This window comes from Mytilus californianus, unplaced genomic scaffold (genome assembly GCF_021869535.1).
Source record: "Mytilus californianus isolate M0D057914Y unplaced genomic scaffold, xbMytCali1.0.p SCAF_5, whole genome shotgun sequence".
Taxonomy (NCBI): Eukaryota; Metazoa; Mollusca; class Bivalvia; order Mytilida; family Mytilidae; genus Mytilus; species Mytilus californianus.
In genome coordinates this window covers 96,694,304-96,838,482 of record NW_026262701.1, presented here as the reverse complement: position 1 = coordinate 96,838,482, position 144,179 = coordinate 96,694,304, and the positions used below count along the sequence as shown (strand labels likewise).

The 144,179-nt window shown below is 32.5% G+C and overlaps 4 protein-coding genes and 1 long non-coding RNA gene across 8 annotated transcripts; 2 read left to right on the top strand and 3 right to left on the bottom strand.

The window, feature by feature from the left end:
* Positions 1 to 3,267: 3,267 nt before the first annotated feature.
* On the bottom strand, positions 3,268 to 8,889 carry LOC127702481 (cell adhesion molecule 2-like). The gene is made up of 4 exons (XM_052206693.1): positions 8,512 to 8,889; positions 7,222 to 7,554; positions 6,269 to 6,541; positions 3,268 to 4,321 (listed from the first exon to the last, which is right to left on the bottom strand). The coding sequence occupies exons 1-4, from the start codon at positions 8,882 to 8,884 to the stop codon at positions 3,996 to 3,998; spliced, it is 1,305 nt and encodes a 434-aa protein (XP_052062653.1). The 5' UTR covers positions 8,885 to 8,889; the 3' UTR covers positions 3,268 to 3,995.
* Positions 8,890 to 17,092: 8,203 nt separating this feature from the next.
* LOC127700326 (protein amalgam-like) lies at positions 17,093 to 30,645 on the bottom strand. Its single transcript, XM_052203736.1, has 8 exons — positions 30,514 to 30,645; positions 29,196 to 29,341; positions 28,163 to 28,382; positions 23,546 to 23,706; positions 22,118 to 22,229; positions 21,460 to 21,604; positions 20,969 to 21,114; positions 17,093 to 17,194 (listed from the first exon to the last, which is right to left on the bottom strand). The coding sequence occupies exons 1-8, from the start codon at positions 30,551 to 30,553 to the stop codon at positions 17,112 to 17,114; spliced, it is 1,053 nt and encodes a 350-aa protein (XP_052059696.1). The 5' UTR covers positions 30,554 to 30,645; the 3' UTR covers positions 17,093 to 17,111.
* Positions 30,646 to 61,285: 30,640 nt separating this feature from the next.
* Positions 61,286 to 83,395, top strand: LOC127700308 (protein amalgam-like). Its single transcript, XM_052203722.1, has 8 exons — positions 61,286 to 61,437; positions 64,918 to 65,063; positions 65,879 to 66,098; positions 71,571 to 71,731; positions 73,057 to 73,168; positions 76,508 to 76,652; positions 77,046 to 77,191; positions 80,405 to 83,395. The coding sequence occupies exons 1-8, from the start codon at positions 61,398 to 61,400 to the stop codon at positions 80,530 to 80,532; spliced, it is 1,098 nt and encodes a 365-aa protein (XP_052059682.1). The 5' UTR covers positions 61,286 to 61,397; the 3' UTR covers positions 80,533 to 83,395.
* Positions 83,396 to 91,484: 8,089 nt separating this feature from the next.
* On the top strand, positions 91,485 to 92,558 carry LOC127700310 (uncharacterized). Of its 4 annotated transcripts, none has more exons than XR_007981540.1 (3): positions 91,488 to 91,824; positions 91,940 to 91,997; positions 92,083 to 92,558. It is a non-coding gene; the product is annotated as an uncharacterized LOC127700310 (long non-coding RNA). The 4 variants fall into 4 exon arrangements; XR_007981538.1 differs by lacking the exon at positions 92,083 to 92,558 and adding an exon at positions 92,054 to 92,081; XR_007981539.1 differs by having other exon boundaries at positions 91,489 to 91,824; positions 92,112 to 92,558.
* A 706-nt stretch (positions 92,559 to 93,264) lies between these two features.
* LOC127700306 (transmembrane protein 145-like) lies at positions 93,265 to 133,760 on the bottom strand. The gene is made up of 13 exons (XM_052203718.1): positions 133,620 to 133,760; positions 123,198 to 123,272; positions 118,644 to 118,712; positions 117,303 to 117,494; positions 112,960 to 113,047; positions 112,450 to 112,521; positions 105,407 to 105,556; positions 103,130 to 103,302; positions 101,764 to 101,936; positions 99,682 to 99,802; positions 98,158 to 98,217; positions 97,221 to 97,358; positions 93,265 to 94,390 (listed from the first exon to the last, which is right to left on the bottom strand). Exons 1-13 carry the CDS (start codon positions 133,716 to 133,718, stop codon positions 94,163 to 94,165), a joined length of 1,638 nt encoding a protein of 545 aa, XP_052059678.1. The 5' UTR covers positions 133,719 to 133,760; the 3' UTR covers positions 93,265 to 94,162.
* Positions 133,761 to 144,179: the final 10,419 nt, after the last annotated feature.

The following is a 144,179-nucleotide window of genomic DNA, read 5'->3' as shown; positions in this document are numbered from 1 at the left end:
AATTCAAATCCCGGCATGCAATACCAGGAGTTAACGTCACGTACTACAGGAAGTAGTCAATAAAAAAATTAATAATTATTGATTTTCTTCTTTATTACTTCACATATAGCAATAAAACTTTGTGAATATGTATTTTATGTTATAATGAACATATTTAAACTGTAAGTAAAAAATCGCAAATTTTCCCTTTAAGCTTAAGGTAAAATATTTAGAAAGCTGTGAAATTTGCAAAATAGATAGGGATTTTGAATTGGTGGTCTGACACCAAAAACAAAAGGAAAACGAACGGATCCGTGAACTATGAGTTGCAGCACTTAAAGGATTTAATGACAAAAATGATAGTATAGTTATTCTATCAAGCCCCTTTGTGAATAGGATATTTTGCTTCTAGGTATATTCTTAGCAATAGTCATCGTCACTTATCACCACCTTCACTTCTTCTGCCCTTAATAACTTCTTCTCCTTTTTCATAATTTTTCAATAAATTGCATTCTACCGTCTATACAGTGGCCATTTAGTTTACATCTTCCCACCCAAACAAAACTTCACTTACTACCACTAATAATTTTGTTTGGTCTGTATTCTGTCTTTCATCATAGTTTTACTTAGACTTATTGTTTTTCATTGCCCCTTTGGTATCTTCTGTCCCAGTTTTTGTCAAAGGTCTTGATGCCATTAATTTGACAATATACTTCGTCATACATCAATCAACTCTAAGATACATCTCTTCACATATTAGTATGCTCATATCGTCTCTTATACCTATACCTATACCATGCCTATAGCAAATGCGATTTGTAACTACAAGAACGCAGGATCTTTACAATGATTTTTTTTTTATCTTTAGGATCTTTACATTGATGACTTCAAGTTTGAACCTCCTAATTGCACTTGTGCCAGTTCGCATACTTATATAACGTTATAACCGGTGACCTTAACCTTACCAACAACACTCTTCTATAAAATGAATAAGCCAACGTGACAAAATACCATGAGCCTAAATCATCACACTCGAAATTCTAATGAACTGTGTCGATGATTATAGTAGACAATTTGTAAAACGTTAAAAGGAAGATGTAAATGCTCTTCCCGAATGCGTTGGAGTTGTGAGAACGGCGAAACATATTGGAATAACTATAGTTAAGAAGTTAAAGTTGACTATTACTACCATCTATCTTTAAAGACCAAACTTAGCTGGACATCTGTCTTCCCTCCATTTCATATACTTGTAAGATGCAGGTCTCTTAGACAGACATGTTTTATGCTTCTTTGGAGTTTTAAGGATAACGATCTGGATCTTCCTTCACTGTACTAGATACCCACATTACATAAGTGTCCTTACACACACCGTTATATTGCTGGTCTGGTACCTTCTCAATAAAACTTCTTATTAAATGCCTAACATCGTTTTTATCAGATAGCAATCCAGGCTATGCATTTATTGTGAACCTACTTTCTCAAGTAGCGGTATATTTAAATGTAGGTACGACAAAATTAAACTTTTCTTTTACAGAATATATATTCTATGTCCCTCTCCAGGAGCTTTAATACAAAAACATTTCCCTTTTTAACCCTGTACACGAGTATTTCTCATTCCAAATTGAAGAGAGATTAAAGAATTATTCCAACTTGGTTTCGTGTCAGAAAAAGGAATGGCAGATGTAGATACAAATAACTTATTGAAGAACGAAGCAAATCGTATTTTTTATAAACGCACTATGATTATAACTAAAACTTCTCGGGATCTAAAATCTTCAAGATGGTTAATATCTTATTGAAACATATATGTTATGTTTGGTAGGCGTGGTTTTTTTGTTTTTGATTTTTAAAAACAATCGTTTTCAATATGAGAACCAACTTCCCTACTCTTCGCATATACTTGGTCATTTATTTGTTTGAAGAATGCTTTATTCACAGGCTTCTAAACAAGGAGAATAAGAAGTCATTACTATCCCGTTAATTCACGTTCCGCTACATAGATAGCGTCCTCTCATAAATAGGAATTTCAGTTCCCTTTGTCGTAGCCACAATCCCGTTCTCATTTCCTTGTTTAGGACATCGATCTACGAATGTGACTAATTACATGACTTTTTACTTGTAGAGAGCAAAACTACGGATGTCACTAGTGGAGTATAGTAGGAACTGCTTATCTTTTCACAGCATTCGCGTTTACCCCCGATTTTCGACGGGGTTTATGATCCACAATCTTTAGGTTTCTGTGTTGTTTTTGGACTGTTGTTTGTCTTATAATTTGGATTTTTTCTCTTTGACCGTGATGTTGAATATCTTTCTTCGATTATTGATTGTGTCTTTGCTACCTTCATACTAATGTTTTAAGTTTTTTTCAGGGGGGGGGGGGGGGGGGGGGGTGGGAAGGGGTCGATTATTAGCTTTTGATCATAGTTTTTTATTTAAGATTCATATACATGTATGTATCAGTTTAACGTGTTCTATAAGTATGATTGAACGCTTAATTTCTAGTTTTTAAAATTTAATCCATATTTGCAAAAAAAAGCTTACCATTTCTGTAAGATATCATTTTTCTATTTATGATAGACAAGAATAAATAATCAAAGTACTGAAGTACTGAACATCGGATGACTGCAAGTTCTTGTGGATAGTCAAAAGCACTTGTCACAGAAAGAAATCACATCTCTATACCTGAAACTGAGGTTAATGTACAGAGATATATTTTTTTTTCTATGACAATTTCGTGCGTGGATGATGAATAAATGACAGGAAATTCAACCTCACCGTAATAACTATTATATTGTAGTGATACAAATCAGTATACACTGGTTTGTTGTTATATATTATATTAATATTACAGTTACATGTATATAAAATTTTCATCCATTTCTATATCATTCTATTCTACTATTCTAATAATAGTGCAGTGCAAGTGCATGGTGGACACTCTTCTGTAAAAATTCGATTTTTCTAAAAGATTGGATATGAGTAGGCATTCATATTTTCCAGCAAAAAAACAATCTTCCATGCAGAGTTACCGGTCCTTGCCGGGATTGTCGCAAAACGTTCTTGAGATATTCTTCCGCATGCTTCAACACAATTTTTCGGTACGTGTGCATAGATATTGTCAATGATTTTGTACTTATATATATACATATATATATATATATATATATACATATATATATATATATATATATATATATATCTAACGACAAAACATTTTCATATTATTAATTTATGTTCTAAACAAAAATATTTTTATCAGTATTCATTGAAGAGATGTATTTATAACAATCGATAAGGAATGTTATTTTGCACTCGTTAATATCCGCGTATTTATCATGTTTATAGATCGGTTAAAAACCCAAAACGAATGTTACGCAATGGAAATCTAGGCGATAGCAATACATCGGAACGCCCTCACGGTCATCGCGATGTAAAAATGACGTGTAATAACTCTCTCCCTCGTTGCAATTTTTTTGCGTAGTGATTTCAGCTAATGGTACAAAATTAAAAGGAGGTTTGCCTCTTTTTGGTGTTTTATCTATTTATTGTATATTTAATAACGTTTGTTTATTATTGTTACTATATGTCTGATCTATAGTTCTAATTTAAAAAATGCTAACATAGTTATTTATATATATGATTACCCTTTACAAAATTACAAAATTACAATACTATATATCTATACAACAAATATAACCTATGAAAACACAAAAGAAAGCAACATTTGCTTTTATATTATTAGATTAAGACATTTACCAGGTAATAAATGCAATTTCCTTAAAACTTTTAAGTGTATTTCCGTCATTTGAGAAAAGCATAAATAAAACAAATCAAAATATTATCATAAAATTTATAAACGCATATTGCATAGGACATATCTTATGTTTTCCCTCACACATAATTCTTTTTCTATAAAATAAAACATCAGATTACTAGTATACTTAAAACTACACAATAATTCGAAAAATGTCCGTATTATAATTCTTTCCCAGGTGAGCTATCCAATTCAAAAGGGCTTACAATTTACTACTCTGTTTCATTTGAAGACTACTATACAAATCAATGTGATGTGTAGAAGCGGGAGGTGTGTTACCAGAGGAGAAATTTGTCTCATAATGATTTATCTGTCCTTGTGACTGTCCGTCATATTTTCCATTTTTCTTTAGTGTATATTTACATATGAAAATTGTTATGGTTACAGCTACTATTGCAGCCACAGAACCCCCAATAATAGCAGGAAGGTTATCTTGAACTGAATCCTGCCCACCCACAACAACGGTTGAGGATGGCTGTCCTGTTGGTGATGATGATGGAGCTGAACTTGATGAGGTGACATTAGGACCTGTCAAATAAGGAAACAATTTTTAGAACGTGAAATAATTTAGTAAACCGAGAGGGGTTGTGAATATATGGGAAAAGGGATCACAGGGTTGGATAAGGATTGGATTCCAGCTTGGATTAAGAAGGGATTTCGGCTTGGATTAAGAAGGGATTTCAGCTTGGATTTCAGCTTGGATTAAGAAGAGATATCAGCTTGGATACAGATTAGATATGGGTGGTTCATACAAATCTAGGAGGAAGGTATTACAGATGTTTCGAGTAAAATTGGGAAAGGTTGAGAAAATACATATGCATAGAAATAATGGTTAGGTTGAAATGTATAAGGTTAAATAAAATAAAATCCCTTCCAATCTTTGTTGTACTTTGGTTCCATAAGAGTAACATAATATTACATTCTTTGTTGTACTTTGGTTCCATAAGAGTGACATAATATTATTCTTTGTTGTACTTTGGTTTTATTTTAGTTATACAATGCATACTATCACAACTAACAAACTCTGAATGTTTCTTGGAATAGTACTTGATAAGGATATAATCAAGTTTGAAATTAATCGGTTAATCACATACTATCATCGATATATTGTAGATCGGGAAAATCCACATTATCTTTTATCTAACATATCTTTGATGTGTTTCAAATATTTGAAAGTCAAGCAAGTTTTTTATAGTATATCAGGTGTTATAACAGTATTAAGAAGTGAAGTTTGCCTTAAATACATTCAAAAACATCGTATGTTCATGATTTAAACTGAAACACAGGCTGTTTACTGAAAAAAAGGAAATACCATATCTCCTAGTATTTTAATAATGATTTCTTGGGATGAAGTAATGTAACTAAATAAAAATTTCCTATTGCTTCTTTATACTCAAATTGTTAAAATATATAATTATGATACTCAAAATTGCAATTATCAGGTCTGTGAAAAATAAATACTGATGAATTTAAAGTAATTCAGTTTTAATTTCCTTATCGCGATTTGACGAAAAGACTAGATAGGCCTAATATTTGCTGTAGCTGCGGAATAAGTTTATGTTTTAGAAACGTTTTGCAAAGATCGGACCTGTCATTTATTCTAAAACAGTAAATCGAATCTGTCATGTGTTCTCAAACAAACTGTAACGTTCGTATCTTTCATTATATCTAGAATAGGTCCGTGATGGTCGTATCTAAGATATGGGCTTGAAAAAGGTCTGTAATGGTCGTATTTGACATTTGTTCGTAAACAGGTCTGTAAATGGTCATATTTGCCATTTATTAGATCTGCTATGGTCGTATCTGGCATGTGTTCAAGAATAGATCTTATATGGGTGTGTCGGTCAGTTGTTTTAGAATAGATAAGCAAGCTACGGTTCAATGTACATTTGACATTCAGAAAAACAAACAAAAACGTGTATACTTTCCTTTACAGAAATAATTACAAGTAAGAAGAGAAAACATAAATGGGTTAGGTAATAGATATATTCTGATGGTTGGATGAATATAAGGGAAAAGCATGATACAATACAGACTAGTACTATAGCAGTTAAAACAAGCAGTAACATATATGATAAAACATTGATCGATTCATAATGGAAGCCACAACGAAAACGCCCAAAATTCTACCGTTAGTAATGATAGAGATATAAAGAATGCTTTGAAGTCCAACGTGTATATTATATCCAATAAGATATAACGTAAGTTTTGTTTAATTATTGTTTAAAGTGTGTTATGCGTTCCACTTAACCCATTATGCTTATTTATCATATAATGATCGCTCTTTTCTGTAATTTCTCTATTTTAAAGCTATTCACATCTAATTTCCCTAACTTATACAAATCCATAACATAATAACAGCTTCTTTTGCTTTTAAAAATGAACAGTAGTCAAATAATTATAGAATCTTTTATCCATTTTTTTCTCACCATCATTATTTTACACATAATTTCCTGGATTTTACTGACAACTTACCTATTATTATATTGAAATCAGACGAATCGTTATACATTATACCGTCAACCATGTTTTCAATCACACAAATGTAGTTGCCGCTATTTTCTACAGTGACATCATTGATAACATATGCTGACGTATTTGACAGGATCGTATCGTTTGCTTCTTTGTACCAGGTATATGTAGGAATCGGATTCCCAGCACCCCAACATGTTAGCGTAATAGGATCTGATCCCTCAATGTATGATGGCTGATCTGGATTAGGCGTAACTACAGTTTCACGTACACTGTCTGTAAATATAGACGCTTACTTATCAACTAATAAAGTACAAAACTAACTATCTTAATTCAAAAAAGTCAGTGCTTAGTCTGGCCATTTGTCCTTTTAATATGAACGCTCTAAAGTAGGACATAGTAACTTACAACGTTATATCTTAATGATTCTTGTCATTAAGGATATTTGTCCGATTTTCTCTGATGTGAAGGCCTGTTTTGAGGTGGCTTGCTGGATCCTTTGTGATAAAGTCCAAACCAGTCCCCAAAACAGCCTGTAAAAAAGCCATAGCAATCTCGGACTATTAGGGATTTGGTATTGGTGACAGATCTTTAATAGTCTATATCAAAATTATCCCAGACAATTCTAGACTTCCAGGGTGAATATAGTAGACCATGTCTAATGTTGAAGACAATATGTTGACCCCTAGATATCTTTGTGATTTTTATGTTGTAGAAGTTTAACTTGCAATAAGAAAACATTGACCGTAATCTTGCCAGTAACAAATAATCTAAAATCATTTCTTCAAATTGATGTAATTATAGTAAGTGTTTTCTTGTTCAATCAAATTTGATATGCAAATATATGTCAAATAAAAAGATTAAAACAAGAACATACGCGTTGTTGTGTTAAGCATAACCCAACTCGTAATTCAAAGTAAAGTATAAACACACGTGGAGAATGAAGTATAACTTACAGAGAACACTGATGATAGGTGTCTGTTGAAAAACATCTCCAAATTCTTGTTTTATTACACAGCGAACTAAGGACCGATCATCCTCACTTTCCATGGCTATGGTAACGCTACTAGTGCCATTGTTTGTACAGTTTACCAGCCCAGGTGTGATTATGGTCGGTTCGTCCGGATATGTTGTTGGGAAGAAACCAATCATACGGAACTTCTCCCAAATAAATGTTCCTGGAGGATTTCCAACATTTCCTGAACATGTGAAGGTCACATTTTGACCCTCAATAATGCTACCATTGACTCCTGTAATCAAAGGGGCCTCTGCTGGTTTTTCTGCAGCAGCTGAAATATAACCAGTTTTACAAACATGATAAATACAATAATGAATATGATCATGTGCTCCTTTCCGAACTTGTATGATTTTAAACGACATTGTCAATATCATTATTTTGTCTTTTTTAAATATTCGTTGAGTTTATTCTATTTGTCCGTCTGTTTGATTAATTTTTTTTTCTCTTACAAAGTTACAACGGGAGCATGGTATTTACACAGTTATGTCTTAAAGTGCAAAAAAAAAAAATTCTCTCAACGTCTTTTATTGTTATACTTTTTTTAAGTCGAATTATGATGTGGTTTGTATTGTTCATTGCAAAGGTTTATCTTATATATTATCCCAATGCACTCGCATTTGCTCATTGTGCAAGACTATACCGGTGTATTCAAATTCGATATTACGACATTTTCGTCTTTGTTTGACAATGGTCTCAATGTCAATATACTATAGCTTGCGATTTTAAATTCAGCAAAAGTTCAACTTTGCCTGTGTTCAGCTCGGATTTATGATTTTGTGTTGATTTCAAGATGAAAATGCCCGGAAAGCCAAGATATAGACAAATTCAATGGTATGTTTTATTTTTAATAATTCGGACATCTTGATTTGTTTTTTCCTTAAGCTTTTTCTTTGTAAGACATGTTTCTTCTTTTTTTTTATTAATAGTCTACGCATAGATTCTTCTATCTGTTTAAACAGAACTTTTCCGTGCAGTTTTAAATGAGTGGATTTGGATTTTCAATTTAATTAATGATTTATTCAACATCTTAATGATGATACCCCATTGCTCTTAAGATTAATTTGAGACTGAGAGCGCAGTTTTCATCATATTTTGTTTCTAAAACAATTCAGTCTGATTAAAATACAGATTCTTTGTCCACACTTTCCTCTGTAAGGAAAGCATTGATATACAGGATCTGTATATTAAATCAGATTATAAACCACTACATATATATATATATACTAACCTCTTACAGTTAGGTTTGTGGAAGCAAGCGGTAAAGGTGACGGAGATTCTCCTGTGGTGCCATCTTGATAGTTAATTTCACATTGGTAATCATTTTCATCCTCACAATCAACTTCGTTAAAGGTCATTATTGCAGTGGTCGATGCAAATGTTGGATTTGTCAGGGTGACTCTACCTATCAAGTAAAACCCATCGGTTAAAATTAGTGCTGCTCCTCCAATGTTTGGTGGTGAAAAGGACACTATGTTTCTAAATGTTCCTCGAATGAACGCTTTAAAATTGATAAGGAACAATACATCATCAGTATCGATATCATACGAACAGTTCAACTGTACCGTGGACGGACCTAGAAGACCAAGCATATTCTGGTTCATAGTAATATTTAGTGCAGAGGAACCTGTGAATAGAAACAAAACAACAAATTAAACATGCATGTTTCGATGTTATCAATTATACGCTGAAAAATGCATAGCTGTATAGGGCATAAAAAAAGAAAGAAAAAGTTAAAAGTTTTTGAAAACTAAAAGCTTATTGATACCAAATGACTTCTTCAACGGGATTTGCTGTTTTGTCTGCATTGTTGTTGAGGTTTTTGTCTCGATTTCTAAGATATGATTATTGTTTTATCATTGACACGTCCGTCATATTTGTTAAACAGAAATTAATTCCACCTCGTTTACTCCGTTATTTAAAATGTTTTAAATCTACTATTTTGTTCATAACGCATATAACCTAGCTCATATGTATCACCATCTGAATCAAATGAAAAAATGACTGTGCGTCCCAGTGACAAATGACTGTGCGTCTCAGTGACAGTCATTTTCTGTCCGAAAATAAATCTTCACAATTGTAACATCGAAAGTTTTTTGCAATTTCTAATTATATAAGGATAAGGAGCCAATGAGACAACTATCCACTAGAGACAATTGACGTTGATGTAAGCAATTATAGGACTCAGAGGCGGATTTAGAGGGGCCCAGGGTGTCCGGGCCCCCCTTTTCTGGGAAAAAGTTGGTTGATTATATAGGGAATCACTGAAGCATGACCCGAGCGGGCCCCCACTTAGGCAGTCAGTGGGCCCCCACTTATGAAATTTTCTGGATCCGCCACTGTAGGTCACCGTATACGGCCTTCAAAAATGAGAAAAATCCATACCGTATAGTCATCTGTAAAAAGCTCCGACTTGAAAAATGTGAAACAATTCAAACGAGAAACTGACTAAATCTATATCAATACAATTTATAGAAAACAAAAATAATAGACATGAACCGACCGCAACCACTCCGGAATGATAAGCATACCCTGCAATTCATTTTGCAGAGTTATTCTTCATTATTCTTCATCAGCAAAGTTTTTCTTCAAAAACTATTACAAGACGGATAGAAACATCACAAATTCTCTGTTCGTTAATATTCGATTCCTCTATATAGGTCTAGGTCTGTATTTGCTGGTACTTTTTGATATATTTTGTTCGTGTCTTGTCCGTTTGGGTTTCGATATTTTATCATACGTTTTAAGCGTTCTTTCTTTTATGGTCTTCAGTCTTTTTATAATCAACAAATGCTTAACCTGAAGCTGTAACTGAACATCAAAATTTCCTATAATTTATTGGCTTCTAAATTTACAAAGGATTCACTAGCCTAGCAATATTGAGGGCTGTGAGATTGGATCTCGCTGTGTCAGGTGCGTTCGACAGATATTATTTGACTAGGATTGTCAGTTTTCCTACCAAAGGTCGATATTCTTTAAGGGTACTCTGGCTTCCTCTACCAACAAAAGACTGACCACCCTATATAATCCATTTTTGTTTCTAAATATAGCAATGCAGCGTATGTATATGAACATATGTTTTATGCGTCCAACATTAATGTTATTGTCAGTTCTTGGACGTTGATGTTTTTAAAAATCAAGCCAAATGTGTGAACACGGTATTGTTACTTCCCTTCCTGTTTAGGGGATGATCCTCTTGATACTCTTTAAGGAATACACTACGAGTTGCATTGACGGACTATATTTCAATGAACGAAATATTTTCAATATTTTTTGTAATAAGGGTACAAATATCATTCGTAAAATTGGTCAAGACTTTGATCTAAATGTTATTCATGACAAAGCTAGGGATTAAGTGTGGAATAACAGTTCTCCTTTGAAAAATTTAAAAGCAATGGCATTTTGCACACAACTTTTATGACAATTATTTATAATAGTATAGAGAATAGAAATTTTCAATGTTATAGTTATACCGTTAGTGGTAAAAAAATTATTGCGTCATCATCCTTTTTTAATGATTCAATTTTATTTTATTTATCATCAATATCGATTCATTTATTTACAGTTTGAAAATATTACCAAAAAAGTTTTTTTTGTTTTTCTCTTATCACTTAATCAATCATAAAACAATTTTTTCTCGCCGAGAAACATGAGAAAACTTGGCGGATCTCGTTTTCTTTATACTTTACATTTATTATTTCTGTGTATGAAATGTCACTTTGAAATTTCAAAAGTTCATTTTTTTCTTTATTGTCTATGGCATTGCTCTTTATTAAAATCTACTTCGAAGTATAGTGACTAATACTTTTTTTAGATTGTAAGAATACATGATTTCAATTCTGGCTAATCTGTTTTTCTTTCAGTAGCTGCGAGTATTCCTAGATGTAGTCACAAATCGTATAAGTTGGTTAATATGGCAATAAAAGTTTGATTTGATTTGATTTGGTGATATTATCTACCGAGAATATCAGCTTTTTTAAATCTTTTTGTTTCTTTTTTCCGTTTCAAATTTTTATAAGAATAAGGAGATGTGCAGGTATGATTTCCAATCAGACAACTATCCAACAAAGGACGTGTATGTGTATACAAGTAACTACAGTTCACTGTACGGCTTCCACAATTAACAACGCCCATACCGTATAGTCGGCTGTAAAAGGCCACGACATGAAAAATGTGAAACATTTCAAACGAGAAAACCGGGATAATTTATAACAAAACAATTCATGAAAAACAAATATGGCAGACATGAACCAAAGAAATTTATTGAAACTACAGGCTCATAACTTGGGACATACACATAAAGAATGTGGTTTAAATATGTTTGTCTAAGATGGATCACTTAATATTCAATTATCGTTGCCGTATGAATTTTGATTTTATAGATTCAAACTTTATTGCTAGATAATGTTATCACTTTCAGCTTTGTTTATGTTCAGTTACTTAGTGATGATTTAATTATTATCTTCATATTGTTTATTGAATGCTTATATACCTATCAGAATATACGTTACAAGTTTACGGGGTGGGGAGTGACTTTTAAACGTTATCAACACTTTATTTTAGTCAAGGGCCCTTGTACCATTCACGAAAGCAGAAAATGGATATCTGAGATCAATGAAAGTTAATTGTACTGTACATACCACTAATCATAATGACCCTTATAGTCTTTGAGAGAGTTGTAAAAATGTTCAACCGTCTTAATTTGTCAACTAACAGAGTCGTTTAACACTCAAAATTTGACAAAAGTGATAAACAAACTTACGTTTTAGTATAATAATTAATTATTTATTACTTGTTCACAGTACGTTACTAAAACTTGTCAAATACATCAATATTTTATGATTTAGTTACGTATAGTGCAAATCTTGTAACTATGCAATTTTCCTGTAAATTTCTAAGTACGCAGTATATTGCATCCACTACACGGCTACTTCTGTATATGTACTTTTGTAATACTATGAATTTGAAGTACTGAAAATGTACTTAATATATAATATAGTACGTTTACAGTACTTAAAAATTATTGTACTTTTTCAGCACCATGACGTCACAGTATTGAATATGTGCATCAAGTTGAACATTTTTGTACCAGTCCAGTACTTTTAAATTATCACTCTTTCAGTAAAATTTCCTATGAAACTATTGTAAAGAAGAGGTACTATATATGTATTACATACAATCATAGTACTAAAATTTGGAGGTAAAAATTTGTTCTTTAAATTTTAGTACAAATCTAGTACTGTAAAATTATGATACTAAAACAATACAATAGTTACGAAGTACTGCATCAGTACATTATTCGGGTACAGTTTTGGTACTTTAAAGGTATAGCCCTTACAAAGTACACGTGCATAAGTAGCTGTGTATAAATAATAATATGGGGTTAACATAAGTTATATTCTAGTTGCTGTAACAGAATGTAATACTAAATATCGGTTAAAGGATCATATTATTTATTTTACTTTTCAGAAATCTGTCAGCCGTCAAAACAATACAAATTAAGGAGATGTACATGTAGTATGATTGCCAATGAGACATATATCCAACAGAGTTTAAATGAAGTGGATTTAAACAACTATATGTCACCTTACGGCCCTCAACAATGACAAAATACCAAGATTTCCAAAAATTGCCTTTTGTTAACGGCACTGGGATGAAAATGTACCACCAAATATAAAAACTGCGGACATTTTTAAAATTTGTGTATATGGAAAGATGGTAAAACACATTGTTATTAACAAATCAAAGAATACGATTAGCAATACATGTATATCACTGAGTCAGCAATTTAATAAGATAAATTGAATAAGATAATATAAATGTTTTTGAATATACTAGTCCCAGGTTAACTTATTTAACCCCGCCACATTCTGCATGTGCCTGTCCCAAGTCAGGAGCCTGTAATTCAATGCTTCTCGTTTGTTGCTGTATATTATATTTGTTTTTCGTTCATTATTTTGTACATAAATCAGGCCGTTGGTTTTCTCGTTTGAATTGTTTTACATTTGTCATTTCGGGCCTTTTATGCTGACTATGCGGTTTGGGTTTTACTCATTGTTGAAGGTCGTACGGTGACCTATAGTTGTTAATTTCTGTGTCATGTGGTCTCTTGTGAAGAGTTGTCTCATTGGCAATCATACCACATCTTCTTATTTTTATAGTTTCCTTCTTGAAAATTCAGAGGCATTTTATTCGTTGTTCTCTTACAGCATGTCAAATCATAGTTTAAACATGAAATCAAGCTATTTTTATTATGATCGTTTTTTTTTTATTTTGTTAATTGTAAAGACTCGCCATGATTGCGCTGAAATGTCTTCATTTGTATTATTCCACATTAAAATTCCTTACAACGATAAGAAGCGTTCTGTGGATAAAGGGCTACAAGGAATGATAAGCGTTCTTTGGATAAAGGGCTACAAGGAATGGTAAGCGCTCTGTGGTTAAAGGGCTACAAGTAGTGGTAAGCGTTCTGTGGATAAAGGGCTACAAGGAGTGGTAAGCGTTCTGTGGATAAAGGGCTACAAGGAATGGTAAAATGGTAAGCGTTCTGTGGATACAGGGCTACAAGGAATATTAAGCGTTCTGTTTGGAGTCAGGTTAGACCAGGCTTCTCAAAATCACCACAACTAAACTGTTGTGCTAGAGGTCACTGTGTTGAATTTTCAGAGCGATCGAGAGCGCATGGCATTTGCGTCAATTAAAAAAAAAATACAGTATCTCATTTGCACCACAAGGTTATATTTCAATCACGCCAAAACATGACTACTGCTTTTGCACTGCTGTACAAAAGAGAGGCGAAAGATACCAAAGGGACATTCAAACGCATAAGTCGAAAATAAACTGACAACATCATGGCTAAAAAAGAAAAGACAAACATACAAATAACAGTACACAAAATACAACATAGAAAACTAAAGACTGAGCAACACGAACCCCTTACAAAAACTGGGGTTGATTTCAGGTGTTCTGGAAGGGTAGGCAGATCCTGCGCCGCCTGTGGCACCCGTATTTACAAGTAGCATATGACGGAAAAGTTTAAAATATATACATTTTATCCTCAATACGATGCTCTAAAAAGAACCCCTTGGTTAATTAAGTGAGTCCATTTTTATGACCACACAGAATCCCAACCAATGTTGACAGCAAAACCATAATAAAGACACTGAATGAACACAACCACAAGACCATCAGACAGTCAAATCTCACCAATCACAGGAATTGAGAATCAGAGTTCGAAAAACATATGGTGACATTTCTGAAAGACCATCAAATATTATCCTGCTTACCGAAAAATAGACAAGTTCCCCATAATGCGGTGAATTATGAATAATAAACATCTATTACTAAAGTATATATACTATTTAACTGTATTATTCGCGTTAATGAAATGTTTTATTCTGGCGCAGATGAAATATGGTTTGTGGAGCAAAAGAAAGATTTTTTTTGGCGAAAATGAAATGCCATTGGCGCAAAAATAAATAAGACGCGATCGGGCGTGTATCATTATTATCATAAAAACATTATTCAGGAACAGACGTCGGTCTAAACAATTTTAAATTTAAAAAACAACGAGAAAAGACAATACCACACAGATACTGAAATATAACTAAAACATTAAAAACCGAAAATTTCCGATTCCGATTCAGCAACTCTTACCCCACTAGATAAAAAAGATATGAAAACTCGAAAGAGATACTGATAAATAAAAAGAATTAAATGTAGAATCATGAACTTACCTGCCATACAGACAAAAAGAAGCAGACCAGTGAAAACTACCCTCATCTTAGGTTGATCTGGACGGAATATACAATGCTGGTCCTAAGGATCAATCAGTCTGTTTGTATCTAAATTACGATCATAAATCTGAAGCAAATTACTTAATAGCTGGTACTTGTTATAATGGGACAAGTTATGTATTTCAAAGAGGAGAATTTTAAATTTTATTGTTTTAACCGTGCTACCTTCGGTAACGTTATTAGTCATCTCAGTATGAATGGGAAAGGGAGAAAGAACGAAATTTGATATAACAAAGAATTAATATTGTGTGAGTTTTATAAATTTATATGTGCTTAAATATTTGAAATGACAGCTATATCAAGACAGACATTGGTGAATCAGTCCTGAACAGTGTATACAAATGCGCAACTAATGTTTTACAGTGGCGTAACAAGCCCCAAAAGGAAGTGTATGCGCAATACTTAAAGTGATAGGCCGGAACTGGGTAAAAAACGACCGGCCCTGCCCAATTTGTAAAGGGAGTCTGAGATAAATGACGCAACATCCTTCGCTCGGTTCTTTTCCCGACACTTAGGATAACGCCAGATAAGTATATTTTCAAGAACAACATTTTTTTTCCGAACAAAGATTTCTGAAAAATTATTAGATATTAAGTCAAGCATAGCAAACATATAGATACATATACTTCACCACTAATCTTCACACTATAGAGTGTTTATTCGGTTAAAATGAAACCCTAGAGAAGAAACGTAAAGGAAGTTTTACATAGTTGTAAGAGTATATAACCGAAATAGATTCAATATCAAATGCACAATAAGAAGAAAAAAAACCTCTAAAACCATCAATGATACTAATGCTAGAATAGCCGAACGGAAAACTTATTTGCTTATCCTGTCTCAAGTCTCGTATAGGCAGCGACACCCGACATTCGATTTAATCGAAGTTTAATGAAGTCAAGTTCCTAATCGAATATCGTAAATCCTTTGCCTTTTATTTTCTTTATACTTAATTTTTGTCAATTTCTTTATACTTAATTTTTGTCAAATATAGCATAAAGCGATTGGTATGCTTGGTAAAAAGACAGCTACCTCCATATTATGATTAAGAACTTTGATGAAAACTGTTTTTTGCAGTGTGCCATTGGTAAATGACGAGCAACATCCATCCATATCGCACGCTAAGCAATAAAAATCCAATAAATACAAAAAAATTTAACAATTATGAAAAATTCAAAAATACAAGCTTATATTCTAGTTAGCCTGACGCACGATTCGTCTTCACATGCTCATCGGTGCATGGTCCTCGCGGAATCAAAGAGTTGACGGCCAAATCAATGTTACAAAGTTCAAGAGCGTTGAAAACGAAAATTTAAAAAAAAGGAACAACTAATAGACAGAGTTAGATAGTTATAAAAATTGAAATAAAAACATTTCTCTTTTTATTAAAGATTAATGTTTTTTTGTTGTTTTTTTTTTTGTTGGACGATGTGGCAACGTGCGTGAAGTAAATGTATAGCTTCGCCACTTTCTTTCGTTCATATCAAAGAGTACAGAGTAGTTCGTTCATTTTTTGTTTCTAGTCTTGGGAGCAAATTTAGCTTGGGAGATAGTAAAACGGTTCCGAACTCAATACTCTTCATTTGTTTCCTCTTGCGTGTATATTTATCAGTTCTTTCTTTGACGAATTTAATTCCTTTCCGTTGAAATTGCTTGAATTCTTCAGTCTGTATAATGCTAATTCTGCAGTCTTACCAAAAATAAGCTTATTTAATGTATATTGTTGATCAATATTATATATATTGCTGGTATATTACAGAAGCTAATCACAGCAATTATAAATCAATCAATTTTGACTGGCGTTGTACCAAATAGTATGAAATATGCAAGAGTAAAACCTTTATTTAAAAAGAATAGTGCTCTTGATGTTGGTAATTATAGACCTGTCAGTAGCTTTAGCATTGTATCGAAAGTTCTTGAAAGGAGTGTTTATAACCAATTATCAGGGTTTTTAAGAAAGAACAAATTGTTATTTGAATTCAGAGTCAATCAGGTTTGAAGAGGTAAATACTCTATTGATACATGTCTTATACATTTATTAGATTATAGTAATTATAGAAATGAGTGAGGCACCACTTCTTATTATTTCTCCAGTTATATCTGGTGTTGGCTGGCTAGAATCTGCAAATAATAAAATCATCATTATGTAAAAATTGTTATCAACATATATCATTTATTATGTAAAACACAACAAAACTATCCTTATAAAGTCAAGTCTGATATCAAATGAGTCAAAATGCTATTTTGTTTTTATGTTATAAGTTCTTAAAAAAATTTCAATGCACAAACAATGTAGTATGCTTTAAAAAAAATTGACTATAATACATTTTGATGAATCTTTAAGTCTGGCTAAATGTTTTTTTTAACTATCCGAAATTAATGGCAGTAATTTTGCCATCTTTATTCAGATTGGCAGTATCTTCTTGGCCACACTTGTACAGTCTAGTCAGACTGTCTTTGGCCACACTTGTACAGTCTAGTCAGACTGTCTTTGGCCACACTTGTAGTCTAGTAAGACTGTCTTTGGCCACACCTGTACAGTCTAGTCAGACTGTTTTTGACCACACTTGTACAGTCTAGTCAGACTGTCTTTGGCCACACTTGTAAAGTCTAGTCAGACTGTCTTTGGCCACCCTTGTACAGTCTAGCCAGTCTGTCATTAGCCACACTTGTACTGTCTAGTCAGACTGTCTTTGGCCACACTTGTACAGTCTAGGCAGACTGTCTTTGGCCACACTAACTTGGAGTCTAATCAGACTGTCTTTGGCCACACCTGTGCAGTCTAGTCAGACTGTTTTTGACCGCACTTGTACAGTCTAGTCAGACTGTCTTTGGCCACACTTGTAAAATCTAGTCAGACTGTCTTTGGCCACACTTGTACAGTCTAGTCAGACTGTCTTTGGCCACACTTGTACAGTCTAGGCAGACTGTCTTTGGCCACACTAACTTGGAGTCTAATCAGACTGTCTTTGGCCACACCTGTGCAGTCTAGTCAGACTGTTTTTGACCGCACTTGTACAGTATAGTCCGACTGTCTTTGGCCACACTTGTAAAATCTAGTCAGACTGTCTTTGGCCACACTTGTACAGTCTAGTCAGACTGTCTTAGGCCACACTTGTACAGTCTAGTCAGACTGTCTTTGGCCAAACCTGTACCATCTAGTCATACTGTCTATTATATGCAACACAAAATCATACCTGCTTGTTTTATAAATATTTTCATATGTATAAAGGTGAAAGCATTTTCATAATTATAATACTGTATAAGGATATACATAATGACCTTAGTATGTTGTTACTAGCAACTTCGAAAAGCATCAAATTCATTTAGAAGGACATCTATAAAATATATTTGAAGAGGCTGGCCTGGGCTGGAGTGTATTATATTATGCTGGCCTGGGGGAGATTATTTACCGTATAATATTGTTGAAAAAATTTAGGAACATAAAATTTACATTTCATTTGCTGTAGCATTAAACTTATTTTCATATCTTAATTGCAGTAAAATTGACTCTAAATCCTTATTCACAAAAAAGTAACACAGAAGTTTCCTATTCAAAGCTTAAACTAAAAGGTGTTAGGCGATTAACCAAATTATCCTACAAACAGAGCTTAAATAAACTGTTTTTTTTTGCAACCATGAGTCCCCAAAATAACAAGAAAAAAGACCTATAGTGACAAAATTCAGACACAAAAGGCTCCTAAGAGTTTGAAACTGTAACCTAGCTAAAATATGTCTGGTATTGATGATTATTTATGTTGCTACAAGATTCAACCTATCTATTATATTTTTACAGATAATTGGTAAAAACTTGAAAATTAGTCATAAACCATCATTACAGGACAATTAGTCATAAACCATCATCACAGGACAATTAGTCATAAACCATCATCACAGGACAATAAGTCATAAACCATCATCACAGGACAATTAGTCATAAACCATCATCACAGGACAATTAGTCATAAACCATCATTACAGGACAATTAGTCATAAACCATCATTACAGGACAACTAGTCATAAACCATCATCACAGGACAATTGGACATAAACTATTATCACTGAGATATGTCTCGCCTTTTTTGTAATTTTGATAATGCAAATGTTAAATATCATTGACTTAACATTAGCAGTTCATCTTAAACTGATCTAATCACAAACTAATACATGTAAACTATGCAAAAGTTTCAAAGTAAATAGACCATGACTGAGGGGGCGGGCCAAATATTCTCCATGGAAATGAGATGTGCCAATGCTTATACAACTGAACACCAATTAACATTGGCCTACCACTAATGGTTCCCCTTGAACTGACCTAATCACAAACTTATACATGTTAACTTAGCAAAATTTTCAAAGTCTATAGACCATGACTAAGGGGACGGAGACAAATAATCTCCATGGAAATAAGATATGCCAATGCTTATACAACTACATACCAAATATCATTGACCTACCACTAGTGGTTCCCCATAAAATGACCTAATCACAAACTAATACATGTAAACTATGAAAAGTTTCAAAGTCAATAGACCTTGACTGAGGGGGCGGGGCCAAATAATCTCCATGGTAATGAGATGTGCCAATGCTAATACAACTGCATACCAAATGTCATTGACCTACCACTAGTGGTTCACCATGAACTAGACCTAATCACAAACTAATACATTGTTGACGCCGCCGCCGCCGGAAACAGCATACCTATGTTTTGATTTTTGACTCCGTCAAGGCGAGACAAAAAAACCATCATCACAGGACAATTAGTCATAAACCATCATTACAGGACAATTAGTCATAAACCATAATTACAGGACAATTAGTCATAAACCACCATTACAGGACAATTAGTCATAAACCATCATTACAGGACAATTAGTCATAAACCATCATCACAGGACAATTAGTCATAAACCATCATTACAAGAATTAGTCCTTTAAGGTGCTTATTATCCAATCGCTTCATTCAATTTTTATTGTTGGAGGAAGCCAAAGAACCAGGACTTTCAGTTGGAAAACTGACAAACCTAGTCAATAAAGATTGGAGTCAAGCACACCATGCAGGATTGGAACTCACAACCTCAGTTTTGACAAGCTAGTGATACAGTACTTAGACCACTCGGCCACCTTATTGTTGTTTATAGTTTTATACCTATGTATTAAAGTTTTCAAGATAAATAAGCAAATACTCTAAATTAGTAAAAATAGTCATCATTTAAAGGCAATTAACTCCAATAAGTTGTCATCCAATGGTTTCCCTTGTATTGGAATTTTTGTAGATCAGGTATTGCTGAACGCTTTTGATGATTATAATTTTTACCTATCTATAATAGATTTCGAGATCATAGGCAACACAGGGATCCTCATTTGTAAGGACAACTACCATAAGAAGTAACCTGAATATTTTGTGCTGAAATGGGAAAAAGATTTATCTTCACTGAACTTTTTTGCCTTTATAGGATTTTTTCTACCTATATTGGATTCAAGATGATTAATAAATTCTACCCTTTTGTTCTATTTTATGCCATGGCAGCCATGTTGGTTGACTGGCAGGAAAAAAAACCACAAACGTTATACTACATTCCCCAAGGATCATTCAGTCCAAGTTAAGTTGAAATTGGTCAAGTAGTTTTAGTAGAGATTATAAAAAAAGTTCACACCCTAGTTTGACAGCAATGGATGCCAAGTGATGGCAAAGATTTACTCATTCTACTGAATAAAGTGGTGATCTATCTGAAAAATAAAACTTCTCCAATAAACAAGAAGCACATCATTTGCATGTTATTTCCAAACATTTGAAGCACCATGATGCAAAAAACTCTCTGCTCTTTGTTCTGAACTTTTTTAAAATTTGGCAAGATATATAAAATTGAAGGTCAGTTGCCATGGTTACTTACATTTCAAATTTATATTTGCCTGTGTTGATCCCTTATTGTTTCTGGCTTGACATGTGTAAAGACCAAGTGCATTTGGATCTACACCTTTTATTGTTAGTTTGGTGGTGACTCTATTCATGGCTCCTTCTATGTACTTTATTTTAGCACTGAAAAATATAACAAAATAACTTAAATATTAAGAACAGTGTAATTTGCCTTATAACTTTACATTAAAATTTACTTCTTACTTATATTATACTCGTTGTGCTCCTTAAAACTATGTATTTTTGATAATTCTAAATTTTTTGTATAATAATAAGTCAGGATAATTAAAAGCCATCTATGCGGTATGGGTATTGCTCATTGTTGAAGGCTTTACAGTGACCTATTGGCAATCATACCACATCTTCTTATATTTATATTTAGAGCAGTTTGGTTGTAAATTTAAACACTTAGGTGTAAAAGATGTCTGTTAACCACACCAACTGAGCAGAATATTGTTTCCCATTTACCTGGATGAAACCGGGATATTTTCATGAGTCCATGTGATCTGATCTTCTGATGGCACTGGATAAGCTTCTATAACACATTCCAATGTTTTCTGGTACCCATAGGCTTGAGCTGGTTCCATTTGTCCAACCTGAATTGTTGGTTTGACTATAAATATAAAGTAGTGTGTTGTCAATGGAAATTTTACATTACATGTTTCCTGTGATATGCCATCGTATTTATGTCCAATAAATTGGTTCTCTTTGACTTATAATCTATATTTAAATAATCTGTATTAAGTAAAGATAAAAATACTTAAGTTTTTCTCTTAATTCAAAATGTTTAATCTATTTGTAATTATGTCTACCTAGCTGAAAAGTTAACAATAAGTTGTCTAATGTATAACATTTTTCTACTATTTCAAGTCAACCATTTGACACAGAAAATTCTGTATTTTTTCCTAGACTAGATATTTTTGTTAGTATATTCCACTTTTTATAACTTCAGTTTTCCAAACACAGTGATGAAGTTTCCTAATATACTGGTAATGTATGGAATATCTATCATTTTCATGCCACAGAATTAATTCATGATACAACTACCATTCTGAAGCTAAATACATACAAGTGTATATTTACAATGAGGTTTCCACAGATTTTATTTAATTCATTGTTTACTTACATACAATCCCCAAGTATACAATCCTATTGTCTTTCCCAACCATGTTCTGACAGGTACATTTGTAGTAACCTCTGTGGTCTGGTCGAGAAGTACCAATATTTAATGTGTAGCCCTGCAAATAAATTCATTTCTTAAATGATGAAATACAAAATATAACTTCTTCAAGCTATCAGAGTAACAGTCCAATATACTCAATGCAGTACTAAAATTCAACATACAGAAATGGAAATTAATTCCTACAGCTTTGCTGACCATGTTGCAAGAAAAGTAGATTAAAATTTCTGACAAAGAGGAGGGTTTGTTAAACACCATTATCTAGGCCCTGAAATTGCAAAAATAGTAAAATTCTTCAATCCTTTCAACCATTTTCTATTAATAAATAAATAGGACGATATAATTTGGACACTTCAGTGCAGAAATGTTACGTCTTGATGTCATAAACATGTAGACATTGACATATTAGACCTATAATGGCAAATTTTCAGATAGTTTTTGGCAAAACAAAACATGATTCACAATCTTATAGAAAAAGATATTGTAGCCAGATTAACAGATTTATATGAGACACATTGTACCAAATTACCTTTCTACGTAAGTATTTGGCTCATAACTCAATATAAATGACAAGATTTCAAAATGCGGCCATTTTGACAGTTATAGCAAGACGGGTGCAACATGTATAGCAGGATCTGCTTACCCTTGGTACCTTACTCTTGGTTTTTGGTGGTGTGTGTGTTGCTCAGTCTTTAGATTTCTCTGTTGTGTTTTGTGTACTGTCATTTGTCTTTTCATCGGTTTTCGTTTTTTGCCATGGCATTGTCAGTTTGTTTTCAATTTATGAGTATAAATATCCCTTTGGTATCTTTTGCCTCTCTTTTATAGCAGTAATTCATCAAATACAAGTCCCAAACAGGGGTTCAAAATGGTTATATTGTGCAGGCAAATCCTTGTTTTTTAAATATTTCTTTTGATAGAACGAACTGAATATGCAGAATAATTCATATGATTAAGAAAAATAAAAGATAGCGATCTTTTTGCAGACTATTTTAACTACAACAATAAATAAAATACTAACATCTGACAGACGAATCATGATTATGTCTAGTGAGATTAGCTAATTAAAATTCAAGGGATGAAAAAAAGTGGCTTGATCCTATCTTCTTTGAGGTGGTAGCCATACAAAACTAGTAGTATATATATGTCTAAGCCTTGTATCCACTTTACACATACATGTAAGCACTTATGGAAATGCATGCCTTTATACAAAATGATCATCTGTAATTAGTTGACCTTTTAACTTTCTTCCTACAACAAGCTTTTGTGCTTAGAAAACCAACAAATGAGAACTTCCTTATTCTATTTATATATGCATTTAATTATGCAATCAAACTGCAAATATCAGAGCATGTTAACATGATAATGCCTTACAGCATACTCTTGTCCTCCACTTGGCAGCAACCCACCAGCAACTTTTGACCATTTAACATTTGGCCTTGGCCATCCTGTACAGTTACAGGTAAGCTGGACTCGATCTCCTTCTTCTACCAGCTGGTTACTGCTGGTCAGCAAGTCCATAATCTGAGGTTTTTCTGCAAGTAGAAAACAGAAAGATGAGGTTATATGATTTCTTATGATAATATAAAAGGCCAATGAATAACAGAAACAAAGAATTATATAACATATCTTATTTTTTGCATCATTAATCAAGAAAGTTAATTATGGATCTAAAGATATGTCTATCAGTGAAAGGTAAAACGGTGCAGTATGACTTCTCTAATAGATTTAAAATTAGGTTTCATCAGTATTTATAGTAAAAGATAATGATAATATCAACAGAAAAGTTTGTATTCCAGATGACAGCAAAAAGCTCTGTTTTGAATTGAAATTAAACCCGTTGTCAGTTTTGCTGTTTAAGTTTTGGGGATATAAGCCAAAAAATGAAATTTGCTAAAAATTGACTTTTCATGGGCAATAAATCCAAAATGGATTGTCTGATTTTTCTGAAAATTCCATGGGAGATGGACCCTGACCAGTGACCTGTTTATCCTTTTATCCAGTTAGTTTTGCTATAACTACTTTAGGTTAAAACATATAAGCCAAAACAGGCATTTTAACCCCTATGTTCTATTTTTCAGCAACAACAGCCATTTTTGATGATGCATCAAATCCCTGGATACAATTATTTAACTGGATAACCTTAGGAACATTCTGGTAAAGTTTGGTCCAGTAGTTTCAAAGGAGAAGATTTTAAAAAAGTTTACAATTAAGACAAGTGAGCTTAAAATAGTACATGTATAGACCAGGGTTGGCAAAGTATTACCTGGTCAGGAAAACCGGGTGGGAAAACCCCAAGCTTTCCCGTGCTAGGAAAAAACTTCCAGAAATGGGTAAAACTGGGCAATAAGATTTTTTTTAGCTTATTTTTACACAGAATGGTAAAGACTTGCTGTAGTTTCATAGTATTATAGCTAAATATATACATTTTATACAGATAACCATTGAGAGTCATTTCTAGAGGATTGAAAATTCAATTTCTTCCTTTTCTCCAATAATTCTATGTAGGCAGAATACAAGTTTTGCACATTTTAGGATACCTTGTTAATTTCAAAGCTTTGTTTCAATAATCCAAACTTTTCAAAACATACATTTCATTACAGTGTTTAAGTGAATTGTAAATTTTAATTGTTATACAATCATATTGCTAAATAATCACCCTATGGGACATGTTATGAACATTTATAGAAATGAAAAGGTTGATATTGTTATATGAACAAATCTGTTTTATAATCTGAATAATTACTTATTAATTAGTGATGTACATATTATATATATACTGCTTAGAAAGCGATTTTAGCAATGGACAAAAATTGTTTAAAAGTAATTTTCCTTACATATAATTGTTAATTCTTATATAATAGTTATAAATATCTAAATAAAAATTGCTTTGCTGGGACCAGCTTGATACGACCGCAGAGGTCAAACCCTGAACAATTGGGACAAGTATGGACACTACATTCGAGCTTGATACAGCTCTAAATTTGGATTGTGATTAAATATTTGACACAGCATAGGTTTCTGAAACACAGAATGAATGTGGCCAAAGAGCTGAAAAATTTGAAATTGGACTTTTGCCTATTATGGTCCAATATCTTAGTGTGATTCAAAGTTGACAAAATTATTCATTCTTGTAAACAAGAGATTTTAGTAAAATTTAGATTTCTTTTATTTCAATCTTTTTCTGCAAGATAAAGTACAAAAAGATTAAAGACTCGGATTGAGTAGTTTTGAGTTGATCAATAAATCTTAGTCTCCACTTTATGCCCAACCATGCTCATAAATGTATGATTACGGTCTGTTTTTCAAATATTTTAAATAATTTTCATAAACTATAACAATGCATCACTAATTATGTACAATGTTGATCAAAGAAAATCTTAGGTAAACACTTATGGAAAAAGAATGTTATAAATCAATACAGCGGTCAGTGACTGAAAATTTAATAACAGTGTATTGTCAGGTTAACTCTTCAATCCATTTTAATCCCTGAGGTCATATTTTGACATATATGTATTAGTTTGAGATAAAAAATGCAATTTGAATGCTTTTGTTAACCTTGGGATAGTAAATTTGGTTCAAGTCAATCAAAATTTCGACTCATCACAATTCAGGAGTTGAAATGCATATATTTATATAGAACAAAATTGGGACAATGGGAAGACTTCGACTCATCCACAATTTCGAGTCAACCGAGTCGGAGACAATGAGAGTTAACTGTATATAACATTCTGCAAATTAATTAATACAGAATAAAAAACAAACCTACCACGAAGTTCGTCAAAAAATTTACCAAAAAAATGAAAAATACAATTTCCAAAATATCATTCATCATTAATACAATGTCTTTAAAAATCTATAAAACTTAAATTACCTTTATTTTTAAAAAAATCTAATAATGAAAAGTTAATTTCAACCTATATACATACATAATTTCTAAAATTAGAATATGATGCTGAATATATTTTTAACTATGAATCTACTTTCAATTTCTATTAATTATGCAAAATAATTCTGAATTTGGATTGTGATAAAATATTTGACATATAAATGTATCATAGGTTTCTGACACAGAATGAATGTGGTCTAAGAACATGAAAATTTGAAATTGGACATATACCTTTTATGGTCCAATATTCAAAATCTAAATACATGGTGAGATTCAGCATATCAAAGAACCCCAAGAATTCAATTTTTTATGAAATCAAACAAAGTTTAATTTTGGACCCTTTGGACCTCAATGTGGACCAATTTGATAAAGGATCCCAAAATCCAAAATCTGAATACGTGGTTAGATTCAGCATATCACAGAAACCCAAGAATTCAATTTTTGTTAAAAAATCAAGACTAAGTTTAATTTTGGACACTTTGGACCTTAATGTGGACCAATTTGAAAACCGGACCCAAAATCAAAAATCTAAATACATGGTTAGATTCAGCATATCATAGAACCCCAAGAACTCATTTTTTGTTAAAATCAAACCAAGCTTAATTTTGGACACTTAGGACCTAAAATAATGTGAGACAATTTGAAAACCATACCCACAATCAAAAAGTTAAATATACAGATTCAGCATCTCAAAGAACCATGAGAATTTAATTTTGGTTGAAATCAAACAAATTTGGACCCTTTGGACCTCAATGTGGACCAATTTAAAAATGGGGCCCAAAATCCAAAATCTAAATACATGGTTCGATTCAGCATATTAAAGAACCCCATGAATTCCAGACTTTAACTTAAACCCCATTGAAATTGGTCAAGAAATAAGCAATTTATACTTTAGTATTAATAGAGATCCATAGACTTATAATAAGAAATAAGAAGATGTGGTATGAGTGCCAATGAGACAACTCTCAATCCAAGTCACAATGTGTAAAGTAAACAATTATAGGTCAAAGTAATAAGCCTGTAATTCAGTTGTTTTCATTTGTTGCTGTATATCATATTTGTTTTTCGTTCATTATTTTGTACATAAATCAGGCCGTTAGTTTTCTCATTTGAATTGTTTTTACATATGTCATTTTGGGGCCTTTTATAGCTGACTATACAGTATGGGTTTTACTCATTGTTAAAGGCTGTACGGTGACCTTCAGTTGTTAATGTCTGTGTCATTTGGTCTCTTGTGGATAGTTGTCTCATTGGCAATCATACCACAGCTTCTTATTTTTTTATTTATACTCAAGTTATTTTCCAGAAACCAGAAAATCCTATTATTTTTGCCCCTATTTCCTAATCGGTTTGGGCCATGACCCATAGAAGCAATCCTAACCTTCCTTTTGAGGTATGGAACCTTGTGATTAATTTTCATAGAGATCCATACACTTATACACAAGTTATTGTCTTAAAAAAGAAAAATGCTTGTTTTTGTACCCCAATAACCGCCAAAATCAATTTCAACCTTCCTTTTCTGGTATTGAACCTTGTCCTACAATTTCATAGAGATCCATACATTTATACTAAAGTTATTGTTTGGAAACCAAATGTCTTAGGACAACGACGACGCTGAAAATGTCATAACATTATACAACTGGTCGTATAAAAAAATCAAAATTGATTTTTTTGGCTTTATACAAACATTTTGACCAATCTAGACAGAATGTCGAATTTTAAGATTGTTATTGAGAAAAGCTTTTCACATTTGTCTAATGTGTCTTCATTTACACTTCTCTTAGAGTTGCTAGAACAATACATTCTCAGATTTATACACTCTATAATAAGAGTCTCAAACAAGTGAACCTATACATGCTATAAATTAAAATACTATGTTTTGTTTTTGTAAATATCTTTAATGTATTGCATTAATGATTAATTATTGAATCCTCTTTAAAGTTCAGGTCAGTATTTCATATTGCCCAGTATTACTCTGTAAAACCCAGTATTTTTAAGTATTTCCCACTGGGCTGGGCAATACTCATAAAACCTAGGTTTTTGCCAACCCTGGTATAGACAGACAGAATTATAGAAATATTGCATATTTCAGAACACTATACCTGTAACTCTAATATATCTTTCCTCCGTTGCATATTTTTGGTGACCAATTTCTACTTGGCATATATATCTCATTTCATCAGCAATCTGTATGTTCTGGATTTTGATCCTCCATGAAATAGCGGAAGGTTGATCAATCTGATATCTATATGCATCTTTTGAATCTTGATCTTCTGAGATTTCAATATTTGTATTGTCTGGAGCTATAGCTCTCCATTCAACCTACAAGGTAAATAATTACAAGAGAGTTATTACATTTGAATACATCAGTCTTTCTTGTGCCTGTAACACTTTGCCCAACTTTTCATATTTTTTTTTACCATGATTGCAGGGTATGATGTTGATTATCCTTTGTGAGAACCTTTTTTTTTTACTTTTTTGTTTATCTTTGTTTTTACATGGCATAGATATTTTATTTTAGACAGTAGAGAAATATACCTTTTTTGTTTGCTTTTAGATGGAAGAGATATGTACATTTTTTTTAACAGCAGTGTTTTTTTTTAAATTTTACAAATACATGTATACCCTTTTTTCGATGTCAGTCATATTCACATTTTGCTTTTGGACGGCAGAAGTAAATACTTTTTGGGTTGTATTAAAATGTCAATGATATTTACATTTGTCTTTAGATGGCATACATATTTCCCTTTTTTCATTTTTGCTTTTTAGATGGCAGAGATTAGTACATGTAGTATAGAATTACACATATGAGTTTAGCAGTTATTGATGTGTAAACTGGAGTTGTTAAACTCACAAACTAAATACATGTAAATGTCTGAAGGACTTTTAAGTAAAGTTTGTGAGTCATCAGTCCTGTTTTCACAACATATATGTGGTGTTTACATAGGCTTTCAAAAGCCATTCTGCAACATGGTCTATTATGTGAAAAAAATGACAAATCACATTCAATTATTTGTAGATATTAAAATCATACAAGAATTCTTACCTTTTGTTTCTAGATGACACAGAAATTTACTTTTTGTTTTCAGACATCAGAGATATTTCCCTTTAGTTTAAGGCAGCAGAGATATTTACCTTTTTATCAGCTGGTTTATTGTGTACTACACATGTCATGAAGATATCTTTGTCTTTTGTAGCTATCATTTCCTTCCTCCCACTTACACCAATCACCATTTTTGGTGCTTCATCAATAATCGTAACATTTGGGTCAATTGCAAATGCTGTAAAATATAATTCAATTTTGATCATCATAGTAAATGTACAGTTAATAGTACATGTATATGTTGTAGACATAGTAAATGTAGTTAATAGTACATGTATATGTTGTAGACATAGTAAATGTATAGTTAATAGTACATGTATATTTTGTAGACATAGTAAATATACAGTTAATAGTACATGTATATGTTGTAGACATAGTAAATGTACAGTTAATAGTACATGTATATGTTGTAGACATAGTAAATGTTACAGTTAATAGTACATGTATATGTTGTAGACATAGTAAATGTACAGTTAATAGTACATGTATATGTTGTAGACATAGTAAATGTACAGTTAATAGTACATGTATATGTTGTAGACATAGTAAATGTTACAGTTAATAGTTACATGTATATATTGTAGATCATAGCAAAATTTAGATCAATTCTATTAAAAATATGTTAGTTAGGAGAAATAGAATATGTAGTCAACTTAACTACACAACGAGCTATTTCTTTTACTGTTTTTTTTTGGAAAGGCAATTAACAATTATGTTTTATTACAGATTTCCCAATTAAATGCAACATCTACAAGTCCACAATTTGGATGAAGCCCATACAGACAATGTTGTGCAAGCGTTGATCATGTGCTATATGACAAAATGTGATTTCGTCAATAGTTTTGCACCCAAATTATATAATGCTTTTAGGATTCTGTGTCAGTAGTAATTTTCTGATTTGGCAGCCCTAAGAATCCATTTTCAAGCCTTATCAACTCTATTCAGGAATTTTTTAACAACTCCCTCCCCTTAAACCAGTGGCTTCTATGCTTATGTACAGTACCATAAAGTCCACTTAAAGCAGGTAAGAAATTGATTCTGTACACCTGAAGCAGGTAAAAATTGATTCTGTACACCTGAAGCAGGTAAAAATTGATAACACTTTGCTTTTCAAAATCCGTATAATATTTGGAAATATATCTTCAAGACACAGAATCCCAAAAGGGATTAAATAACACCCAGATAAAATTATCAATGAAGCATTCACAATCATTGACCATTTCAATATAATATTCTGATGTGTGTTTACAAACATGATTCATTTCATTTCCGCATTTCTCCAACACCATTTTAATCTGACAGTTGAACTGTAAAATGTTTTAAAATACTATATCTTAATTAATGCATTACCACATGTAACGAAACTGATGAAAAGTACTATAATCTCCATTTCTCTCCGTGAAATTCCTAAATTGTTCTGAAGTTTTACATTATTTTCATTCTTTGATTACAAATGTCTTGATTTCCGGTTTACCTATTCCGCGCATGTACCATTTATAGTATTTATCATAAATTTAATTTTTGACAATCTAGATGTGCCAGAGAAAATTAAATCTGGAACCGTTACTCCAGTATTAAAAACCGGCAAAGACAAGATGTACCCAGAAAATTACAGAGGTATAACAGTTACTAATACTTTTTCAACAGTACTAGAAAGCCTCTTGAAAGACAGAATTGAACCAGCTCTGCTACCAAAACAAAGTAAATTACAGCGTGGTTTCACGGAAAAGGCATCATTACTAAATACAGCGGTTATTGTTACACAAACAGCAGACTGTTATAAGGAACTTTTAAGAGAACTTTTTCTACTTACCCTTGATGCCCAAAAGGCCTTTGATAAACTCAATCATGAGATACTTTTTCACAACTTATATCATGACGGTATTTCTGGTGGAATTTGCATACTTCTACGTAATTTATATAGAAATATGTCTATACAAGTGAAATGGAATAACAATCTCTCAGGTGAAGTGAAAGTAACACAAGGTGTAAGACAAGGAGCTCAATTGTCAACAGTTCTATATAAGAGATATAATAACAATATACTGGAAGCACTAGAAAGATCTGACATTGGAGCTAAAATAGGAAACATAAAAGTAATGGCCCCAACATGTGCTGATGACATAGCTGTATTGGCAGAAAACCAACATGAAGTACAAGCATTATTGGACATTGTTGAAAACTGTACAAAACGAGATCGAGTAACTATAAACCCAAATAAGTCAGATTTGGTACCGATCACTAAGTGTCAAAGTAATTTCTAAGTATACCTTGGAAAAGATGAGATAACCCAAAAGAGTGCAACAAAACATCTAGGACTGATACGAAATAGCAAAAACAAACTAAACACTGAAGATCGACTAAAACTAGCAAGAAAAACTCTATATGCTTTACTTGGACCTGGACTGCATGCAAGGAAAGGAATGTCTCCAATAGTAGCCTATAAAATATGGAAAACGTAGGAGGTAGTTGTAGACCGATTAATATTAACATTCCTAGGAAATCTCCTCCACAACAAAGAAACTTTAGAATTCAAAATTTTAGAAAGACAACTAAGCATGGCAAACGCAATGGGCAAAGTTACATTATTAAAGTTATTCAGAGATTAGAGAAATATGGTTTACCAGAAATTAAAACATTATTAGAGAATGAATTAGATACCCTGATATGGAAAAAAAATAGTAAAGAAACATATAATACACTACTGGGATGATAAGTGGCAAGAAGAGAAACAACAGAAGTCAACCTTGAAACTACTGCATATTCAGTCACATGCTATTGGAAATGCTCATCAGATTTGGAAATCTGTACCAAACTGTCACATTGAGGTGAAAAAAGCTGAAATAAAAGCCAGACTGTTAACGGAAACTTATACTTTACAAGTTAATAAAGCCAAGTTCAGTAATAACAAAGAAACAGCAAAATGTAAAATGTGCTTTAATGATACAGAAGATATAGAACATTTTTTACTGATATGCGATAGATTAGAAGACGTAAGGAAAAAACACTTGACCACTCTAAAATGTTTTATAGAAAACATCAAAAAAGGAGCGTACGAAGATCTTGAAAAAGAAGGACTTCTAATGCGACTTATTCTTGACTCTAGTTGCGAAAGTGTGAGAACATCTATTCACTTAAAACAGGACAACTATACTGACATTGAGCAAATAACTAGAACATTTTGTTATGGACTACATGTGAGGAGAACCTATCTCCTAAAAGATGAAACATAATAAGTAATAGACAATGTGTAAATAAACTTAAAACATGCCAAATGAACAAAGCTTTTAGTATACGCAATAACCAAGGGTGGTGGGATAACTGTACAGTTTAACGTAAGTTGTAAATATCTTTTTTAGACTATATCTTAAAATTTATGTATCCCTTTGGGAGTGCTCCTGAGAGAGGAGGAAATTACCAGTAACAGTAACAGAAACAGTAACAGCATGCCCATTCGTGACCAGTCAGGTAAAAACGGGTATTACTAATAACCAAAACATATCAATTTTTGACAGAACACTTATTTAAATTCGGCATAGTAGTGAGCTTTTACAGAATATAAAAATTTATACAAAACAACGATGACAATATGCACAAGTTTCTAACAAAAATAAGATCAACGACGTACATAACTCAAGCTGACTTTCTAGAAAGTTTATCATTAAAATTTAGATATAATTGTCTGACAATCTCAAACATCAGACTTGATTCAAGCTAGCGAACAATTGTAGCGAACAATTAGCCAGCGAACAATTAGGATGTATAACTAAAAACCACAATTTCACATAAGACAATCGCGTTTTTTCGAGCTAGCGAACAATTACGGAGACCAAGCGGACAATTATGAGAATATTCAAAATATTAAACAAAAACGAATAAAAAAAATTAAAACAAAAAGGATACCATAAAGATTTTGACCAATTTTATAGAGGTTGTGACAGGCAACGACTGTAAAGGTAACATAGAGGAGACATTATCGTATCTACTAAGACAAACTCCAGAATGGTTTATGTTTAAAAATCTGAAGTTAAGTTTAAAAAACTGAAATTGTAAAAACGAAAAAGGAGGAGGGGGCATACATTAAGTTGATTTTTGACCCATTTATAGAGATTGTGACGGTACACGACTGCATAGGTGATGCAGCTGAGACATTAGCGTATCTATTAAGACAAACTCCAGGATGGTTTATGTTAAAAATCTGAAGTAAGGTTGAAAAAATTGTAATTAAAAACGAAAAGGGGGGATACCTTAAGTTGATTGTTGACCTATTTATAGAGATTGTGACGGGCAACGACTGCCTATATGTGATATAGAGGAGACATTGGCGCAACGTTTAGGAAAATCTCCAGAGTGGTTTATGTTCGAAAATCTTAATTTACGGTTAAAAAACTGAAATTGTGAAATTGACAAAATGAGATTAGGGGGGTAGGGCACTAAAATAAAATTTTGGACCAATTTGAAGAGATTGTAACGGGCAACGACTATATAGGTGTTGTAGAGGGGACATTGGCGCATCGTGTAAGAAAATCTCCAGAGTGGTTTATGTTCGAAAATCTGAAGTTACGGTTAAAAAACTGAAATTGTGAAATTGACAAAATGAGATTAAGGGGGTAGGCCAATTTCAGTTAATTTTGGACATACTTCAAGAGATTGTGACGGGCAACGACTATATAGGTGTTGTAGAGGAGACAATGGCGTATCGTTTAAGAAAATCTCCAGAGTAGTTTATGGTCGAAAATCTGAAGTTACGGTTAAAAAACTGAAAATTTTCTTGTGAAATTGACAAAATGAAATTAGGGGGGTAGGGCACTCAAAGAAAAATTTAGACCATTTTAAAGAGATTGTGACGGACAAGACTATATAGGTGTTGTAGAAGAGACATTGGCGCATCGTTTTAGAAAATCTCCAGAGTGGTTTATGTTCGAAAATCTGAAGTTACGGTTAAAAAACTGAAATTGTGAAATTGACAAAATGAATTTAGGGGGATAGGCCAATTTAAGTTAATTTTGGACCAATTTCAAGAGATTGTGACAGGCAATGACTATATAGGTGTTGTAGAGGAGACAATGGCGCATTGGTTAAGAAAATCTCCAGAGTGGTTTATGTTCGAAAATCTGAAGTTACGGTTAAAAAACTGAAAATTTTCTTGTGAAATTGACAAAATGAGATTAGGGGGTAGGGCACTAAAATAAAATTTTGGACCAATTTGAAGAGATTGTAACGGGCAACGACTATATAGGTGTTGTAGAGGGGACATTGGCGCATCGTGTAAGAAAATCTCCAGAGTGGTTTATGTTCGAAAATCTGAAGTTACGGTTAAAAAACTGAAATTGTGAAATTGACAAAATGAGATTAAGGGGGTAGGCCAATTTCAGTTAATTTTGGACATACTTCAAGAGATTGTGACGGGCAACGACTATATAGGTGTTGTAGAGGAGACAATGGCGTATCGTTTAAGAAAATCTCCAGAGTAGTTTATGGTCGAAAATCTGAAGTTACGGTTAAAAAACTGAAAATTTTCTTGTGAAATTGACAAAATGAAATTAGGGGGGTAGGGCACTCAAAGAAAAATTTAGACCATTTTAAAGAGATTGTGACGGACAAGACTATATAGGTGTTGTAGAAGAGACATTGGCGCATCGTTTTAGAAAATCTCCAGAGTGGTTTATGTTCGAAAATCTGAAGTTACGGTTAAAAAACTGAAATTGTGAAATTGACAAAATGAATTTAGGGGGATAGGCCAATTTAAGTTAATTTTGGACCAATTTCAAGAGATTGTGACAGGCAATGACTATATAGGTGTTGTAGAGGAGACAATGGCGCATTGGTTAAGAAAATCTCCAGAGTGGTTTATGTTCGAAAATCTGAAGTTACGATTAAAAAACTGAAAATTTTCTTGTGAAATTGACAAAATGAGATTAGGGGGTAGGGCACTAAAAGAAAAAATTGGACCATTTTTAAGAGATTGTGACGGGCAACGACTATATAGGTGTTGTAGAGGAGACAATGGCGCATCGGTTAAGAAAAACTCCAGAATGGTTTATGTTCGAAAATCTGAAGTTACGGTTAAAAAACTGAAAATTTTACTGTGAAACTGACAAAATGAGATTAGGGGGGTAGGGCACTAAAAGAAAACTTTGGACCATTTTTAAGAGATTGTGACGGGCAACGACTATATAGGTGTTGTAGAGGAGACAATGGCGCATCGTTTAAGAAAATCTCCAGAGTGGTTTATGTTCGAACATCTGAAGTTACTGTTAAAAATCTGAAATTGTGAAATTGACAAAATGAGATTAGGGGGATAGGCCAATTAAAGTTAATTTTGGACCAATTTCAAGAGATTGTGACGGGCAACGACTATAAAGGTTTTGTAGAGGAGACAATGGCGCATCCGTTAAGAAAATCTCCAGAGTGGTTTATGTTCGAAAATCTGAAGTTACGGTTAAAAAACTGAAAATTTTATTGTGAAATTGACAAAATGAGATTAGGGGGTAGGGCACTAAAAGAAAAACATGGACCATTTTAAAGAGATTGTGACGGGCAACGACTATATAGGTGTTGTAGAAGAGACATTGGCGCATCGGTTAAGAAAAACTCCAGAATGGTTTATGTTCGAAAATCTGAAGTTACGGTTAAAAAACTGAAAAGTTTACTGTGAAATTGACAAAATGAGATTAGGGGGGTAGGGCACTAAAAGAAAACTTTGGACCATTTTAAAGAGATTGTGACGGGCAACGACTATATAGGTGTTGTAGAGGAGACAATGGCGCATCGTTTAGGAAAATCTCCAGAGTGGTTTATGTTCGAAAATCTGAAGTTACTGTTAAAAAACCGAAATTGTGAAATTGACAAAATGAGATTAGGGGGATAGGCCAATTAAAGTTAATTTTGGACCAATTTCAAGAGATTGTGACGGGCAACGACTATAAAGGTGTTGTAGAGGAGACAATGGCGCATCGGTTAAGAAAATCTCCAGAGTGGTTTATGTTCGAAAATCTGATGTCACGGTTAAAAAACTGAAAATTTTACTGTGAAATTGACAAAATGAGATTAGGGGGGGGTAGGGCACTAAAAGAAAAATTTGAACCATTTCAAAGAGATTGTGACGGGCAACGACTATATAGGTGTTGAAGAGGAGATATTGGCGCATTTGTTTAAGAAAATCTTCAGAGTGGTTTATGTTCGAAAATCTGAAGTTACGGTTAAAAAACTGAAATTGTGAAATTGACAAAATGAGATTAAGGGGGTAGGCCAATTTCAGTTAATTTTGGACCAATTCAAGAGATTGTGACGGGCAACGACTATAAAGGTGTTGTAGAGGAGACAATGGCGCATCGTTTAAGAAAATCTCCAGAGTGGTTTATGTTCGAAAATCTGAAGTTACGGTTAAAAAACTGAAAATTTTATTGTGAAATTGACAAAATGAGATTAGGGTGGTAGGGCACTAAAAGTAAAGTTTGGACCATTTTCAAGAGATTGTGACGGACAACTACTATATAGCTGTTGTAGAAGAGACATTGGCGCATTGTTTAGGAAAATCTCCAGAGTGTTTTATATTCGAAAATCTGAAGTTACGGTTAAAAAACTGAAATTGTGAAATTGACAAAATGAGATTAAGGGGGTAGGCCAATTTCAGTTAATGTTGTACCAATTTCAAGAGATTGTGACGGGCAACGACTGCCTATATGTGATAAAGAGGAGACATTGGCGCATCGTTTAATAAAATCTCCAGAGTAGTTTATGTTCGAAAATCTGAAGTTACGGTTAAAAATCTGAAATTGTGAAATTGACAAAATGAGATTACGGGGTAGGCCAATTAAAGTTGATTTTGGACCAATTGCAAGAGATTATGACGGGCAACGACTATATAGGTGTTGTAGAGGAGACAATGGCGCATCGTTTAATAAAATCTCCAGAGTGGTTTATGTTCGAAAATCTGAAGTTACGGTTAAAAAGCTGAAATTGTGAAATTGACAAAATGAGATTAAGGGGGTTGACCAATTTCAGTTAATTTTGGACAAATTTCAAGAGATTGTGACGGGCAACGACTATATAGGTGTTGTAGAGGAGACAATGGCGCATCGTTTAGGAAAATCTCCAGAGTGGTTTATGTTCGAAAATCTGAAGTTACTGTTAAAAAACTGAAATTGTGAAATTGACAAAATGAGATTAGGGGGATAGGCCAATTAAAGTTAATTTTGGACCAATTTCAAGAGATTGTGACGGGCAACGACTATAAAGGTGTTGTAGAGGAGACAATGGCGCATCGGTTAAGAAAATCTCCAGAGTGGTTTATGTTCGAAAATCTGATGTCACGGTTAAAAAACTGAAAATTTTACTGTGAAATTGACAAAATGAGATTAGGGGGGGGGGGGGGGGGGGGGGGGGGGGGGGGGGGGTAGGGCACTAAAAGAAAAATTTGAACCATTTCAAAGAGATTGTGACGGGCAACGACTATATAGGTGTTGTAGAGGAGATATTGGCGCATTTGTTTAAGAAAATCTTCAGAGTGGTTTATGTTCGAAAATCTGAAGTTACGGTTAAAAAACTGAAATTGTGAAATTGACAAAATGAGATTAAGGGGGTAGGCCAATTTCAGTTAATTTTGGACCAATTCAAGAGATTGTGACGGGCAACGACTATAAAGGTGTTGTAGAGGAGACAATGGCGCATCGTTTAAGAAAATCTCCAGAGTGGTTTATGTTCGAAAATCTGAAGTTACGGTTAAAAAACTGAAAATTTTATTGTGAAATTGACAAAATGAGATTAGGGTGGTAGGGCACTAAAAGTAAAGTTTGGACCATTTTCAAGAGATTGTGACGGACAACTACTATATAGCTGTTGTAGAAGAGACATTGGCGCATTGTTTAGGAAAATCTCCAGAGTGTTTTATATTCGAAAATCTGAAGTTACGGTTAAAAAACTGAAATTGTGAAATTGACAAAATGAGATTAAGGGGGTAGGCCAATTTCAGTTAATGTTGTACCAATTTCAAGAGATTGTGACGGGCAACGACTGCCTATATGTGATAAAGAGGAGACATTGGCGCATCGTTTAATAAAATCTCCAGAGTAGTTTATGTTCGAAAATCTGAAGTTACGGTTAAAAAACTGAAATTGTGAAATTGACAAAATGAGATTACGGGGTAGGCCAATTAAAGTTAATTTTGGACCAATTGCAAGAGATTATGACGGGCAACGACTATATAGGTGTTGTAGAGAAGACAATGGCGCATCGTTTAATAAAATCTCCAGAGTGGTTTATGTTCGAAAATCTGAAGTTACGGTTAAAAAACTGAAATTGTGAAATTGACAAATAGGGATTAGAGGGTAGGCCAATTTAAGTTAATTTTAGACCAATTTCAAGAGATTGTGATGGGCAACGACTATATAGGTGTTGTAGAGGAGACAATGGCGCATCGTTTAAGAAAATCTCCAGAGTGGTTTATGTTCGAAAATCTCAAGTTAGGGTTAAAAAACTGAAATTGTGAAATTGACAAAATGAGATTGGGGGTAGGCCAATTTAAGTTAATTTTGGACCAATTTTAAGAGATTGTGACGGGCAACGACTATATAGGTGTTGTAGAGGAGACATTGGCGCATCGTTTAAGAAAATCTCTAGAGTGGTTTATGTTCGAAAATCTGAAGTTACGGTTAAAAAACTGAAAACTTTATTGTGAAATTGACAAAATGAGATTAGGGGGGTAGGGCACTAAAAGAAAAATTTTGGACCAATTTCAAGAGTTGTGACGGGTAACGACTATATAGGTGTTGTAGAGGAGACATTGGCACATCGTTTAAGAAAATCTCTAGATTGGTTTTTGTTCGAAAATCTGAAGTTACGGTTAAAAAACTGAAAATTTTATTGTGAAATTGACAAAATGAGATTAGGGGGGTAGGGCACTAAAAGAAAATGTTGGACCAATTTCAAGAGATTGTGACGGGCAACGAATATAAAGGTGTTGTAGAAGAGACATTGGCGCATCGTTTAAAAAAATCTCCAGAGTGGTTTATGTTCGAAAATTTTAAGTTACGGTTAAAAAACTGAAAATTTTATTGTGAAATTGACAAAATGAGATTAGGAGGGTAGGTCACTAAAAGAAAAATTTGGACCATTTTAAAGAGATTGTGACGGACAACGACTATATATGTGTTGTAGAGGAGACATTGGCGCATTGTTTAAGAAAATCTCCAGAGTGGTTTATGTTCGAAAATCTGAAGTTACGGTTAAAAAACTGAAAATTTTATTGTGAAATTGACAAAATGAGATTAGGAGGGTAGGTCACTAAAAGAAAAATTTGGACCATTTTAAAGAGATTGTGACGGACAACGACTATATATGTGTTGTAGAGGAGACATTGGCGCATTGTTTAAGAAAATCTCCAGAGTGGTTTATGTTCGAAAATCTGAAGTTACGGTTAAAAAACTGAAATTGTGAAATTGACAAAAACGGAAAAATTGATGAAATTTTCGTTTCCGTTCTCTACCTTCAGTTTGCCTCAACCAAATGTTATGAAACTTAGACACAATGGTTATTACCACAAAACGGTCTCAACTGTATGTGGAAGTTGACTCATGCATGTTTGAAATCTTGAAAAATAGACCAACACTCATCCTTTATGTTTAAAATTAATTATTTCCCAGTTAATCAAAATAACAATGTATATACCTTCAGACATTTATTGACATGTACAATATATTTCAGATCACTTGAAGTAGTATTGGCAGTAATTTTAAAGTGATCATTTGATTAAGTATTTGAATGGGCTTGATAGTGCTTTCTTTTTTCGATATCTCACTTTTTGTAGTAGTCATTCAAAATTCGTAATTTGTCTAAATAAACATATCTTTAATAAAAAAATATCACAAAATAATAAAGAAAAAACATACGGAAACAGGAGAGGGCAAGTGGCCGAAAATTGTTTATTTATTACAATAAAAAAAATAGACATAATTTGAAAGTCACAATTATGAAATGCTTACATTTTCCCTTTTCTTTAGATTACTACGTATTCGTGAACATATACATGCAAACAAATAAATATTTTCCTCTCATTCTACGTTTAGAATTAACAATGGGAATGGAATTAAATGAGGTTTTTCTAAACATTTAATTATGTATACTTCTGTTAATATTTGAAATGTATGTTCTTATTATTTAGTTACTTTTTGTTGGGTTGCTTTATGATTGACATTTGCACTTCATTTGGTTTTATTTACACCAAATGTATACTCATTCATTTTACAATAACAATAACAATAACAATAGGTCTTGACAAATACAAGTTCTTAATTAGTATTAGATACAATACAAAGGTAACAAAGAAACAGGCCGGTAACAACCGTTGTACGACTTTGCCCCCAGCAGAGCATATATATATAAAAACAGTACATTAACGGGTGTTACACGGACACTTTTTAGATGATACACGGACACTTTTTAGTTGTTACATGGACACTTTTTTATGAATAGAATCACTCGTGCATGATCAGTGAGTTCATGAGCACTTTAAATTTCAATTAGATTTGAACTTTTTGTTTCACCGACATATGTCCTGTCTTTTTTATTAAAATATTTACGTTGGCATCAATAACTATATTTTTTTTCTTCAAACAATTCCAGTATATTACTATTCATATCAGTACACTTAGGGATTGACCATTTACAAAATGTAACTTCAAAAGGGGGGTTATGGTTTTTTCCTAAAAAAATATTCTGATCCCCAATTTTATGAGAAAATATATATTGTGGTCGAGCAGATGACAAAATGATGTTCTGATTCCTGATTTTCCGAATACCGTATATAATAGTGCTAATTTCGAAAAAAAAAATATTTGGGTGATAGCGTTAAAAAACGAAATAATTTTCTTACTCAGAAAAAAACATACCCCCCTTTTGAAGCTAAATGGTCGGTCCATAAATGTATTTTTTTGTTCAATATGTGGACATGAATAGTATTCTGGACAATGCTGAAAGTAAAGAAATGCTGGTACCGACGTTTATATTTCAATAAAAAAGACAGGAAATATATATTAAAAAATCAAATCTAATCAAAAGATAAAATCCCTATCAACTCACCAATGCACGATTGATCCTATAAATAAAAAGTTTCCGTGTAATACATTTTCAAATAGGCAGCAAATCTTTTAAAAACTCATTCAACTTATGTAATCAATTTTGGACGGTAAGCTGCGATTGGATCATATTGTGACACGTGTTTAATCCTGATCAACACTTTCAGGGACATATAAAAACCTATAAGCATGAAATTTCATTTTTCTTAAATCCAAAATAAATGCTTATATATATATATATATATATCTGATTACAAGACAAAATCCATTTTTCATAATATTTCATTCACTAATGAAATAGGAAATTAATTTTTTTGATACATTTATACTGTTATTGTTATTCATATATATATTGAATTCATATTTTTGGGAGCAAACGTGCGATTTTTTTTTAGGGATAATGGTGGGATGGAATGGCACATCCTGCATTTTTTCAACAAAAAAAAAAAGGATCAAACCAGTTTATTTTTAGTTTATTTTACCCCCCCCCCCCTCCTTTTCCATTTTTCCCAAAATAAAAAATCAAATGTTAGCTTGCTTACCTCTGAAATCTTTCATACATTACTTACTTGCGAAGTTGCATTTTAAAAAGTCTCAAATGTGTACAACATTTAACTTTTACTTGAAATAGTCCTTTTTTATAAAATTATAAGATTCTTGAATTTCTTGAGAAAAAACTTTAGGCTGAAGGGAAGTGAAAAACAAAGTTTGTTTAAACTGTAACTTACATTAACTGGTATATGGTCATTTAAGTTTCTAATCTGTTTAGTTTTGCTACCTCTTCTAAATGCAAAATGTACTACTTCTTTCTTGAAACGTCGTTCAAGTCAGACACAAAACAAAGGTAACAAAAAACAGGCCGGAAACAAACTGCCGTATAGTTTTTCTGCACTTGTAGTCAGGACAACCTGACTACTCGTGCAGAAAAACTATCCGGCAACTTCATTTAATTTAAGGATGAAAATGCAAAGGGATACTGAATTGCACATAACTATTACATCTAATTTACTCTTGTTTTAATGAGTTTGGACAGATGGGCATAAATCCTTCATTTGAAACAATTAAACTTGTTATAAAATATTGTAAGAGGAAATCTGTCACTGAAACCAATTAATCCACCTTAAAATTTGATGGTTCACACAATAAAATTCTAACCTTAGAGATTTGGTAAATTGTTTTAAATGGCTTTTTATAATCATTATCATGATAATCTATCATGTGTCTCTAGATTTCAATCAAATTCATGTTTTATTAAAGAAACAGGGGTGGGGGGACACACACATTGAATGAAAAGTGATATTACATGTTTAATATAACATAACAAAATAACAAAACATCTAATATAGATAGTTTAAGAAAGGTCGTAATGGAATTGTAGCAAACTTTGCACACTTTTAAATGACTTTGTAAATCAACAAAAAATACTCCGGCGTTATGGTCATTATTTTTCATAACAATTTTTTCAGTGGAATTTTGATAAAGTCGTGTATTTCTTCCTGAAAAGGTTCTGTTTCGTACACATCGCTATGTGTGATTTCTCGAAATTTCTACATTTTCTGCTATTAATCCGTAGCAAGTTAACTTCTCCAGCTAAAATTTGACCGCTGGTAAATCATTTGTTATTTGTCTCATAATTGTTAAATTCATATAATGGCACTCATACATATAAGTTTTATAACATCAAGAATCAATTTCAAATAAATTTCAAACCTTCGTTCAGTTTAATAAAGGAAATAAAATACGAAACATTCTTACACATTTTTCAAATATTCACAAATTGAACCTTATATACCCGTATATATAATGTTTTGGTGAAACACTTATATTTTCTTTCCTCCTTCATATTCAACTGACTTGCCGATTGCAGCCTGCAACCAACAGTCCGCTCCGGTATCACTTGGTCCAACTCTTTATTGGAATGATTGAAATCTACATTGTAATCACAAGTCAATTTATCTACAAAACTACTTTTGAAATACCAAATGGTTTTTTTTCAATTCTTAATTTTCATCCTTATGATACTTTACTTCAGAACTTGTTCCTGTATTGTTATGAATTTCAGTTAATGGCCAATTTCTTAGTGAAGATTCGTCGAAATTCCATTTAATAGATACATTTAATAACGCTTACCGTTACCTTGATGGCATTTTAGCTTCAAATAATAAAGAATTCTCTAATCATACTGCTGAAATTTACCCCAGAGAACTAACTTTAAATAAAAGTAATATTTGTATAAACAGCAATACTTTTGCTTTTTGCAGACTTTGACATATGATTACATTTCAGTTTCATACGAAAAAATTCGTACGGGTTCCGTGGAACCCAGTGTCTCGTCTCCTTTTGCTGTTAGTCGCAGGCTCAACAAAAATGGGGAAATAATTATTACAAATTTTCCTCTAGATACTATCTTTGATTGTAAGAAGCTTCTGTTCAAGTTTGGAAGGAATCCAGGATGGTTTATGAATCTAATAAATATTTTAAAAACTTTAACTGCAGACTGTATGTAATGTTAACTGGAAGAAAAACTAAGTCCATTTATAAGTAATATACGGAAAAACAGGATTTTTTTTTTTACAAAATTTCCTTCTAGATACTAGCTTTTGATCATAAACAAGCTTCTGTCCAAGTTAGGTACAAATCCAGGATAGTTTAAGAAAGTTATTAAAATTTTGAAAACTTTAACCACAGAGTGAATGTAATGTTAATTGGCAGAAAAACTGAGTCCATTTATAAGTAAAATACGGATAAACAGGATTATTTTTTTAACAAAATTAACTTTTGAATACTATCTTATGATCATTAACAAGCTTCTGTCCAAGTATGGTACAAATCCAGGATAGTTTAAGAAAGTTATTCAAATTTGAAAAACTTTAACCACAGAGTGAATGTTATGTTAACTGGCAGAAAAACTAAGTCCAGTTATGAGTAAAATACGGATAAACAGGATTTTTTTTTACAAGATTTACTTCTGGATACTATCTTATGATCATAAATAGGCTTCTGTCCAAGTTCATTAGAAATCCAGGATAGTTTAAGAAAGTTATTAAAATTTCAAAAACTTTAACCACAGAGTGAATATTTGTGGACGCCGCCGACGACGCCGGACGACGACGACGACAACGCCGACGACGGAATGTAGGATCGCTATGTCTCGCTTTTGCGACAAATGTCGCAGGCTCGACAAAAATCAAAAGAAAAGTTCACGACGACAAAATAGACGATTTTGTGCCCTGGATCGTTTTAAAGCGTGAATTGATCGGTATTTTTCGAGTGTTATCATGTTTTTTTTCGTCTGAATATGGTGTAAAATGTTAACAAACAGACTTCTTCTCTGGTAAGACGGGAAATAAAAGTTTAAAAAAAGCGTCAAAGGTAAAAACATCAATTGAAGTTATACACGTTGAATATAAAATTATCCTTATAATGCTCTTTTTGAATATTCAAAAATGTGTAATAAAGCCATCTGTAGGGTGTAGGTAGATGAAATTCTAACATAAAAACCGATCTAACATTGATACTTTAAGTCAGAAGAGCATAAGTTATGGAACAAAATAACATTTGGTTGAGACAAATTGGAGTTAAAGAGAACTGAAATGAAAATTTCAGCATTTTTTCTATTTGTAAAGGAGTATAACTCTAGAACGGTAAAAGTGACGCCACCAAAATTAAAATTTGATCTGTGTTTTGTGGTAATAAGCATCGTTTGTTGATGTGGTTCACAAGTGTGTCTCGTTTCTCGCTTTTTATATAGATTAGACCGTTGGTTTTCACATTTGAATGGTTTTACACTAATAATTTTTGGAGCCCTTTATAGCTTGCTGTTTGGTGTGAGCTAAGGCTCCATGTTGAAGACCGTACTTTGACCTATAATTGTTTACTTTTATAAATTTTGACTTGGATGGAGAGTTGTCTCATTGGCACTCATACCACATCTTCTTATATCATAAGTTTTATGACAATTGGTTGAGGCTAACTAAAGTTAGAGAACGGAAACCAATTTTGGGACGTACGGACACGGGGACGTTCAGACGGACAAGGGTAACGTTTAATGCCCCTCCGCTACGGCGGGGGCATAATAAGCTAAAAAATATTGATAGGTTATCGAGTTCCTTTTTGTGATATATGATTTTTTTTTTAAATGGGACGAAAAGGATGACTCGGACTTTTACATTAAATTTAGCATTGGCATTATTTGGGACATACGGATGCACGGACGTACAGACGGACAAGGGTAAAGTTTTATGCCCCTCCGCTACGGCGGAGGCATAATAAGCTAAAAAATATTGATGGGTTATCGAGTTCCTTTTTGTGATATATGATATTTTTTTTAATGGGGCAAAAAGGATGACTCGGACTTTTACATTATATTTAGCATTGGCATTATTTGGGACATACGGATGCACGGACGTACAGACGGACAAGGGTAAAGCTTAATGCCCCTCCGCTACGGCGGGGCATAATAAGATAAAAAATATTGATAGGTTATAGAATTCCTTTTTTGTGATATATGTTTTTTTTAATGGGGGGAAAAGGATGACTTGGACTTTTACCTTATATTTAGCATTGGCATTATTTTGGACGGACAGACGCACGGACGTACAGACGGACAAGGGTAAATCTTAATGCCCCTCAGCTACGGCGGGGCCATAATAAGCTAAAAATATTGATAGGTTATAGAATTCCTTTTTGTGATATTTTTTTCACTAGAATTATTTCACACGCGAGTAAATGTAAATATATTTATTTTCTAAAAAAATATAAGTTCGATATCGCACAGCTAATTCTTCTAAAATCTAGAAACAACTGATTAACATAAAAGTTAACAAACACTAAAATTGGAACACGTGCAACCTAGTTCACGAGAAAGATAATAAACCGTTATTAGCTACCACAGACGAACGTCTATCAACTCTTGCCATAAACTTGCGTATCGTTCCCATAACATTTATGAATTTGACAGATGCTGAGTTCGGACAGAGAAAACAATAAACATTGATATAAACATCTATTAAAATTTTAAATTCAAATTAAAGTTGTGTTATAAATTTCGTTTTTGTATTACTGTTCTCTCATATTTTCCATTATTTTGTAAAAAAATTGAAATTGTCTCAGTCAAATAATTTGACAAAGTTTATCAGAAGTTTAGCTATTACCCTATTATACTCAACGAAGCTCGGAGATAAATATACGTTCACCCGTTAGAACGTTTAAACGACCGTTGACTCGTCGAAAAAAGGAAAATGTGGTTTGGTCATTCAACAAGATAATTCCAAAGCTTTCAGACAAATTACTTCTTTATTTCAGCAATCACTTCTTTTTTATTATTAAAATAAAATTAATAGGACTGTATTATATTTCTTTCCATTTTTGGGGACCATTATAATCAATTATGTTGTGTGCAGTATACAAATATGTAATAATGTGCACGTTTACAATCACCCATGTTTTATGTGGATGGCGAAGGAGTTGACAGAAAGAGATATGCAAAAAGAATATAAAATGACTTTGTCAAAGTTTTAGGACCCTGTTATTTCAATATAAAAAATTACTTACTTCATTGTCGTGTTTGTGGACTACCGACTCAAGAGAATGTTGATTTCAACAAAGTGTGTTGTAAACGGTGTATACATACTGTCGGATAAATTTCGCGGGAAAAATATTGATGTACTTTTTTATACAAGTATAAAAAGTAACATCATTCCATTATACAAGGTAACCCCCCTTCCTCCTATTTTTTTCAGCTAACTTCAGATTTCCAAACATAAACGATTCTGGAGTTCTTCTAAATAGATACGCCAATGTCTTCTCTAATGTCTCCTCTACGTTACATATACAGTCGTTGTCCGTCACAATCTCTATAAATTGGTCTTCAATCATCTTCAGGTACGCCATCCCTCGTTTTTACAATTTCAGTTTTTTAACCGTAACTTCAGATTTTGAACATAAATCACTCTGGAGATTTTCCTAAACGATGCGCCAATGTCTCCTCTACAACACCTATATAGTCGTCGTCCGTCACAATCTCTTTGAAATGGTCCAAAACTTCCTTTTAGTGCCCTACCCCCCTAATCTCATTTTGTAAATTTAACAATAAAATTTTCAGTTTTTTAACCGTGACATCAGATTTTCGAACATAAACCACTCTGGAGATTTTCTCAAACGATGCGCAAATGTCTCCTCTACAACACCTATATAGTCGTTGCCCGTCACAATCTCTTTAAAATGGTCCAATTTTTTTCTTTTAGTGCCCTACCCTCTAATCTCATTTTGTCAATTTCACAATAAAATTTTCAGTTTTTTAACCGTAACTTCAGATTTTCGAACATACACTACTCTGGAGATTTTGTTAAACGACGCGCTTTTGTCTCCTCTACAACACCTATATAGTCGTTGCCCGTCACAATCTCTTGAAATTGGTCCAAAATTAACTTAAATTGGCCTACCCCCCTAATTTCATTTTGTCAATATCACAATTTCAGTTTTTTAACCGTAGCTTCACATTTTCGAACATAAACCACTCTGGAGCTTTTCTTTAACGATGCGCCAATGTCTCCTCTACAACAGCTGTATAGTAGTTGTCCGTCACAATCTCTTTAAAATGGTCCAAACTTTACTTTTAGTGCCCTACCACCCTAATCTCATTTTCTCAATTTCACAATTTCAGTTTTTTAACCGTGACTTCAGATTTTCGAACATAAACCACTCTAGAGATTTTCTTACACGATGCGCCAATGTCTCCTCTACAACACCTATATAGTCGTTGCCCGTCACAATCTCTTGAAATTGGTCCAAAATTATCTTGAATTGGCCTACCCCCTAATCTCATTTTGTCAATTTCACAATTTCAGTTTTTTAACCGTAACTTCAGATTTTCGAACATAAACCACACTGGAGATTTTATTAAACGATGCTCAATTGTCTCCTCTACAACACCTATATAGTCGTTGCCCGTCACAATCTCTTGAAATTGGTTCAAAATTAACTTTAATTGGCCTACCCCCCTAATATCATTTTGTCAATTTCACAATTTCAGTTTTTTAACCGTAACTTTAGATTTTCGAACATAAACCACTCTGGAGATTTTCATAAACAATGCGCCAATGTCTCCTCTACAACACCTTTATAGTCGTTGCCCGTCACAATCTCTTGAAATTGGTCCAAAATTATCTTAAATTGGCCTACCCCCTAATCTCATTTTGTCAATTTCACAATTTCAGTTTTTTAACCGTAACTTCAGATTTTCGAACATAAACCACTCTGGAGATTTTATTAAACGATGCGCCAATGTCTCCTCTACAACACCTATATAGTTGTTGCCCGTCACAATCTCTTGAAATTGGTCGAAAATTAACGGAAATTGGTCAACCCAATTAATCTCATTTTGTCCATTTCATAATTTCAGCTTTTTAACCGTAACTTCAGATTTTCGAACATAAACCACTCTGGAGCATTTCTTTAACGATGCGCCACTGTCTCTTCTACAACACCTATATAGTCGTTGCTCGTCACAATCTCTTGAAATTTTAGTGCCCTACCCCCCCTAATCTCATTTTGTCAATTTCACAATTTCAGTTTTTTAACCGTAACTTTAGATTTTCGAACATAAACCGCTCTGGAGATTTTATTAAACGATGAGCCATTGTCTCCTCTACAACACCTATATAGTCGTTGCTCGTCACAATCTCTTGAAATTGGTCAAAAATTAACTGAAATTGGCCTACCCCCTTAATCTCATTTTGTCAATTTCACAATTCAGCTTTTTAACCGTAACTTCAGATTCACGAACATAAAACACTCTGGAGATTTTCCTTAACGATGCGCAAATGTCTCTTCTACAACAGCTATATAGTAGTTGTCCGTCACAATCTCTTTAAAATGGTCCAAACTTTACTTTTAGTGCCCTACCCCCCTAATCTCATTTTCTCAATTTCACAATTTCAGTTTTTTAACCGTAACTTCAGATTTTCGAACATAAACCACTCTGGAGATTTTATTAATCGATGCGCCTTTGTCTCCTCTACAACACCTATATAGTCGTTGCCCGTCACAATCTCTTCAAATTGGTCCAAAATTAACTTAAGTTGGCCTACCCCTAATCTCATTTTGTCAATTTCACAATTTCAGTTTTTTAACCGTAACTTCAGATTTCCGAACATAAACCACTCTGGAGATTTTCCTAAACGATGCGCAAATGTCTCCTCTACAACAGCTATATAGTAGTTGTCTGTCACAATCTCTTTAAAATGGTCCAAACTTTACTTTTAGTGCCCTACCCCCCTAATCTCATTTTCTCAATTTCACAATTTCTGTTTTTTTTTACCGTAACTTCAGATTTTCGAACATAAACCGCTCTGGAGATTTTATTAAACGATGAGCCATTGTCTCCTCTACAACAGCTATATAGTCGTTGCCCGTCAGAATCTCTTGAAATTGGTCCAAAATTAACTGAAATTGGCCTACCCCATTAATCTCATTTTGTCAATTTCACAATTTAAGCTTTTTAACCGTAACTTCAGATTTCGAACATATAACACTCTGGAGATTTTCCTTAACGATGCGCAAATGTCTCTTCTACAACAGCTTTATAGTAGTTGTCCGTCACAATCTCTTTAAAATGGTCCAAACTTTACTTTTAGTGCCCTACCCCCCTCATCTCATTTTCTCAATTTCACAATTTCAGTTTTTTAACCGTAACTTCAGATTTTCGAAAATAAACCACTCTGGAGATTTTATTAATCGATGCGCCATTGTCTCCTCTACAACACCTATATAGTCGTTGCCCGTCACAATCTCTTGAAATTTGTCCAAAATTAACTGAAATTGGTCAACCCCCTTAATCTCATTTTGTCAATTTCATAATTTCAGCTTTTTAACCGTAACTTCAGATTTTCGAACATAAAACACTCAGGAGATTTTCCTAAACGATGCGCCAATGTCTCCTCTACAACAGCTATATAGTAGTTGTCTGTCACAATCTCTTTAAAATGGTCCAAACTTTACTTTTAGTGCCCTACCCCCTCTAATCTCATTTTCTCAATTTCACAATTTCTGTTTTTTAACCGTAACTTCAGATTTTCGAACATAAACCGCTCTGGAGATTTTATTAAACGATGAGCCATTGTCTCCTCTACAACACCTATATAGTTGTTGCCTGTCACAATCTCTTGAAATTGGTCCAAAATTATCTTAAATTGGCCTACCCCCTTAATCTCATTTTGTCAATTTCACAATTTCAGTTTTTTAACCGTAACTTCAGAATTTCGAACATAAAACACTCTGGAGATTTTCCTAAACGATGCGCCAATGTCTCCTCTACAACAGCTATATAGTAGTTGTCCGTCACAATCTCTTTAAAATGGTCCAAACTTTACTTTTAGTGCCCTGCCTCCCTAATCTCATTTTGTCAATTTCACAATTTCAGTTTTTTAACCGTAACTTTAGATTTTCGACATAAACCACTCTGGAGATTTTCTTAAACGATGCGCAATTGTCTCCTCTACAACAGCTATATAGTCGTTGCCCGTCACAATCTCTTGAAATTGGTTCTAAAATTAACTTTTATTGGCCTATCCCCCTAATCTCATTTTGCCAATTTCACAACTTCAGTTTTTTAACCGTAACTTCAGATTTTCGAACATAAACCACTCTGGAGATTTTCCTAAACGATGCGCCAATGTCTCCTCTACAACACCTATATAGTCGTTGCCCGTCACAATCTCTTTAAAATGGTCCAAATTTTTCTTTTAGTGCCCTACCCCCCTAATCTCATTTTGTCAATTTCATAAAATTTTCAGTTTTTTAACCGTAGCTTCAGATTTTCGAACATAAACCACTCTGGAGATTTTCTTAAACAATGCGCCAATGTCTCCTCTACAACACCTATATAGTCGTTGCCCGTCACAATCTCTTGAAATTGGTTCAAAATTAACTTAAATTGGCCTACTCCCCTAATCTCATTTTGTCAATTTCACAATTTCAGTTTTTTAACCGTAACTTTAGATTTTCGAACATAAACCACTCTGGAGATTTTCTCAAACGATGCGCCAATGTCTCCTCTACAACACCTATATAGTTGTTGCCCGTCACAATCTCTTTAAAATGGTCCAATTTTTTCTTTTAGTGCCCTACCCCCCTAATCTCATTTTGTCAATTTCATAATATTTCCAGTTTTTTAACCGTAGCTTCAGATTTTCGAACATAAACCACTCTGGAGATTTTCTTAAACAATGCGCCAATGTCTCCTCTACAACACCTTTATAGTCGTTGCCCGTCACAATCTCTTGAAATTGGTACAAAATTAACTGAAATTGGCCTACCCCCTAATCTCATTTTGTCAATTTCACTATTTCAGTTTTTTAACCGTAACTTCAGATTTTCGAACATAAACCACTCTGGAGATTTTATCAAACGATGCGCCAATGTCTCCTCTACAACACCTATATAGTCGTTGCCCGTCACAATACTCTTGAAATTGGTCCAAAATTAACTGAAATTGGTCAACCCCCTTAATCTCATTTTGTCAATTTCACAATTTCAGTTTTTTAACCGTAACTTCAGATTTTCGAACATAAAACACTCTGGAGATTTTCCTAAACGATGTGCCATTGTCTCCTCTACACAAGCTATATAGTAGTTGTCCGTCACAATCTCTTTAAAATGGTCCAAACTTTACTTTTAGTGCCCTACCCCCCTAATCTCATTTTCTCAATTTCACAATAAAATTTTCAGTTTTTTAACCGTAACTTCAGATTTTCGAACATTAAACACTCTTGAGATTTTTCTAAACAATGTGCCAATGTCTCCTCTACAACAACTATATAGTAGTTGTCCGTCACAATCTTTTTAAAATGGTCCAAACTTTACTTTTAGTGCCCTACCCCCCTAATCTCATTTTGTCAATTTCACAATTTCAGTTTTTTAACCGTAACTTCAGACTTTTGAACATAAACCACTCTGGAGATTTTCTTACACAATGCGCCAATGTCCGCTCTACAACACCTATATAGTCGTTGCCCGTCACAATCTCTTGAAATTGGTCCAAAATTAACTTAAGTTGGCCTACCCCATAATCTCATTTTGTCAATTTTGCAATTTCAGTTTTTTAACCGTAACTTCAGATTTTCGAACATAAAACACTCTGGAGATTTTCCTAAACGATGTGCCATTGTCTCCTCTACACAAGCTATATAGTAGTTGTCCGTCACAATCTCTTTAAAATGGTCCAAACTTTACTTTTAGTGCCCTACCCCCCTAATCTCATTTTCTCAATTTCACAATAAAATTTTCAGTTTTTTAACCGTAACTTCAGATTTTCGAACATTAAACATTCTTGAGATTTTTCTAAACAATGTGCCAATGTCTCCTCTACAACAACTATATAGTAGTTGTCCGTCACAATCTCTTTAAAATGGTCTTAATTTTTCTTTTAGTGCCCTACCTCCCTAATCTCATTTTGTCAATTTCATAATATTTCCAGTTTTTTAACCGTAGCTTCAGATTTTCGAACATAAACCACTCTGGAGATTTTCTTAAACAATGCGCCAATGTCTCCTCTACAACACCTTTATAGTCGTTGCCCGTCACAATCTCTTGAAATTGGTACAAAATTAACTTAAATTGGCCTACACCCCTAATCTCATTTTGTCAATTTCACAATTTCAGTTTTTTAACCGTAACTTCAGATTTTCGAACATAAACCACTCTGGAGATTTTCTTAAACGATGCGCCATTGTCTCCTGTACAACACCTATATAGGCGTTGCCCGTCAAAATCTCTATAAAATGGTCTTAATTTTTCTTTTAGTGCCCTACCCCCCAAATCTCATTTTGTCAATTTCACAATAAAATTTTCAGTTTTTTAACCGTAACTTCAGATTTTCGAACATAAACCACTCTGGAGATTTTCTTAATCGATGCGCCAATGTCTCCTCTACAACACCTATATAGTCGTTGCCCGTCACAATTTCTTTAAAATGGTCCAACTTTTTCTTTTAGTTCCCTACCCCCCTAATCTCATTTTCTCAATTTCACAAGAAAATTTTCAGTTTTTCAACCGTAACTTCAGATTTTCGAACATAAAACACTCTTGAGATTTTTCTAAACAATGTGCTAATATCTCCTCTACAACAACTATATAGTAGTTGTCCGTCACAATCTCTTTAAAATGGTCCAAACTTTAATTTTAGTGCCCTACCCCCCTAATCTCATTTTGTCAATTTCACAATTTCAGTTTTTTAACCGAAACTTCAGATTTTCGAACATAAACCACTCTGGAGATTTTATTAAACGATGCGCCATTGTCTCCTCTACAACAGCTATATAGTCGTTGCCCGTCAAAATCTCTTGAAATTGGTCCAAAATTAACTCAAGTTGGCCTACCCCCTAATCTCATTTTGTCAATTTCAAAATTTCAGTTTTTTAACCGTAACTTCAGATTTTCGAACATAAACCACTCTGGAGATTTTATTAAACGATGCGCCATTGTCTCCTCTACAACAGCTATATAGTCGTTGCCCGTCACAATCTCTTGAAATTGGTCCAAAATTAACTCAAGTTGGCCTACCCCCTAATCTCATTTTGTCAATTTCAAAATTTCAGTTTTTTAACCGTAACTTCAGATTTTCGAACATAAACCACTCTGGAGATTTTATTAAACGATGCGCCATTGTCTCCTCTACAACTATATAGTTGTTGCCCGTCAGAATCTCTTGAAATAGGTCCAAAATTAACTGAAATTGGTCAACCCCCTTAATCTCATTTTGTCAATTTCACAATTTCAGCTTTTTAAGCGTAACTTCAGATTTTCGAACATAAAACACTCAAAAGATTTTCCTAAACGATGCGCCAATGTCTCCTCTACAACACCTATATAGAAGTTGTCCGTCACAATCTCTTTAAAATTGTCCAAACTTTACTTTTAGTGCCCTACCCCCCTAATCTCATTTTCTCAATTTCACAATTTCAGTTTTTTAACCGTAACTTCAGATTTTCGAACATAAACCACTCTGGATATTTCATTACACGAAGCGCCAATGTCTCTTCTACAACAACTATATAGTCGTTGCCCGTCACAATCTCTTGAAATTGGTCCAAAATTAACTTAAATTGGCCTACCCCCTAATCTCATTTTGTCAATTTCACTATTTCAGTTTTTTAACCGTAACTTCAGATTTTCGAACATTAAACACTCTTGAGATTTTTCTAAACAACGTGCCAATGTCTATTCTACAACAGCTATATAGTAGTTGTCCGTCACAATCTCTTTAAAATGGTCCAAACTTTACTTTTAGTGCCCTACCCCCCTAATCTCATTTTGTCAATTTCACAATTTCAGTTTTTTAACCGTAACTTCAGACTTTCGAACATAAACCACTCTGGAGATTTTCTTACACAATGCGCCAATGTCCCCTCTACAACACCTATATAGTCGTTGCCCGTCACAATCTCTTGAAATTGGTCCAAAATTAACTTAAGTTGGCCTACCCCATAATCTCATTTTGTCAATTTCACAATTTCAGTTTTTTAACCGTAACTTCAGATTTTCGAACATAAACCACTCTGGAGATTTTCCTAAACGATGCGCAAATGTCTATTCTACAACAGCTATATAGTAGTTGTCCGTCACAATCTCTTGCTAATGGTCCAAACTTTACTTTTAGTGCCCTACTCCCCTAATCTCATTTTCTCAATTTCACAATTTCAGTTTTTTAACCGTAACTTCAGATTTTCGAAAATAAACCACTCTGGAAATTTTATTAAACGATGCGCCATTGTCTCCTCTACAACACCTATATAGTCGTTGCCCGTCACAATCTCTTGAAATTGGTTTAAAATTAACTGAAATTGGTCAACCCCCTTAATCTCATTTTGTCAATTTCACAATTTCAGCTTTTTAAGCGAAACTTCAAATTTTCGAACATAAAACACTCAAAAGATTTTCCTAAACGATGCGCCAATGTCTCCTCTACAACAGCTATATAGACGTTGTCCGTCACAATCTCTTGAAAATGGTCCTAACTTTACTTTTAGTGCCCTACTCCCCTAATCTCATTTTCTCAATTTCACAATTTCAGTTTTTTAACCGTAACTTCAGATTTTCGAACATAAACCACTCTGGAGATTTTATCAAACGATGCGCCAATGTCTCCTCTACAACACCTATATAGTCGTTGCCCGTCACAATCTCTTGAAATTGGTCCAAAATTAACTGAAATTGGTCAACCCCCTTAATCTCATTTTGTCAATTTCACAATTTCAGTTTTTTAACCGTAACTTCAGATTTTCGAACATAAAACACTCTGGAGATTTTCCTAAACGATGTGCCATTGTCTCCTCTACACAAGCAATATAGTAGTTGTGTGTCACAATCTCTTTAAAATGGTCCAAACTTTACTTTTAGTGCCCTACCCCCCTGATCTCATTTTCTCAATTTCACAATAAAATTTTCAGTTTTTTAACCGTAACTTCAGATTTTCGAACATAAACCACTCTGGAGATTTTATCAAACGATGCGCCAATGTCTCTTCTACAACACCTATATAGTCGTTGCCCGTCACAATCTCTTAAAATTGGTCCAAAATTAACTTAAATTGGCCTACCCCCCTAATCTCATTTTGTCAATTTCACAATTTCAGTTTTTTAACTGTAACTTCAGATTCTCGAACATAAACGACTCTGGAGATTTTCTTAAACGATGCGCCAATGTCTCCTCTACAACACCTATATAGTCGTTGCCCGTCACAATCTCTTTGAAATGGTTCAAATTTTTCTGTTAGTGCCCTACCCCCCTAATCTCATTTTGTCAATTTCACAATAAAATTTTCAGTTTTTTAACCGTAACTTCAGATATTCAGTTTTTTAACTGTAACTTCAGATTCTCGAACATAAACGACTCTGGAGATTTTCTTAAACGATGCGCCAATGTCTCCTCTACAACACCTATATAGTAGTTGTCCGTGACAATCTCTTTAAAATGGTCAAAACTTTACTTTTAGTGCCCTACCCCCCTAATCTCATTTTTCTCAATTTCACAATTTCAGTTTTTTAACCGTAACTTCAGATTTTCGATCATAAACCACTCTGGAGATTTTCTTACGCGTTGCGCCAATGTCCCCTCTACAACACCTATATAGTCGTTGCCCGTCACAATCTCTTGAAATTGGTCAACCCAATTTATCTCATTTTGTCCATTTCATAATTTCAGCTTTTTAACCATAACTTCAGATTTTCGAACATAAACCACTCTGGAGCTTTTCTTTAACGATGTGCCAATGTCTCCTCTACAACAGATATATAGTAGTTGTCTGTCACAACCTCTTTAAAATGGTCCAAACTTTACTGTTAGTGCCCTACTCCCCTAATCTCATTTTCTCAATTTCACAATTTCAGTTTTTGAACCGTAACTACAGATTTTCGAACATAAACCGCTCTGGAGATTTTATTAAACGATGAGCCATTGTCTCCTCTACAACACCTTTATAGTCGTTGCCCGTCACAATCTCTTGAAATTGGTCCAAAATTAACTTAAATTGGCCTACCCCCTTTATCTCATTTTGTCAATTTCACAATTTCAGTTTTTTAAATGTAACTTCAGATTTTCGAACATAAAACACACTGGAGATTTTCTTAAACGATGCGCCAATGTCTCCTCTACAACAGCTATATAGTAGTTGTCCGTCACAATCTCTTTAAATTGGTACAAACTTTACTTTTAGTGCCCTACCCCCCTAATCTTATTTTGTCAATTTTACATTTTCAGTTTTTTAACCGTAACTTCAGATTTTCGAACATAAACCACTCTGGAGATTTTCTTAAACGATGTGCAATTGTCTTCTCTACAACACCTATATAGTGGTTGCCCGTCACAATCTCTTGAAATTGGTCCAAAATTAACTTTAATTGGCCTACCCCCCTAATCTCATTTTGTCAATTTCACAATTTCAGTTTTTTAACCGTAACTTCAGATTTTCGAACATAAACCACTCTGGAGATTTTCCTAAACGATGCGCCAATGTCTCCTCTACAACACCTATATAGTCGTTGCCCGTCACAATCTCTTTAAAATGGTCCAAATTTTTCTTTTAGTGCCCTACCTCCCTAATCTCATTTTGTCAATTTCATAAAATTTTCAGTTTTTTAACCGTAGCTTCAGATTTTCGAACATAAACCACTCTGGAGATTTTCTTAAACAATGCGCCAATGTCTCCTCTACAACACCTATATAGTCGTTGCCCGTCACAATCTCTTGAAATTGGTATAAAATTAACTTAAATTGGCCTACACCCCTAATCTCATTTTGTCAATTTCACAATTTCAGTTTTTTAACCGTAACTTCAGATTTTCGAACATAAACCACTCTGGAGATTTTCTTAAACGATGCGCCATTGTCTCCTCTACAACACCTATATAGTCGTTGCCCGTCACAATCTCTTTAAAATGGTCTTAATTTTTCTTTTAGTGCCCTACCCCCCTAATATAAATTTCACAATAAAATTTTCAGTTCTTGAACCGTAACTTCAGATTTTCGAACATAAACAACTCTGGAAATTTTCTTAATCGATGCGCCAATGTCTCCTCTACAACACCTATATAGTCGTTGCCCGTCACAATCTCTTTAAAATGGTCCAACTTTTTCTTTTAGTTCCCTACCCCCCTAATCTCATTTTCTCAATTTCACAATAAAATTTTCAGTTTTTTAACCGTAACTTCAGATTTTCGAACATAAAACACTCTTGAGATTTTTCTAAACAATGTGCCAATGTCTCCTCTACAACAGCTATATAGTAGTTGTCCGTCACAATCTCTTTAAAATGGTCCAAACTTTACTTTTAGTGCCCTACCCCCCTAATCTCATTTTTTTAATTTCACAATTTCAGTTTTTTAACCGTAACTTCAGATTTTCGAACATAAACCACTCTGGAGATTTTTTTACACAATGCTCCAATGTCCCCTCTACAACACCTATATAGTCGTTGCCCGTCACAATCTCTTAAAATTGGTCCAAAATTAACTTAAGTTGGCCTACTCCCTTATCTCATTTTGTCAATTTCACAATTCAGTTTTTTAACCGTAAATTCAGATTTTCGAACATAAACCACTCTGAAGATTTTCCTAAACGATGCGCAAATGTCTCCTCTACAACAGCTATATAGTAGTTTTCCGTCACAATCTCTTGAAAATGGTCAAAACTTTACTTTTAGTGCCCTACCCCCCTAATCTCATTTTCTCAATTTCAGTTTTTTAACCGTAACTTCAGATTTTCGAACATAAACCACTCTGGAGATTTTCTTACACGATGCGCCAATGTCCCCTCTACAACACCTATATAGTCGTTGCCCGTCACAATCTCTTGAAATTGGTCCAAAATTAACTTAAATTGGCCTACCCCCTAATCTCATTTTGTCAATTTCACAATTTCAGTTTTTTAACCGTAACTTCAGAATTTCGAAAATAAACCACTCTGGAAATTTTATTAAACGATGCGCCATTGTCTCCTCTACAACAGCTATATAGTAGTTGCCCGCCACAATCTCTTGAAATTGGTCCAAAATTAACTGAAATTGGTCAACCCCCTCAATCTCATTTTGTCAATTTCACAATTTCAGCTTTTTAACCGTAACTTCAGATTTTCGAACATAAACCACTCTGGAGATTTTCTTACACAATGCGCAATTGTCTCCTCTACAACACCTATATAGTCGTTCCCCGTCACAATCTCTTGAAATTGGTTCAAAATTAACTTAAATTGGCCTACCCCCCTAATCTCATTTTGTCAATTTCACAATTTCAGTTTTTTAACTGTAACTTCAGATTCTCGAACATAAACGACTCTGGAGATTTTCTTAAACGATGCGCCAATGTCTCCTCTACAACACCTTTATAGTCGTTGCCCGTCACAATCTCTTTGAAATGGTTCAAATTTTTCTGTTAGTGCCCTACCCCCCTAATCTCATTTTGTCAATTTCACAATAAAATTTTCAGTTTTTTAACCATAACTTCAGATTTTCGAACATAAACCACTCTGAAGATTTTCTTAACCGATGCGCCATTGTCTTCTCTACAACACCTTTATAGTCGTTGCCCGTAACAATCTCTTGAAATTGGTCCAAAATTAACTTTAATTGGCCTACCCCCCTAATATCATTTTGTCAGTTTCACAATTTCAGTTTTTTAACCGTAACTTCAGATTTTCGAACATAAACCACTCTGATGATTTTCTTAAACGATGTGCCAATGTCTCCTCTAAAACACCTATATAGTCGTTGCCCGTCACAATCTCTTTAAAATGGTCAAAATTTTTCTTTTAGTGCCCTACCCCCTAAACTCATTTTGTCAATTTCACAATAAAATTTTCAGTTTTTTAACAGTAACTTCAGATTTTCGATCATAAACCACTCTGGAGATTTTCTTAAACAATGCGCCAATGTCTCCTCTACAACACCTATATAGTCGTTGCCCGTCACAATCTCTTGAAATTGGTCCAAAATTAACTTAAATTGGCCTATCCCCCTAATCTCATTTTGTCAATTTCAGTTTTTTAACCGTAACTTCAGATTTTCGAACATAAACCACTCTGGAGATTTTCTTAAACGAGGCGCCAATGTCTCTTCTACAACACCTATATAGTTGTTGCCCGTCACAATCTCTTTAAAATGGTCCAAATTTTTCTTTTAGTGCCCTACCCCCCTAATCTCATTTTGTCAATTTCACAATAAAATTTTCAGTTTTTTAACCGTAACTTCAGATTTTCGAACATAAACCACTCTGGAGATTTTCTTTAACGATACGCCATTGTCTCCTCTACAACACCTATATAGTCGTTGCCCGTCACAATCTCTTGAAATTGGTCCAAAATTAACTGAAATTGGCCTACCCCCTTAATCTCATTTTGTCAATTTCACAATTTCAGTTTTTTAACCGTAACTTCAGATTTTCGAACATAAACCACTCTGGAGATTTTCTTACACGATGCGCCAATGTCCCCTCTACAACACCTATATAGTCTTTGCCCGTTACAATCTCTTCAAATTGGTCCAAAATTTTATTTTAGTGCCCTACCTAATCTCATTTTGTCAATTTCACAATTTCAGTTTTTTAACCGTAAATTCAGATTTTCGAACATAAACCACTCTGGAGATTTTCCTAAACGTTGCGCCAATGTCTCCTCTATATCACCTATAGGCAGTCGTTGCCCGTCACAATCTCTATAAATAGGTCAACAATCAACTTACGGTATCCCCCCTTTTCGTTTTTAATTACCATTTTTTCAACCATTCTTCAGATTTTTTAACATAAACCATCCTGGAGTTTGTCTTAATAGATACGCTTATGTCTCAGCTGCATCACCCATGCAGTCGTGTACCGTGACAATCTCTATAAATGGGTCAAAAATCAACTTAATGTATGCCCCCTCCTCCCTTTTCGTTTTTACAATTTCAGTTTTTTAAACTTAACTTCAGATTTTTAAACATAAACCATTCTGGAGTTTGTCTTAGTAGATACGATAATGTCTCCTCTATGTTACCTTTACAGTCGTTGCCTGTCACAATCTCTATAAATTGGTCAAAATCTTTATGGTATCCCTTTTGCCAAGTTTTAATTTTTTTTATTCGTTTTTGTTTAATATTTTGAATATTCTCATAATTGTCCGCTAGGTCTCCGTAATTGTTCGCTAGCTCGAAAAAAAACGCGATTGTCTTATGTGAAATTGTGGTTTTTAGTTATACATCCTAATTGTTCGCTGGCTAATTGTTCGCTACAATTGTTCGCTAGCTTGAGTCAAGTCTGATGGGCCGCTGTTTGAGATCGTCAGACAATTTTATCTAAATTTTAATGATAAACTTTCTAGAAAGTCAGCTTGAGTTATTTACGTCGTTGATCTTATTTTTGTTAGAAACTTGTGCATATTGTCATCGTTGTTTTGTATAAATTTTTATATTCTGTAAAAGCTCACTACTATGCCGAATTTTAATAAGTGTTCTGTCAAAAATTGATGACGTTTGATTTTATTTGATATGTTTTGGTTATTAGTAATACCCGTTTTTACCTGACTGGTCACGAATGGGCATGCGCGGAATAGGTAAACCGGAAATCAAGACATTTGTAATCAAAGAATGAAAATAATGTAAAACTTCAGAACTATTTAGGAATTTCACGGAGAGAAATGGAGATTATAGTACTTTTCATCAGTTTCGTTACATGTGGTAATGCATTAATTAAGATATAGTATTTTAAAACAATTTACAGTTCAACTGTCAGATTAAAATGGTGTTGGAGAAATGCGGAAATGAAATGAATCATGTTTGTAAACACACATCAGAATATTATATTGTAATGGTCAATGATTGTGAATGCTTCTTTGATAATTTTATTTGGGTGTTAATTAATCCCTTTTGGGATTCTGTGTCTTGAAGATATATTTTCAAATATTATACGGATTTTGAAAAGCAAAGTGTTATCAATTTTTACCGGTACCTCGAATCACCGAATAACACCGTTATTAGCCAAATAACACTTGTAAACACCGAATAACACTTGAAATTTTAATATTAGCACATATTGGTGACATTTAAACATTGATAATTAAATAATATTGTATTATAAGTGTATTTTTTAACTTAAAAATGATTTATAGAAAGCAGGTAAGTTCATAAAGATCGCATTAAATATTAGTGTGTACATCCAACATGGCGACCAAGGAAAACACAATGGGAAGAATAAAAGAATGATTGCATATGCATACAAAGGGAAAAGCTATAAAAATAAAATATTAAATAATGTACTGTATATACAGAGTATTGTCCAATAATTGTTTTTCAGTAAGGTTTCGAAAAGTTAACAAGTACATCAAAGCCATGCAATTACTCCAATCACCAATTAGTTTTCTTAACGATTTACTCAATATTGAATGAAACGTAATTAAGAATTTTCACCTATTTAATTTAAATTTAATCAAAAAATTAATTCTACTTGATTGTTTTATAATAAAAACAAAGCAGCTGAATGGATGATTCGTATGTGTGTATTTTCTCAAAAAGAAATTAAAGTTCCCAATTATCAAAATATTTATTACCTTACAATTCTATCATATCATGCATATTGTTAATTAGATTGTTTACTGACACGTGCCCATTACATAATTAATCATTAAATGATAATGAAATTATATTACGGTATGGATACTCTGCATTAAACAGGCTTGTGACTGTCTTGGTATACCAAGGCTGCATTACCAAAACCAATAATAATAATTAAGAAAAAAGAACACAAATAAATATTTACAACTATATACAATATATGTACTTCCTAACTATATCTTCTGTAAAAGTGTAATAAGCTTTATTGTTTCACAAAGAATTTTTGATTATTTAAAATAATAAAATTTTTCTGCAGAAAATAAAAATAAAAAAAAATTATTTAAACTTATTTGATATGAGTTTTTTTCTGTTTAATAAAATACTTTTTTTTTGCAAAATTCAAAAGACATTCGATGTTAAAAAATTGACCGACTTCCTCAAAGCTACTAAGAAGGCACGGTAGCCTTCTTCAGTGAAATGTATCCCGTCGCGAGCTTCGTATTCCGTCCGATAAACATTAGTTGGCTTGAAATAATGTACAAAATGATTTTCAAGAGCAATGCTTTTCATCATTTTGTTCACTATCTCTCGGCGAACTGTATGCTCATCGGGAGTGCAATACCAAGGCCCAGACCGCTTCATAACAGACATGAATACTACTGATACTCCTCTCGAAAGACAAGCATAAATGAAAGTATTCATGTTTGTTTTGAAGGCAGCCTTTTCAAAAGAATATCTGTCACAATCATTGCTACCTATTTGGCAAATAATACCCATTTCCTTATATTGCGTTACTTTCTATACATCAGAAATTTATATAGAAATATCTTACTAAAAAGCACTAATTATACCACACGTAGTAAGCCCAGAGAAGTGAAACCTATTACAAAATCAGAGAGCCGACTTCTACAAACATACGGTCAGGTCATGCCCGATCCCATTAATCCTGGCTCAGTCCCAAGCGTAAGAGATGAAGTAGCAACTGGCATTCTCCGTAGGTACCATCCAGTTGTTTTAGAAGAGTTGTATCCCGCCAAGCAAGTGGGCCGTTTATTCCGAACCATTTTGTGCCACTTTTAAATAAACAACCTGATGCGTTGTGCAGGATATCTTAGTAGTTTTAATTTTTCACAATAAAATTCTAAATAAATTGTTTTCGCGGACTATAACAGATAAGCCTGTGCCTTGTGCAGGATATCTTATTAGTTTTAAAAGGGCTTGGTTACTCTCCATTTTTAAATTAAAAAACATAATATTATTTTTTTAATAACTATAAAAACAAAAATTATTATTGTAAACAGTTAAATATTCCATATTTTTTTAAAAGGGGAGGCGCCCACCCTCACATTGTTCATTGCCTTGACGTGGCGTGAGGGCTCTACTTTGGTGGTCTAAAATGAACACGTTGAGGGATTGTATGCAATCATTCTTTTATTCTTCCCATTGTGTTTTCCTTGGTCGCCATGTTGGATGTACACACTAATATTTAATGCGATCTTTATGAACTTACCTGCTTTCTATAAATCATTTTTAAGTTATAAAATACACTTATAATACAATATTATTTAATTATCAATGTTTAAATGTCACCAATATGCGCTAATATTAAAATTTCAAGTGTTATTCGGTGATTACAAGTGTTATTTGGCTAATAACGGTGTTATTTGGTGATTCGTGTTACCCCAATTTTTACCTGCTTCAGGTGTACAGAATCAATTTTTACCTGCTTCAGGTGTACAGAATCAATTTCTTACCTGCTTTAGGTGAACTTTATGGTACAGTACATAAGCATAGAAGGCACTGGTTTAAGGGGAGGGAGTTGTTAAAAAATTCCTGAATAGAGTTGATAAGGCTTGGAAATGGATTCTTAGGGCTGCCAAATCAGAAAATTACTACTGACACAGAATCCTAAAAGCATTATATAATTTGGGTGCAAAACTATTGACGAATCACATTTTGTCATATAGCACATGATCAACGCTAATGCACAACATTGTCTGTATGGACTTCATCCAAATTGTGGACTTGTAGATGTTGCATTTAATTGGGAAATCTGTAATAAAACATAATTGTTAATTGCCTTTCCAAAAAAAAACAGTAAAAAAAATAGCTCGTTGTGTAGTTAAGTTGACTACATATTCTATTTCTCCTAACTAACATATTTTTAATACAATTGATCTAAATTTTGCTATGATCTACAATATATACATGTAACTATTAACTGTAACATTTACTATGTCTACAACATATACATGTACTATTAACTGTACATTTACTATGTCTACAACATATACATGTACTATTAACTGTACATTTACTATGTCTACAACATATACATGTACTATTAACTGTAACATTTACTATGTCTACAACATATACATGTACTAAGTCTATTAACTGTACATTTACTATGTCTACAACATATACATGTACTATTAACTGTATATTCACTATGTCTACAAAATATACATGTACTATTAACTATACATTTACTATGTCTACAACATATACATATACTATTAACTACATTTACTATGTCTACAACATATACATGTACTATTAACTGTACATTTACTATGATGATCAAAATTGAATTATATTTTACAGCATTTGCAATTGACCCAAATGTTACGATTATTGATGAAGCTCCAAAAATGGTGATTGGTGTAAGTGGGAGGAAGGAAATGATAGCTACAAAAGACAAAGATATCTTCATGACATGTGTAGTACACAATAAACCAGCTGATAAAAAGGTAAATATCTCTGCTGCCTTAAACTTAAGGGAAATATCTCTGATGTCTGAAAACAAAAAGTAAATTTCTGTGTCATCTAGAAACAAAAGGTAAGAATTCTTGTATGATTTTAATATCTACAAATAATTGAATGTGATTTGTCATTTTTTTCACATAATAGACCATGTTGCAGAATGGCTTTTGAAAGCCTATGTAAACACCACATATATGTTGTGAAAACAGGACTGATGACTCACAAACTTTACTTAAAAGTCCTTCAGACATTTACATGTATTTAGTTTGTGAGTTTAACAACTCCAGTTTACACATCAATAACTGCTAAACTCATATGTGTAATTCTATACTACATGTACTAATCTCTGCCTTCTAAAAAGCAAAAATGAAAAAAGGGAAATATGTATGCCATCTAAAGACAAATGTAAATATCATTGACATTTTAATACAACCCAAAAAGTATTTACTTCTGCCGTCCAAAAGCAAAATGTGAATATGACTGACATCGAAAAAAGGGTATACATGTATTTGTAAAATTTAAAAAAAAACACTGCTGTTAAAAAAAATGTACATATCTCTTCCATCTAAAAGCAAACAAAAAAGGTATATTTCTCTACTGTCTAAAATAAAATATCTATGCCATGTAAAAACAAAGATAAACAAAAAAGTAAAAAAAAAAAGGTTCTCACAAAGGATAATCAACATCATACCCTGCAATCATGGTAAAAAAAATTTATGAAAAGTTGGGCAAAGTGTTACAGACACAAGAAAGACTGATGTATTCAAATGTAATAACTCTCTTGTAATTATTTCACTTGTAGGTTGAATGGAGAGCTATAGCTCCAGACAATACAAATATTGAAATCTCAGAAGATCAAGATTCAAAAGATGCATATAGATATCAGATTGATCAACCTTCTGCTATTTCATGGAGGGTCAAAATCCAGAACATACAGATTGCTGATGAAATGAGATATATATGCCAAGTAGAAATTGGTCACCAAAAATATGCAACGGAGGAAAGATATATTAGAGTTACAGGTATAGTGTTCTGAAATATGCAATATTTCTATAATTCTGTCTGTCTATACCAGGGTTAGCAAAAACCTAGGTTTTATGAGTATTGCCCAGCATAGTGGGAAATACTTAAAAATACTGGGTTTTACAGAGTAATAATGGGTAATATGAAATACTGACCTGAATTTTATAGAGGATTCAATAATCAATCATTAATGCAATACATTAAAGATATTTACAGAAACAAAACATAGTATTTTAATTTATAGCATGTATAGGTTCACTTGTTTGAGACTCTTATTATAAAGTGTATAAATCTGAGAAAGTATTGTTCTAGCAACTCTTAGAGAAGTGTAAATGAAGACACATTAGACAAATGTGAAAAGCTTTTCTCAATAACAATCTTAAAAATCTATTTATTCGACATTCTGTCTAGATTGGTCAAAATGTTTGTATAAAGCCAAAGAATTCAATTTTGATTTTTTATACGACCAGTTGTATAATGTTATGACGTTGTCAGCATGGTTGTCCTAAGACATTTGGTTTTCAAGGTTCAATACCATAAAAGGAAGGTTGAAATTGATTTTGGGGGTTATTGTCCTACCTGTTAAGGAATTGGGGGCCAAAAACAAGCATTTTTCTTGTTTCAAGACAATAACTTGTGTATAAGTGTATGGATCTCTATGAAAATTAATCACAAGGTTCCATACCTCAAAAGGAAGGTTGGGATTGCTTTTGGGGGTCATGGCCCAAACCGATTAGGAATTAAGGACCAAATAGGGGCAAAAATAATAGGATTTTCTGGTTTCTGGACAATAACTTGAGTATAAATAAAAAAATAAGAAGCTGTGGTATGATTGCCAATGAGACAACTCTCCACAAGAGACAAAATGACACAGACATTAACAACTGGGCCTACTTCGATTCGTCCAACTTGGGTTACTCGAGTTAAATTTTTAGGTATGATTGCGCATGCGTCAAGAGCGTATCAATCGAATCAAAAACTCTGGTGGAGAGTTACTCGAGATCCATTGTTTACCTTAACAACATGGATGAATTTACGATACTAAACCATATTTTTAGTGATGATGAACAAATGATGGCAATTCAGTATATAATTGATTCTAACCAAATCTTAATACAATTATTGACAACTTTGTTGCCCAGGGACCATGTCCCACGTATACAAAAATGTGCCGAGGAGACTGTACCAAGATTTTCCATGAATTTTGGAAAGATTTCAGAAGCAGTTTCCGCATCGATCGAACTACTTTTGAAATTGTGCTTCAAATGGTCGCACCCCTCTTGCAATCTGACCAAGTTGGTGGCAAAGAATAGATCGCTGTGGACAAGCAGTTGATGGGGTTTATTTGGTATATGTCCAACCTTGGGCAAGAGAGCATGAGAGAGACGTCCAATTTATTTGGAATGTCGATTTCAACAATCCGCGCTACCATTTTGCTAGTGAGTTGCCACTCCAATAATGCATATCGAAATGTAAGGGACTTTTGATAGGGGGTCCCCATTTCTGAGCCGGGGGTTAATTTTTTCCAAGAAGGTTTAGAGGGAGGTCATTTTAAAGTAACTTTTTTACACAGAAATAATACAAATTGTCAGCGACTATCTGGGGCGGGATATGTGTTTTTATTTCTTTTCTTTTTCTTTTCTTTTTGTTTGGTTTTTTTTCGGAAAGGGGACAAAGGGGGTCCTAATAAGAGCAAAACATTGAACTGATTTTGACAATAACAGTTAACAGCTAAAAAAAATATTCACAATAGCCGATAACAATGAATATAAAACGCCCAGAACACAAGAACAGTAAACGTCACCTTGTCCCCCCTCTGAAAAGTATATCGGCGGTACACGTGTATATTTTAAGGAATATTTACAATTGATGGACATTGATGTAATACAATAGATATATATATTGTGGTGTTTTAATGTGACTATTGTAATTGAACACTTAAACTTCTATTTTGTAACCTAAAATGGCTAAAATCGGGCCGTTTAAATCGTAAAAAATATATTTTCGAAAAGCACTCACGTCTCTTCCGTCGCCATCTTGCCGTTTATCTCAACTTGCCGATTAAACCTGGTCAGGGGCAGGATTGATATCGAGTTAACTCGAGGGTTGTAAAATGATAAAACTCGGGTACTTCGATTGCAACTCTAGAAACTCGGGTTACCCGAGTTGGACGAATCGAAGTAGGCCCTGAAGGTAATCGTACAGCCTTCAACAATGAGTAAAACCCATACCGTATACATGTAGTCAGCTATAAAAGGCCCCAAAATGACAAATGTAAAAACAATTCAAATGAGAAAACTAACGGCCTGGTTTATGTACAAAATAATGAACGAAAAACAAATATGATATACAGCAACAAATGACAACCACTGAATTACAGGCTTATTACTTTGACCTATAATTGTTTACTTTTTACAAATTGTGACTTGGATGGAGAGTTGTCTCATTGGCACTCATACCACATCTTCTTATTTCTTATTATAAGTCTATGGATCTCTATTAATACTAAAGTATAAATTGCTTATTTCTTGACCAATTTCAATGGGGTTTAAGTTAAAGTCTGGAATTCTTGGGGTTCTTTAATATGCTGAATCTAACCATGTTTTTGGATTTTGGGCCCCATTTTTAAATTGGTCCACATTGAGGTCCAAAGGGTCCAAAATTTGTTAGATTTCAAACAAAATTAAATTCTCAGGGTTCTTTGAGATGCTGAATCTGTGTATTTAATTTTTTGATTGTGGGTCTGGTTTTCAAATTGTCTCACATTATTTTAGGTCCTAAGTGTCCAAAATTAAACTTGGTTTGATTTTAACAAAAAATGAATTCTTGGGGTTCTATGATATGCTGAATCTAACCATGTATTTATATTTTTGATTTTGGGTCCGGTTTTCAAATTGGTCCACATTAAGGTCGAAAGTGTCCAAAATTAAACTTAGTGTTGATTCTTAACAAAAATTGAATTTTTGGGGTTCTGTGATATGCTGAATCTAACCATGTATTCAGATTTTGAATTTTGGGCTCCAATAATATCAAATTGGTAGAAATTGAAAGTAGATTCATAGTTTTAGAAATTATGTATGAATATAGGTTGAAATTAACTGTTCATTATTAGATATTTTGAAAAATAAAGGTAAGTTTTATAGATTTTTAAAGACATTGTATTAATGATGAATGATATTTTGGAAATTGTTTTATTTTCATTTTTTTGGTAAATATTTTGACGAACTTCGTGGTAGGTTTGTTTTTTATTCTGTATAAATTAATTTGCAGAATGTTATATACCGTACGGTTAACTCTCATTGTCTCCAACTCGGTTGACTCGAAATTGTGGATGAGTCGAAGTTTTTCCCATTGTCCCAAATTTTGTTCTATATAAATATATGCATTTCAACTCCTGAATTGTGATGAGTCGCAATTTTGATTGACTTGAACCAAATTTACTATCCCAAGGTTAACAAAAGCATTCAAATTGCATTTTTTATCTCACACTAATACACATATGTCAAAACATGACCTCGGATATTAAAATGGATTGGAGAGTTCACCTGACAATACACTGTAATTAAATTTTCAGTCACTGACCGCTGTATTGATTTATAACATTCTTTTTCCATAAGTGTTTACCTAAGATTTTCTTTGATCAACATGGTAAATAATTAGTGATGCATTGTTATAGTTTATGAAAATTATTTAAAATGTTTGAAAAACAGACCGTAATCATACATTTATGAGCATGGTTGGGCATAAAGTAGAGATTAAGACTTAGGGATCAACTCAAAACTACTCAATCCACTTCTTTAATCTTTTTGTTCTTTATCTTGCAGAAAAAGATTGAAATAAAAGAAATCTAAATTTTACTAAAATCTCTGGTATACAAGAATGAATAATTTTGTCAACTTTGAATCACGCTAAGATATTGGACCATAATAGGTAAAATTCCAATTTCAAATTTTTCAGTTCTTTGGCCACATTCATTCTGTGTTTCAGAAACCTATGCTGTGTCAAATATTTAATCACAATCCAAATTTAGAGCTGTATCAAGCTCGAATGTAGTGTCCATACTTGCCCCAACTGTTCAGGGTTTGACCTCTGCGGTCGTATCAAGCTGGACCCAGCAAAGCAATTTTTATTTAGATATATATAACAATTATATAAAAATTAACAATTATATGTAAGGAAAATTACTTTTAAAAATTTTTTGTCCATTGCTAAAATCGTTTTCTAAGCAGTATATATAAAATATGTACATCACTAATTAATAAGTAATTATTCAAATTATAAAACAGATTTGTTCATATAACAATATCAACCTTTTCATTTCTATAAATGTTCATAACATGTCCCATAGGGTGATTATTTAGCAATATGATTGTATAACAATTAAAATTTACAATTCACTTAAACACTGTAATGAAATGTATGTTTTGAAAAGTTTGGATTATTGAAACAAAGCTTTGAAATTAACAAGGTATCCTAAAATGTGCAAAACTTGTATTCTGCCTACATAGAATTATTGGAGAAAAGGAAGAAATTGAATTTTCAATCCTCTAGAAATGACTCTCAATGGTTATCTGTATAAAATGTATATATTTAGCTATAATACTATGAAACTACAGCAAGTCTTTACTATTCTGTGTAAAAATAAGCTAAAAAAATCGTATTGCCCAGTATTACCCATTTGTGGAAGTATTTTCCCAGCCCGGGAAAGCTCGGGGTTTCCCAACCGGTTTACCTGACCAGGTAATACTTTGCCAACCCTGGTCTATGCATGTACTATTTTAAGCTGACTTGTCCTAATTGTAAACTTTTTTTAAATCTTCTCCTTTGAAACTACTGGACCAAACTTAACCTGAATGTTCCTAAGGTTATCCAGTTAAATAATTGTATCCAGGGATTTGATGCATCATCAATGGCTGTTGTTGCTGAAATATAGAACAAAGGGGTTAAAATGCCTGTTTTGGCTTATATGTTTTAAACTAAAGCAGTTATAGCAAAACTTACTGGATAAAAAGATAAACAGGTCACTGGTCAGGGTCCATCTCCCATGGAATTTTCAGAAGAATCAGACAATCAATTTTGGAGTTATTGCCCCTGAAAAGTAAATTTTTAGCAAATTTCAGTTTTTGGCTTATATCCCAAAAACTCAAACAGAGCAAAACTGACAACAGGTTTAATTTCAATTAAAAACAGAGCTTTTTGCTGTCATCTGGAATACCAACTTTTCTGTTGATATTATCATTATCTTTAACTATAAATACTGATCAAACATAAATTTTAAATCTATTAGAGAAGTCATACTGCACCGTTTTACCTTTCACTGATAGACATATCTTTAGATCCATAATTAACTTTCTTGATTAATGATGAAAAAAATGAGATATGTTATATAATTCTTTGTTTCTGTTTTTCATTGGTCTTTTATATTATCATAAGAAATCATATAACCTCATCTTTCTGTTTTCTACTTGCAGAAAAACCTCAGATTATGGACTTACTGACCAGCAGTAACCAGCTGGTAGAAGAAGGAGATCCAGTCCAGCTTACCTGTAACTGTACAGGATGGCCAAGGCCAAATGTTAAATGGTCAAAAGTTGCTGGTGGGTTGCTGCCAAGTGGAGGACAAGAGTATGCTGTAAGGCATTATCATGTTAACATGCTCCGATATTTGCAGTTTGATTGCATAATTAAATGCATATATAAATAGAATAAGGAAGTTCTCATTTGTTGGTTTTCTAAGCACAAAAACTTGTTGCAGGAAGAAAGTTAAAAGGTCAACTAATTATAGATGATCATTTTGTATAAAGGCATGCATTTCCATAAGTGCTTACATGTATGTGTAAAGTGGATACAAGGCTTAGACATATATATACTACTAGTCTTGTATGGCTACCACCTCAAAGAAGATAGGATCAAGCCACTTTTTTCATTCCTTGAATTTTAATTAGCTAATCTCATTAGACATAATCATGATTCGTCTGTCGGATGTTAGTATTTTATTTATTGTTGTAGTAAAAATAGTCTGCAAAAAGATCGCTATCTTTTATTTTTCTTAATTATATGAATTATTCTGCATATTCAGTTTGTTATATCAAAAGAAATATTTAAAAAACAAGGATTTGCCTGCACAATATAACCATTTTGAACCCCTGTTTGGGACTTGTATTTGATGAATTACTACTATAAAAGAGAGGCAAAAGTTACCAAAGGGATATTTATACTCATAAATTGAAAACAAAATGACAATGCCATGGCAAAAAACGAAAACCGATGAAATGACAAATGACAGTACACAAAACACAACAGAGAAAACTAAAGACTGCGCAACACACACACCACCAAAAACCAAGAGTGATCTCAGGTGCTCCGGAAGGGTAAGCAGATCCTGCTATACATGGTGCACCCGTCTTGTTAAAACTGCCAAAATGGCCTCATTTCGAAAGCTTGTCATTTGTATTGAGTTATGAGCCAAATACTTACCAAGAAAGGTAATTTGGTACAATGTGTCGCATAAAAAAACTGTTTATCTGGCTATAATATCTTTTTCTGTAAGATTGTGAATCATGTTTTTTTTTGCAAAAAAGTATCTGAAAATTTGCCATTATAGGTCTGATATGTCAATGTCTACATGTTTATGACATCAAGACATAACATTTCTGCACTGAAGTGTCCAAATTATATAGTCCTATTCATTTATTAATAGAATATGATTGAAAGGATTGAAGAATTTTACTATTTTTGCAATTTCAGGGCCTAGATAATGGTGTTTAACAAACCCTCCTCTTTGTTAGAAATTTTAATCTACTTTTCTTGCAACATGGTTAGCAAAGCTGTAGGAATTAATTTCCATTTCTGTATGTTGAATTTTAGTACTGCATTGAGTATATTGGACTGTTACTCTGATAGCTTGAAGAAGTTATATTTTGTATTTCATCATTTAAGAAATGAATTTATTTGCAGGGATACACATTAAATCTTGGTACTTCTCGACCAGACCACAGAGGTTACTACAAGTGTACCTGTCAGAACATGGTTGGGAAAGACACCAGGATTGTATACTTGGGGGTTGTATGTAAGTAAACAATGAATTAAATAAAATCTGTGGAAACCTCATTGTAAATATACACTTGTATGTATTTAGCTTCAGAATGGTAGTTGTACAGTAGACTCTGGCAAATAGGATACCCAAAATGTCAGCAAAAAATATATTGGATAATGGGATATTTTATCAGCTGGTTATGTAATGCTCATATTTTTGTTTTTATACGACCGCAAAAATTAAAAAATTTTTGGTCGTATATTGGTATGACGTTGGCGTCGTCGTCCGAAGACACATTGGTTTTCGCACTCTAACTTTAGTTTAAGTGAATGGATCTCCATGAAATTTTACCATAAGGTTCAATACCACGAAAGGAAGGTTGGGATTGATTTTGGGGGTTATGGTACCAACAGTTAAGGAATTAGGGGCCAAAAAGGGGCCAAAAATAAGCATTTTTGTAACTTTCAGACAATAACTTGTGTGTAAGTGTATAGATCTTTCTGACATTGTACCACAAGGTTCCATATCACAAAGGGAAGGCTGTAATTGATTTTGGGGGTAATTGCCTCAAAATTTTAGGAATTAGGGGCCAAAAAAGGGGCAAAAAACAAGCATTTTTCTAGTTTCATGACAATAACTTGTGTGTAAGTGTATGGATCTCTCTGAAATTGTACTGCAAGGTACCATACCACAAAGGGAAGGCTGGGATTGAGTTTGGGGGTGATGAATCATAAGGGGGTTCAAAAAATTTGGGGGGGGATTTTTTTTTTTTCTTTTTTTCCTTTTTTTTTTTCTTTTAAAATTTTCCATTTTAAGTTGGTTATTTCTGGTTTATATTTAAAAGCAAATAATAATGATATGGTAGGAGATACACACCAAACAGGATGTGTAAATTTTTATATAATAAGTATTGTGCAATAGCAAGAAATTTTCAATTGCACAGTATTGCACAATAGCAAGAAATCTTCAATTGCATAGTATTGCGCAATAGCAAGAAATATCCAATAGCACAATATTGCACAATAGCAAGAAATTGTCAATTGTACAGTATTGCGCAATAGCAAGAAATATTCAATTGCACAGTATTGTGCAAAAGAAGATACTTCTTATAAATTGCTTATTTCTTGATCAATTTCAATGGGGTTTTATTCTTGATTCTTGGGGTTCTTTAATATGCTGAATATAACCGTGTATTAAGTTTTTGGATTTTGGGCCCCGTTTTTAAATTGGTCCACATTGAGGTCCAAAAGGGTCCAAAATTTAACTTTGTTTGATTTCATCAAAAATTGAATTATTGTGGTTCTTTGATATGCCGAATCTAACCGTGTATTTAGATTCTTAATTTTTGGTTCCGTTTTCAAATTGGTCTACTTCAAGGTCCAAAGGGTCCAAAATTAAACTTAGTTTGATTTTAACAAAAATTGAATTTTTAGTGTTCTTTGATATGCTGAATCTAAACATGTATTTAGATTTTTGATTATGGGCCCAGTTTTCAAGTTGGTCCAAATCGGGGTCCAAAATTAAACTTTGTTTGATTTCAACAAAAATTGAATATATGGGGTTCTTTGATATGCTGAATCTAACCATGTATTTAGATTTTTGGGCCCCGTTATCAACTTTGTCCACATTGAGGTCAAAAGGGTCCAAAATTAAACTTTGTTTGATTTCATCAAAAATTGAATTCTTCGGGTTCTTTGAAATGCTGAATCTAACCATGTATTTAGATTTTGGATATTGGACCATAATAGGTGAATGTCCAATTTAAAATTTTTAAGTTCTTAGACCACATTCATTCTGTGTCAGAAACCTATGCTGTGTCAAATATTTAATCACAATCCAAATTCAGAGCTGTATCAAGCTTGAATGTTGTGTCCATACTTGCCCCAACTGTTCAGGGTTCGACCTCTGCGGTCGTATCAAGCTGCGCCCTGCGGAGCATTTTATTCAGTTTTAAAATCCTATAATTATTAAAATAAATCAAATGTCCTGAAATATTTATGTGAATAAATATCTACCATCTTTATTTGTTTTAATACGAAGTAATATCCATATTTACATTTGTATGTGGTAAAATCACAGGTAAGCCAATTGGGCTATAAATAGATTATAGCATGTTCTGTTTTTAAACTGAATTCGAATATTTCTTTGAATAATCAAATTTATTTGAATATCAATGAAGATAATCATAATTAATAAAATATAATTGCATCAAGTTAAAGTTTTCTGAAGACTGTTAATGTTTTGGTCATGGTTCTAGAGGCTTCATTACATTTTGTAAACAAAAGAAAATGGCATCCATGACATGTGGTCAAACCTACACATGTTACAAAATTATATCTGACAAAAGTCAGATTTCTTTTGCCAAAAGGGATTTATATGTATATTGCAATAAATTTTTCAGAAGGAGGTACATTCAGTCTAAATTATATTTCTGATTCAGTGAGCACTTACAGTTTTATCAAAATAATCCCAACGTATTTCTAGATCTTGTACCGTATATTTTATAAATAAATTCAAACCATTTGAATTTTAAGGGCATATAATTCACATTATAAAGGAATACAATGAATGATAGACAACACTTTATTAAGAAATAGTTCCTTTTATTAATTAAAAACAAAATTTTCTTGTCTGCAAGATTGTAATTGCGAAACTTCCGTGTCCATTTCCTGTCAGAAAAACATGGAAAATATCTGATTGTGCATAGTTTTGAACAAAATTTCTTGAATATTCTTATCCTATTTGCCGATATATTCTTTTATCCGATATTCGATTATACAATAAAATTAACATTAAACGTATAGAGAAGAGTTTGGTGTTTTGAAATAATATTACAATAGCCGATATATTCGTTTAGCCAATATCCAATTAGGTGGAGTCTACTGTATCATGAATTAATTCTGTGGCATGAAAATGATAGATATTCCATACATTACCAGTATATTAGGAAACTTCATCACTGTGTTTGGGAAACTGAAGTTATAAAAAGTGGAATATACTAACAAAAATATCTAATCTAGGAAAAAATACAGAATTTTCTGTGTCAAATGTTTGACTTGAAATAGTTGAAAAATGTTATACATTAGACAACTTATTGTTAACTTTTCAGCTAGGCTATATTTACAAATAGATTAAACATTTTGAATTAAGAGAAAAACTTAAGTATTTTTATCTTTACTTAGTACAGATTATTTAAATATAGAATATAAGTCAAATAGAACCAATTTACTGGACATAAATGTGACATAATTTGTAAAAAAATACATAACCTTTCTTGAAACTTAAAAAACTTTTAAAAAAACTACGATGGCATATCACAGGAAACATGTAATGTAAAATTTCCATTGACAACACACTACTTTATATTTATAGTCAAACCAACAATTCAGGTTGGACAAATGGAACCAGCTCAAGCCTATGGGTACCAGAAAACATTGGAATGTGTTATAGAAGCTTATCCAGTGCCATCAGAAGATCAGATCACATGGACTCATGAAAATATCCCTGTTCCATCCAGGTAAATGGGAAACAATATTCTGCTCAGTTTGTGTGGTTAACAGACATCTTTTACACCTAAGTGTTTAAATTTACAACCAAACTGCTCTAAATATAAAAATAAGAAGATGTGGTATGATTGCCAATGAGACAACTCTCCACGAGAGACCAAATGACACAGAAATTAACAACTATAGGTCACTGTACGGCCTTCAACAATGAGCAATACCCATACTGCATAGATGGCTTTTAATTATCCTGACTTATTATTATACAAAAAATTTAGAATTATCTAAAATACATAGTTTTAAGGAGCACAACGAGTATAATATAAGTAAGAAGTAAATTTTAATGTAAAGTTATAAGGCAAAATACACTGTTCTTAATATTTAAGTTATTTTGTTATATTTTTCAGTGCTAAAATAAAGTACATAGAAGGAGCCATGAATCGAGTCACCACCAAGCTAACAATAAGAGGTGTAGATCCAAATGCTCTTGGTCTTTACACATGTCAAGCCAGTAACAATAAGGGATCAACACAGGCAAATATAAATTTGAAATGTAAGTAACCATGGCAACTGACCTTCAATTTTATATATTGACAAAATTTTTTAAAAAGTTCAGAACAAAGAGCAGAAAGTTTTTTGCATCATGGTGCTTCAAATGTTTGGAAATAACATGCAAATAATGTGCTACTTGTTTTTTGGAGTTTTATTTTTCAGATAGATCACCACTTTGTTCAGTAGAATGAGTAAATCTGTGCCATCACTTGGCATCCATTGCTGTCAAACTAGGGTGTGAACTTTTTTTATAATCTCTACTAAAACTACTTGACCAATTTCAACTAAACTTGGACATAATGATCCTTGGGGAATGTAGTATAAAGTTTGTGTTTTTTTTCCCCTGCCAGTCAACCAACATGGCTGCCATGGCATAAAATAGAACAAAAGGGTAGAATTTATTAATTTCCTAACATCTTGAATCCAATATAGGTAGAAAAAATTCCTATAAAGGCAAAAAAGCTCAAGATAAATCTTCTTCCCATTTCAGCACAAAATAATCAGGTTACCTCTTATGGTAGTTGTCCTTACAAATGAGGATCCCTGTTTTGCCTATGATCTCGAAATCTATTATAGATAGGTAGAAACTATAATCATCAAAAACGTTCAGCAATACCTGATCTACAAAAATTCCAATACAAGGGAAACCATTGGATGACAACTTATTGGAGTTAATTGCCTTTAAATGATGACTATTTTTACTAATTTAGAGTATTTGCTTATTTATCTTGAAAACTTTAATACATAGGTATAAAACTATAAACAACAATAAGGTGGCCGAGTGGTCTAAGTACTGTATCACTAGCTTGTCAAAACTGAGGTTGTGAGTTCCAATCCTGCATGGTGTGCTTGACTCCAATCTTTATCGACTAGGTTTGTCAGTTTTCCTACCGAAGGTCCTGGTTCTTTGGCTTCCTCCAACAATAACAAATAGCACAACAGTGCTGAAAGTGGTTGCTTAAACAACAATCAATCATCTTAACAACAATAATGATCAGCAATGCAAGATCTACCAATAATGCCAAAATGAATGGAACCATGGATAATAAACACCTTAAAGGACTAATTGTTCTGTAATGATGGTTTATGACTTATTGTCCTGTAATGATGGTTTATGACTAATTGTCCTGTAATGATGGTTTATGACTAATTGTCCTGTAATGATGGTTTATGACAAATTGTCCTGTAATGATTGTTTATGACCTATTGTCCTGTAATGATGGTTTATGATCAATTGTCCTGTAATGATGGTTTATGACTTATTGTCCTGTAATGATGGTTTATGACCAATTGTCCTGTAATGATGGTTTATGACTTATTGTCCTGTAATGATGGTTTATGACCAATTGTCCTGTAATGATGGTTTATGACTAATTGTCCTGTAATGATGGTTTATGACCAATTGTCCTGTAATGATGGTTTATGACCAATTGTCCTGTAATGATGGGTTATGACCAATTGTCCTGTAATGATGGTTTATGACCTATTGTCCTGTAATGGTGGTTTATGACCAATTGTCCTGTAATGATGGTTTATGACTAATTGTCCTGTAATGATGGTTTATGATCAATTGTCCTATAATTATGGTTTATGACCAATTGTCCTGTAATGATGGTTTATGACTTATTGTCCTGTAATGATGGTTTATGACCAATTGTCCTGTAATGATGGTTTATAACTAATTCTCCTGTAATGATGGTTTATGACTAATTGTCCTGTAATGATGGTTTATGACCAATTGTTCTGTAATGATGGTTTATGACTTATTGTCCTTTAATGATGGTTTATGACCAATTGTGCTGTAATGATGTTTTATGACCAATTGTCCTGTAATGATGGTTTATGACTAATTGTCCTGTAATGATGGTTTATGACCAATTGTCCTGTGATGATGGTTTATGACCAATTGTGCTGTAATGATGTTTTATGACTAATTGTCCTGTAATGATGGTTTATGACTAATTCTACTGTAATGATGGTTTATGACTAATTCTCCTGTAATGATAGTTTATGACTAATTTTCAAGATTTTACCAATTATCTATAAAACTATTATAGATAGGTCGAATATTTTAGCAACATAAATAATCATCAATACCAGATATATGTTAGCAAGGTTTCAGTTTCAAGCTCTTAGGAGCCTTTTGTGTCTGAATTTTGTCACTATAGGTTTTTTCTTGCTATTTTGGGGACTTATGGTTGCAAAAAGTTTATTTAAGCCCTGTTTATAGTAGGATATTTTGGTTGATAGCCTAAGACCATTCAGTTTTAGCTTTGAATTTGAAACTTCTGTGTAACTTTTTGGTAAATAAGGATTAAGAGTCAATTTAACTGCAAACAAGATATGAAAATAAGTTTAATGCTACTGCAAATGAAATGTAAATTTTATGTTCCAAAATTTTGTCAACAATTTTATACGGTAAATAATCTGCCCCAGGCCAGTATACTATCCTACACTCCATCTCCAAATATCTTTTATAGATGTTCTTCCAATTGAATTTGATGCTTTTCGAAGTCGCTAGTAACAACAAACTACGGCCATTTTGCATCTCCTCATACAGCATTATAATTATAAAAATGCTTTCACCTTTATACATATGAACAATTTTAAAACTAGCAGGTATGATTTTGTGTTGCATATAGAAGACAGTCTGACTAGACTGTACAAGTGTGGTCAAAGACAGTCTGACTAGACTGTATAAGTGTGGTCAAAGACAGTCTGACTAGACTGTACAAGTGTGGTCAAAGACAGTCTGACTAGACTGTACAAGTGTGGTCAAAGACAGTCTTACTAGACTGTACACGTTTGGTCAAAGACAGTCTGACTTGACTTTATAAGTGTGGTCAAAGACAGTCTGACTAGACTGTACAAGTGTGGTCAAAGACAGTCTGACTAGACTGTACTAGTGTGGCCAAGAAGATACTGTCAATCTGAATAAAGATGGCTAAGTTACTGCATTTAATTTCAGACAGTTAAAAAAAACATTTAGCAGACTTAAAAATTTCATCAAATGTTTTTTTTTTAAAGCATACTACATTGTATATGTATTTAAGTGTTTTTAAGAATTTGTAACATAAAAACAAAATACCATTTTGACTCATTTGATTTCAGACTTGGCTTAATAAGGATAGTTATGAACTTATGTTGTGTTTTACATAATAAATGATATATGTTGATAACAATTTTAACATAATGATGATTTTATTATTTGTAGATTCTAGCCAGCCAACACCAGATATAACTGGAGAAATTATAAGAAGTGGTGCCTCACTCATCTCTATCAGCATAACAACGCTACTGATGTTTGTCACAGTCGGACTTCTTCATACATGTAAATTCTAGCATCATAGCATGTCTTCATACATGTAAATTGTAACCTCAAAGAAATCATTGTCTATTCATATGTATATTTGAACTCGTCATAAACAGAACCCTGAGATCTTCATAAATATACAACCGTCAGCTGTCAGATTTATACTGCACTAAAATCTAGATGTGTTAATCCTGGATCATTTAACTTATTATTCATCAGAGCGATTTCTGAAATTTGAACTGATATTTGAAATACACTTTACATACAAGGAACTTAAATGATTTTGAGAACTGAAAAATAAATTTCTTACTTTCGAAAGAATTCATTCTACCATATTATAGCACTTGTCAAAATGAGACACTTTTTATGAAGATATAAGGAAAATAAACATATTTTAAATTGAAATATTTGAATAATTTAATTCTAAGATGACTAAAGTTGAAAAATATAAAAGTTATATATTGGACGTGGTGTGTTATTTGACTTAACAAAGTTGTAGAATTAACGTATGTGGTTGTGACAAGTTGTGACATTTTGTTTTCAAATGTTAAGATTAGCATAATCTCAGTTAACCTGAAGGCAATAATTGTTGTTATTGTTAAGTCTATTTATATCATATTTGTAAATTTAAAACATATAGTACCAAATATGCAGTTCTGTTAATAGGTATAAATAATGTATAAATGGGAGGTCATATGTATTCACTTTTCAAACATTAAGGCAATTTATGATAGAATTTTATTTTAAATATTTGTATGAAGTGTCTAGATTTCTTAAAGTACCTACAAATGCATTTAATACAATATAAATTACTGTAGTTATATCATAGTGTCAACAAATCAAAACTTTTTGTATCACATTGCTGCTTTAACTATTTGAGTGTGTTTAAAGTACAAGTTACCTTGTTATAGTTAGATGGGCCATGAATTCAGCATTAGATTTATTTACTACATGTTGTACATTTAGTAATGATTGTTGTTATTAACCAATCAAATCAGAGAAGACATAATAAGAGGAATCCTATAGGAGCAGCTTGACCTTGGTTTTTTTTTCAGTTTCTGTGCTAGCCACCAAATTAAACATGTTTCATCTTACAAATTTTCAATCTTAATTTAAATATTCAAACTACACACTCAAATTACTTTATATCTGTAAAAATTGCAAAACTGACATTTTTCACCGGTTGTTTCAAAAATTTTGAAGACATTCCATTTTTATCATTGTATATATGTAAATATCATCACTATATTTGTATAAAATGTGTATATTTGGATGCAACTTTTTACATATCATCAATATCTGTCATAGTTTTTCTTTATAGTTCATATATTGATTATTATCTACCTTCACAAAATTTCAGGGAATAACCAAAACTACAAGCCTTAATTTAAAATTTAAAATATATTGAGTAAAACCTTGATACACTGTGAGTGAGGATTGTTTTCTACGAAAATTTTCGATTTTTTGGGCTTTTTTGAGAGTTTACGATGTTAAAGTTTTATAATTTTATTTACTTTTTTCGCTTATATATAAACTAAACCCATTTTAAGCTTGACATGTATGTTGAACATATATTTAATGTTTTTTTTTGATATATTAATTTTTGTACATTACAAATTCTTGATGGTGATAGAAAAAATCTTCCAGCCTTGTATAGTGTGAAATAAAAGATAAACAACTGGGATTTTATGAAATCATAGGAATATACTTGGATTTTCATTGTAAATTACATTGTGTGTTCTATGACACTTTAGCAGGTACATATCAGTAGATTTTTTTTTTGGGGAATTTCTCGCTGCATTGAAGACCTGTTGGTGACCTTCTGCTGTTGTCTGTTCTATGGTCGGTTTGTTTGTCTCCTTGACACATTCCCCATTTCCATTCTCAATTTTATTGTCATACATTCCACATAATTATATATAATGTATAACATAGATTTTAATTGTGTATTTTTATATGGAACTTTTTGTACATATTTTATTTTTTATCATATAAATGTTATTGTTTGGATATGAAATACAAATTTTAAGGGCAAAGTGCTATTACAAATTTAAATTTTCTTACAAAATCTAGAGGTGAAAAAAAACATCAAAGATGTTTTAGAAAAATAGAAAACATTATTATATACAGTAAAAAAACAATCTAAATGGAAATAAATTACTACATAAATCAATCGTTTTTATTATCAATTTTCTTGTAAGTTGTTGATTCCCTGTACTTGTTACAGAAGCTTTTAAAAAATTGTTAGCTTCTATGAGGGTGGTAATGGGGGTACCTTTATGACGAATAACGGTAAAAATTCTTGCCAGATGACGTTAACGGTAATTTTTGATGCATGACGATAAAATGTACACTTTCTTTTAGACGATAAAAAAATCGGCTGATTTTGACGAATCACGTTAAATTTTTTCCAAAAATGACGGTAACGATAATTATTTGAAACCTCTGATGAATCACGATTAGGATATTTTGACGAATCACGGTAAAATTTAAACCAATTTGAAGCTAACGGTAGCCGAAAATGACCGTTTGACGCCTGACGGTAAAGTGCATTACTACCCTCTTCTATAGGTGAAATGGTTTGATCCATGTTACTCCATCTTGAATTTACCTGAAAGGAGTTCTTTCTGAGGAGTTTTAATTTGATAAGATTAGTAAGCAGTTTTAAATGTTCATGTGACAATTAAAAAAACCCAGAATAGACTACTTGGCAAAAATTTGGTTTGTAGATGAATGCATTACCTTTGATTTGTGTTTTATTCTATTTGTTTTTAATATCTGAAGATATTTTTAATTTGATTCGAACATTTTATTGAATTTTCATATTTCCAGACACAATTATATATGAAATGTATTTTACATTTAATTTGATAATAAATAATATAGATGTAAGTTTGTTGTTTTATTTTTATATCTGGATGATAATTATAGTGCCACTTGACAAAATCTTTTTTGATTTTAACATAAATGAACCATAAAAATATAAGTCATGTTCAGTTTTGAAGGCAACAACCTTTCAAGATTTACGGTAATCAATTATTTGAAAAATGGATTTTTTCTTGATGATAACTAGTTTACCACTTGACAGAACATATACAAATTTTAACATAATGCAGCATTGCTAAACTACAGTTGAAGTGTAATGTTAATGGATTTGTCATTAACTGATCAAGAGTTGTGCCCCTTAGCTTATATAACAAGAGTGCACACCCTGAAATGTCTTGCTTGCTTTACTTATTATTGAATTTATGTTGAAAGTCTGTAATATGAAGGTTTTACTACAAGTATCACCTAAACTTAACATTATCAATGATCCATTGAAATGAGGTCAAGGTCAGATGAACCATTCCAGACTGACCTGTGCACCTACAATCCTTTCCCACACCTTAGTAGCAATATACCAACTTCACCTGCATATGGGATATACTTTTCCCCAACTCATCATTATTCAAGAGCTTGCAGCTGCTACCCAGACTTTATAAAACGTCACCAGTGTCTGAGCAGAAAGTTGTTGAACCAGGGTTATGTTAAAGAACATCTCTTCCTTTTTCTAAAAAAGAGCATCGGAAGATACCAAGACCTTGTTGATAAATATTCTGTATCAAGTTCACAAATAATATATGATGATCTTGAAGTATAGATTCTAGGTACTGACGTCATTTATCATCTTAATTACTAGGGATGTCAACTAGTACTCGAGTATCGCTCGGTAGTACAGAGTATCGAATACCAAAATGATATTAGTCTAATTGGTTTCCTGTTAGAATGTTGTTGCCTTTTTAAAGAACAAAATATTTTTATTAAAGCGCCTCCTTGGAAATTAAATATGAACCAAAATTATTCAAAATTAAAAATTGTTTCGAATGTTTGCATTTTATTGTCATTTAAAATTCCATCGAACAGAGGTAGGCTATGAACAAGAGTACCTTTCCAAGGCTTACACTTTTAGCTAATCGTGTCTTAGTCATTCCACCACCTCTGTACTGTCAGAGCAAATATTTTCATCAGCAGGACTGTTAGTTACGTAACAAAGTTGACAAGATAATATTTCTAAATAAAAACAAATTCGTTGCACCCTTTGTTGATCATTAAATGTGTTTCTTTATGATTCCCAAATACTGTTGTTTGAGTAATCATTTTTCTACAGATGTTTATTAATTAATTGATTAGACAAATATAGTTCACCTTTTGCTTATAGTATCTGATAAACTGACAAAACCATGAAAACTTATCATTCACCGATGAACCATGAAACATGAAAATAAGGTCAATGTCACTTTTTGAAAGCTGCGAGAAGTTCCGATAAGATCATTCCATACACAAAATATAGTGCCCATATTGCTTATAGAATCTGAGAAATAGACCAAAACACAAGAGTGCACATGCTGAAATGTCTCGCCTATTATATTGACCATTGATTTTATGTTGATAGTCCTACATATAAAGTTTTACTACAAGTATCACATTAACATTTATGATCCAAGAAAATGAGGTCAAGGTCAAATAAAACCTGCCAGACTGACATGTACATTGTAAAATATTTCCATACACAAAATATAGTTGACCTACTGCATACAGTATTAGAAAAACAGACCAAAACACAAAAACTTAACATTGACAACTGAACCATGAAAATGAGGTCAAGGTCATTTGACACCTGCCAGTTGGACATGTACACCTTACAATCATTACATAAATCAAATATAGTAGACCTATTGCTTATAGTATCTGAGATATGGACTTGACCACGAAAACTTAACCATGTTCACTGATCCATGAAATGAGGTCGAGGTAAAGTGAAAACTGTCTGACAGACATGAGGACCTTGCAAGGTACGCACATACCAAATATAGTTATCCTATTACTCATAAGAGAGAAATTAACATTACAAAAAATCTTACCTTTTTTTCAAGTAGTCACTGAACCATGAAAATGAGGTCAAGGACAATGGACATATGACAGACGGAAACTTCATAACACAAGTCATCTATATACAAAGTATGAAGCATCCAGGTCTTCTACCATCTGAAATATTAAGCTTTTAAGAAGTTAATTAATGCTGCGGCCGTAGGATCACTATTCCTATGTCGAGCTTTCTGCGACAAAAGTCGCAGGCTCGACAAAAACTAGACATTGTCCACTCTTACACCAAATATAGTTGACCTTTTGCTTATACATTACATTGTAGTCGCCACCTCTGGATTGTAATATTTAGGACTAGCATTCTGTGACTTTCGTCTCAGGCTAAACAAAAATTCGTAAGAGTTCTGCGGAACACAGTGTCTCGCCTACTTTTGCTGTTAATCGCAGGCTCAACAAAAATGAGGAAAAAAATTAATAAAAATATTCCTCTCTATACTATCTTTGATTGTAAGTAGCTTCTGTCCAAGTTTGGTAAATATCCAGGACAATTTATGAATCTAATAAATGTTTTAAAAACTTAAACTGCAGACTGTATGTAATGTTGACTGGAAGTAAAACTAAGTCCATTTATAAGTAAACTACAGAAAAAATGGAACAAAATTTTATCAAAATTTCCTTCTAGATACTAGCTTTTGATCATAAACAAGCTTCTGTCCAAGTGTGGTACCAATCCAGGATAGTTTAAGAAAGTTGTTAAAATTTTAAAAACTTTAACCACAGAGTGAATGTAATGTTAACTGGCAGAAAAACTAAGTCCATTTATAAGTATCATACGGAAAAAATGGAATTTTTTTTTTTACAAAATTTACTTCTTGATACTATCATACTATCTTATGATCATAAACAAGCTTCTTTCCAAGTTTGGTAGAAATCCAGGATAGTTTAAGAATGTTATTAAAATTTCAAAAACTTTAACCACAGAGTGAATGTAATGTTTCCTGGCAGAAAACTAAGTCCATTTATAAGTAAAATACGGAAAAAATGGATTTTTTTTTTACAAAATTTACTTTCGAATATAATCTTATGATCATAAACAAGCTTCTGTCCAAGTTTGGTAAAAATCCAGGATAGTTTAAGAAAGTTATTAAAATTTCAAAAACTTTAAACCACAGAGTGAATATTTGTGGACGCCGACGCCGCCGACACCGATGGAATGTAGGATCGCTATGTCTCGCTTTTTCGACAAAAGACGAAGGCTCGACAAAAATGATTTTTTAGGCAAAATAAAGTTGACCTTAAGGAACTGATGAAAGGACCTATGCATGGAATTTTAACAATGATAGTTCAATCATCACACCTGTTGACTGATATTTAAAACTTAAAAGGATTTGAAAACATGGAAAATCAACCTGGTTCTTTTAGTCATTGATATTATTGATCTCAGTATGAAAACCAAATACTGATCAATAAACAGAATTGTTCTTTCCCTACAACACTGTCAGCTTGGCACGTTCATCTTGCAATGATTCTACTGACTGGGTATAGTGGGTTTTTATTATACAGTTACTTGGAACTGACATAAGAGAGAGAACCTAGCACTGACTGTAGTTAGTCACCATGAAAACAATGTCTACAGTTGACATATGCCAGATTAAAGCTTCAGACAATAATTTAAGCCATCTATAGTGTAATATGCCACAGCCAAGATAAAAACAAGTTTACTTGTTTTAGATTTTATCTTACTGTTTAGTCCACTAAGTTAAACATACAATACAGGACATTTTAAGTTTGCCATCTTTTTTATAGGCTGCTCTTCATTGTAAGATGCCAAATAATAAAGTTTAGATGTTAATCTTTTTTCCCAGTGGACCCCAAGGGTTGACTGGGGTATAGAAATATGGTCAACCCTGGACTACTCCTGTCTGGCAGTAAAACCCTTGCTAAAGTGGGGTGTCATTTGGCTGTGTGAGATGAAAAATATGCTGCCACATTCAATGAAATCTGAATATTGAAGTGTACGCAATATCATTTTCATTGAAATCCTAGCACAAAGAGATGTTCTTTTTTCAATTTGGGATTCTTTAACAAAAACAGCTTACAGATTTTGCCCCAAATTTCCACTTGCAGCAAATTTGTCACAAGGAATAATTTTAGAATAGCATATATTAATTTTTGTTGAAATCCTAGCAAAAAAGAGGTTTCATTTTTTCCCAAATATCACAAATATCAAATAGACATTCCTTTTATAGATTTAAACACTGTGCTTAAACATTAAGAAAATAGGTTAGGTATGACATAGAAATGCTGAAAAAGGATGGAAAGACAAACGGACAGGAAGAGTGATTACATTAGGTCACTAGTCTGCAGAGACCAAATGAAGGAAAAAGAAATTTAGCCATAAATGACAAAGTAAATAAAGAAACAAGTTGAATGAAAATACATTTTATACAGACATCTGTATAAAGATGGATTCCAATATGGCAGTTTTGATATGAAATAAAGTAAATGGTCCAATTTTTATTCATCAAATAACAATGTGAATTACATAACAAACATGATTTCATATTTTAGTATGATATAAAAAAAAAACATTTTAATTCTGATTATATGTATAACAAATTAATAATTCAGATGACAACTCTACATATGGTTTACATAGATTTTTATGCAATTAACAAATGTGTTGAGATATTTTATAACTTGACTGAGTAAAACTTGTTAATAATAGTGCTATACTAGAACATAAGAATACAAGTAGTGTAACTTGCCAAGGTAGACAATTCTTCAAATTATTTCACAGAATATGTAACAGCTGACATAAAACTTAGTTACATTCTCTTGAAGGTCCAATATGCTTACTTTCACTTAAATACAGCACACTGTCAACTTATTTATTTTAATGGGTTCAAATTTTGTGGATTGAGGTAAAATAGTAATTTGGTGGATGCTAGATTTTATGTTACAAATTTTGCAAAATAAATCTAAAGACTCAATAACTTCTTAGGCACTAATGTTTATTGTTGTGCAGAATTTTTTACTTAATTAGCCAAGAACAGGTAATTTCTTGCATCAATACCAGTTTAAATTATTTTACAGCTGTATCATAAATCATAAATTCACACATTTGTCTTTTGCTTTGTTAAATCCTGATTACACTATCCTGACACACACAATCTTACGATAAATTAGATTTTACTGTAAAACCAAATAAAAAAATCTCTTTCCTAACTTAAAAAAGGACAAATTTCGTTCTTGGATAAAACAAGATTTTACTGCAAATAAAAAAGGAGTAGGTCCGGTAAGAGCCGATTTGGCCTCAAATTTCAGGTTCATCTGATGAAAGATTTTGGACACTTTTTAAACACTTAGGTGTTTACTTAAGTCGATTCAATTAGTTTATGTGAAAGATTTGAACTGATTTTATCATTAAAGGCGCTCAAATTCAAGCTTAAATATGAAAAATCTATCAAATATGCCATAATATGTCATTTTTCAGATAGTTTTTGTCAAAAATGAGAGTGGCCGCATCCGTGTTCACTCTCAACCTTTATATATGTTATGTATTATCATCAAATACAACTTACATTTAAATATTAAGAATGAACACAAATGCGGCCACATTCATTTAAGATGGAAACCTTCTAAAATTTAACTAAAATGCTAAAATTGTGAAAATTTCAGTAATTTAGCATGACTTAATGATGCTAGTACATGTACCTATATATGTGCATTGTATTGTCAAAAACAGCCCATATTTATATAGCAGAAGTATTCTACTTTCCAATTAATAGCTAAAAGTTTAAATTTTAACAATTTTGTAAAACTGCTATATTTTGGGGCCTCAAAGGTGTCTTACTGAACCTACTCCTTTGTTAAAAGAGTTAAGTGCAGTTGCTCAGTTAGTAATCACTAATTGAATAAAGCACTACGATTAGAATTATGAGTTATGATGGTAAATGCAGCATGATGGAATGATTGACCACATATTTTGCTTGTAACTGACAGTCATGAAAACTATGGCCACAGTTTAACAAGATACCAGTTGTCTACTATATTTTTTTATTTTGACCAGTAACTAATCAGTGAACTTCACTAATAAATGTTGGTGCCAATTCGTGGAAAGTATCAGCTGTCCAACGTCCATTTGATATCATTCCAAGTAAGACAAAACTATAATTAATAAGGAATCAAAACTATATTTTGTCTAATTTTATATGCTGTCACTATTGAATAGTTCATACTTTGTATACAAAATGTTTCAACAGAATGTGTGTCGTTTATAAACATGGTGATGATTTACAATTAAGAAAAAAGATTTATGCTATAAAATTAATAACTTACAATTTTCATTTACATGGATATATGAAATAAAATATTTGAATTTAAAACATTGCATTAAATTAGGTTTAATGGAGAAAATCCTTTTGATAGAATATTAGCAGCAGTTTCCTAATTTTTTTCAAGGATAATTGGTTAAATATATTCTTGTAATGAGACATTCATTACCTGCCGGAGAAAGGTTAAAACATTAAAATCCATTTTGTAAAATCCTCATGGCTGACAAGATTATTTGGTTTCTGTTTGAATGACTAACTAGTATTCAGATCAAGTACTGTAGACTCATTTATTTTCATGGATATCATATTTTGTGGTTTTGCCAAAGTCTACACACATTCCTACAGAAAATTAATAAATTGTTGAACACTTATTAAAATCTGTGGTTCCCTTGTACCCACAAAATACAAGAAAATTGGTATCCAATGAATAATAATGAAGCCAGAGTATGCTTGATAATCATAATACAATACCATGTTTCACTATTAAATCATATTCAAACCTTTTTTTAAGGACAACAAATCTTATATTCATCTATCATAAAAAAAATTTCATCTCCAAATTCTCAATAGAAGCAAAATTACCTCAATTATGATTAACTTTTTTTTAACAACTTTCATGTCCTATATACATAGTATCTACCCCATATCCTTCTAATAAACTCAATGTATTCAGTTGAGATATTATGACACATGAAAGTATTAAAGCACTACAAATTTTACCACAATACCCGTTTAACAATGCCTAATAAATAAGTTATAAAAGGTTCTCATCATGTAAAGTAGCATCTGATTGTTTTAATATTTTTTTCATTCACATGAATGAAAGAGCAAAAAGACTCAAACTACAAACTTTGGACGGAACTATTTTCATCTAGGGACGGAATAAAAAAATAAAACCAGATTAGCAACACTTAATGAATAAGTTATAAAGGGTTTTAAAAATATAAAATAACATCTGTTTTTGAAAATTTTTTTCACTCACATTTTATGGTAGATATTATAAATGAAAGACCAAAAAGACAAATTATAATCTTTGGACGGAACCATTTTGGTTGAGGGACGGAATCAAAATTAAATATCTAAAATGTAGTATGTTAGGCTTATACAAAAAAAATTTTAAAACTGGAATATAAATAAATTACTTTATAATCTTTCCTAAACTCTTTAAACTAATCTTTCATGACAATATAATGTTGTAACAGATCCGTATATAGTGTCAAAAAATCAAAAAATCTTTTATATTTTGGGGAATATTTTCCAAACCATTGTCTTGAACAATGAACTACAACAATCAAATTTTAGGGTACTATACAAAAAACAAATAAATAAGAAAACAAAAACTAATTGCTGTAAAGTATTGAAGAAGTTACAAAAAGCTTAACTACATATGTAAATCTACAAGCAAAGCAAATACAAATGGAATTTTTATACTAGAAAATGATTGTCTAATTCTTGCAAAATGCAAAACAGTTTAAATATTAATTTTTCAGAGTCAAATGTAAATTTATCAAATGTATAAAAAAGACAAGAATATGAATGCATAGGATACCAAGCCCTGCTAACACTATCAAATTTCAATTTTCTGTGAAATGGATTTCAACCCAAACTTGGCTGTACATATTTTAAAAAGTTTTCATTATCATGAACAACTGTACAAAAACTCGACTTCTTCAACATTCTTCTTCTTGGTAAACTATCTCACACCAATATTTTAATCTGATATGGTACAAAGGCAGTTGATGGACTAACACACAGATGCATGCACAGACCTTAACATGTGATGCCCCTACCCATAGTAGGTGGGACAGAAAGACCGAAAGACAGATTTTATACAATTAAAGAAATGATCATTCAATTTAACTTTAATTCCCAACTTTAGGGAATTTTATACACAAAACATTTAAGATATACATGTTTTAGGCCATACCAATGCTATTCTATGGTTTAAGTCAAAATTTTTAACAAGAAGGAAAAATTCATTATTTTTCACTTTTTTTAAAGATCCTTTAATTTGCAACAAAACAGTCAGAGGCTAGGTAAGGATAATTTAACAGTCAGAGGCTAGGTAAGGATAATTTAAGTCAGAGGCTAGGTAAGGATAATTTAACAGTCAGAGGCTAGGTAAGGATATTTTAACAGTCAGAGGCTAGGTAGGGATAATTTAACAGTCAGAGGCTAAATAAGGATAATTTAACAGTCAAATGCTAAAAAAGGATAATTTAACAGTCAGGGCTAGGTAAGGATAATTTAACAGTCAGAGGCTAAATAAGGATAATTTAACAGTCAGAGGCTAGGTAAGGATAATTTAACAGTCAGGCTAGGTAAGGATATTTTAACAGTCAGAGGCTAGGTAAGGATAATTCAACAGTCAGAGGCTAGGTAAGGATAATTCAACAGACAGAGGCTAGGTAAGGATAATTTAACAGTCAGATCTTCACTCTTATCCCTACTTGCCTAAAATTAGGGTTATTTTGACCTTAACACACTCTAAACACTTGTTTATTGTTGAAGAACATATGTTGACCTCTAGATGTCGATTGGTTTTTTGTGTTGTTGGGTTTCTGGAAACCTTTACCCCACATCTCAATTTATCAAAAACAAATTTATTGCAGTTTTTGACATTATGCTTAAAAGTTGAAAATCTCTAGACTGCATTTTATTATGAACAAACATTATATCTATATATAAATAAAATACTGGTATGAAAAAGTAAAATGCACAATGTCAATTTCATTGGAATGTAATGATATAACTACATATAAAGGACAGTCATTAATATGTGTTCATTGCAAACAGATAAAACTAAGGGCAGTTTTACAAAAACATACATAGGAACAAATGAAGGCACTTCAAATTCTCAATTATGGGTGGTGGTCAAATACTTTTTTGTATAGTGAATATATAGGATAAATACTAAAATTGCCTCCATATTTGGTAACCCCTTTTCCTTTAATGGACCAGCCCTATAAATTTAAAAACTTTATTTGTTTGCCTGTGTTCTTAGAGATCATATTTTTTTCAGATAACTAAATATTTTCCTCTGTAAAAAGGGTAGTCAGATTACCAACAAGATGTTTTTGCAAAGGGAAACAACTCCAAGGTAGGACAAACTGGGTTCCTGCCTATACAACGAAAATGGCCAAAACGTGGTGTAATGTGGGGGATCTGACAATATTGATGATTTTGTAAGTGCATCACACATATATGGTAAACAGGACATTGCAAAATAGGTGGTTACAGAATAAATCTTAACAGGTATCATACATCAAGCTATTATTCTAATATAATATGCATATCTACAAATACTTGAATATAATTGGTTGGTGATATTTTTCCCCTATGGTTGACAACTCGATAGACCTTGTTGCCTAAACCATTTTTCTTGCTTATGTGTTCACTGTGATTTATTCATGAGCAAAACACACAAATGGAATCATCAGCTTCAAAAATATTTGAAAAAGATCTCAAATGTTTGGGTTGTGAACTATATTGATTAAACAAATATTTTCTAGCAGTAATTTATGTCTTAACTGGGCCTCTTGACTCACAAAATTTACAAAAACTTCTTCAGACTTTTATTCAGTAGATGAGTTAATCTGTCCAAGTTTACACATTAATGACTTCTAGTAAAAAGTGTTTGATCCTATAATGGTCATATCGTAAGGTTTACATTGACAGGGAACAGTCTATCCAACCTAGGAGTTATCTCCCTTTGCCAATATTTTCTAATTTGAAAACAAAATGGGTAATTTTAAAATTGAGTCCTTGCAAATATTTTTCTGTACAGTAATCTAATTTTGTCCTTTGAATACAGGTTATTTTTGTAGACAAGACAATAAAAAAGTACATTACTTAAAAATAGTAAAATAATATTTTTGCATAAAACATAGAAAACATTAATAATTCATAAAAATGCAATACAAAATTACAACAACCTCACAAGAGGTCTTTTGATAAATATAATAGAATGAAACAAATAATGTGTACAAAAATAAGTTACAAACATAATTTAAAACTTATATTTATAAAATATCATCCTTAAGTAGGAGTTATACTAGCTATAACAGATTGGTTTGGTTTTACTTAGATAGGTCAACACAAAAGAGACTAGTTCAATCTTCTACAGAAAATGATTAGATAACTTTTGTAAAACTATAACAATACTATTGCCGTAGACTGATTTTAAAGTTAAATTGAAATCAATTTTCTTAATGAATAAAATTTTGGATGAATCAAGTAATGTTCTTCAAAACATTAAAAAAAATGTTGTTTCTGTGGAAGAATAAATGAGTATTAGCTTTTCTTCTTTATTTTTTATGCATAATCAACTCTTTATCTTAATCAAATCAGTTCCTTAAAATTCTTTGAAACATTAAAGAAAATGTTTCTGTGAAAGAATAAACGAGTATTCTTTTTTTTTTTTTTATGCATTATTCGACAAACACCAAAAATAGAGTTGTTATTCATTGTTGAATCTGCCTGCTGAAAACATTTCATATGATGGTGGGGGTGCTGAAGCTTCAACATGTTCATGATTTCCTATTGGAGGTAGAGCTCCATTTCTTTCTAAAGGAGGCAGCTTATTACTCCTCTGATCCAAGGAAGGCAACCGACTGCTAGATGTATTTCCATTTGACAATGAAGGCAACTGTCCATTTCTGTCTCTTGGTGGTTTTTCTGTTAACAGCTTAAAATAAAATGAATATACTTGTACTTGTAAAATAAAATTCATATACTTGTTCTTGTTGTAAAATAAAATGCATATACTGTACTTGTAAAATGAAATGCATAGACCTGAACTTGTAAAATAAAATGCATAGATTTGTATGTGTTGTAAAATAAAATGCATAGACTTGTATTTGTTGTAAAACAGAATGCATATAATTGTATTTGTTGTAAAATAAAATGTTCAAACTTGTACTTGCTGTAAAATAAAATGCATAGACTTGTAAATGTGCATACTTTGAATTTTAAAATCAAAAATGCAGTCTTGTACTTGTTGTAAAATGAAAAGGCATACTCGTACTCGCTGTAAAATAAGATTTGTGTTCTTGTACTTGTACGTGTAAAATAAAATGCATATACTTGTAATTAATGTGAAATAAAATGCATATACTTGTACTTGTAAATTATAATGAAAAAACTTGAATTGTGAAATTAAATGCATAGACTTGTATGTGCTGTAAAATAAAATGCATAGACTTGTACTTGTAAAACAAACTGCATAGAATTGTACTTGTGAAATAAAATGCATAGACTTGTACTTGTAAAATATAATGAATATACTTGAAATGTTGTGAAATTAAATGCATATACTTATACTTGTGAAAAAAAATGCATATACTTGTACTTGTTGTAAAACAGAATGCATATAATTGTACTTGTAAAATAAAATGCATATACTTGACTTGTAAAAAAATGCATAGACTTGTACTTGTTAAACAGAATGCATAGAATTGTCTTTGTAAAATAAAATGTGCATACTTATACTTCCTGTAAAATAAAATGCATCAATTTGTACTTGTTGTAAAACAAAATGCATAGAACGGTACTTGTAAAACAAGAGGCTCTCAAGAGCCTGAATCGCTCACCTGTATTTCAGAGAAGATTTTTAAATGTTAGCAAACTTGATGAACAAATTGTGTAAAATTGTCTTTAAAGGGCAATCACTCCTTAAGGGGTCAATTGACAATTTTGGTCATATTAACTTTTTTGTAGATCTTACTTTGCTGAACATTATTGCTGCTTACAGTTTATATATATCTATAATAATATTCAAAATAATAACAAAAAACTGCAAAATTTTTTTAAAACTACCAATTCGGTGGCAGCAACCCAACAATGGGTTGTTCGATTCATCTGATAATTTCAGGGCCGATAGATCTTGACCAATTAAACAATTTTACCACATGTCACATTTGCTCTAAAAGATTTAGTTTTTGAGATATAAGCCAAAAACTGCATTTGACCCTTATGTTCTATTTTTAGCCATGGCGGCCATGTTTGTCGATGGATACAAACTTCGGATACAATTTATAAACAAGATACCCTAAGGAACATTTAGTTAAAGTTTGAAGGTAATTGGCCCAGTAGTTTCAGAGGAGAAGATTTTTAAATGTTAGCAAACTTGATGAACAAATTGTGTAAAATTGTCTTTAAAGGGCAATAACTCCTTAAGGGGTCAATTGACAATTATGGTCATATTAACTTTTTTGTAGATCTTACTTTGCTGAACATTATTGCTGCTTACAGTTTATATATATCTATAATTATATTCAAAATAATAATAAAAAACTGCAAAATTTTGTTAAAACTACCAATTCGGTGGCAGCAACCCAACAATGGGTTGTTCGATTTGTCTGAAAATTTCAGAGCTGATAGATCTTGACCAATTGAACAATTTTACCCCATGTCAGATTTGCTCTAAAAGATTTAGTTTTTGAGATATAAGCCAAAAACTGCATTTGACCCTTATGTTCTATTTTTAGCCATGGCGGCCATGTTTGTCGATGGATCAAATTTTCGGATACAATTTATAAACTAGATACCCTAAGGAACATTTAGTTAAAGTTTGAAGGTATTTGGCCCAGTAGTTTCAGAGGAGAAGATTTTTTAAATAGTTTACGACGACAGACGACGACGGACGCCAAGTGATGGCATAAGCTCACATGGGGCCCTTCGGGCCCCGGTCAGCTAATAAAATGAGCAAACTTGTACTTGTACAATACAAATGCATAGTCTTGTACTTGCTCTAAAATAAAATGCATATACTTGTACTTGCAAAATGAAATGCATAGACAGTACTTGTTGTAAAATAAAATGCATATACTTGTATGTGTTGTGAAATAAAATGCATATACTTGTACTTGTTGTAAAATATCATGAATATACTTGTACCTCTTAAATTTTATTCTAATTCCAATCTAATAAAATATGATCTAATATAGATGTTTGGAGACATCACAATTTAATATAACTCGGTCAACTTATAAATCAGGCAAAATAAATATCGTTTGTTTTCTGTCAGATGTTGACATAACTAGGGTTGGTAGAAAGGAAGTTTTATTATTTACTTTTTTGACAGTGATTCTTTTGGGGTGACTATGTGACTTGAACATTCCTTTAGGGTTAAAGGACAAAAAGTTCCGGGTAAAAATATGGGTAGGTTGGTGACAGTAAACACTTTGCATCTTGTCCTTATAAATATATTGGACATGGAAGCAAATCTAATCAGTTGGTTTAAGTTAATGTACTTGATTTATACAATATACCTTTGAACTGAACACTGTAAATTCAGAAATTATTGCGTGCATTTATTATTGCGATTTTTAAAGAATGAAAAAAAATGCAAGATTAATTATTGCGATTTCAGATAAAACTGCATAAAGATATATGTATCAGATATAAGAATGCGAGTTGTTGTCATTGCGATTCCTACCCAGTCGCATTAATAAAAACCTCGCAATGATTTCTGAATTTACAGTAGCAAACAATTACAAATTATGTAGTTGCCTTACTGTTTGATCTGGTCGACTACTACGTCTGTCTGTCACAAACAGACCCTGTAGGTCAGGACCATGGACATTCATTGTTTCTCCTACTTCATATGGACTATTGGCATCTGCTTCCTTTTCTGTGCCATCCATCATTCCAATCTAAAATGTCATTCATGTTTTATTATAGTAATGAGAAGGAAGTGGAATAAGAAGTTCTACATACAGTCAAACCTGTATTAAGAGACCACTCAGAGTAGAAGATAAAAGTGGTCTCTTGATTACAGGTTCCCACTTTTGACTAGAAAGAACCATCCATTATGCATAAATTTTTGCACGTACAAATGTAAGTGAAATATACTGTAGTGGTCTCATTGTATTTGTTATGAATAATAAAATAGCACTATGAAACAGTCTGTTACTTATTTTATATATCTTAATTGTATTTTTTGCCTCAAGAAAAGTTCCTTGTTGTATTAGTCCAGTCTCATCCATGATCATCCATGTAATTATATTCTAGGATGTATTCCATTTACATATTCTTCCAGTTTTTAACAACACCTTTATAAATGGCCTAGCAATATCATACAGTTGACCATGACAATATTGTTTCTTATGACCCTAACCATTGATTCAATACTCTGAATTCTGTATGGATTCCTTATTATTCGTAGGATACCAATTTCTGTGGACTTTAAAGGTAAAGGTGAACCACAAATTTTCTTTAGGCTTTTATTCACTCTTTGGCAAAATCATGAAATCAAATTTCCATGGAAATACAATTTTACCATTTCTCCTCAATCCATGGAAATAAATTAATCCACAGTAGTCTTAGTTAAATTCATTCCCAATTTTCTAGACTGAGTGTACTTTAGAGCTTGACCTATTGTATAGACACTTGTTAACCAAGACAAATGTTTTGGTTTAACTTAAAAGTCATTCAACAATAAAAGACACTTACTTGTGTAGTTTTTATATGGTAAGGGAAATTTTTGTTAGCAGCTCCTGGTCTTGTTATTAACTGAAACAGAAAACAGCCATGGTCAACTATATTTTTATTAGAAATGGACATTTACTAGAAATATGGTTACATAAACAGACTGTCATTTTCAAAATATGGTTTATAATTGTGTCAGACTGTAACAAAACAAAATTATTACATGCACACAGTGCTTTAATATGAAATATATATCAGAATTGTCAAGCAGTGAAACACTTTTGACATCAGTAGCTCAAATCCTAAAGAATCTTAATATCAACTGAAAATCATGCTATCCAAGTCATTTATGAAGTTTTTTACAGGAATTATATTTTATCTGGAACAGTAGTAGTCAATGGCATGGAGATTTGGGTTTCAAACAGTCGAAAAGTGCTGAAATCATCAGAAAGCTTTTTCTACTACTTTAATCAAACCTTGTTGTTTCAAATTCAGTTATGTTGACTCAAGGTATTTTTTCAATTTCGATTAATTTCTCATTTGTTCAATTCATATTTAAAAACTTAGATAACGAGTTATTATCTCAAGTATATTATGAAGTCCCTTTGCAGAATCAGAGAACTTTTTAGCTCTAGGCCAAATGATGGCAATGCTTTCACTTATCAGTAATATTTCCCAAAAATAATTTAACTTCACATGTTTCCATTACACAGAAAAATATATTAAAATTTTTTGCTCAATCTAAATCTTAGGAGGGGGCACTTACTATGTAATGAGTGGTAGGGATGAGTCACTAGAATAGGTCACTTTTTAAAGCTTCATGATCTATGATAAGGTCAATAAATTCAGATGAAATATATGATAAGGTTGCAATTGAATTAGAAGTATCTGAAATTAATCAGATGTTGATTTTTTCTCAGATGCAATGAAAAGTACAGTTGTAATTGCATCAGATATTTTTCCAATCTATTTATCTCTCCATGAAAAGCTTAAGCATGATAGCCATAGGTAAATTTTTTGTTAAAAAATATATAATAGGGTTAAAATCGTGTTTTTCAACATATATGAAAAGGGTGGGGTACTATATCTCTCAGCTGCTTGCCCCCCTCTATCATCCCTTTTGCATTTTTGTAAAGATATAAAATATAAAGGAAAAGTCCTTTTATTGTCAGGGTAGGAGGAACAATTTGAAACATTCTGATATGATTTTTTTTTTTTTTGACAGATTTTACTTAAACATGTAAAATGAGGTATCTGTAAACCATGATGACAAACTCAGAAATACGCTATCTTCTAACTAAAATTTGTAATTTGTATTTCATAGGGAGCTCCATTTCAGGAATACGCTATGGGGTTGTTCCAAACTTAATAAATATACATCGGTCACTAGGATCCATCATGGAAAAATTTCTATTTACATCTATACACTGACTGGGCCACACTTAAGTATGAGCCTTGCTTTTCTTTCTATTTCAAAAGCTCACATAAATGATTTTCATATTTTCCAACAAAGTAGGTATATTTGTGCCTATATATAACTACACTTACCAGGAAAAATACATGTCCACAAATTGTAACAAAGTTTGAAACACCAGTGACCGTCTGCTCTCTGACCCACAGATTAATAACAAACATAGCAATAAGTATGGTGATAGGACCAGCCCAAAACCTGTAACAGATAAATATTATATATAAGTTTGAAACTCAAGTGAACATCTGCTCCCTGACCACAGATTTATAACAAACAAAGAAATAAGTATGGTGATAGATCCAGCCCAAAACCTGTAAAAGATAAATATTATATAAGTTTGAAATACAAGTGAACATCTGCTCTCTGACCACAGATTTATAATAAACAAAATCAAAGTGCTTGTAAGAACTGAAGGGTAAAGATTGCTTTCATTTTGCAATTTTGTGAATTTTTAATAAAGTGCTTCGCCAAGCACAGCTGGATAAGACCGCAGAGGTCCAACCCTGAACAGTTAGGGCAAAAATGGACACAATATTCAAGCTTGATACAGGTCTGAACTTGGATTGTAATTAAATATTTGACACATTATAGGTTTCTGACACAGAATAAATCTAGTCAAAGTACTTGAAATTGGTTATATGATTTGAATTTATATTCAATTGAAGATTTCTTGCTGTTGTGCAATACACTGTGCTGTTGCGCAATACTAAGTAAATCTGTTTTCAGACTATATACAAAGAATTAGCAAAATAAATTTTGACCCCGAATTTTATTTTTTGGAAAATTGATAATTTCTTAAATCTTGCTGAAAAAAAAAATGACGACAACAACGACGACATGATAGCATTATATGAACGCAAATTTTTTTCAGTTGAATTGTGTATTGCTAGGAAAGTTAACAATTTGAGTTGGAGTTATCTTCCTTTGTTCATGATCATACATTTGTAGTTGAACCTATTTTTATAACAGATTCATACACCATGCATTACTTATGTAATTTTTTTATAAAAAAAATGTTTTCTTGACAAGTATGGTTATTCAAATACAAATCATATTGAAACTTAAATATCAAGGTATAACATATCATCAATAAATTGCATGACATTGACTGGATAGGATCTAAATAATGATCATTTCACTGCACTATTTTGTTTGAAATATCAAAGGTAGCGATCAACCTTGGAAAAAAAAGATATCAAGTCAGTACCATTGGGTTTTGATTGCATTTCATGCAATCTTTACCCTAAAAAAGTCCAAAACCTGTAAAAGATAAATATTATAAGTTTGAAACAGCAGTGACCGTCTGCTTTCTGACCCACAGATTAATAAAAAAACATAGCAATAAGTATGGTGATGATAGGACCAGGACAAAACCTGTAAAAGATGAATATCTTTAGTTTGAAACACCAGTGACTGTCTGTCTGCTCTCTGACCCACAGATATATAACAAACATAGAAATAAGTATGGTGATAAGGCCAGCACCAAAACCGAAAAGGAATAATAATTAATTTCAGATTTTTTGCATGCTTTTGTTATTGCTATTGTTGGACAATGGACAAAAAATGTGAAATTAATCATTGCGATCTCTGGAAGTGTTCGATATATATAATGCGATCAAAATTTTACTTTTGTGAAACCCAGGACCAAGTATACCTTCACAATTATTGCAATAATAAAAACATTGCGAATTTCTTATATGAAGTTTTATGTTCAGATCACTGAAAAGCTTACGAATTAGAGTACAGGAAGACAATAATTCAATTACAGTACATTTCCTGAATATTTGGAACAAATAATAAAAACATTGCGAATTTCTTACATGAAGTGTTTTCTGTCATAAGAAAGTATATTTACACGTTTCATAACAAAAATTAGACATTCAGCTATTTAAACATTTTCATCTGTTTTGCTAAATTTTAACGATCATATGACTTTGAGTATTGTTGCAGATACAAAGAGAAAACAAGAATCAGATGAAAAAAGACACAAAATGATCACCATTTTTCACAATAATTGCAATAGTGATATCAAACAAATCAGACCACTTGTTTGGATATTTACTAATATAAAATTACCTCTAACATGTCTCATATTAAATTCTATAGGGATCTTACATGCCAATAGGAATTTTTAGAGACAGGCAATTCTTTACACTTACCATAATGTATAATAAATAAAGAATGGGATGTAGAACCAGGTTTTCCTGGAGTGTGTTACTAAGTTAACAATGAGAGAAACACAAAAGAATGTCCATCCAACCAGTCGGAGGGCTATCAGTCCATAACCAGCTGGACTCTCATAGATGTACAAAACTTCTCCTGGGTCAAACACCTGCAATATAAAAAAACCTGTCATAACAGAACTTTGTATCACTAGACACACTTAATATTTAGAATAAACAGCAAAATAAGTTAACTTTAACATGTAAATGTAATTATTTTACATTTATTTTCAACAACAAAAATAGATAATCAAATTATTGTAGATCATTAAAATGATATCTTGCAGAAATATTCTTTTTATTTATTGAAAAATAAAAGATTTGGTGATGTGTCAGAAGAACAAACTAATTGGTGTAAATATTGATTTTGTAATCAGTAAATTAAAACCATACTAAATAATACACATATGTACTTTCATGGTACTACAATATGTCGATACTTATAGTTTGGCATTGCACAAGGTCATGTTTTTCTCTGACTGTTAATGACGTCTTTACACTAAATTCATTGGATGTTGGATGTGTATACTGATTGATATTTCAGTCTTAGATACATATTTTTTTTCATTAGGTTTTATTGGCTTTGAACTAGCTGTAAGTAACTGTGAGTACTCTTAGATATGTACTTAGTGTCTTTTTGTTTTTGGGATGTATAAGTACCCGTCCACGTCCACTTTGTGGTTTTGTTAGATGTATTTCTATTTGTATCCATCTGATGAGTTAAGCCTTTTTCAACTGATTTTTATAGTTTGTTCTTATGTTGTACTGTGACACCACTGTCCCAGATTAGGGGGAGGGTTGAGCGCTCACAAACATGTTTAACCCCGCCACATTCTATATGTGCCTGTCCCAAGTCAGGAGCCTGCAGTTCATTAGTTGTCGTTAGTTCATGTCTGTCATATTTGTTTTTCATAAACTGTTTTGTTATAAATTAGGCTGTTAGTTTTTTCAATTGAATTGTTTCAGATTTTTCATGTCGGGGCCTTTTATAGCCGACCATACAGTATAATTTTTTTTAATGTTGAAGGCGGTACGGTTGCCTATAATTGCTTACATCCACTTCATTTGAACCTTAGTGGATAGTTGTCTCATAGCTGAAAAAGTAAGCTAAATGAGAGAGTCACATAATGCTCAGGAGTCGGTTTCACAAAAAATTTACGACTAAGATTTGTCGTAAGTCATGAATAATTAAGTATACTTACGATAAATCTTAGTCGCAAGTTTTTATGTGAAACCGACTCCAGATTTTGAAGAAGATTTTTTTTTGCTATGGACAGGGAATAATGAGACAATATTAGCTTACCTCTGCTTCATATACAAACAGAATTGCATACGTCAGTGTGAATATACTAAAGAACACTGCAAGGACAATGTATAATTGGGTGGAGAGCTTTCCTCTAACTATAGTATAACCATTAGCCATCAATATCAACATCAGAACAAACATTATGTCACTCATAGCTTGGAACAAACGGCCTGAAAATAACAAAAATATTACATATAGTATGTATTAAATATTAAGTGAATGTTTGAAGCTAAAAATGACAAAAATACTACAAATGTCTTATGTCTATAAGAATAAACTGCTTCGCTGAGCGCAGCTGGATACGCCCGCAGAGGTCCAACCCTGAACAGTTGGGGCAAAAATGGACACAATATTCAAGCTTGATACAGGTCTGAATTTGGATTGTAATTAAATATTTGACATATTATAGGTTTTCTGAATAAATCTAGTCAAAGAACTTGAAATTGGTTATATGAATTGAATTTATATTCAATTAAAGATATCTTGCTGTTGTGTAATACACTGTGCTGTTGCGCAATACTTAGTAAATCTGTTTTCAGACTATAAACAAATAAAGTTCAATTAATTCTCAATGTCATATTAGAAATTTATGAAAATCAAAAGGGAGCTTACATCAATAGATATAAACAATTTACCAAATTTTCATGAGAATTGCTGACAGCATTTTTGAGTTATTGTCCGAAAACTGGAAAATCCCCCCTTTTTTAATGAATAAAACCCCCATAACTCAGAAATGTAAAATGTAAATTTTATAAAATTCTAAAGGGAGCTTACATCAATAGATATAAACAATTCACCAAAGTTTCATAAGAACTGCTGAAATCATTTTTGAGTTTTTGTCCAAAAACTGGAAAATCCCCCCTTTTTTATGAATAAAACCCTGTAACTCGGAAACGTAAAATCTAAAATTTATAAAAATCAAAAGGGAGCTCAGGTCAATAGATATTAACAATTCACCACAATTTCTTGCAAGTTGGTGAAAGCATTCTTGAGTTATTGTCCGAAAACTGGAAAATCCCCCTTTTTTTAATGAATAAAACCCCATAACTCGGAAACGTAAAATCTAAAATTTATAAAAAACGAAAGGGAGCTCACGTCAATAGATATAAACAATTCACCAAAGTTTTATGCAAATTGGTTAAAGCGTTTTTGAGTTAATGTCCGACATGTTGACGACGGACGGACAGACGGACGGACGGACGGACAGACGGACAACGGTATACCATAATACGTCCCGTAAACGGGCATATAAAAATAAAAACAAAACCAAAACTGTGTCTGAATTTACCTGGCACCCTGCTGTTTTGAAGAACTGCCTCCAGTGCCAAAAAAAAAATGAAATATTTTTAAGTGTAAGAATTTCATCAATTGTCACTGGTGCAACCAATCAAAATGGAAGAATAAAACAACAAATAATGGTCTTATCTTTATAGCAATAAAGCCTGATATATTAAAGGAGTAAGTTTGGTAAGGGCCAAATTTGGCCCTGATTATTAAGTTCAATGTTTCAGGATAAAATGTGTTTTAAGTTGATGAAAAGACATGTGAGAAAGTTATATAGAACTATTTTTGCCAGAGTTTTATTTTTAAGCATTGATTTTGACAATAGGTTAAAAATAGAGATTTTTGCGAAATTGGACAAAATCGTCCGGATTTCAACCAAATTAAGACCTAGGAAACATAGAGCGCAGGCGTCGACAAACAAAATATTTAAGTCAGATATGTAAAATGTCATAACAAACATTAGGTTTAAATATCTTTGTTGTCGACGCATGCGCTCTATGTTTCCTCTCCAAAAAATCAACGTAAATTTACCCGTTTTCATCAATTTTTTGCGGAAAATCAAAATTAGTGCTATTTGTGACATCATGAATAGAACGCAAAAACATAAATTTTCAACAAAAAGACATTTTTCCAATCTAGTCATTATATAACCTATGATTCCTTGTGACATTGGTCAATAAATCCTAATTTCAGTTTCAGCTAGAATTAGGGGCCATTTTAGGGCCTTATCGAACCTACTTCTTTCATCAAGATTTGTATGATGTGTAGATGAACAAGAATGCAGGTGTTGTCATGCTTACCATACCCCTACTCTAAATTCAAAGTATCTTTTTCAACTGTTAGCTATGTGTAAGCAGTGTAGACATGAGGTTTAATACTAAATTAAAACATCAACTCCTGTTTCTCCAAAACCTGCTTCTACAAAGTTGTCTATTCTAATAACTAATATTCAAACAATTCAACAGGCAAGAGCAATAACTCTTATTTTACCTGCTAGCCATGTCCCTGTTTCTTCATAGCCTGTGTTGGCATATTTCCCCCATCCAATCGCCAATAAAAACAATCCAAAACAGTTTGTGTAGATACAAAAAATATACATTTTGTATGTTGTATGGAATAACTGTTGTGTATGTAATACATCTGAAAAGAGAACAAAAGGTAATTCTAAAGGTCATTTTAAAATTGTCTCATCAATAACACTACTGGTAACATAGTACTGTGGAATCATTTATTTTCGTGGGTACCAATTTTCGTGGATAAAGAAATCTTGCACTTTCGTAGATATTTCATTTCATGTTTTTGCCAAAGTCTGCATACCACCCAATAGAAAATTTGTAATTCTTGAACATTCAAATTAGTGGTTCACCTGTACCCACAAAATCCAAGAAAGTTGGTACCCCATAAAAAATAACAAATCTACAGAAGTTCTCCTCAGGTAATAATTCTCACAGTCATCAGTGTTCTCCCCAGAAATTTTGGATAGCATAACATCTGGCGAAAAAAAAAAGTATTTTTTTCAATGTCAATTGTCACTTTGCGGCGATGCTCTATTTCCTTTACGTAATGTTTATATTGTTCAATTCATAACTGATAATACAATTAGAGTATAGCAGTTGTTTCAGTTTAATTTTTAAATATTCATTTATAGTTACACAATTCTATTTTTCCTTTTGTCAGAAACTACCAACTAAATATCTAGTACAAAAAAGAACTTTTTGTATATCAAAAAAAAAGAAAGTATCATATATCAATAAAACTTCAATTAAATAAACTGGTATCACAGAGATATGTCTCCCCTTTTTGTAATTTAATTTTAATAATGCAAATTTTGAAATTAAAATAGCAATACTTTAACATGTAAGTTATGCAAATATTCAAAGTCGATGAACCATGACTGAAGGTACATGGCTAAACAATCTCCACGGAATGAGATGTGCCAATGCTAATACAACTGCATACCAAATACCATCGACTTATCATAAGTCGTTCCCTTTAAACAAACCTAAACACAAACATTAACTTGTAAACTCTGTAAAAGTTTCAAAGTCAATTAACCATGATCAGGGGTGGGGCTATATAATCTCCATGGAAACGATACTTGCAAATGCCAATAAATTTGCATACCAAATATCATTGACTTAACATTAGCAGTTCATCTTAAACTGATCTAATCACAAACTAATACATGTAAACTAAGCAAAAGTTTCAAAGTAAATAGACCATGACTGAGGGGCGGGGCCAAATAATCTCCATGGAAATGAGATGTGCTAATGTTTATTCAACTGAACATCAATTAACATTGGCCAACCACTAATGGTTCCCCTTGAACTGACCTAATCGCAAACTAATACATGTTAACTTAGCAAAATTTTCAAAGTCTATAGACCATGACTAAGGGGGCAGACCCAAATAATCTCTATGGAAATGAGATATGCCAATGCTTATACAACTGCATACCAAATATCATTGACCTACCACTAGTGGTTCCCCATAAATTGACCTAATCACAAACTAATACATGTAAACTATGAAAAGCTTCAAAGTCAATAGACCTTGACTGGGGGTGGGGGGGCTAAACAATCTCCATGGTAATGAGATGTGCCAATGGTAATACAACTGCATACCAAATGTCATTGACCTACCACTAGTGGTTCACCATGAACTAGACCTAATCACAAACTAATACATTGTTGACGCCGCCTCCGCCGTCGCTGGAAACAGCATACCTATGTCTTGCTTTTTGACTCCGTCAAGGCGAGACAAAAACTATTCTGTTTATCATATTCATTGTTTCCTGGGACTCAATTTGTTAGTGCCAGTTGTTTCTCATCAAAAACTAAAAGAAACAAAGTTAAGCCACTTCTGGGAGATTCCCAGGCTACTTTCAGTAAATTTAAACAATGCATTTACATAGAAATAAATACATTGAGTAAGGAGATCTAACAAATAGTCTGTTAATGTGTATGGAATGCATTGTATTCCCTTTTGGGATCATTATTATTCTGTCAGCTGTGTCTGTAGTTATTACCGTAAAAATGCAGATTTTTTTCATAGTTGGTCCGCCTCTGAAGAATCCCGCATCCGACTCGTAGTTTGTACAAATATTTTAATGGCGGTCAAAGAAAAATTAACGAAAATAAACAATGTTTGACAAGCGATTTGGAATGAATATGACGCTTTTTATGCAATAAATGGATGGGACATTAATTAAAGGCAATATTCATCACGTTCTAATGAAGAAGCAAGCTCATTTTGCCGAAATTCAGAATGTTTAATATACTCTCTCGGGTATAAACAAGTACGGAAAGAAAATAATTCTTCAAAAGTTGTTAGTTTGAGTTGAAATAACACAAGACCAATCACAATTTTCTAGAGAAATAAATCATTTATATCTTTGAATTTCTTTACTTATAAAAGAATAAAATGCTCCGCTGGGCACAGCTTGATACAACCGCAGAGGTTGAACCCTGAACAGTTGGGGCAAGTATGGATACAGCACTGAATTTGGATTGTGATTAAATATTTGACACAGCATAGGTTTCTGACACAGAATGAATGTGGTCTAAGAACTTAAAAAATTTTAATTTACCTATTCAAACCATATCATTATTATTTGCTTTTATATATAAATCAGAAATAACCAATTTAAAACGGAAAATTTTAAAGAAAAACTAGAGGCTCTCAAGAGCCTGTGTCGCTCACCTGTATTTACTGATGCTTTGGAAATCATGTAAAATAAGGTTGAAATCATAATTAATAGTATTAGATATTAGATATTATAATGATATCTAAGATAATAACAAAAAACTGCAAATTTTTAGTAAAATTATTAACTCAGGGGCAGCAACCCAACAACGGGTTGTTGGATTCGTCTGAAAATTTCTGGGCAGATAAATTTAAATCTGATGAACATTTTTGCCACCTGTCAGATTTGCTCTAAATGCTTTAGTTTCAGAGATATAAACCAAAAACTGCATTTTACCCCTATGTTCTATTTTTAACCAAGTCGGCCATGATGGTTGGAAGGTGGGGTCATCGGACAAATTTTTTAAACCAGATACCCTAATAATGATTATGGCCAAGTATGGTTAAATTTGTCTCAGTAGTTTCAGAGAAGAAGATTTTTGTAAAAGATTACAAAAATTTACAAAAAATTAGTAAAAATTGACTATTAAGGACAATAACTCCTAAAGGGGTCGACTGACAATTTTGGTCATACAACTTATTTGTAGATCCTACTTTGCTGAACATTATTGCTGTTTACAGTTTATCTCTATCTATAATAATATTCAAGATAATAACCAAAAACTGCAAAATTTCCTTAAAATTACCAATTCAGGGGCAGCAACCCAACAAGAGGTTGTCAGATTTGTCTGAAAATTTCAGGGCAGATAGATCTTGACCTGATAATCAGTTTTATCCGACCTCAGATTTACTCTAAATGCTTTGGTTTCAGAGATATAAGCCAAAATCTACATTTTACCCCTATGTTCTATTTCTAGCCATGGCGGCCATCTTGGTTGGTTGGCGGGGTCATTGGACACATTTTTTAAACTAGATACCCTAATGATGATTGTGGCCAAGTTTGGTTAAATTTGGCCCAGTGTTTTCAGAGGAGAAGATTTTTGTAAAAAGCTAACGACGACGACGACGGACGCCAAGTGATGAGAAAAGCTCACTTGGCCCTTCGGGCCAGGTGAGCTAAAAAAGGAAAAAAAAATCCCTCCCCCAAATTTTTTGAACCCCCTTTTGATTCATCACCCAAAACTCAATCCCAGCCTTCTCTTTGTGGTATGGTACCTTGCAGTACAATTTCAGAGAGATCCATACACTTGAACACAAGTTATTGTCCTGAAACTAGAAAAATGCTTGTTTTTAGGCCCCTTTTTGACCCCAAATTCCTAAACTTTTAGGGCAATTACCCCTCAACTCAAACCCAGCTTTCCCTTTGTGATATGGAACCTGGTAGTACAATTTCATAAAGATTTATACACTTACACACAAGTTATTGTCATGAAACTAGAAAAATGCTTGTTTTTTTCCCCTTTTTGGCCCCTAATTCCTAAAATTTTGAGACAATAACCCCAAAAATCAATCCCAGCCTTCCCTTTGTGGTATGGTACCTTGCAGTACAATTTCAGAGAGATCCATACACTTGAACACAAGTTATTGTCTGGAAACCAGAAAAATGCTTATTTTTGGTCCCTTTGTGGCCCCTTATTCCTAAACATTTTGGACAATTACCCCAAAACTCAATTCCAGCTTTCCCTTTGTGATATGGAACTTTGTAGTACAATGTCAGAAAGATCCATACACTTACACACAAGTTATTATCATGAAACTAGAAAAATGCTTGTTTTTTGCCCCTTTTTTGGCCCCTAATTCCTAAAATTTTGATGCAATTACCCCCAAAATCCATCCCAGCCTTCCCTCTGTGGTATGGTACCTTGCAGTACAATTTCAGAGAGATCCATAAACTTGAACACAAGTTATTGTCTGGAAACTAGAAAAATGCTTATTTTTGGCCCCTTATTCCTATTAACGTTTTGAGCAATTACCCCCAAACTCAATTCCAGCTTTCCCTTTGTGATATGGAACTTTGTAGTACAATGTCAGAAAGATCCATACACTTGCACACAAGTTATTATCATGAAACTAGAAAAATGCTAGTTTTTTGCCCCTTATTTGGCCCCTAATTCCTAAAATTTTAAGGCAATTACCCCCAAAATCAATCCCAGCATTCCCTTTGTGATATGGAACCTTGTGGTACAATGAGGGGCCTGATGGGTTATTTTCGTTCTTCGTGATCGGCGCATTTTCGCTATCGTGATCCGTGATCATGGAAATTTATTTTCTGTGAATCGTGATTGACAAAAAAATCAACTCATGAATCGTGATGAGACCCCCCCCCCCATCAGGCCCCTCTACAATGTCAGAGAGATCCATACACTAAAACACAAGTTATGTCTGGAAGTTACAAAAATGCTTATTTTTGGCCCCGAATTCCTTAACTGTTGGTACCATAACCTCCAAAATCAATCCCAACCTTCCTTCTGTGGTATTGAACCTTATGGTAAAATTTCATAGAGATCCATTCACTTAAACTAAAGTTAGAGTGCGAAAACCAATGTGTCTTTGGACACCGACGACGACGACGACGCCAACTTCATACCAATATACGACCGCAAAATTTTTTTGCAGTCGTATAAAAATTGCTGTTTCATCGACATGAAAAAAATTGCGTAATAATATTGTACAACGTGGTTTGGTCAGTCATTTTGTCAACATCGAGGTACCTCACGTAGTTTTTCCTTCTATTAGCAGACGGTTATGCCATAATGCAACGTAGTCTAAGTCGAATTGTTTATAATTTTCTGATTTCATTTTCTCGATATCAAAATATTTTCGATTGGACCATGTGTAATTAGTCATGTCATAAGTGTCAGCTTGGGGTATTTTAATCCAAACAGTTATCACCCAAAGGGCAATTAACACCTATTTAATTACTCTTAATTGCCTTTTTTGTCCGACTTGATGGGATTACAATTAAAGGTGATATAATCTTTATGGTCACAAGTGATAATTAGATGAAAGTTCAAAAATTAGGACATTGATTTTGCGGCAATATATAGAGACAAGAAAAAATAGCATCCTCAAATAATTATAGTGTCACGGGATAAATTATAGCATCGCGGTACCGCAACGCTAAAACGGCCTTGGGAGATCACTGGTCATACTTTTTTTTAAATTGGTTGGACGCCTTAGTTCAATATCCAGCATGTTAGATTGATGTGTCATATTGATTATTTTTATTTTTTATCTAAAAATTATGACACATATTTTTTGGGATAATAATGTAATGACGAGAGCTACTCTCACACCAGTACACCTTTACCTTAATCAAATTTAATTTCTGGTCTGAATCATAATTCATACATATGTACATATAGTTGCATTCTTTTAGCAGCAGTGACAGACATTACAGAACCAATTATTTTTCTACTCTTTACTATTAGATATTCTCAGTCAATTACCATGGAATGACAAACTGGATTCTTGCTGATGTTAACCTGTCGGCTGTGCTGCTCCTGATACCATTATAATGTAACTCATATTATATGTTTCCTCAACAAATGTACAATGCAATGTTATGTAAAATAACGTTTTTTCTGCAAACCTTTGTTCATCTTAGGTGATGCCAGAATAAAATGATATATTAAAGCAAAAAACGCTTCCTTACTTAATGCAAAGTATGACAGTTACTTCAATTCATTTGGTATAAATTTTCAAAAATAGCAATCAATAAAATCAATAGTAAGTTGATAAACACATTGTGCATCATATTCATGTTCATAGAAACATGTATCTAAGGATAAAGATATAAAATAAGAGATTACCAATTTGGTCATGCATGTCAGATTCAATTTTCACAGTGTTTAAGTTTATACAGAGGGATATCTTTAATAGTATATCATTAATGACTTTTCCTGTTAAATCATAGGTGTTATTAAATCCTTGAAAGTTATTTGATATTACATGTATAATGATGATATTAAAAATAAGTTTAAATCTTTATAGACAAAGTGGTATCTGTCTCTCTTGTAAGCTTCTTACAATCACAAAAAGGACTAGTACTGATGCAACATAAATGGAACTGTTATGTCTACATATCCAATCCCAAGTGGCCTTATGATCAATAGTAATATCAAATAAGAAAATAGAGACATTAAAAACAATTAATGTATTTCACTTTTGATAACTGTAAACCAACTTATTTTCGTGTATACTTTATTTCCAGTCAGGCCAACTATATGGTGATTTATTTTTCGCAATCTTCTAATTTTTGGGATATATCAATATAAGGGAAGACCAAAGTTTTACAAAGTTGCGACAATTCAAATACGTGTAATTTTTCTACTCGCCAAAATTAGTTGGTTTACATTAATCAACAGTGCCTTAATAATGGGGAGGCAGAAGAGTGAGGGTTACAAATTAAAAAAATTTTAAAACCTATAATCAATAGTCATACTTACAACCCACTGCAGAGCTTAATGCTCCTAATCCCATATATAGCAGGAAAAAAGTGATAACTATTGGTAAAATATCTGAAAAAAGAATATTTTTTTCTTTTTATTTCAAAGCACATAAGCTTTTGTCAATATAGAAAGGAACTTGGTATAAACACTACTGTTACACAAACAATTGTCTTACAGCAAATGTTGTTGAACTATGAGAAGACAAGTGCAAAGTTGTATAACTAATCAAATATTCTTGTTATAGTCCATTGTGAACTAGACAACCTGACCGAACTGATAAATAAGATGTTTTTATATAAAAAATTAAAAGCAATCTCTTTGTACAATACTGAAAGTGGCCAGTCTAACAAAACTGATTCTTTTTGTGGGAGAACGGCTATTATCTTTTTAAATTACAATGCCAGATAATAAATCATTAGCTGATAGGGAACTATATCTATTATAATGGAATAAGAAAGAGAAAGTTATTCTCTAAGTGAATATCTCCTTATTTTTATATTAACTTACAGAACTGATCAGCAGAATTTTCATGGTGCAGCAGTTCACCATCCTCTCCATTCATCATATGCAAACTGTACACTATCTTTAAACCTTTCTGTAAAACAATAAATTGTACACTATATTTAAATATTAATGTAAAACAATAAACAGTACACTATATTTAAATATTTCTGTAAACAATAAAGTAGTACATTAAATCAAATCTTTTGTAAAACAATAAGTCGTACACTAAATTTAAATCTTTCTGCAAAACAATAAACAGTACACCATATTTAAATATTTCTGTAAAACAATAAAGTAGTACATTATATCAAATTTTTTTTTAAAACAATAAGTCATACACTAAATTATATATATATATTATTTAAACCTTGCAATAAACTAACAAAAGAACAGAGCTCAAATGTCAAATGTGTTGCACATAACTTATCTGTCCAAAGGCAATAAACAAATATAACTTTTTACAATTAACTTTGAAATATAGTTGGTCAGGACTTCTTTTTCGAATTTGGCCAAGACATTACTGATATAAACCTTTGATATTCAATTCATAAATATCTGGAAAGAATTGTACACATGAGAGGGCTTACAATCCAATTTTCTATAGAATTTATATTTCAAAGGGGGCATAACTCTTTTTAATAAATTGCTTCAACGAGCGCAGCTGGATACGACCGCAGAGGTCCAACCCTGAACAGTTGGGGCAAAAATGGACACAATATTCGCGCTTGATACAGGTCTGAATTTGGATTGTAATTCAATATTTGACACATAATAGGTTTCTGACACAGAATAACTGTAGTCAAAGAACTTAGAATTGGTTATAAGATTTGAATTTATATTAAATTTTTTGCTTTTGTGCAATACACTATGCTGTTGTGAATTGACCTCACCCCCCCTTTTTTAAAAATAAAAAAAAATTGAAGGATTTTCTTTTTGATTTCTGAAATCTTGGTGAGAAAAAAATTGTCCCCCCCCCAATTTTTTTTTAACCTACCCCCACCTCTTTTTCCAAAAAAAAATTCTTTCCCTCAGTCATGGTCATAATTTCAATTCAAATTTCCAATGGAGTTTGCAACCATAATAACCCATTTAAATACATCATAAAAGTCTTAAAATAGAAAATGAAATACATAATCATAGCTAAAATTAATTTACCTTAATCAGCATTTTTAAAATTATTAAAATAGTAACTTCTAAAAATGAATTGACACCTAATCACCTCAAGACAATACAAAAATTCATTATACATAATTTAAAAGCAGTGTAAGGGAGGTAATTCAAAGTAGTTTTTGAATTACTTCCCTTACACTGTAATTTGTACTTCAGTAATTGTCCATTAACCAGGACACCCTTGTTTTTTCCCACTTTTTTGTGCCTAATCCTAAACGGTTTGAGCCATAACCCCCCAAAGCCAATCCTTACCATCCCTTTGTGGTATGGAAACTTGTGGTATAATTTCGGAGAGATCCATACACTGTTCCACAAGTTATTGTCATGAAACTAAAAATGCTTATTTTTGGCCCCTTTTTGGCCCCTTATTCCTAAACGTTTTGGGCAAATAAAAATCTGGCAAAATTTGTACTAGTGAGAGCCTTAACAAGACAGGAGGAATGCATGATATATTTATGTCCCCTGCAACGTGTTGCACAGGTGATAATTAACGGTCATTTCTCTGAACCATGAAAATGAGGTCAATCACTCATGCAGGATAAGCATCCCTATGTCAGGTATAATTCATCTTTTAAAAATGACTTAGGCACTGATTTTCCAACTTGTCTGCTACCTTGCTGATATAATCCATAAAAATCTGGCAAAATTTGTACTAGTGAGAGCCTTAACAAGACAGGACGAATGCATGATATATTTCTGTCCCCTGCAACGTGTTGCACAGGTGACAATTAACGGTCATTTCTCTGAATCATGAAAATGAAATCAATCACTTATGCAGGATAAGCATCCCTATGTCAGGTATAATTCATCTTTTACCACGACAGAGACAATAAAATGCTCCGCTGGGTGCAGCTTGATACGACCACAGAGGTCGAACCCTGAACAGTTTGGGGCAAGTATGGACACAACATTCAAGCTTGATACAGCTCTGAATTTGGATTTTGATTAAATATTTGACACAGCATAGGTTTCTGACACAGAATGAATGTGGTCTAAGAACTTAAACAAATTTAATTTACCTATTATGGTCCAATATCCAAAATCTAAATACATGTTTAGATTCAGCATATCAAAGAACCCCAAGAATTCAATTTTTGTTAAAATCAAACTAAGTTTAATTTTGGACCCTTTGGACCTCAATGTAGACCAATTTAAATAAAATGCTCCGCTGGGCGCAGCTTGATACGACCTCAGAGGTCCAACCCTGAACAGTTGGGGCAAGTATGGACACAACATTCAAGCTTGATACAGCACTGAATTTGGATTGTGATTAAATGTTTGACTCAGCATAGGTTTCTGACACAGAATGAATGTGGTCTAAGAACTTAAAAATTTTGAATTTACCTATTGAAACCATATCATTATTATTTGCTTTTATATATAAATCAGAAATAACCAATTAAAAATGGAAAATTTTAAAGAAAAAAAAGGAAATAAAGGATAAAAAAAATCCCCCCCCCCCAATTTTTTTAACCCCCTTATGATTCATCACCCCCAAACTCAATCCCAGCCTTCCCTTTGTGGCATGGTATCTTGCAGTACAATTTCAGAGAGATCCATACACTTGAACACAAGTTATTGTCTGGAAACTAGAAAAATGCTTGTTTTTTTACCCTTTTTGGCCCCTAATTATTAAAATTTTGAGGTAATTACCCCCAAAATCAATTCCAGCTTTCCCTTTGTGGTATGGTACCTTACAGTACAATTTCAGAGAGATCCTTACACTTGAACACAAGTTATTGTCTGGAAAATAGAAAAATGCTTATTTTTGGCCCCTTATTCCTAAACGTTTTGGGCAATTACCCCCAAACTCAATTCCAGCTTTCCCTTTGTGATATGGAACCTTGTAGTACAATTTCAGAAAGATCCATACACTTACACACAAGTTATTGTCATGAAACTAGAAAAATGCTTGTTTTTTGCCCCTTTTTTGGCCCCTAATTCCTAAAATTTTGAGGCAATTACCCCCAAAATCAATCCCAGCATTCCCTTTGTGATATGGAACCTTGTGGTACAATTTCATAAAGATCCATACACTTACACACAAGTTATTGTCATGAAACTAGAAAAATGCTTGTTTTGTTTTATGCCCCTTTTTAGCCCCTAATTCCTAAAATTTTAAGGCAATTACCCCCAAAATCAATCCCAGCCTTCCCTATGTGGTATGGTACCTTGCAGTACAATTTCAGAGAGATCCATACACTTGAACACAAGTTATTGTCTGGAAACTAGAAAAATGCTTATTTTTGGCCCCTTTTTGGCCCCTTATTCCTAAACGTTTTGGGCAATTACCCCCAAACTCAATTCCAGCTTTTCCTTTGTGATATGGAACCTTGTAGTACAATTTCAGAAAGATCCATACACCTACACACAAGTTATTGTCATGAAACTAGAAAAATGCTTGTTTTTTGCCCCTTTTTTGGCCCCTAATTCCTAAAATTTAGAGGCAATTACCCCCAAAATCAATCCCAGCATTCCCTTTGTGATATGGAACCTTGTGGTACAATGTCAGAGAGATCCATACACTAACACACAAGTTATGTCTGGAAGTTACAAAAATGCTTATTTTTGGCCCCTTTTTGGCTCCTTAAACCTTAACTGTTGGTACCATAACCCCCAAAATCAATCTCCACCTTCCTTTTGTGGTATTGAACCTTATGGTAAAATTTCATAGAGATCAATTTACTTAAACTAAAGTTAGAGTGCGAAAACCAATGTGTCTTTGGACGACGACGACGACGTCATACCAATATACGACCGCAAAATATAAAAATATGCATTCAACACCCATACTTAGCTTTTATTTGAATCCCTACATGTAAGTGGAATCTAACTGTATACAAGTTTGCAGATACATTGTTTCAACTCGTTGACTTGAGTTACTATGATTTGCTAAATTTATACATTCTTTAATTACTATATATATAAGTCCTTGAGAAGGTAGGACTATTATAATATATTATCCCCACTATATAATATATTATCCCCACAAGGCAACGAATATTAATAAACAGAATAGCTTTCCTCATTGAATTTCAATTGAAAGTTTTCTTAGCTATTTTGTTTTTTTGTTCTATAATTAAATCATTTCATCTCTTGTATAATAAAATAATTCAATTAACAAAACCACAGAAAAGTCATTTTAGTGCGGACAACTCGAATAATACACGACCTACCTGTGAATTACAGTTTCCTATAGCTATAAACCACCATTTTGCTCTTGAAGATGAGAATGTTACTTTCCGCACACAGCTCCAGTACATACCATCAGATTTATTAACAGGCGTACAGTTCCCAACACCAGAATTGTCTAGTGGTATAATCTGGTTGTCTACCCAACTCAATAAGGCCACTTGCTCACTACATGTCTGTGAAAGATGTCAAAACTATTAGTTTTCCAGACGTATAACTAATATACAGTAAATTCAGAAATATATGCAAGGTTTTTATTATTGTGAATAATGCGACTCATGCTTGGACTGGATAAGAACTCGCATTCTGATAATTGATAAAATATCTGTATGCAGATTTTACATAATTTGCAATAATTAATCTTGCATTTTTTGTCCTTTCTTAAAAAATCGCAATAATAAATGCACACAATAATTTCTGAATTAACAGTACATATGTTTACACATATTTAGATGCATTTTGCATTCAAATAAATAGACACACAATGAATCTTTGTTTTTGTTATTTATCTTATAAGAAACTGATTCACTTACCTGATTAATGAATTCTTTTTTCTCCTATGGTTTATGTTTATGCTTTAGATTGAGAAATAAATTTTGAAGATCATACAAATATCGTAGCCAAAAATATGTTTTTCTTAATTTATTTGTCATACCATGTGAAATCCTTTATGTTATACTGCAGCTGATATATGCTTGTAAGAGGGCATAATTTCATTATATCAGTTGGTGATTCGAGGTAAAATAGTCCTCAGAATTCTCATTAGAATGGTAAGGGTGAGGTTTAATACCACCCTCTATAAATTCATACAATCTTAGCTATAGACTATCAATTATATTGGTATAGGAATTAAGAATGCAAAGGATAAGCCACAAATATTCAGCAAGTAGATATCTAATGAAATGAAAGATCAAAAGGCAATTGTCATTATTTGCAGATGTCTTGACACACTTAACTATTGGTTGATGTAATATTTACAGCTGTCAACAACCTACCTACATTTATGTAGATCAATTGGTCAGGATGGCCAAAATAAACAATTTGAAATTATCATTAATATTCTACAAGAACTGTGAATTTATTATTATAAGTGATCATGAGGGTACTAATTTTTATTGATTTTGTGGGTATTGATGAATCAAGATTTCAAGTCTGCATCCAGATACAAATTTCCTATAGGATTGAATGCAGGTTTTCTCTTAAACTCAATATCAAGTACACAAGAAAATCAATTCTTCCTCATGGAAAACTGGTAGTGTGGGTACCGTACCCACAACATTTAATGAATCCACAGTACTAACAGTCTAATACATGTAGAGACTTACCTTTCCTGTCTTGTAAGCGTCATCCCATTTGTTATCAAAGTACAGCAATAGATCTTGTCTTGCATAACTCTGAATTAAATTTTAATTCCATATTAAAATTTTGAGACCAAAATAAAGTAAAAACAAATTATTGCAATTATAGAAGTTTTCTTCATATACATGTAAATTTATTTTTATAGGTTTCATTGTGAGTGTATTTAGAGGCTGATTTATGAAGCTAAATTTATGCTTAATTTATGCTTTTAACCTTTTCCACTCCAAACTTGACTAGTTTGGGGCTTCCAAGCCCCACTTTTTCAAAAGTGTGTTTTTATATATATATGGTCAACAGATTTAAATATTTGTGAAATTGATTTCGCATAGTTGAGAATTGATATAACATTTTGCTAATTATGGAGTAAATGATTTTGCATATATTGCAAAAATACAAAATATAAGAAACCTTATTTTTTACAGGCACCTAAAAACCTTTACTAGTATCTTTCTTTCGTGTGTCTATTATGCAATATGCATGATATATATACAAAATCGAAAATCTATATGAAAAAGGTGGAGAATTATCAAATTTTTTATTTTTTTTGACATTTTCGCTATATATGCAATCCATTGTATCACATTATGTTCAGTGTGATTAAAGAAATATCCCTTCATGCAGGAAATTGATTAACACACCATAACTTCCATGTAATGTATCATCATACATGTACAATCATTATCTCATCTTTTTCTATTTACACCAAAGGATTTTTTACAACTCTTGAGTTTAAAGTTACCCAACCTTTCCAAACAGGTGCTGCTTTTTTGTCTGTTAATACTTGCAGCATTATTTCTAATAGCTTTCTATAAATTAGCCCTTTACTTAAAATCAATCTTAAATAACAAGATCAACTAACAGAGACATAGGTCACAGAATTATACATTGTAATTTCATCTAGATTTTGACCACATTAAGACTCGATCAGGAAATAAAGAGCAAAGGGTTAGACAAACTAAATATTCAAGTCAGATACGTCACTTGTTATAACCAATACATGTATAATGTTAATAAAATGCTTCGCTGGGCGCAGCTTGATATGACCGCAGAGGTCGAACCCTGAACAGTTGGGGCAAGTATGGACACAACATTCAAGCTTGATACAGCTCTGAATTTGGATTGTGATTAAATATTTGACACAGCATAGGTTTCTGACACAGAGAGAAAGTGGTCTAAGAACTTCAATTTTTTTAATTTACCTATTATGGTCCAATGTCCAAAATCAAAATACATGGTTAGATTCAGCATATCAAAGAACCCCATATATTCAATTTTTGTTGAAATCAAACAAAGATTAATTTTGGATCCCAACTTGGACAAACTTGAAAACTGGTCCCATAATCAAAAATCTAAACACATGTTTAGATTCAGCAGATCAAAGTACCCCAAGAATTCAATTTTTGTTAAAATCAAACTAAGTTTAATTTTGGACCCTTTGGACCTTAATGTAGACCAATTTAAAAACGGGACCCAAAATTAAAAATCTAAAAACACGGTTAGATTTGGCATATTTTGCAAAGAACCCCAATAATTCAATTTTTGATGAAATCAAACAAAGTGTAATTTTGGACCCTTTTGACCTCAATATGAACCAATTTGATAGCGGGCCCACAAATAAAAAATCTAAATACATGGTAAGATACAGCATATCAAAGAACCCCATATATTCAATTTTTGTTGAAATCAAACAAAGTTTAATTTTGGACCCCAATTTGGACCAACTTGAAAACTGGGCCAAAAATCTAAAATCTAAATAATTGTTTAGACTCAGCATATCAAAGAACCCCATATATTCAATTTTTGTTGAAATCAAACAAAGTTTAATTTTGGACCCCAACTTGGACCAACTTGAAAACTGGGCCCATAATCAAAAATCTAAACACATGTTTAGATTCAGCATATCAAAGAACCCCAAAAATTTAATTTTTGTTAAAATCAAACTAAGTTTAATTTTGGACCCTTTGGACCTTAATGTAGACCAATTTAAAAAACGGGAACCAAAATTAAAAATCTAAATACATGGTTAGATTTGGCATATCAAAGAACCCTAATAATTAAATTTTTTATGAAACCAAACAAAGTTTAATTTTGGACCCTTTTGACCTCAATATGAACCAATTTGATAGCGGGCCCACAAATAAAAAATCTAAATACATGGTAAGATTCAGCATATCAAAGAACCCCATATATTCAATTTTTGTTGAAATCAAACAAAGTTTAATTTTGGACCCCAATTTGGACCAACTTGAAAACTGGGCCAAAAATCTAAAATCTAAATACATGTTTAGATTCAGCATATCAAAGAACCCCATATATTCAATTTTTGTTGAAATCAAACAAAGTTTAATTTTGGACCCCAACTTGGACCAACTTGAAAACTGGGCCCATAATCAAAAATCTAAACACATGTTTAGATTCAGCATATCAAATAACCCCAAGAATTCAATTTTTGTTAAAATCAAACTAAGTTTAATTTTAGACCCTTTGGACCTTAATGTAGACCAATTTAAAAAACGGGACCCAAAATTAAAAATCTAAATACACGGTTAGATTTGGCAAATCAAAGAACCCCAATAATTCAATTTTTGATGAAATCAAACAAAGTTTAATTTTGGACCCTTTTGACCTCAATATGAACCAATTTGATAGTGGGGTCCACAAATAAAAAATCTAAATACATGGTTAGATTCAGCATATCAAAGAACCCCATATATTCAATTTTTGTTGAAATCAAACAAAGTTTAATTTTGGACCCCAATTTGGACCAATTTGAAAACTGGACCCAAAATTAAAAATCTAAATACACGGTTAGATTCGGCATAACAAATAAATAAATGTGGTCAAAGATTTTACAAATCTAATGCGCCATACTGGTCTTCCTTTATAAATATGCATTTCTTTAAACATAATTTAAAAGCAGTGTAAGGGAAGTAACCAAAACGTTGTATTTGGATTACCTCCCTTACACTGTTTTAAATTATCTTAATTGTTCATAACCATTACTTTATACATAATTTAAAAGCAGTGTAAGGGAGATAATTTCAATGATGTATTTGATTTATCTCCCTTACACTGCTTTAAATTATGTTTTGTACTAAAGTATTTGTCCATTAATGAGGACAACCTTGTTTTTCCCCCTTTTTTGCCCCTAATTCTTAAACGGTTTGAGCAATAACCCCCCAAAGCAAATCCTAACCATCCCTTTTAGGTATGGAAACTTGTAGTATAATTTCAGAGAGATCCATACACCGTTCCACAGTTATTGTCTGGAAACTAGAAAATGCTTATTTTTGGCCCCTTTTTGGCCCCTAATTCCTTAACTGTTGGTACCATAACCCCCAAAATCAATCCCCACCTTCCTTTTGTGGTATTGAACCTTATGGTAAAATTTCATAGAGATCCATTCACTTTAACTAAAGTTAGAGTGCGAAAACTAATGCGTCTTCGGACGACGACGAAGCCAACGTCTTACCAATATACGACCACAAAAATTTTTTTGCGGTCGTATAAAAATGTCTTCTTTATGACTAATGTACTACATTTGTATGTTTCCAGCCCCCCAAAAAACAATGCAAATTGACCTGAACTTTTGTTGAAAACCAAAATTTGTAATTGAAACAATTTAAGGAAATTAATACTTACATGTAAATTTTCAAAAGACCAATTTGCTAACTAGTCATTATTTTAGCAATGAATCATTGTGATAATGGTCAATGAATCCTTATTTGAAATCTGGAATAGAATTAGGGGCCATAGTAGGGTCTTGTTCAACCTATTCCTTTATACATTGTACAATGCTTCAGTTGACATTAAAAAAAAGTCTGTTAAGCATGATGGAAACTGACCAATAATATGTTTTTTGGTTGAGAATATGAATTAAAATAAAATAGTTAGTATAACTATTTTTATCCATACAAAATGTTGTGATAGTTGATCGGTTATATGAATGAAGTCGTGCGCATTCCATTAACAAGTTGACGCTTATGGACACAATGGTAGATGTTGCTGAACTGTTCATGACATCATTGCCTAATATCTTCCAGTATCAGGTATATAGATATAAAAAAAAAATATGAGACAGTTAGGTAAAAGAGAAAAATACAAATGGAAGATAAACAAATTTACAATATATTACATGTACTCAACATGAATATTCCACTGTACAAGAGAGGCGAAGGATACCAAAGGGACATTCAAACTCATGTCGAAAATAAACTAATAAAGCCATGGCAAAAAAAGAAAAAGACAAACAAAAGTCCACAAAACACAACATAGAAAACCAAAGACTGAGCAACACGAACCCCACTAGTGTTACAAATTGCCCACAATTCTTATACATTTATATTTAATTGACTTTCTTCAGATTTTCATATGAAATTAAATCTTTCTTATAAAATATTCATGTTATACAACCACTGAGTTGATAAAATTCCAATATATCAATGACAATTTCAGTTCCTAGTAATTAACCTTGTAATAGATATTATAGGACCAATGGCTTCTGTATTCCACTAACTCACCTGTGGGTACTCAAAAAAATATTCAAGTGTGCCTTTCTTAGACAGAAAACAAAATCGTGTAAGGAACTCCCATTTCTGAAACAAACAAAAAAAGTAATTTAAAAAAGTTTACTGCAAATTATATATTCACTATAGAGTAAATGTGTATATATAGCAGATCTTTGTTTCTGTCAGATGATTTGGAGCTCGACATATTGTATAGACACCTATCTATGGTTGAAAACAGTAGCCTTCTTGATGACTTTGAGCTTTTTAAGTTAGGTTGCTGTCTGAATGACATATTTCCCACATCTCCTTTCATATTTACAAGGAAGAACAAAATGCATATGTAATACACTGTCTGACATTTTAAAAATATATTATTTTTTTTAGAAATGATGAAATAAACAGCAGAGTGTTGTATCACATACATCACTATAACAATAGATAAATATCTTTGATGGTTATTTTAAAGAGGTTATTATTACCTCTAGTCACTATCAACTTAAAGGTACACAATATGGGATGAAAAACTTCAGAGATTTAATATGTTCTAAATAACCATCATGAAATATAAAGTTGAACATTAAATTGTATATAATATGAATTTAAACATAAATATATTAAACTTGAGTGCAGTCACATTGAAATGTCTTGTCTGTTTTACATATCATGATTGACTTTATGTTGAAGTGCTTTAAGATGCATTTAATAACAAGCACCATATAAACTAAACTTATCAATAACAACAAAATTGTTTATGTAAAAGGGATCAACGTCAGATGAACTCCATCAGATGAACATGTGAATGTACGCCTTACAATCATTCCATACTACAAATATATTTACCCTATTGCTGAAAGTATTTAAGAAACGGACCTAACCAATAAAACTTTACACTGACTTATGAATAGTGAAAATGAGGTCAAGGTAAGATGAACCCTGTAAGGTGAATACATATGTACATGCATGTATGTACACCATTCAACAAATATATTTACAGTACCTTCAAATGTACTGCTTACATGTACATGGTGTATAGTATTTGAAAAACAGACTTAGAAATTACCATTCAACCATGGCAAAGAAGGGCACAGTAAGATAAACCCTGCCAGACAGACATGTGCACCTCATAATCATTCCATACATCATGTACACCAAACATAGTTAACATGTTCCTTATTGTATCCGAATAACAGGCTTAACCATAAAAACTTAACATTGATCAATGGACAATGAAAATGAAACCACAGTCAGATTAATACTGCCAGATGTACATGTACACCTTACAATCATCACATACGTCAAATATAGTTGATCTATTGCTTATAGTATCCCAGAAATGGACTAAACCACCAAAACCTAATATTGTAGACTAGAACATACAAAAAATGTTGTTCATGACTTAAATCTCTATTTGTTGATCTTGTATCAGTTTCTCTTGTTGTACTATCTACTACAGTTTTTGCCGAATTTTTTTTTTAGACTTTTAGGCCAAAGTTAAAAGAAATCAAAGTAAACCAAGTTTTCATGCACTAATATTGTGAAAGTATAAGTTTTTTTTTTTTAAAGTTCTTTAAACAGCACCCTATAATTGGTAATAAATCAATTCTTCTTAACACTGATATGAACTTTTTGTACAAAGGGTACATTTGTAAATAAGTAATTTATTTGTAGGTTAACATAATACCATATTACCATCTATTGTTTACTGAACAAATATCTTATAAGTTCACGATCATGATGATCATGTATGCTTTTTAAATACTAGGGAAAACATCATACATGAACCTATATAGCTATAACTACAAACTTTAAATCTTTACTACTATGATAAATACATGCAGCGTACTAATTTGAAAAATAAATTGTTAAAACATGTACATTAATTATGTATGTCATTTTATTATCATATTCAGTTTATCAGTCTTTTAGAATATACCTTATTGTACTTGTGGTAAAATATATTATGTTTATAACAGTAATATTTTCCTGTACTCAATAAAACTCAGGAATATTTATTATTCATAAATTTTTCAGAGCCCTTTCATCACACTTGCTGACCCACTGAAAGACTAAAAACATATAGTAAAAAAACAGAAAAAAAAACAAAAGCCAAAAGGGTTAACATGAAGTCATTTAAGACTATATAAAAATAAAATAAATGGAGAATCAGATGATGCCCCCTTTTGCAGATAACATTATAAAGGGACATAATTAAATAAAATGCTCCGCTGGGGCGCAGCTTGATACGACCGCAGAGGTCGAACCCTGAACAGTTGGGGCAAGTATGGACACAACATTCAAGCTTGATACAGCACTGAATTTGGATTGTAATTAAATATTTGACACAGCATGTGAGGTTTCTGACACAGAATGAAAGTGGTCTAAGAACTTAAAAATTTTCAATTTACCTATTCATACATGTGATGGACTTTGAAACTCAGATCAGGAGATTGGGAAATTTTGGTCAGGAGATTAGGACTCAGATCAGGAGGTTTTTAATCGACATTAATTTTGTTGTAAATGTAACCGTGTGCTGTAAAAATGGTCTTTTAAAGTGTGTTTTCTTCAACTTTCCATCCAATTTATTATGTTTATAGTACCCTTGTACTTATAAAGTTTCTCCATCTTTATATTCTACATGTTCAATCTAACATTGTTTTTTTCCAGTATGTTCTTTAAATTTTTTACTTCATATTCTATAAAACAATCATTGCAACCAGAACATTTGTTTAGCTATCTGCAAATATGTTTTTTTTGTTTTTTTTTTCTCTTGCAAATAGTTTTTATTTGCAAACTCAGAAAATCATTCTATCTGTAAAATTAGGGTCATAGTTATTATATAAATTTCAATTTAAGCCTTGAAAGGAAGTATAGAATCCTCAAATAATTTTCAAATTATTATTTTTTTATTTGTCCTAAGACATTTAAAATCATTTAATAACCATCCTTTTATGATTATTTGTTCAATTTATATTTTATTTATATTCTTTTAAAAATTTTCATTATTAAAAGGAAAGTAACTTAAAACAGGATAAATCAAGGGAAGTAACCCAATAAATACACAGTTTTTGTTACACAACGGCAGTTAGCCTGAGGTAAAAATCGTTGATTACCAGTATGTTTGACACCCAAGCTGACAAGTGAAGCCATATAATTATGCATGTTAATTGATTTACCGGTAAAATATAACTTCAGGTAATGTCAGTTACACCAGATGCCTGAGATGATATGTTGGGCAGAAATTTTTCATTCATGAAAAATTTCAACACGGGATTTTTTCCTCTTCAACGGGAGGTCGGGAGGAGACCCCTGAAAACGGGATTATTGTACTCCCGTCGGGAGGTTCACATGTATGCCTATTCAAACCATATCATTATTATTTGCTTTTATATATAAATCAGAAATAACCAATTTAAAATGGAAAATGTTAAAGAAAAAAAAGGAAAAAAAAAATCCCCCCCCCCAATTTTTTGAACCCCCTTATGATTCATCACCCCCAAACTCAATCCCAGCTTTCCCTTTGTGGTATGGTACCTTGCAGTACAATTTCAGAGAAATTCATACACTTGAACACAAGTTATTGTCTGGAAACTAGAAAAATGCTTGTTTTTTGGCCCCTTTTTGGCCCCAAATTCCTAAACGTTTAGGGCAATTACCCCCAAACTCAATTCCAGCTTTCCCTTTGTGATATGGAACCTTGCAGTACAATTTCATAAAGATCCATACACTTGAACACAAGTTATTGTCATGAAACTAGAAAAATGCTTGTTTTTTGCCCCATTTTGGCCCCTAATTCCTAAAATTTGGAGGAAATTACCCCAAAAATCAATCCCAGTATTCCCTTTGTGATATGGAACCTTGTAGTACAATTTCATAAAGATCCATACAATTACAAACAAGTTATTGTCATGAAACTAGAAAAATGCTTGTTTTTTGCCCCTTTTTGGCCCCTAATTCCTAAAATTTGGAGGCAATTACCCCCAAAATCAATCCCAGCATTCCCTTTGTGATATGGAACCTTGTGGTACAATGTCAGAGAGATCCATACACTTACACACAAGTTATGTCTGGAAGTTACAAAAATGCTTATTTTTGGCCCCTTTTGGCCCCTAATTCCTTAACTGTTAGTACCATAACCCCCAAAATCAATCCCCACCTTCCTTTTGTGGTATTGAACCTTATGGTAAAATTTCATTGAGATCCATTCACTTAAACTAAAGTTAGAGTGCGAAAACTAATGTGTATTCGGACGACGACGACGACGACGACGACGCCAACGTCATACCAATATACGACCACAAAAATTTTTTTGCGGTCGTATAAAAACTGTAAAAGTGACCCCACCCAAATACGAACTTGATATGTGTTTTATGATGATAAACATTGTGTATTAGTTTCATAACATTTGGTTGAGGCAAACTAAAGTTAAAGAACAGAGACCAATTTCGGACTATGTACGGCAAACAGACCACGTACGTACAGACATGGGTAACACTTAAGGTGTAATACCACCATTGATTTTCCCCTATTAGTCTTTGTTAAATTTGCACTTTTCAAAAAATTGTGCAGAATTTATCTTTGTTTCAAATAAAGAAATACTTGGCATGAGTAAAGTTTTATCCTGTCCAGTACTATAGAAAAAATTTCACATAACATTTCATTGCATATAAGAAAATAACCATCACTGGAAGTTAACCAATCAAATTTTCCCCCTTTTTTAACCTGTGTACAAGCTTTAGTAACCATGTAACCTCAAGTTTCCAAAATATTCTATAGAAACCCCAAATAAAGAAATAATGGTGCTTTGAAATACCCAAGATATATGTTTATGACTCAGAAATGTTTTACTGCAATGAAATGTAGGATCAATTACCTACAACTGTCAAATTCAAGGGAATATTTTTTTTCTACCTATTTTCGTATGCAACCGGATGTGACGTACTATGATTTGGTGGTATTACACCTAAAGAAGACTTTTTTGTTAAATAAACTGAATGTGACTTTTTTCCTTTGTAATACTGGTTATTTCAAGCATTCCTGTCAAGTTTTGTCATAATCAGTTCAATATTTTGAGAAAAATCTAGTATAATGTAAGACGACATCTACAGCGATTCGAGCAAAATTTCTTCGAAAAAATTCAAACCAAGCCGCATCATGATAGAATATAGTGTGGACCAATAAATGATCAAATATTTATCTCATCTGCCTACAAACAGTTGAATATGATACAAAAGATGACTTTAGGATGATAAATACTACTAATGGACCTCTTTGTCTTCCTTATAAGGTCTCTTTTGGTCCATTTATACCTCTCATTTCCTCAAAATTTCTACTTTTTAGGCCAATAAATAAAAATTTTGGGGTAACTTTTACTCATTTATGATATAAATGTTATTATAAATGATTAATTGAAGTATTCAAGCTGAATGAACTATCCGTATAAAAGTTTACTGTCTCCAAGGAGGTTTCAATAAGTCCTTACGTAAAACTTAAATTTACGCCGCGTTCCAGAGAGGGACATAAAAAACTTCTCTTTTGGTGAATAATTTGTTGTTACTGCTTTGAAAATAATTTCATTTACTTAAAACTATATATTTATTAAAGTATTTCTTAGGAAAAATTTTCTAGTATAGCAGAATATAAGAAATAAGGAGAAAAAGCTCCCCAAGACTCTAAGTATGGCTTGTTCTGTCAACTAATATTCATGGTAAAGTCCTATTTCAAGGAAATTTTTTCATAAAATGTATTTTGGAGACTCAATCCACTCAGAATATTTCATTATTTGTAATATTTCACTTAAATAGCAAAAAATTTTAACACATGAGAGTACTCACAAGGTCAAAGGTGCATGTACAGCTTCCCATATTAGGTGTAATACCACCATTGATTTTCCCCTATTAGTCTTTGTTAAATTTGCACTCTTCAAAAAATTGTGCAGAATTTATCTTTGTTTCAAATAAAGAAATACTTGGCATGAGTAAAGTTTTATCCTGTCCAGTACTATAGAAAAAATTTCACATAACATTTCATTGCATATAAGAAAATAACCATCACTGGAAGTTAACCAATCAAATTTTCCCCCTTTTTTAACCTGTGTACAAGCTTTAGTAACCATGTAACCTCAAGTTTCCAAAATATTCTATAGAAACCCCAAATAAAGAAATAATGGTGCTTTGAAATACCCAAGATATATGTTTATGACTCAGAAATGTTTTACTGCAATGAAATGTAGGATCAATTACCTACAACTGTCAAATTCAAGGGAATATTTTTTTTCGACCTATTTTCGTATGCAACCGGATGTGACGTACTATGATTTGGTGGTATTACACCTTAATGCCCCTTCGTCTTGCGGCGGGGACATAAAAAATGTATTAATGACTTGATTTATTAACTATCTAAGGTTGAGAATTAAAATTTAAATTAATTCCATTGCTGCATTTAATTTTTTTTTTAAATAATGTACCTTTAAAAAAAACTGTTAAAATTCCGTTTGTAATAACAATGATAGGCTGTCATGACTGCCTGTCAACACTTGAAGAGCTAATTATTTACATTTGTACATTTTGTGATACTGCCTACTTATTGACCCGGATTTATTGTCCTAAAATACTGTTTGAACAAAACAAGTTATTTAATCTGTACAAATGTTAAAACAGAATAAGTTGTCAATGTGGCATTGGACAATTGAAATTGTACTTCTTCCTCTTTTATATGTTGTCAATGTAAAAATATCTTGAAAATGAATAAATATTGAAATTACATCCTTTTTATGTTCTTTTTAATTTAAAGAGATAACTTTTGTTTGATAGCGATTTGACTTCGCTATGAAGTCAGTTGGCTGGCGAGATTTAGCAATTTTCAAAATTATTTGGCCACTTAAATCGTCATTTCGCCGGCAAGATTATGGCCTGTTCAGGATGACTTAAAAGTTTCAGTCCTAATTTTACAGTCAAAATCATTCATACTAGATTCTTGGCATCAACTAACTTGTATTGACGGTTTCATCTCATTTAACTCATGAAGTTTCTTACCCTTTTTTTCTAAAAACGTTGAAGAAAGATTTATGGAATGCAACAGTTTAAAATCAATATAATTTTAATGACTAAAAACTGTAAATTTCTCAGAAATCAGCAATGCTACTTTCAAGTTTGAAGACGAAATAAAAATGGAAAGTTTCAAGTCAATATACTAAATTATGATCATCATTCTAGATTCATTTTAAGGGATTCATTCTATTTATCAAATGGCAGGAAATCATCTTATTTTTAATATATAATACCTGTAAAAATGTTTGACTATATAAAACTAATAAAAGTTTCACTCATTTAAATTGGCTTTTTGCTTTTTACGATTTATAAGTGTCTAATCTGGTGAAGACAATTTCACACATGGGTATTATATAGAGTAAATAAAATAAAATAAGACTTCATAAAAAATTATGGTTTTCTATGTAAATCTAATAAAAGTTTTAATATTTATATCAAAATTGTCGATTGTCTTTGCTGAAAAGTTATTTAAATGTGAAGTAAGTTGTCATGGAATAGAATTCTTTATTATATTAGTCTTTAGCTTGATCACTACTGTCGGATGTGAAACATGCAAGTAAAAAATTATTAGCATCATTAGCCAGTATCTGCCATAGGCATAAACATGGAAATATTAACCCTCAGGATTATCATACTTTTCTAAAGTTTTATTATCATAAAAGCATTTCAAAACAATATTAATGCCAAATGGTGATTAAGACACCCAATCTCAATAAAAAGACCGGAATTATTTCTGTAAAAAAAAAATTCTTCATCTAAAACCCCAATCTTTATAGAACTGGTAGACTTTTCTATAATTTTGATATAATTTGTTCCAAAAGTACATTTGTAGTACACAACACTATAAAAATCTTTAGAGAAGATGCAGTTTGGATTTCAATAATTTACATTTATTGTCAAAAAGAATGGCACTACGAAATAACTACACCTTGACCTAAGAGATATATTCAGTAATATCGAATCTGTACATGTACTTTGGTAACATCCCTGAATCGTCAATTGATCAAACAGAATGAAATGTCAGGATTAACCCCTTTATTTGATATAATTAATGCTGTAAAAATGTCTCATTTTGGCATTACAAAATGTAAATGGTCAAAGGCTTATTATATATCAAATTTTATTAATCATTTGTGAACTGTGAATCTAGAGAAAAGTAGATTGTTGCAGAAAAGGTGAGCGAAATGTGTTGAATGAAAGGCCTTGGTGGAAAGACCTGTTAAAAACAAGTTAAATGTCAGGAAAAATGTAAACCAAAATTTAAGTCCATATAAATACTTCACTAAATCTGTATAAAAAACACTTTAAAACATTTGATTAGTTCTATTGCATTCAGACTTCTTCAATGTATCATGACATCTTAGCACCACAGATTAGAAATGAGCAAAAACAAACTAAATTTCTATTTCCAATAGCTTCTGTATGCATTTTTATGTGTAAATTAAATGTATGTGTCAGACCCAAAATAATTTCCAGTCTTACAGGTCCCAAGACCATTTTATACTCATGTGGTACAAAATGTATGCTATTTCTAACGTCTTTCACCTTAAAGTACATTAAATATATATGGAAAGATAATTTATAACAAAAAAACTTCACAAATTTAATTCAAAGTGGAACAAATTATATTCTGGACATTAGACTACAGATTTGGGACAACCCCCAAAATGGGAAACTATTCCCAAAATGAGTAACAATTCCTCAAATAAGCAATTATTTGATAGTGCTAAAAACAAAATTTTCTAAGCTGGGTCTTTTTGCTTAAAATGGCACAATCTTATAGAAAATGGAACAACTTCTTCCAAAGAACCATATTTTTATTTTTGGTTTTAACAAAGTGAGTACAGTAGACTTGAAAATTGTAAATCTTTGGAAGTTCTAATACCAAGACCCCGTTCACACTATCATTTTTTTAATCGATCTAAATAAAACCAGTTAGCGTTCACATTATCTTTAATCCTATATATAACTATCTCTATCGTTTTAATCTGAACCACTGTGTTCACACTGCAATTAAAAATGCAATCAATATGACCTAATTACCCATGAAATTGTAAACACTGTGTATAAATAGAAATATTTAATCAAATTAATGTGTTGATACACATGCTTGTTAAAAAATAATGTATGAAGTTATTGGTTCACCTGAATTACAAGTTCAAATGTTGATACCGCTGTTCGTATAGTTTTCATTAATTTTCAGCCCTTTTTATGGTGGTCATTCATTTTGTAATAAATTGAATGTGTAATTTTGCCGCCATTCATGCACACAAATTAATTTCGATTCAATCGTACCAGTTAAAATCGATCTCTGCGTTCACATTTAACGTTAGATCGGTTCACTTTAGATCGATTCAAACTAAACTACATCTTTTGGTGTTTTAGTTTAGACCTATTAAAGATCGATTCAATGCATTCACATTGGGCTAAGTATTAAATCAATCTAAAGTGAACCGATCTAGTTTAAATTGATCTAAATGTTCAAGTGTGAAAGGGGTCTAAGACAGTGCAAAAAAAAGTTACTTCAGTAAATCAAATCAAGGCTATTTCATCTTTTGGAAACATAATGCTACATTTTTCTTGAATATGTGCCATTTCAAGTATAAAATGTTTATTAAAAACAAAATTCAACAACAGAAAAGTATCCCTCATTTGAGGGATAGTTACTCATTTTAGGAACTATTCCATTTGGTGGTTTGTCTCCAACCTGTATGTGACCCCTTCATTTGAAAATCTCTATTTTCAGACACAGGCTCAAATACATTTGACTTCTGAATAATTTGTCCCAATACATGCAAAAGTACATTTTTTGTACATTGCTAAAAAAAAATTGGACATAGGATAATTAATTTGAAAAGACAAAACATTATACATGTACAGAGGCGAATTTATATTTTAGTGGGGCCCCTTTTTCAAAATCCTGGATCCACACCTGATGTATGATTACAATGAACATATAGCATGTATAGAAACTGTGAGAAGTTACTTCATATTTAAGATTTGTTTATTTCTTGATAATTTCTGTATCATGGCACAGATATCATATGACAACTAGTATATTATGTATAAATGATTATGTCATATTCAGAATTTAAAAGAAATACTCAATTAAATGTCTGCATATCCATATTTCATTATTTGTATTGTAATGTTCTACTAATACCTCGTAAGACATATGAGCCAGAGGGAAGGGTTGAATCAAAAACAACAACAAAAACATTGTGTATGAGTCCATATCATTTGAAAAAAAATCAAATGTGTAGGATATTTTACATCAAAACACCTTTTTTTCGATAATCCCCTTGGCCTTGTACATGTACATGTCGTACACACAAACATTCGGACGTTCGCTGTAACAGTCATTGAGAACACTATATAGATATCTCACCTCTGCTGTAACAAGATTTCCTTCTACACGTTTTCCATGTGAAAATTCTAAACATATTGATGATAAAGTCAAAATAAAAACAACAACAAAGTGGCACATAATCTCAGCAAATTCGCAGAAAAATGTGACTTCCGGCCAGCAGAGATTACATCATGTGACCGAGTTGCTATGTAACAACGTAAATTTATCAAACCGCGGGAACATTAAAACAGGTGGTTCTTGTTATATATGGTCATATATGGGATCATATATTAATATATATTAAATCTGAGAATTTCTATACACAAAATATGCTCAAAATAAGAATGCAATTACGTTGCAAGACAGGAAAGATCGAAATTTAAAATATGAAAACTATTCAGTTACCTTTTTATCGGAGATAAAATTAAACTTGCAGACAAGTATAAATACTTGTAAATTTGCGAAAACAATGGCCTTTTACCACCCTTTTATATTGGACTATTATACAAAAATAGTCCCGGCTTTTGCTAATCCTTAATTTTAAGGCAGTTGCCATTTTGTCGGCGCCTGAAAAATAGAAATTTGATATTTTGCCGGGTTTGATTAAAATATCTTAATTAACTTTAAATAAATAAAACCGGTAAAATGGCTATTTTGCTAGGGCCGGCAATATAGTGAATTTGCTAGTTTGCCGGTTCTTTTTAAAGCGTCAATTTAATATTTACTTTTTGAAAAGTACTACGAAAATGTGCATTGTCAACACAAAAGAAGAATCAAATTATAACTCATGTAGTTAAATAAGATAACAGTAGACTAACAATATTTGAGATACATATAATCATTTAAAAACATTTATTAGTCCAAATGAAAATAAGAATTTGTAAAAAGAAATAAAAGTAAAAATATTGAATATTCATTTGAAGCAATGAAATCATATCAAAATATGTAGTTGAAATTACTTTAAAAATCAGTCACAGTCTGATGTTTAATGTATGCATAGAGCTCTGATGTATGCATAAGAATAAAATCTCAAAATTTTGAACTGTATGTTGTAAAAAATAAAAGTTAAAAATCTCATTGCATATAAATTTCATAAAACATTATACAATCTAGCAAAATCAATCACATAGCTTCAAAATCAAAAATGTTTAAATAAAATTTGCTTTTGAAATAATAATAAGTTCTTTGATTGCATATCTTTAAACAATATCCTTTTTACTGGCAAAAATGGCTTCCGTATACATAGAATATTTTCTATTTTGCCGGCGCAGGCAAAATATCCACTGCTTACTTTTAAAGTAGATGTGACATGATTTTTATTCAGCCAAAATGTTTTTATTTAAGAATTGAATGCTTCTTTTTGTAAATTTATTGGGGTGTAAAAGCGTTGACCGAAGTACATTTTGTATGAAGCGCGGAAGTGCTTCATTCTAAAAATGTCCGCACGGCCAACGCTTTTACGACCCTATACAATTACTAAAAGAAGCATTCAATACTTATAATTACATTTTTTTGCTAGGATCATGAAAACACGTTTTCTATTAAGTTTTTCTTTTATTTACCTATGCACGTTATTGTGGAAGCTCGTGTCATCATGAATGTTGCATTTAATTTTGAAATGAAGGTTGATTTCAGAACGATGCGAGATTGCTGTTCGCCAATCAAAATAACATATTACAATGAAACATACATGTAATATAATTATTCATACATATCTACCCCCAGAAATACATTGATATCAATACAAGTGTCAATTAAATGGTTAAAATATGTATTTAAATGTATCGACCTATCGGCTTACTTTTGACATGTGTATGTAAGCCTTAAACCTATGCCCAGCCCAGGGTCGGGGGGTTGGGGGGATTCTCAACATGGGATTTTGGGTACAGACGTGCAGATGGGAATTCAAAAACACCTCTCATTCATATATAATGAAGTCTTGTCAGAAAACGGCGCGACCCATAAATCATCAAATATTTCATAGCAAAATCATTACTCAGATAGTTCTCAATTATCCCCTATACAATTTTGACATCTTAATTCTATTTGAAACGATAAAACAGTATGTTGTACAAAAATCTAATCGAAAGATGAAAATTACTGACCCACTGCTAGCGGTTCAACGAGGATGAAGCAAACATGAGAATGAAGAGGCCGAAGCGAGAGTCAGGCGGAGAGTACGAAAGGAAGGGGGATATAGAACATGGAAAAGAGTAAACAATAGCGATATGCTGGTAAAAATTTTGACCGATTCCCATTTGGGAGTAAGGGGGAGGGAATTTGGAATCATGGACCCCCTGCCAAGTTCACCCCCTCTACATAGGTCTTATACAGTTTCTCGCACGTTTTTTTTTTTTTTTTTTTTTTGGGGGGGGGGGGGGGGTTGTTTAATAAGTAAAAAGTTTTTTTTATTAGAATTGTTATTGGCTTTGAACTAGCTTTCAGTAAATGCGAGTCTCTCAGATCTTTACTGTGCGTCTTTCGTGTTTTTGTTAGTTGTTTATGTGTTTTCTATCGACCCTTTCCAACTGATTTGTATAGTCTGTTCTTATGTTGAGCTGTCACAAAACGGCCCCAAATAAGGGAAAGCTTGAGCGCTGTGCCCTCGACGCAATCTATATGTACCTGTCTCAAGTCACGACACTTTATCAAAAAAAGAATATGGATTTGAATTTAAAAGGGGACAAAAATTTAAGTGTCATGACGACACGGGACACCGACCTGAGGAAAGGAAAAATGTTTGAATCTTGACAAAGGGCACCGATTTAAGTGTCATGACGTCACGGGACACAGATCTGTGGAAAGGACACAGATTTGAGGCTGCACATAGATTTTACTCTCTTCATGTATATGGGTCCTAATTTCACAAGACTTCAATATTTGCATTGTGGTGATTTTGAAATCTAAGCTGAAATGTCCGTGTCCACATCGGATATGTTTAAAGGGCAATGCACAGTACATGAATGATGTAGTGTGCCCGGGCATGTAACCTTGCAGGTCAGTATTTTTTGTCGATCGTTAAGGATACGATCTACTTACCATGCAGTCACATCAATATTATTTTATTGTACTTTTAAATGTGTGACAACTTTACTACAGACATTCCCCATCGTATAACCAAGGGTTATACAGTGGCATACACCACAATGTGTATAATATACTTCGTCTGAAATAAACCCCAACAATATGTTAGAACTGCAAAGTGGTACCACGTGTATGTGACACTTAAAGTCATTTAACTGAAAACACAACTTGATAGATTACTAGATTGGATAGATTATAATATATTGGGTATTTGCATTCAATAAACCAAAATCGTGACTTAAATCACGTCACATACAGTAACCTATGCATTTACCCAAGTATTTGAACTTGTGATAAGAAAATACATATAAAACAGGATTTGAATTAAAAGTTCAAACCATTCTTATATCTTGATCACCAACAAATAATTTATTATATATGGCTCTTATCTGCATGTAAATCTTATTTTGTAACATACATAAAAGGATTTGTCGTGTAGTCGTGTATCAATGAGGAAGAAATCCGTACATCCTAAAATAGAGACATCTGTAGTATTCAAAAATACATGTTCTCAATGATAAGCAAGTATCTTAACCAATGACAAGGTCTAAATCGCACCGAGCCTAAAAAAGTTATAGATATATCCAACAGAGACTACTACCTACATTCTGCCATCGATCCCAAATTTCGTATGACCCCTTATAATCATTAAACAATAATTAATTAGAGATTTCGGACTTGGGGCAAACAGTTGAATTCACATAATTCTGCTTAGACGAAAATAAAACCAGGCGCAATGGATATAGTAACAATAGCATATTAAGATCTTCTGTTATGGTAATACTGTATATAAAAAAAACTTCTTAAACTATTGAGATTGAAGAATGAGAAAAATATAGAATTGGGTTAACACAAGTAAGTGTATATAGAATTATATTCTCACGTAATAAATAAATTCGTGACGGTACGATGATTTAATTGATCGTGATCAAACTCTACATTACGTGACCCTAATTTAAAATAAAGTTTTTCTTTAAGTAAACAAAAATGATTCGATATATTATATAATGGGTTTTTATTCTATTCAAACACAACTAATAGACAGCATATTTATACCGTTTATGTCATTCTTAAGAATGTTATTCAATAAAAGATATTGAGAGGCTTAAATAACTCGTTATGAATTTATGGCGATATATAATAGAATGTTACTATATGTAGCTAATCACTCAACGTAGTAGGATTTTCAATGATAAAAAATCTTTTTGTTCTCACAAGGAACTAACTTCATTCTGAAAACTTTACAACGTGACGAAAAGATTTAAAAATAATTATTTGTATAATTAACCGTTACAAAACAAAGAATAAATTATCATATGATTAGGAAATGAAAAAATGGCAAACTTATATTTAACAAGCATTCTGAGAGTATTACATGGCAATACATAGTCCCATACCAGGTAAAAATTCATTATACTGGAACAAAATGCTAACTTGTTCTATAACTTGTCATGGTGTAAACAAAAAGAAAATATCATCTCAATATCTTCAAGCATGACTAAAAACAGTGTTGAAAACTGATTATATGAGTGAATTTTTGAAGTCCAAGGACCATAACTCTGCACAAAATTATTAGACCGAAACAAAAATTTGAACTTGATCTGTAACTTGTCATGATAAAACTATATACCAATTATCAATCAATATCTTATAAGCATGATGAAAAAACATTAGATATGATTAATAGTTCTCTAGAATTAGATATGATGTAAAACAGTGTATATCTATTTCAAATTATAATCAGATATAATTAAAAGTTTCAAATATTTTTTTCTTTCATTTGTCACAAACTAATATAGATTTGTAACTTATCTATAAAATGTCAACAACTTTTATCTACACAATGTAATGTATTGAAATATATACATTAATAAAAATAGATTATTATCTAATTAAAGGATTTCTCTTCATAATTTTTTTTGATATATATAGCATTCAGAAAATTAGTTTATACTAAATAACAAACAAACCTGTCAAAAAATTCTTCAAATAATTTAACAAAGAATGTCTTTTAAAAAATGAGTTATCTCCCTTTGTACAGAAATATGGTTTAACATAGTACTCTAACATTAGATATGGTCCAGAGTTATGGTCCATTACTCTGGACTAAATCATCAAACCGGAACAAAATTCGAACTTGATCTTTAACTTGTTATGATAAAACTATATACCAAATATCAAATCAATATCTTCAAGAACGAAGAAAAAAAGTGTGGAAAGCTGATTTGCCGGACTGACGGATGGACAGACGGACAGATGGACAGACGGACAGACGGACAGACGGACGGAGTGCAAACCTAAAGTCCCCTTCGAATTCGTCGGTAGGGGACTAATAACGGTAACCGGTAGAGAGAAAACTTTCCCTCAAAGTTGTTCAGAATTTTGCTACCAAACAGTAAAGTTTGACTATTGTAGCTAACAGATGCGGATCAAGGATTTTGAAACAAGGGGATAGGGGGCACCAAATCAACGTCAAAGCAACGGTAGGATGGGACTTGTAAAAAAACCTATGTGCAGTAACCATATAGGTAAATTTATGTTGGGTGGTCGATACATCATTTTCTACATAAGGAAATGCCTATACCAAGTCAGGAATATGACAGTTGTTTTCTGTTCGTTTGATATGTTTGAGCTTTTGATTTTGCCATTTGATAAAGGACTTTCCGTTTTGAATTTTCCTTGGAGTTCGGTATTTTTGTTATTTTACTTTCCACTAAATCCATTTCTGGTTAAGGCTGAATACATAAGAAAAATAGAAAAATGAAAGTTTTATTACTGAATTCCATCAAATTTTACCATTACATTTCAAATGTTTTGGAAATAATGGACTTCTAGCTTTATGTATGAAAATTTATTACTTTAATTTCAATCTCAAAACATCGTAATCCCTTACAATTATAGTTTTATCAATTGCTTTTCTCTGTAACTTTGTTGTTGAAAGATACTAGATGATAGATAGAGCAATTGGATTGTGTCATTTTCCAGAAAATACTTAGATATACAATAGTCTTAACTACTATCCATAGACATCGAAAACTGTGTTCTAATTCGGCTTAATATAGACATGTAAACATAAGCTCTACCTTTCTTGGTGCGAGCGTCACTGACGAGTCTTTTGTAGACGAAACGCGCGTCTGGCGTACATAATTTTAATCCTGGTATCTATGATGAGTTTATTTACAACCACTTGGTTGAGGCTACTGCTGATGATCGTTTCCTCCCCGAGGGTATCACCAGTCCAGTGGTCAGCACTTATGCGTTGACATGTATCATCATTGATATGGTCATAATTATAATGAAATAACTGTTTACAAAACATTGAATTTTTCGAAATAGTAAGGATTTTCTATCCCAGGAACATATTACATTGTCTGTATTTGGCAAAACCTTTCGGAATTTTGCTCTTCAACTTCGAACTTCATTTGTCCATTTTGACTTTTTTGATTCGAGCGTCACTGATGAGACTTTTGTATAGGCTAAACGCGCGTCTGGCGTAAACAAATGTAATCCTGGTATCTATGATGAGTTTATCTGAACTTATTTTGGTACCCATATATTTACCCTAGGAACATCTAATATATTAATATATATATCTAAAGGAGTGCTTAACGCTTGCAACCATGTTTAACACCGCCACATTTAACTTAGTTCGTGCCTTTCCACAGCCAGGAGCCTGTAATTCAGTAGTTGTCGTTGGTAGCTGTTTATCATGTTGGTTTTCGTCAGTTGTTTTGTTCATAAATCAGGCCGTTGTCTCGTTGCATTGTTATAAAATTTGTCATATCGGTTTTTTTATAGCTAACTGTACAGTATGGGTATCAGTCATTGTTGAAGACCATACGGTGACCTATCTTTGTTTTTCTTCTTCCAGTTAAGGAACCGAATTCAAGTTTGAATGCAATCGGTTCCGCGCGAAAACTTTGTGCACAGTCTGGCAACACAGAAATTTCTCTCGTTGCTATTTACACCTAAAACGTTCGCAATAACAATTTACAATTAAAACTATGCACATCATGTTGTTGCTTAGTTTATTTCAGAGCAGGCCTTCAAGTCAGCTCTAAATCCCTCAACTGTGTTGGCCGATGATTATGATGTTGGCAGTTTGTTTCAATCCCTGATGTTTTTTTGAAAGAATGATTGGCTGTAGGCGTTTGTACTTATTCATTTGTAGTAGAAACGGTTTTATTCTGGTCAGGATATTGTTTGGAATCGGGTATTGTTAGGATCTATTGGATCACACTGATCTTGAATACTAGTATCATTTATCATCTGTTTGTTTTTGTCCATACTTTCACTTTGTAATGTTTACCATATTTGTGACACAGCCATGTGTTCGGTCTCTGTAGTTATTGTGCACAATCTTGCTACTCTTTATGTACCTGCTCAAATTACATTACCTTGTTTTGGTGTGTTGTATCCCATACTATGCATGCATATTCCACCGTATGGTTACCATGGATGTATATGCTGCTGCCTGTACAGGTTTCATGCAGCTTTTCAGGTTAAGGCGAATACATTCTAATGTCTTATTTCCCTCGACAGGCATACTATTAGTATGTCTATCCCAGGTTAGGTTGTAACTGATTGTTATGCCAAGGTAGTTACTGGCTTCTACAGTGTCTAGTGTATGACCATGGAGGTTTGTATGATGTCAGTATCAATTTTTCTGTGATATTCTTATTTCAAGGTATTTTTAGGCGTTGAAACTCATTTCCCATGTGTTTCCTCAGTCTTTCAATGAAGTTAAATCTCTCTGTAAAAGGCCACTATCTGCTTAGTTGGTGATTGTTCGAAAAATAAAGCTGGCATCGGCAAATAATTTGGTCTCTGATGAAATAGCTGTTTCTGGCATGGCGTTGATGTAGGCCATGAACTGTAATGGTCCAAGTACTGTGCCTTCCAACCAAAGACGGCTCTTTTCACAAAAAATCTTAAGAGTAAAAGTACTCGTAAGTCATACACATTTCAGTATAACTTACGATCAATTTTAATCGTAAGATTTTTTGTGAAAAGAGTCGCAGAGTGTACTGGTACTTGCATCGTATAACGACTTTGCCATTGTTAAGTGATGTTTTGATACAAGTCAGTAAGAATGGGAGCAAGTTGGTCTGCTGCAGCTTTCAGCATAAAAGATGGTATTGAATGAGGACCAGTGGCTTACATCTATGTCCAATCTAATTGATCTTCGCCATCAGATCTCTGGTGGATGGTTCATCGGCAATCATACCATATCTTCTTATATTAGTAGTATTAACTTTTACAAGACTGCTTAAACATGAGGGAGCTATATTGTTTACAATCTTGAAAGCTTCTAAAGCCATATAATCATGATTGTGTGCACCCAAAGAGTTAACACCTTAGCCTATTCCACTAGTAAATATTTGGAATCGTGATCATTATAAACGAAGTGTTCTTTTTTGTACGTTTTTTGTGGTATTTTTCAAAAATGCCTAGACAAAAGCAAAACATTGTAATTACCAAACAACAGAAATGTATGAAATATATTGAGATTACTTAACTTGGAAAGAAAATGTCACATTGAGCTGCTGAGATACCTTTCTGAACAAATTACTAATACGTAAATTAAAAACTTATTAAGAATATCAAATATCTTTCAGTCATTGTGTTCTTTGAAATAATTAAATAAATCATGAAAAAGAACTAAACAAAAGACCCGAAATTCATCGGCTAAAATGCGTACCGAAAAAAATTGAACCGGGTGAGATTGAGTAAGAAAAATAGGGACACTTTAGCATTACAGAACTATAGGTTGTAAACATTCTCTCTTAAAAGACAATAAACATCATAGTTCTCTGGTTGATCTCGTTCTATCATAAATATTGTGATTGAAATGCGCAAAAAGAAACGCTTTTAATATGATAATGGTATTCATATACTCTATCTGACAACTGATAGATTGAACAGAATTTCAATATTAAAAGAAGGTAGTGTAAAATACCCGCTATAGCAACATTAAGCACAAATTAAAATGCATATATCCACTGTTGTAATATTAACCTACTAACTTTAAAGATATGAAATAAACGATGTTATCTAGTCTTATCATTTAGTTACCCTTTAAACATGTTAAAGTCACAGAAACAAAAGATTCAAAATTCAGTTTAGTTTAAATCAGCTGAAACAATTACCTTTTTTGATTAACAAAAAAGATAATATATACATCACCTAGGTTGTAATATATAAACAGAGAACCTGATGTTAATTTAATATTACGACCCTAGATGTAATATAAAGACATTATGGAAATTCAAGATTTTATAAATTATCTTCGTCAGAATGATGAAATCAAGTTCGAGAGTTATGCAAAGTTTGAACAAGTTTTGGAAGCAAAAACTTCTCATTTTTTTCTTCCCCAATCAAACTTGAAAGAACAGACAATGATACACGAGAAGATATTCAAGGATTGTGTCAAACAAGCTGCAACTAACTGCCATGCTGATGATAGAATTTGGAAAGAGTTTGAATGGTTTTTCCGCGATTATTGCAAGGCAGGTGGCAACCTAAAGCAGTATGGGGACGGAATGCGACAAGCGGCATTTGTAGCGTGGAACACTATCCGATATATTCAAGACCAACCTGAAGTTGGAAATTTTGGAACCATGCTTGAAAATTCAATCTTTCCGGGTCTAAAAGAACATTTGCTTGTAGACTTTTCCCAACCAAGCATCATTTACGAATTAAAATTTACTGAGCTGGACAAAGATGAGTATGAAAAGAACTGTTTGGTGAGTGATACCGTCAAAGCAGTCATTCATTTCCTTGTTTCAGGACTAAAACCAGACCGAGCAAGACTTGGGGTTTTAGTTTTCTACTGGAAAATCAATTCGGTGGTCTACTATGCAACAGAAGCACATCAAAACGAAGAGTTAGTTGTCATTTTGGAAGAAAAACTTTCGCCCGGTAATGACGAACATGATAAAAACATAGAGCTAGATGAAGAAGAACATAGTTAGTTACCGTGGATCATAGTCTTATAGAATGGTTTAATAAATACACGTGGTACAAATAAACGATGCATTGTAAACATTAGAAAAATAGTGATAATTGATTTAAATTGGCTTGATGACCTGAAACTGGATGTTCAAAGGAGCAGTGTGAATTATAAATGATTTTCTACTGGTAATACCAATATGACGTGGCATGTTTTTATTCGTGTCATTGTATGTGGAATGAAACAATAAATTTTGCAAAATTCCGTATAGTGATACACCAATCCCTTCAGCAATTTTCTTGTTTCAAAGTCCTTATCCGTGACAGTGATGTTGATGAGGAATGGCTGCTTAACGTCCAGCGGCAACTTAATATGCATATTCAGGACGAGAAAATGTTAATGAAATATGAATATTAACCTTGTTTTGTACTAGACCGACACGCTGAGCCAGATTTTTAACGTGCTAGTTCACAAGGTAACAGTCCGCAAGAAGACATACCACCATACTGGACACATTATTGTGACTCCGAGCCGACCAGTCTTTGCTCTCACCCCCTAATGCC

Excerpts from the sequence above, each read along its gene's own strand:
- LOC127700306 (XM_052203718.1), bottom strand. The coding sequence starts at position 133,718 with ATGTGCCACTTTGTTGTTGTTTTTATTTTGACTTTATCATCAATATGT. Across the intron at positions 105,557-112,449 it reads ATTAAGCTCTGCAGTGGGTT|ATGTATTACATACACAACAG; the intron begins GTAAGTATGACT and ends TTCTCTTTTCAG. Across the intron at positions 103,303-105,406 it reads AACAGGGACATGGCTAGCAG|GCCGTTTGTTCCAAGCTATG; the intron begins GTAAAATAAGAG and ends TGTTATTTTCAG.
- LOC127702481 (XM_052206693.1), bottom strand. The coding sequence starts at position 8,884 with ATGAACCAGAATATGCTTGGTCTTCTAGGTCCGTCCACGGTACAGTTG. Across the intron at positions 7,555-8,511 it reads CACAAACCTAACTGTAAGAG|CTGCTGCAGAAAAACCAGCA; the intron begins GTTAGTATATAT and ends GTTATATTTCAG. Across the intron at positions 4,322-6,268 it reads TGATTTCAATATAATAATAG|GTCCTAATGTCACCTCATCA; the intron begins GTAAGTTGTCAG and ends CTTATTTGACAG.
- LOC127700308 (XM_052203722.1), top strand. The coding sequence starts at position 61,398 with ATGGAGATTATAGTACTTTTCATCAGTTTCGTTACATGTG. Across the intron at positions 71,732-73,056 it reads GTGGAGGACAAGAGTATGCT|GGATACACATTAAATCTTGG; the intron begins GTAAGGCATTAT and ends ATTTATTTGCAG. Across the intron at positions 76,653-77,045 it reads AATATCCCTGTTCCATCCAG|TGCTAAAATAAAGTACATAG; the intron begins GTAAATGGGAAA and ends TATATTTTTCAG.
- LOC127700326 (XM_052203736.1), bottom strand. The coding sequence starts at position 30,553 with ATGGAGATTATAGTACTTTTCATCAGTTTCGTTACATGTG. Across the intron at positions 22,230-23,545 it reads GTGGAGGACAAGAGTATGCT|GGCTACACATTAAATATTGG; the intron begins GTAAGGCATTAT and ends ATTTATTTGCAG. Across the intron at positions 17,195-20,968 it reads GGCAAATATAAATTTGAAAT|ATTCTAGCCAGCCAACACCA; the intron begins GTAAGTAACCAT and ends TATTATTTGCAG.